The following is a 141,755-nucleotide window of genomic DNA, read 5'->3' as shown; positions in this document are numbered from 1 at the left end:
ACTAATGTAGCTCACCACAAAAACCTCCTTGGCCTTTACATCACAGAGCCGTATGGGCGAACATACGACTCCGTAGAATGGCAGCCAGGGCCCATCGGCCATGAGATCGTGGCTGTCACTCTCCTCGAGCAAGTCCCTCTTGCCCTGAGAGAGCTTTTCGAACAATGGTATACCCAGCATTGATCAGGAACTGGATAGGCTGCCTTTTTAACCCTTTGGGGAGGATGTAGCTTGTAGATTAGGGCTAGTCCAAAGCCTGAGGCTCTTATTGGTTCTGTACCACCCTTACCTTGGGAGGCAAGATCCTTAGGGTTGAACACTCCTGAATCTGCTGGAGCAGTTTTTTTAGGTTTCATTTGAGTCAGAAAGAGTTGCGTAAAGCGACTCGGCCCTGATGCTTCTAATTCGGGTTGCCAACTAAGTGTCAGCCTGGTCCTTTAGACTCAGTTTGGGAGATGACCTCAGAGAACAACACTCCTAGATTGTGACCTGTGGCACTGGATCAATCCGTAAAAGGGGCAGAAGACATGTTGGGCTGGCCGTTAAGAGGGCTTCTGACAATGCGCCGGCCAAAGTCTCTCTGGCTGATTCCCGAGTGCGCTCTTTACAACACAGCCTGGTGTGGCTTGATTCAGTTTGGAGCATGCCTCTATTTTCCTACTGTACTCTTGGTATTTGGGTTCCAGCTCCTCCTGAACCTTATAGTAGTTCCGGCAAACTACAGCCAGAGTCTCTTTCACTGATATTTTGGATGGTGTAGTAGGGCAGACTTCCTCATCTCAGTTCTCCATTATTTGTTGGACATTTCTGGGCTAGAGCTTTCCCTGGCAGGATGTCTCTGACTAGCGAGTCGAAGTGTTTTTTGCTGGGGTGAGATCGGTTCAGGGCCTTGTTGCAATTGGTAGTCAACACTGCTGTTGCGGCTCTTTGCCCTTCCCAGATTCTGAGGCTTTTTGCTGAGACAGTCCTTACAAATGTGCCCCTAGCTTTTACACCCCTAACATCGTAGGGGTTTCTCTTCAAAGGCCTCTTGAGACTGACCCTTTTTCTGCTGCAGCTGCTATGCAAGCAGTGCCAGCTGGCTGACAGTTTGGTTCTGTATCACTGTAACCCTTTCTTCTTGCACTTCCTCTATAGACATGATGCGCGCTGACTGGGAGCAAGCCTGCTTAACTTATAGGAACTTCGTCTTAGCTAGGACTGCATCGGTCAATGAGGGGAGGGGGTTGGCACTGCCAGCAGATGTCACTGTAGTCCCAAATGATTCACATTACTGCAGAACAGCTCCTAGGCCATGTCTGCCTTATAGGGTGCCAGTAGTCTCCAAAAAGCACTCGGACTAGACGCTCCATCTTGCAAGCATGCCCTTGGAGAGTATTGGCTGTGGCTTTCTTTAGAGTGTTCAGTTCACACCGAGCCTGCCTAGAAGAGAGGCTGCACCGAGCCCACTGTGCTTTAAAGATGGCTTCGACTAAGTCGTCGTGCTCATAGTTCTCTGCCTCCCTTTGCTGAGCGTCTTGAAGGTGGAGTAAACGTGCGCCTTCAGTTCATTCATTTGCCTCTGCCACCCTTTGAAACCGGCTGATCGAGTAATCGACATCTCCTCAAATCAGAGTAAAAAGGTGAATTAAATTTGTGACCTGGGGTTTAGGGTACCAACATCATTTTCTCAAGTACCTCAGCAAAACGGTACCTCTACCCATGCTCCGCTCGCATTTGATGCTCATCTTAATGCCAACCCTTCCGAGAGCACCTCGCAGATCTGTGAAGGTGAGCTGCCCTCAGACAGCTTCGTCTCTCTGTAATTAAGAGATGGTCTTACCTTCGAGCATTCTTTTTTTCAGTATGCTCCCCTTACCATCACTAGTATAGCTTCGGCTTGAACATCCCAAGATCCGTCGCTTCTTTTGGAGTCATGATTCGCGATTTTACTGCTGCCACCAGTGTAAAGGATACTGTCGGTCCCTTTTACTGCTCCATGAGAATCAAAACCACCAGGTGCAAAGCAATAATACTTACATGTACATACAATTCAAAAATCTATATGAATACATGTAATTCATTGCGTGCACATTCAACAGAACAACATGCAAGAGACTGCCAGTGATCTCTGATCTCTCTTTGTTCTGGCCTTTTTGTATATCATTGTGTCTTTTCCTGGCTCTTGCTGGCCAACCACGTCCTCATCGACAACCATGTCACCTGCCAAGCTGGGGCTTGGCCCTGTTGTGTTGTCGACTCTAGGGTCAGTGATCTTTTGCTACATGAGAAAGGGTGTAACTTTTATTTGCTATTTTAACCTTTTGTCATTAATATTGTTGTTTAGAATTTTGTTAGTCATGTATTTTGTTTGTTGGACTTGTAGAATAAAGAAGTAACTTTTAATGGTAAATAACAGCATTGCTTACAATATCTTAACACCTTCAGTAGTAGCTGAACCAATAATCAAGTTAGTTCACCCATGCTAATCAAAAATTTACAACTAAACATAGTCAAAATAGTATTAGATGGCAAAGCAAATTCAACACTGATGTATGTGTGTGGATTCAGATTAGTCATGTATAGCATGAGTTATCCATATTTCAAACATAAACATTTCTGGTGGAGATGCTGGCTTACTACTTTTTTTTTTACATATAACAACACAATTCACCCAAATGCACACATACATAAGTGTTGAGTTTGCATTGTCATCTTATTCTATTTTGACTGCTATTTTTGTACTTTCGCTTTGCTTGTGTGAACTACATGTAGTTTGATTGTTATTGTTCAGGTTCTAGTGAAAGTGTCAAGCTATTGCTAACACCATACAATACTGATATACTGAAATTTACCAGTAAAAGAAGCTTCTTTATTCTATAAGCCCAACTACTAAAATACACACTTAGTTAAATTCTAAAACAATAATGTTAATGACAAAATATCAAAATAGCCAATGAATGTTACACTCTAACTAAAATAGTTGTCCATGTTCTTCTGCTCGGTTTTGTATGAAGAAGAGTCTCGAGAGGCTCAGTAGTTGTGATGGTGAAAGAGAAAAGGCTCAGAATTTGACAGAAGAAGAGGCTCCACAGATGGAAAGAGAAGAGATCTTCACTAGGCAGAAAGAAAAAAGAAGCTGAGTCCTTTGAGCTGTTCTTTTGTATAAAACTCTGCTTTGGCCTGTGAAAAGGTGTTTAGGCGCTTGAGTTCTGTTTTTTTTGTTGCAGAAGGTTAGTATTTCAGGGGACTTGTCTTAAGTACGTCATAGAAGTAAGTACTGATTGGAAATGATCACTCACTTATTTTGGTTGTGTTTGGTAGAGGTCTAATTTGTTTTTGTGGTTTTCTGGCAGGCCTATTGACATCCCTTTCCTCGTGGATTACCTCCACTGGAGGTTTCTAATGTATGAAGATGGGTATATGATGACTGTTTTTTATGATGTTCCTCTGATGTACCTGGTATTTTTGTTAGTTGCAATATTGTGTGTCTTCCCGATGCTATCTGTTTTTGCTGATACCTCCATACAAAAACCGTTTCCATAAATGCTTAAAAACTCTGTGGTTGATTCGCCAAAAGTTGCCCGCTCATAGCCAAATCGAATTTGAAGACAACTAGTAGCCACAAAAAAGACACCGCGCTGTGTAAGTCATTATGCGGTGTTTGGTATATTGTTTCTCCTTACGAAATAGTAGCATAAAGCGATGAGCCAAAAAAGTTAACCTATATCTTGTTAAAACTTTGATTTTACATGTTAGGGAGAGGACTTCTTTGAAACCCACTGAATATTTAGATAGAGATTGTGAAATACGGTTAGGGAAATTTGTGCAGAACACTTGCCTCATACCACCGATTAGCACAACTACAAACCACAATCTACATACTGCAGCAATATTTCAGGCAAAATGAAGATATTTCGTTACACATGTAGATTATAATAAATACAGGCCCTATCAACTTGGCGCTACTATTAGCGAGTAATCACTGCCGTAAGCTTGTAATCTAAAGCTGCAATCAGACTAAGCTCTGTGATGAACTATTCAGCATGACTAAATGATCATAAATATTCTCTCCTTACAAAACCATACATTAAGGTTTATAGTTCATCTGATATGTACAGTATGCGGCATGCAACAAGCGAGATGAAACGGGGTGATGGAATGGATGCGAGTGACCCGGTGAGATAAGGTTGAGGGTCGGATAAAAGGCTTGTGGACTGTAAGACAAGGTTGGCGTGATACCAGCTGCATGTACAGAACTTTACTGACTACATGTATATGTATTATGGAAATAAGTAAAATTTTTCATCAAATAAATATCGATATAAGTGCAACTGTTTGAGTATTCTTCAAAATCTTATGCAGAGACAAAACAAAATATTTTTAAACTCTTAAACAAAAATAGTGATCACAGTCGATAAAAATATCACAGAAATATAATATGATTGTTATTATGATATGAATATTGATTGTTGCTGAATTGGATATCCTGTTTACGGTATTGTAAAATTAATAACAGCCAGTTAATAACCACAGACGTAAACAGTAAGGCCTTTGCATCATAGATCACATCAGATGAAGTAGACGATAGAAGGTGCTATACAGCCCCATTCATTATGGATGTATGACCAGTAGTGCAAGAAGATCTACAAAACATGATCAACTCATTTGATCCGTAGATATGTAACAATAACAGATCTGAATGAGTCTTATATCCTAGAATAGATAATTTACAGAAGGTAATACTGTATTCGCTTAACAGCTTCATCTGATAAGATGGCAAACAAATATTTCAAATGACGACATCAAAAACGTTTTGCAGTCAGAATGCTGATGAGTTTTTGCAAAGATTATTTTAATGAACCATTAGACATCTAGTAAAAGACAATTCATGACAATTCAAGTTTAGTAAGTGTGATAAACTCACAAATACAGAAATAAAATCAGAAAATTCTTGTACATGAATGAGCATTTTTAATGAAACAATTACACTTGAGAACTTTTTTAATTTCCTCCAACCTCCAAGACAGATTTATCAACTTGCAAATTTAATCATGATATCCTGTAGGTAGCAACCATTATTACGCACATATCACTACTCAGCAAATGCATGCATTCTTCTGATGTTAATATGGAAGTCTTAAAATTTGGCATGAAAATATACATATCAAAACATCAGCAATGGCAGCTGTACCAAGAGCGTGTTAAGCCATTCGCAATATACTATTGATGGTTTTTTTAATTTTTAATCTAAGTAAATTCATACTCATGAATATTTACAAAAATTACATATATATCTTTTAAGTTTTTTTGACCAATTCAAATATTTAAAGATGTGATATCATCAAATTCCAATGAATTTTATGAGAAAGTATAGATATTTGTCAGACATTTAAGCTTTCGCTTGTTGTAGAAGGTGACTTGACCGCTAAGATGTTTCGATACTAAAATCAACGAAATCTGAGTACAGTTGAAACGCTCAGGAGAAAAAGAGTAATGTCTTGCTTTCAAGTTTTTCGTCTAATTCAAGTATTTAAATATCCAATCCAATTTTATCAGAAGGTATAAATATTTCTGCATGATTTGTGATTTCGTTTGTTGTTTTAAGCAATCTAACTGCCAGGATGTTTCAAGATTAAAATCGAGAAAACTTGATTATAGTCAAAACTCTCACAAGAAAAATACATGCCAGGGCTTTTCCATAATGTCATCGATAGTCACGTGGCTGCCTCTCCCTCTCGCTATTGACATCCGCTATCCTGTTCAAGTTGTCGTGTTACGTGTCTCTAGTGACATATATCATATATTTGCTCGTGATTGATGGAATCAAACTTCAAATATAGCCTAGATACACTGCTATATATGTCTCAAATGATTTTAAAAACAGGTTGGTAATGATGTGTACACATATGATTACCCGATGCTGATGAGAGCATATATATGTATCTATCACTTATAAAGAGAAAGCTATCACTTGTAAAGAGAAAGCTTTCACTTGGAAAGAGAAAGCTATCACTTGTAAAGAGAAAGCTATCACTTGTAATGAGAAAACTATCACTTGTAAAGAGAATGCTATCACTTGTAAAGAGAAAGCTTTCACTTTGAAAGAGAAAGCGATCACTTGTAAAGAGAAAGCTATCACTTGTAAAGAGAAAGCTATCACTTGGAAAGAAAAAGCTTTCACTTGTAAAGAGAAAGCTTTCACTTGTAAAGAGAAAGCTTTCACTTGTAAAGAGAAAGCTATCACTTGTAAAGAGAAAGCTATACTTGTAAAGAGAAAACTATCACTTATAAAGAGAAAGTGCGACTATTGACATTATATTTGGGCGCATATTTTTCTCCTGAGCATTTCAGCTGCTCAGATTTTGTTGATTTTAATCTCGAAACATCTTGGCAGTCAAGTCACCTTCTACAACAAGCAAAAATTTAAATGATTGACAAATATCTATACTTTCTCATAAAATACAATCTACTTTCTCATAAAATACTACAAATCTATAAAGCACATCAATTACATCAGTACCTGCATCATATATTTCAGTACTTCAGAGTCTTGGCTTCCAAATGAGCCTGTATATTCAATACACAAAGAGTAATAGAACTATGAAAAACAGGGTGTCAAAAAGTATGTCCTGCAATAAAAAAAACACTTGGTTGTGGTTCCCACAATGTGATGTCACAATTATCATTTAGCCTTAAGTGATCGACACCATTCGCTGCCATTGAGGCTGTGCTTTCCTGCGACAGTCGGTGCTCCTAAACCCAGAGAGCGCTAATAATAAACTAGGATGAGCATTGTGATGATATAATTTGCGAGCCTATACCATTGAACTTCTCTGCGGTAGAGCTTTGGGGAAATCCTATAAAAACCAACCAATGTCTGTCTCACCATGTAAAACAAGGGCTCATTTGAAAGCCGAGATATTGAAAAACCTGAATAAGCTGAAACAGTACTGATATGATTGATGTGCTTTAATACAAGAGATGATGAATACATCAACATACGCAGAAGACATGTGGCAAATGTGAGTTTACGAGTAGAACAGGCGTCAGAGTGTAAACTATCATTAAAGCTTGTCATCCCTGCTGTAATTGCCTTAGTAGATTCGGTAGTTGTAGACGTGATGCTGGGTGTTGAACTGGAGCTTTCCGGGTTGCGGCTAGTTGTTGACGCCGACGTACTGCTGCTTGTAGTAACTGGGGAGTTGACGGTAGCTGCACGAGACGTTACACTAGGAGTGCTAGTAATAGGTGGAGTTGTTGAATCTTCTGGAGGCGTTACTACAGAGGATGGAAGCTTCACCCAATAAGTACTAGTGGTTTGCACAAATGTGGCGCTACAACAAAAAAATGGTAATAAGAGTGGCAGGTTGTTTCCAGGGTCGTGAAGGAAAGTTTTACTAACAATTGTTGAGTCATTTTTCACTTAATGTACAATATGTTCTTTGATTGTACATTGGCTGGATGAAATCTTTGGTCATCTAATTACACTGCATTAAATAGTGGAGTGGGAAGTAATTAAACATGGAAGTTTTAAAGCCAAACATTAAGACATATTTCCTAGAAATAATTTCATGTTTGGAAAATAATTGCATGACTGTCAGTTCTGCAGAGTTTCAGTAAATATACAACTTGACAAAATTTAGCTAATAAACAATTTTAGTATAATAAAGACAATTTTAAATAAGTTTTGGGTGTTCTAGCAAACCATGAAATAACGCCTTTTCAATAGTATGTTCTATCGATAACTGCACAATAATAACATTTTGGCACAAAACATTATAGAAAAATTTGTGAGATCTTTCTTTGTATCTCACAAATAAGTCTTTTTGTAAAATGATATTTTGATATACCTCGCAAGCCTGATGAGTTTTACTGTAATTCGCTGAACGTCTATTCAGTGTTTGATAAGGAAACATTTAAATGTAAGATATTTGCCACTCTGCTGCGTGGCAATGTAATAAAAAAGTCAAATATCAAAAGGCAATTGTTTTAAATTGTCTTACATGTACATTCAAGTATTAACATACAGAGTTAAACTCTTCTAAGATATGTCTCTTACGCCGAAATTGTAGTAGGTTGAAAAAATATTCCCTTAAAGCTTACAACATATTTAGTTTATTTTACTCCCAACCAAACAATGTAAAACTAAATACTTCAGGCATTTATATGTAGCATTAAAACAAAGGTATTATATAACAATAAAGGCATTACATAACAAAAAATATTATATAAGTAACATATGTTACTTTTCCTTGACATAAAGTATTTGGAAATACAGGAGATAAAGTGCATATGTACACACGTACGTATGTGGGTATGTACGTATGCAGTACGTATGTAGTAGTACATATGATAGTACACATAGTATATACGTACTATGTGGGTATGTACATACATACTATGTGGGTATGTACATATGTACTATGTGAGTATGTACATATGTGGGTATGTACATATGTGGGTATGTACATATGTACTATGTGGGTGTGTACATATGCACTATGTGGGTATGTACATATGTACTATGTGGGTATGTACATATGTACTATGTAGGTATATACATACGTACTATGTGAGTATGTACATATGTACTATTTGGGTGTGTACATATGCACTATGTGGGTATATATGTGTACATATGCACTATGTGGGTATGTACATATGTACTATGAGGGTATGTACATATGTACTATGTGGGTATGTACATATGTGGGTATGTACATATGTACTATGTGGGTATGTACATATGTACTATGTGGGTATGTACATATGTACTATGTGGGTATGTACATAGGTACTATGTGGGTATGTACATAGAGTTGGCAATAGAGATATGGAGCTCGTCTAAGTGAGGAACTAACATAGCGTACTTATATATTTTGGTTTCTAACATTTCGTATTTTCACCTTTAGTTCCCACATTCAGTCTTTCTATCTCCACTTATTTCAATGTACAATTTTCAGCACCATTTACTTTCTTCAAAACTGCTTCATAAATTTTGGTAAAATTTTGACCCGAAGTTGCGTATTCACATTTCCTTTTAATTTTAAGAAAGGTTTTGCCTTCTTCCTGTTTCCTAGCACTTCTACCACTCGCACTAGTCTTAGAATCTTATTTGTGATTTTCAAACTGAAAAAGAAGACATGAATAACTGTTTAATACTGTTTCAACACCGTGAAAATCAAGCTTCAAAGAACAAGCGTGTAAAGAATAATTGCGTACACACATATTCATTTACAAAACTGTAATGCTTCAAAAGACTTTCTACATCACATGTTGAAAATTAATTCAGGTAGAAAATCAAATATCTGCTCACAATATACATTATGAACTGAAACATTTGCATTTAGAGCTGAAGGTAAGTAGAGGTTTGACTGTACTCAGTTCAGTCTGGAGCCATAAAAAAGGCTTTCATATGACATTCTGTAACGAAAATGTAAAAAAAGCACAAGAACTTAGTGTTTCGCTGTTTAAATACTTGACATACACTGCTTAGAAAACACTTGAACTCTAAGAAACACAAGCATTTGTTTGATTCTTCTGAAAATAGCTAATATATATTACAGAAGAACCTTTGCTTCTTGTCGCAAGTATTTTAATATTTTAGGGCGCCTCAAAAAGTCTATTGTTCAAATGTACATACATGTAGTTACCTATATAGGGTGCAATTACTGTCTTTTTCTCTGTCATCTATATCGTCTGTCATTTTTGATGCACAAGTGTAAAGGAATTTGCCGGCCTTCACTTAGGCACGATTAATAATGTTGCATAAAGAAGAAAGAATAAATATGTGGTTTCCGTTCGTTTCATTTATGAAAGAAAAGCCATTAGTCAAGGAGCTTACGACTATTGCTCGGCTTTCCCACCGAGCGCGCTCCCTTTATATACATTCACGTTACACGTTCTAAATAATGGAACCGAGTAAGAAAAGCCGTACAACAATAAATATAAATAGAGTCGCTAACTCGTTGGCATGGCTATAGTACATTACAACAGCGGCACAACATAATGAAGACCAAAAATAATAGCGATATTTGTTATACTATTATACTATATTATATATATTATCGTAGCAAAACAGACTTAATTTAGCAATTACTTGCTAATTATTTCACATTCACATGTAAACCCTTTTATAGTTGTTTTATTTTTTAATTTATTTGACCAGCACGAAACGTTTTTCCCATGGTATGAAGTTTGAAAGTGACAGTTGTTTGACAAAGTTTGAAAAACTTTACAGTTGTTTTTATTTTTCTCTTAATTTATTTAAACTGCACAAAACACTTTTCTCATGATATGAAGTTTGAAAGTTAGAATGGTAACTGTTGCTGTATGTTGAATAAAGTTGCTATATATTATATATAATATATATTATACAATATATATTAATAATATTATATGTATTATGCTATTATAAAATATATAGTAGTATTATACCGAACAAGTTATTAACGATAATTATAACAAAAAAGAGCACAAGATGCACACAACATGCAAGATATATACATAGAGAAATATTTACAAGAATGGCCCTGCGCCCCCCATGCAAGGAAATATGACCATATATATACTGCATACTGCGACTGCAGAAGGAAACCGGAGTCATGTGACTTACTAGAATATTATATTAACAGGAGGTGTGTTTGGAGCCATCCATGGAAACTCTATGTAATCTTTAACAGGAAAACTGCCACTGAAGTCGTTTGTGTGAGTAGATCCCTGAAAATAAGATAAGTGAGAATCATATGCAAGGATTCTTTCAGTTTTGGTTTTTTGCATTGATTACTTACAGCTGTTTAATAGCTTGTCAAGCGAGTTGTCATTGGCTAATCTGGAAATTAGTAATAACATTGAGCAAATCAACTTCAACAAATCAACTGAAAAAGTGTTTTTTTTCAAAGAACAACGAAAGTGCGATTGACCAGGACATATAATTTGCAAACAAGATCTCATATGAAGAGTACAGTTATTATGTGCACACATTGAAAAGTAAAATAATATTCCGATGACAAGTGTTGCCTTATTATATACCATAAAACTTCTATTTGAACAGCAAGGCACCGTATTTTTAAACCCTTCCCTATAGCGGTGTTTTATTAGAGGTGACGTTCGAATAGAAGGTGAACCGGTATTTTTTGATTAGCTCATCAGAATTTAAAAAAAAATAATTTCAACTTTTTATGGGCTGAGTAATGCTAATTTCCCCTATATTTTGTGCTCTCCTTCTTGCGAAGAGACATTAATGCCATTGGCCTCAGCATTTCTAAAAACCACTTTTTATATCAGATGGAGTTAAACAAGGAACTACTTTCAGTAAAAAAATCATTAGCCGGATACAGTTAAAAATTATTTCAATGGTGTCGCTTTTAAAATTTTAAAGAAAAAATTGTAAAGCTTTGGAGTTAAAGAACAGATTTCAATACGCCATAACAATGACTGCTATTAAGTCGTAATGTGTTCTTGAAGACTATTCTCATCATTCATCAAAGCGTTTTAAAGTCTTCAAGTAAGGTTGTAAACCACATTATGGACGAATCTAAAGACAATGAATTGGATTTAGACCTTAATGACTTCGAATCAGAGTGTAGTTTTGATGAGTGTGATGATCGATCTTCTCATGTACACCATCACTAAAACCATGGCAACCACTACAGCAACATTAAAAGAATTAATTGTTATTGATGTAACTGAGTCATTATTAGTACTACTTTGTGGAGACTTTTCTACTGATCACTTTCTATTATTATTTCATAAAGATTAAAGAATGTCAAAGTGGCAGTTAAACAGAGGTGGGGTCAATTAAAGAGTGGGACTGTATTTTACAATCTTTCTCCTACAGTGGCGCTCTATTAGAGGTGGCGTTTAAATGAAGGTTCTACGGTAACTAACGCTATTAATAATAAAAAAGGCTGGCACTTCAGGAAAATTCTGCATGAATCGAGTCTATCAATGATTTCTCTGATGAATAAATGATTTTGTTATATAAAATTATTTGACGACAAGTGATTTTAATTGTAAAATCTTGCTCTCGAAACAAGATAAAAGTGCGGTATGTATTTTGCTATGACTGACTCACAAGAAACTTAAATGTAGAGCTACTTGAAAATGCAAAAGGCAGTATATATTCACTATATATACAGTGGTCCATGTACACTATACTATATATATACAGTGGTCCATGTACAGTATACAATATATATACAGTGGTCCATGTACCGTATACTATATATATACAGTGGTCCATGTACAGTATACAATATATATACAGTGGTCCATGTACAGTATACTATATATATATATATATATATATACAGGGGTCCATGTACAGTGTACAATATACAGTATATACAGTGGTCCATGTACAGTATACTATATATATACAGTGGTCCCTGTACAGTATACTATATATATACAGTGGTCCATGTACAGTATACTATATCTATACAGCATACAGTGGTCCATGTACAGTATGCTATATCTTTACAGCATACAGTGGTTCATGTACAGTATACTATATCTATACAGCATACAGTGGTCCATGTACAGTATACTATATCTATACAGCATACAGTGGCCCATGTACAGTATGCTATATCTATACAGCATACAGTGGTCCATGTACAGTATACTATATCTATACAGCATACAGCGGTCCATGTACAGTATACTATATCTATACAGCATACAGTGGCCCATGTACAGTATGCTATATCTATACAGCATACAGTGGTCCATGTACAGTATACTATATATATACAGTATAAAGTGGCCCATGTACAGTATGCTATATCTATACAGCATACAGTGGTCCATGTACAGTATACTATATATATACAGTATAAAGTGGCCCATGTACAGTATGCTATATCTATACAGCATACAGTGGTCTATGTACAGTATGCTATATCTATACAGCATACAGTGGTCCATGTACAGTATACTATATCTATACAGCATACAGTGGTCCATGTACAGTATACTATATCTATACAGCATACAGTGGTCCATGTACAGTATACTATATCTATACAGCATACAGTGGTCCATGTACAGTATGCTATATCTATACAGCATACAGTGGCCCATGTACAGTATACTATATCTATACAGCATACAGTGGTCCATGTACAGTATACTATATCTATACAGCATACAGTGGTCCATGTACAGTATGCTATATCTATACAGCATACAGTGGCCCATGTACAGTATACTATATCTATACAGCATACAGTGGTCCATGTACAGTATACTATATCTATACAGCATACAGTGGCCCATGTACAGTATACTATATCTATACAGCATACAGTGGTCCATGTACAGTATACTATATCTATACAGCATACAGTGGTCCATGTACAGTATACTATATCTATACAGCATACAGTGGTCCATGTACAGTATACTATATCTATACAGCATACAGTGGTCCATGTACAGTATACTATATCTATACAGCATACAGTGGTCCATGTACAGTATACTATATCTATACAGCATACAGTGGTCCATGTACAGTATACTATATCTATACAGCATACAGTGGTCCATGTACAGTATACTATATCTATACAGCATACAGTGGTCCATGTACAGTATACTATTCAGATAATTAAAGAATAATTAATTGATAATAAAAGTCTTGATCTAGTTTAGGACTCGACTAGCACAATTTTCCAGACTGATCACGTAGAATATCAGCTGGAAACGAATAGTGCCAGGTCAGAAACCAATTAAAAGATAAAAGAATTTAGATGGAAAGAGTTTGAAGTACGAAGATGTTTAAGCCATGCTTAGGCTGATGTTACTAATTTATACATGTACTACTGAACTCCCGGCCTTGCCTGGATAATAAAAGTCTGTGCACATAAAATTTATTTTATTCAACATATAGCCACAGTTACTATTCTAACTTTCAAACTTCATATCATGAGAGAAGTGTTTTGTACAGTTTAAATAAATCAAGAGAACAAATAAAAACAACTGTAAAAGTTTTCAAAGTTTGTTAAACAACTGTAACTTTCAAACTTCACATCATGGGAAAAACGTTTCGTGCTGGTCAAATAAATTTTAAAAAATAAAACAACTATAAAAGGGTTTACATGTAAATGTGAAATAATTAGCAAGTAATCGCTAAATTAAGTCTGTTTTGCTATGATTACAATAAAAGATGATTCAGTAATGATACAAGTAATACGAACTGAGAAAACAAAATAAAAATCCTGAATATGTTGAATTAATAATAACAAGTATATAGAAGTGTGTGTGTATAAAAAAGGTTACTGTTCCAGCAGAAGCTAGCTATCCATCAAAACTTTGAATACGATGATACTGGTACCTCTTGATACTGGTACAAATGTAAAAATGAAATATCGTACTGTCATTGTCTGACCAAACGGAGAGAGAATATAGAGGCTATTCCTACTCGAGATAATACAATTGTCCGCGTGAAAAGAATTGGCCTTGACCGCGATTTAGCCATTGAACCTTACGAAAACCTGGAAATAGAAGTTCACAAAAACACGAAAAAGCATGGCATTTCATAGAGCTAAGAGTTCATAGAGTTTCAATTAATACGTCATTTTCGGTGTGAAAACGGAAAATGGTGTATACGCTATGTAGTAAGAGAGATGAATCGTAAAAGCTTTCATAATCTCATGGTTAGAGAGTTGGATCACAAACCTGCGGTCGCCATCTTTGTGAGTTGAAGTCCCGCAGAACGCGCAATTTTAATTCCAACATTCTAATAGCTATAGCTGGACATACCGAAAGACAGAGAGGCGACAAATTTTGAGAAATCTATATACCTACATTGTGTTGGTAATATCACTGCATAGACTGAGAGTTCACAAAATTTTTCAAAGCATTTTGCCAATGTCAGGATTGGCTGCTATGGTAAGTATTGACATCGCCTTTTGCGTAGGGTGAGCCAGCGTTAAATCAGTAATGGTGAGATGTGTGAAATAAACAAGGGCGCTATGTGGATATAATAACGTTACAATGTTAATTTACAAAAGTGTACTTAATAAGTGTCAGAAGGTTATGGACAAATTAAATCCTATTTTTCTGTTCAAATACATTATTAACAAATTGATGATTCACTAACCCGATTGGATGAAAAAAAGTTCGTTCTAAAGATGATTCAATATCCATTTAGCAGACTGCTGGAAGGTTTATGCATTTCTAGGAACTTTTTAAATCAGCAGGTTTGCTGAAGTTCTTTTTTGTAAAATGATGTATGGTGTATAGAAGCGATAACAGCTTTAATAATAGGTACTTACCCCTGTACACTTATCTTGATTTAAGTTGTTACCATCGGCATTTTGGGCTACTCCAAAGGTGCCAACAGGGGATGCGATGTCGTCATTTTCTGGCAAAGCCATGACCAAAAATCCCTTGAATGAAGCCCCTCTCAAGGTTACTAAACATGATAGAATTATTCAGAAAGAAGTTCATCATAATGGATGGTCATTCTGATGTTAGTTGATTACTTAACACTTGTTTGCATAGAAAAGAAAATACCAGCACCACCTAATCAAAAACATTTTCAAATAAATATGGATACATTAAAGTGAGGGTGTAAAAGATGGCACTTACAAGCATGCAATACACCTATTTAGTTTATTATAAGAAAACAACTAGCAAATGAAATGCATCTCAAAAATATATGGAAAACAAATGTGTTTTTTGTGTGTAGGAAATGCTCCATCCTACCGCTGCTACCGAATAATCGTCAACATTCATTCCAATGGATTTGATCAAGGAAATTGGATTCGAGCAAAAGCATTGCGCAGAAACCCAGTACCATCACTATAATCGGCAAACTGCAAAAGCATGTAACTCAAAATGTATGAATGCTCATGATGTTACGAGTACAAGACATTCAAATTATACAAGTTTATTGCTTAGTAGAAACTAAGCGTTCGAAGCACTTGTTAACAACTAACAAAAAGCAAGATTGCAAGACACTGAAACAACGTGAGAATGTTTTTGTTCAAGTTTTTTTCACTGCTGGGTGTACGCAAAATAAATTCGATTGCTTGTTATGACTAAGGCCAGGTTCTCATATGACATTCTGCAAAACCATTTTTTATACTGCACTCTTAGAATTGTAGTTGTCTAGAAGTCAGTGAAGTTAACAATTTTCTCTTTTCAATTGCTCACCGCTCCAGTTGCTATTGTATGATTAATAATAATAATCAGATTGGAATTGCCAAGTTCAACTCAAATCATGTGTGTAATCTTGAGTGGCATTTTACAGTGGAGGTGAGGATAAAGATTATTATGCATACATCATAGTGAGTATGTAATTTCATGACCATCGCAGAAAAGTGAAATTATTTTAACTAGACGCATGATTACGTGCACTCTGTTTGCACACATTTTCATAAAGTTGGTTTTTTTATGCTGCCTCATATAATAGCTTATAAAATTCAGTTGGCAGCACATTTTACTGTAGCACCGAACTTGCTGACCTTGTGATAGAATATTTACTTCTGCTAACCTGAAAATAACTGAACCAATGTAGGCTTTCAGAAAAACCTGGATATAGAATATCAACACCAATATTACAACAGTGTGATACCGTTGCCACCAGAACAACTTTGAAATGGTTACAGGTGAACGTCTACCTGCTCTACTGTTTTTGAAATGGTTACAGGTGAACGTCTACCTGCTCTACTGTTTTTGAAATGGTTACAGGTGAACGTCTACCTGCTCTACTGTTTTTGAAATGGTTACAGGTGAACGTCTACCTGCTCTACTGTTTTTGAAATGGTTACAGGTGAACGTCTACCTGCTCTACTAACTGTTTTTAATATCTCAGCTATAGCTTTCAAACCATAAACCATGATTACAAAGCCAGGACCAAATTTATATTACACAGTGCCATAAACCACAACAAACTCAACAGTAAACTACAAAATTTATTTAATAACCTTTGCACTGTTTAAGAACTCTTCCTCTGCAAACTTTTAAGACAAGGTTTAAACTACACCTACTATCCTTTGACTAATAATAGCATTCACCATATAACCTTACCTATTTTAACCTTTCTGTATTATATTTTTGTTTTCATAACTAGAAATCTGTTGTAATAGATATGCATAGCTGGTTTCACAGAGTTTGTACTTGGTGTTGTTTGTACTTTGTTTAAACAATACTCAGATTCCAGGGGGTTCACTCTCTTCCCTTCATCCCCACGGGCTAGTTTGAGATGTTATAAAATGCACCCTTCCCACTGACTTACACATAATTAAAAAACTACCCCTTATTACTTCCTCACCACAGACTAATTGTCCCTTTTTTGCTCATAAATACCCCTTTCAACTGTGTGGAAATGGGTATTCATATGAATACCCATTTCCACACAGTAGAAAGAGGCATTCATATGAATACCCATTTCCACACAGTAGAAAGAGGTATTCATATGAATACCCTTTTCCACACAGTAGAAAGAGGTATTCATATGAATACCCATTTCCACACAGTGAAAAGAGGTATTCATATGAATACCCATTTCCACTGTGTAGAAAGGAGTATTTATGAGTATTTATGGGGGTATTTATGGGGGTTTATATCATTGATTCAATTAAGAGCATTCACATTTTTTCTGAGAACTAAACTTCGTTAGTTGCCTTTTTGCTCTTTCTGTTGGCCGAATTCTTAGACTTTTGTACAAAAACTTTGTACTTTATGTATAAAAAAACCACCATTATTCCACTGGATTTCACCCTAAATACTGCCAGTTGAGATCTGCAGGCTAATTACGACGATAGCAGAACAGTGAGTCTAGTATACTTGTTGTATGGAGATACTGCAAAAACAAGATACCAACAGGGAATGTAGCCAGACCACAGGATAAGCATACAATACATACAAGCAGCAAAACGCCCAAAGACATTAAAAGATTCAATAATTAGAAAATGTCAAAAGCATATTGGAAACTTCAAATTTGGAAGAAATCAATCATAGAAATTGCCTCAACACCAGATGGAGAATATGCCAAAGGGAAGTCGAAGCAATTATACCTACCAACCATCATCATCAAAAAGCCACCAGAGAAACATTAGCAATGAGTCAAATGAGTCACATATAGATCTGCCACTCCTGTCAAACATGACCTAGACACCAGGAGTAAGTCACGAGCTCCACCCTACATGTCAACATCACATGCACCAGCTGAAGACTTACGCAAACAAGATATCTTCACACGCCTGACAGAAAGCATTGAACCTTGACACTCAGCTTACACCCACAGGCTAACCATCCCACATGCCAGACATCTATAAAAGAGAACAGCTCCAATGACTCAATATCTCTATCCCCATCTCTATCTCCGGCTCTAGCTTGAGCTCTGGCTCTCTATCTCTCTCTCTCTCTTCCCGAGGGCCTCCTTGGACGCTTTCCCATCTACCTGCTGAGGAGCCTCTCTCTCTTCTCTACCAATGGAGCCTCCTTCTCCTCCACCAGCTGAGCCTCCTCTACGCCACTATCTCAACTGCCGACACTCTCTACCTATGGCCTCTCACGACTCTGGTTTGACTGTCGAAACTAACAGCTGTACAGGACTGATTAACAAGCATAGACGACCGTTTGAGTAAGGATGTAACTTTGATTAGCTATTCTAATTGTTTTGTCATTAAATATTATTGTTTTAGAATTTATTGGTAATAGTTTGGCTTATAGAATAAAGAAGTAACTTTTACTGTTAAATATCCGTATTGCTTACAATAGCTTAACACCTTCACTTGTACCTGAACCAGTAATAATTAAACAAGTTCCCACAAGCTAAGCAAAAGTGCACAAACTAAACATAGTCAAAATAGAATAATATGACAAGCAAATTCAACACTGATGTTGTGTGTGAATTCAGATTAGTTATGCATAACATAATTTCTTCACAACTACACGTAACATACTTACCCATAATGGAGCTACCAGCTCGATATACGGTGGAATTAAGTTCTATCGTATAAAGCGAACTACCAGTTTGCGGTGAAGTCCCATAATGGTTTGGCCGAAGCGACGAGCTTTCGCAAGCAGTTGATCCAGCGCCACTAGAATAGCCACTGCTGGTATGTAAAAAAATAATTAGACTTAAAATTGAAGATAGAATTTGCTGCATACTGGTAACTTGGTGTGATTAGTTTTCAAATATTACGAGCTCGTTTATCATATACTCGTCTACAAGTGGCGTTAATAACTTGAATAATGAAAAGGGACGCACTGAAAGAACTGCAATCGTATTTGACAAAAATGTCTCCTATATATACCGGAAGTTTAGGCAGTTGCTGAGCACTGGTTCGTTAAAGATTTATTGCTAACTGGGCGGTTGGGCAACAGACGCTGAAGCGACACTTTCGGCGTGAAAAGCGACAATTTCAGACAACAGGACCACACGGCAAATAAAACTGCGACAATTCCAGGCTAGACGGCGCCAAGTTGGATTGATGTGAAGTAGTAAGAAGAGCTATACTACTGTATTTTGTCGCATGTATAGTTCATGTAAATTTTTGAAGCTGGCTTTGAGTGTATCACTGTTTCATTGTTGAGGTTTTTTCAAATGAAATGAACAGTGGTACAAACTTTTAAAGATGTGCCCTGGTCAGGCAAAAAATGGACTATTACCTCCACCCTGGATTGGCTATCAGTGAAATCAGCTACATAGTCATGAACGGGTGCTTGAGGTTTGGGTATGCGGTGACTAGGGCCGCGGACACAGACCAATAAGAAGGACCTGAAATCTCATCAAAGACCCGAATACTCAACATAGTAGTAATATATATAGATACTCAAACCGAACAATTTCATTATATAGCTTTAGTGCAACAATATATTCATTTTTATTAGCATATTATCTGACAATCACTTAGCGCATTTTTATCAAATGCCACATAGAGTAATACATTACAGTACAAATACTCATATATATTATAATATTATATAACAGTTTCTTTTTATCTTGCCTGCAAATAGAGGCGTTGTTGTTTTCTTAATTCTATATATAAAATAAAGATTTCTCTCTCTTTTAAACGTCAGTAGCGGCTGTTTTGGTAGCTTACCTGTGCTATGTTGGTTTTATAGGTACGTACGTGTACATGAATTACAAATACGTTGTTGTATGGAAATACTTCAAAAACAAGATACCAGCAGGGAATGTAACCAGACCACAGGATAAACGTATAATAACTACAAGCAGCAAGACGCCTAAGGGACATCAAAAGATTCTCTAATTTTAAATGTCAGAATTAGAAGACATCAATCTTGGAAACTGCTGCGTCAACACCACGTCAACACTGCCAAAAGAATTTGGAATGTAATTACATCTACCAACCATGACCAAGCACAACCAAAAATAACTGAACAGAGACAGCGCTAATCAGATGACGCGCTCAGAGACAGTGTTCCCTCCAGTAGACTTACTCTTACAACACAAAGATATAATACGAACATTACACGTACCCGTCCTCAGGCTATCCTGAATGCCTATAAAAGCTAACCATTTTAGTAGCTCATCCTCTTTTGACAGTGACACTTGTAGACGTACAAGCCGAGCTTAAGAGCAGATACAGCTAGCTGTTGGCGTAAGAGATTATTTTACTTAGCTTTTACTACTTGTTATCTATCTTATATTCTAGAATTTTGCTACTTGTGTATTAGGCTTTGGTTCATAAGAATAAAAGATATTTTGATTGCTATATCAAACATCTGAGATTTAGCATATTTGAGGCTTGCACAAAGATCTGGGTGAAGTTCCATACTCATACTCTTAGCAACCATTGAATAAACAATTAGTCTTGCCTAGCCTAATTAACCACAACAAGCATAGTTTAGATTGAAGTAGAACTAGTGGTTATTAATCATTGATGTTAGTGTGGTATTCAAGTAAGGCAAATTACCTAAATAACCATATAACAACGTAAAAAAAATCACGGGCAACTTTTACGAACTTAATGTTCTACATTTCGGTTGTGCAAAAACATTGTATCATATCCATGGTGATGAACATAATGTAAAACAAAACTCTCAAAAGTTTACTGTTAAAGAAAACTTTTAAGAATGGGGTGGAGACAACTCCTATTTCTAACTTATCTACGCTGAACTGAAAGCTACCGACGACGCAGTGTAGAAAGCTTTCAGGAGTGGAGACAACTCTTACTTCTAACGTATCTGCGCTGAAACAAACGCTGCCGAAGATGCAGCCTGCTGAACTCAACAGGAAGAAGCTGAAACCAACTAACTTGTTATCTAATTATTGGTTGTGATATTCTCTGAGCTTGCTGACAAGTCTTCTAATAACTGTCAGAAATAGTATCATATGTTGTAGTCTTGTCCGAGCTTGCTGTTAGTCTTTTAATTACAGGTGTCCTTTAGCAGGATATTGCCGAGGCCGGGCCGTAGTCCACACACACAAAAAACAAAGGTCCACGTAGTTATGAGCAAAAACTAAAGTATCCACATAAATATCTCACCAATCCGATGAGCAGCACACATAAAAACTAAACCAATCGACAGAGCCACCCATCATGTCAAAATATTCCAAGTTTTAAGTCATGTCTTGCACAACTCACCTTATGGTTTCACAAAACCTGTCCCAAAGTCTGTCCGTCTGTCAGAGACTGTCCGACTGCTGTTTTAGAAATGGTCACCGCTAGCCTAACCTAACGTCCTGATTCAACATCTCCCTAACTATCGGGGCATTGCTAAAAGAGGGAATCAAAAAGTTTGGGAGCACTCAGCAATGCCCCTGTAATAAAAAAAGTGGATGATAAGTACGACACTGAGTTTCCGCCATTGTCGACGCAGAACAAAACCATTAAAACGGAAATGGTGGCCCTGAGAAGGGCCGAGGTGGTTGGTGGGACTACTGGCACTCAGAAATCAATTTTGATTGGTGAGTCCAGTAGCCCGAGAGGGTCACTATCGTTCCTGATGGAGTCTACCAATGGGCGAACGATCTTGGACTCCGCTTCATGCCGTGGAGTAGGGCAAGCATCATGGCTGGCCTCCAGTACGGCCGTCGGTCCTGCCGTGGCCTTGTGTAGCGTTGCCCTCGATGATGGTGTTGGCGACGGGGTGAACACGCCCTCGGTCTCTGGGGTTCAGTCTGGGAAGACTGTGTTCTTTGGTGCTCAGCAGAGATGTGCGCATGCAGGGGAGGCTGAGTGGTGAACACCTCATCACAGGAGAAGCAGCGGTGTCTGTGTACATGAGCATGCCTCTGTAGGTCACGCTCCTTGTTGCAAGAAAAGTCGCAAAAAGTACACGAGTGCTTCATGCTTGTAAAAGCGAATGAACTCTGAATCAGTGTGTACCCGTATTTATAGACAGTCAGCATGCGTAAGAGAGTTGATGACATCTTTTCTAAGCCTATAATCCGGCAGCTTCAAATTGCTGACTCAATGGATCTATATTACGTTCGTCGCAACTCAGACAAATTTGAATAGTCATTTATAAGGCGCACGCTTAACACTTGTCCAATGTAGTGTATATGTATGGGTTATACGAGCAATTTTTTGATATTAAGCATTTATTACCATATTGTTCTAAGATTTGTATGTTACTATACAAACACTAAAAATTATTAATACTCGTATTGCGTAATCAGTTAGTGACAAATGTTATCATTTTTGTATTCGAAATATGGTATTGTGGAATTGGTTGACCTAATTACTGTGCAGCCAATCAATTGTAGATTTTTCCCTGGGATTGCTATATAACCTGTCAGTTTTATAATTGCTGGTGTGTTACTGCTTGGTACTGAGAGATATAACACCAATAAAGATACTGCGTTCTTTACAATAAGCTCTGCTTGATTTTCAGAAGCAAATAGGGTATAAAATTCTTTCCACCATTTCTGACTTTAGCATTGTGGTATTAGCCATCGTATCATAGCTGCTTTCACTATAAGTGCTATTGACCGAACATCAAGAATTATTGCGCTTGGCTTGCTAAGGTGTAATAGTTGAGAAAAGACACCATCGAGTCTGCTTATCAGCTCACTCTTGAGTCTGTTTATCGGCTCACCCAAGAGTCTGTTTATCGGCTCACTATCGAGTCTGTTTATCGGCCCACCATCGAGTCTGTTTATCGGCTCACCATCGAGTCTGTTTATCGGCTCACTCCCGAGTCTGTTTATTGGCTCACTTCCAAGTCTGTTTATCGGCTCACCCACGAGTTTGTTATTCGGCTCACCCACGAGTCTGTTTATCGGCTCACCATCGAATCTGTTTATCGGCTCACCATCGAGTCTGTTTATCGGCTCACCCCCGAGTCTGTTTATCAGCTCATCGAGTTTGTGTGAACTCGCTCTTGAGTTGGGAGTTGTCTATCCTTGTTGAGCAGAATTTACTTCACTGGTGGCAGCAGTGGGATATTCTGGTCCAAAATCAGAACGATTATGAAGGATAACACACCTGTAGCACCATATGCGGCAAACTTAAATGATGCAGAGGCTGGGATGGCTGCTCAGGAAGATGTGGCCATGCGACGCCCAGCCATGCGCCCTCAAACTGATGACATGAGGCATATGATGAATGAAGTCAGAGGCATGACTGAATTAGTGCGTACCAGGCACGCACCTGCAATTGCTCCACTTGTTTTTGATGGCTCTACCATTGTGGAAGATTTTCTGGAGCTATTTGAGAACATAGCTATACATAGTGGCTGGTCTGTTGGGGAAATGGCTATCCGTCTCCGACTGTCAGTAATGGGCTCAACCGGTATAAATTTACATGGTAGCAACTACCTAGAGTTGAGGGACAAACTAGTGGCCAACCACTCTATTAGCATGGAAAACGCAATGGCTGTGCTTAAAACGCTGCGGCTGAGGCCGGGGGATAATGTATTCTCTTTCTCAGACAAAGTTTGTAAAATCGTAAGTAAGGCATTCCCTGAAATAGAACGTGAGTTGGTGGACCGACATGCCATGAGGAAGTTAATTGCTATGCTACCTCCAAGCTCTCAAGCAGCTTGGCTGTTTAAAGCACAACCACCTCATAGTTTGGAAGAGGCTGTCTGTAGGATTCATGAAGCTAATCCAAGCGTTGAGCAAAAGATGAATCAACTGGATGCGACTGAGTCATCGTCAAACCTTTCTGACAAAATGATGGCCATGATGCAGGGCACACAGGCCAGCATACAAACTCTAGTGCAGCAACTTGCAGAGGGACAGAAGCAAATTGCTGAAGGGCAAAAGCAGATACTGGAAATGTTGGTACAACAAAGGCAGTGACAAGGGCCCACTAATAACCGTTCAGAGCCTGATAAAAGGAAGTGCTACACTTGTCTGAAGATTGGTCATATTGCTCGGAATTGTCCTACTAAAGGCTTCAACGGAGGGAAACTCCAAGGTCCAGGGGTCATAGGCCCAGGGCCCTCTGGACAGATACCTTTAAACCTGGGCAAATGCCAATTACATGGAGGCCATATGACAACTGCTTATTATGTGCCTGTCACTATAGATCAGGGAAAGAACGTTATGCTGTTGGACAGCGGGTGCACCCAGTCCGCCTTTCCACTTAAAGAGTTCCAGAAACTTTCGGCTCAGAGCTGCACCAAACTCCAGCCAGTACTCGGGCAAGGTATTTTGGCAGATGGTACCGAGATTCCACTGCAGGGCTTGAGCTATATACAGTTTCAGTTGGGAACTCAGAAGATAAGTCACCAGTTTGTCATAGCGGATATCGACAATGCTATTCTGCTTGGATTGGACTTTTTCGAGAACCATCAGTGCCTTTTAGATTTTCAAAATGCTCAGTTGAAGGTCAGAGATTCAGCGGTCAGGTGCTGTGACAGCCAGGGAAACCTATTGAAAGTGAATGTTCAGGTCTGCCAGGACACAGTGTTGCCTCCCCACACAGAGAAGTTTAGCATGGCACGGCTTAGCACTAAGTGGGTTCAAGGGACTGCTTGCATTAAATCAGCCGATAGGGTGCCAGGGGTGCTTGTCACCACCACTGTTCAAGATCCTGATGAGCAACAAGTTCACCTGAGACTCATGAACTACACAGATCGGGAAATACGAATTCCAGCAGGGAAAATAGTGGCTACGTGTATGGCTGCTAATCTAACTACACCGGCCCCTACGGAATCAGCTAGCCGTGGCCAGCTGCCTGAACACCTCACGATGCTAGTAGAAGAGAGCTGTCAAGGGTTTAGCCCCGAGGAGAAGCAGAAAGTTCAGGCGCTGATAACAGAGCATCAGAGTGCGTTCAGTAGCTCCCAATATGACTTAGGCAAGACTAATGTGATTAAACATGGTATTCCGTTAGTGCCAGGAGCAAAACTCTTAAAACAGCGACCTTATCGACATGGGACGGCTCAGGAAGCCGAGATAGAAAAGCAAGTCAAGGAATTGCAAGGGCAGGGTCTGATCCAGGAAGGACATGGTGCCTGGAGCTCCCCAGCGGTGTTAGTGCAAAAAAAGGACGGTAGCTGGCGATTTTGCGTTGACTACCGTAAGCTTAATGAGGTCACTCACAAGGATGCCTACCCGCTACCCCGAATAGATGACACCCTTGATGCTTTGGGGGGCAGCCGTCTTTTTAGCACCCTGGACCTCACTAGCGGCTACTGGCAAGTCGAAATGGAAGATGATGCATAGGAAAAGGCTGCCTTCGCCACACGATCAGGATTATGGGAGTGGCAAGTCCTCCCGTTTGGTTTGACCTCAGCTCCGTCTACCTTTGAAAGACTGATGGAGACTGTGTTAAGAGGATTGCATTGGAAGACACTAATAATCTACCTTGATGACATTATAGTGTTCTCCAAGGATTTAGATAGATATTTGGAGCGTCTAAAAGAGGTGTTTGTAAGGCTACAAGAAGCTGGGCTGAACCGAAAGCCAGCAAAGTGCAGATGTTTGCTGATAGAGTCCACTACCTAGGGCATGTAGTAAGTGCTAGCGGGGTGGAGACTGAAGAGAGCAAGGTTACTGCCGTAAAGGAATGGCCAGTACTTCGTCACAAAAAGGATGTGAGGGCCTTTTCCAGCACTTGTGGATACTATCGGAGGTTTATCCACAATTACTCTGACATCAGTCGACCATTGAGCCAGCTCAGTTCGAAGCATGCAAGGTTTGAATGGACAGAGAAATGTAAGCTGGCGTTCCAAGAACTTAAGGAGAGACTCACCTCCGCACCCATCCTTGCCTACCCGAGCCATTCACTGCCATTCTCTTGGACACAGATGCCAGTGGGGTTGGCACCGGAGCAGTACTGTCGCAAATCCAGGATGGCCACGAGCGAGTCATTGCCTACTTTTCTAAAATGTATACTAAAGAGCAAAGGAACTACCGTGTCACTCGTCAGGAGCTTCTGGCCATCATTAACACTGTGAAGCATTTCCGTCCTCTTTTGTTTGGAAGGGAATTCACCATTCTTACCGACCATGCCTCACTGCCCTGGCTTCTCCGTATGCTCAATCCTGCAGGTCAGTTAGCACGGTGGCTGGAGATATTGACGGAGTATAGCTTCCAACTGCTGCACCGCAAAGGTTTGAAACACTGCAATGCCGATGGACTCAGCCAGCAGGTCTGCCGTGATTGCCAGCAGTGCCAAAGAATGTTCCCTGATCAGAAACCGATGATGCAACAACTACAGGTTGACAGCCAACCTTTGGATTGTTCCACAGCTGCGTGTGCTACTCAGGGGAAGATTGATGTTGTTGATATTGCTCAGGCGCAAAAGATAGATGAGCAAATCAAAGAGGTTTATCAGGCTGTGAGGGAACAGGCTACCATTTTTGGTAGAGAGCTTGATTGGCATGCACAAAAGCTGCTCAGACTTTGGGAGCATTTGAGGTTAACTGAAGAGGGTGTGCTACAGGTAAATCTGCCTCAGAGGAGCTCGCGGACGTGGAGGACAGTCTGCCCTATGAGCATGAGGGCTGAAGTTATACAGGCCACTCATGCAGAAGCTCATCTAGGTTTCAACAAAACATTGGTGGTAGTGCGTCAAAGATGGTATTGGCCAGGCATGACAAGTCAAGTGAGGCAGTGGATCCAAGCCTGCCTACCATGTCAGAAGTCTAAGCCTGCCTCTCATAAGAGCCACAATACCAGGAACAAACTCTGGGCAGGAAGACCCTGGCAGATTATTGCTGTAGACCTGTGTGGTCCACTACCGGAGACTACACGAGGGAATACAGAAATTTTGGTGCTGGCTGATCACTTTACGAGATGGTATGATGCCATCCCACTTGCCGATGGACAGGCCAGCACAGTGGCTTGTGTGTTGGATGAGCGGATCTTTAGCTATTTTGGCATACCAGAAATCATCCACACTGACCAGGGGTCACAATTTCAATCGGAGTTACTTGCTGAATGTTGTAAGCTGTGGAATTGTGACAAGACATAGTTCGCTCCATACCACCCTCAAGGAAAATCTGTGGTCGAGAGGTTGAACCGAACAATGGGAAACTCTCTGAGAGCTATGCTCGCTGAATCAGAACACTTGGAATGGGATCAACTGGTTCCCCAGATTATGCGTGCAGTGCGTGCCACTCCCCATTCGAGTACTGGTGAGACTCCAAACTACCTCATGCTTGGTAGAGAGACACGCCTGCCCCATGATCTACTCCTCAACTATCCGACTGGTGTAGACTGCTCTGAAAATGAGTACACAGTTCGTCTGCAGAATGATCTACAGACAGTGCATGAGAGACTACGACAGCAACAATTCCGTGCCCCTAGAACTGATGACAGTGAGGAAGAGTCTAAGTTTGTGGTTGGCGATAAAGTCTGACTCAAGTCACACTTTAAAGGAAAGGGTCGAGGAGCTAAGTTACAGCCTAAATATGTCGGGCCATATTCCATAACTAAGGTACTCCCATTCCAGACCTACCAGATGGAGCGAAGAGGCAAACTGACAGTTCAGCACGAGGGCAGGATTAAGCTTTATCGAGGAGACTTGAATGAGCCAGTGTCTGGATCAGTGCAAGACAACCAGGATCCTCTCCCAGAGGAGAATAACCTTCCAGTAACGGTAGAAGAGAGGGCAACTTTGGCCGCACGTCGTTCTGGCCAGAATGTCAAACAGCCTGCACATCTCTCTGATTATTGGCTAAATAGGATGAAGCGTGTTTCGCCACCAGATAGACCAATTCTGGGACAGAATTCTGTCTTAGGAGGGGACAGTGTAATAAAAAAAGTGGATGATAAGTACGACACTGAGTTTCCGCCATTCTCGACGCAGAACAAAACCCTTAAAATGGAAATGGTGGCCCTGAGAAGGGCCGAGGTGGTTGGTGGGACTACTGGCACTCAGAAATGGATTTTGACTGGTGAGTCCAGTAGCCCGAGAGGGTCACTATCGTCCCCGATGGAGTCTACCAATGGGCGAACGATCTTGGACTCCACTTCATGCCGTGGAGTAGGGCAAGCATCATGGGCTGGCCTCCAGTACGGCCGTCGGTCCTGATGTGGCCTTGTGTAGCGTTGCCCTCGGTGGTGGTGTTGGCGACGGGGTGAACACGCCCTCGGTCTCTGGGGTTCAGTCTGGGTAGACTGTGTTCTCCGGTGCTCAGCAGAGACGTGCGCATGCAGGAGTGGCTGAGTGGTGAACACCTCATCACAGGAGGAGCAACGGTGTCTTTGTACACGAGTGTGCCTCTGTAGGTCACGCTCCTTGTTGCAAGAAAAATCGCAAAAAGTACACGAGTGTTTCATGCTTGTAAAAGCGAATGAACTCTGAATCAGTGTGTACCCGTATTTATAGACAGTATGCGTAAGAGAGTTGATGACGTCTTTTTTAAGCCTATAATCCGGCAGCTTCAAATTGCTTACTCAATGGATCTATATTACGTTCGTCGCAATTCAGACAAATTTGAATAGTCATTTATAAGGCGCACGCTTAACACTTGTCCAATGTAGTGTATATGTATGGGTTATACGAGCAATTTTTTTATGTTAACCATTTATTACCATATTGTTCTAAGATTTGTATGTTACTATACAAACACTAAAAATTATTAATACTCGTATTGCGTAATCAGTTAGTGACAAATATTATCGTTTTTGTATTCGAAATATGTTATTATGGAATTGGTTGACCTAATTACTGTGCAGCCAATCAATTGTAGATTTTTCCCTGGGATTGCTATATAACCTGTCAGTTTTATCATTGCTGGTGTGTTACTGCTTGGTACTGATAGATATAACACCAATAAAGATGCTGCATTCTTTACAATAAGCTCTGCTTGATTTTCAGAAGCAAATAGGGCATAAAATTCTTGTCACTATTTCTGACTTTAGCATTGTGATATTAGCCAGCGTATCATAGCTGCATTTACTATAAGTGCTATTGACCGAACATCAAGAATTATTGCGCTTGGCTTGCTAAGGTGTAATAGTTGAGAAAAGACACTATCGAGTCTGCTTATCAGCTCGCTCTTGAGTCTGTTTATCGGCTCACCCACGAGTCTGTTTATCGGCTCACTATCGAGTCTGTTTATCGGCTCACCATCGAGTCTGTTTATCGGCTCACTCCCGAGTCTGTTTATCGGCTTGCCCACGAGTCTGTTATTCGGCTCACCATCGAGTCTGTTTATCGGCTCACCATCGAGTCTGTTTATCGGCTCACCCACGAGTCTGTTTATCGGCTCACTCCCGAGTCTGTTTATCGGCTCACCCACGAGTCTGTTTATCGGCTCACCATCGAGTCTGTTTATCGGCTCACCCACGAGTCTGTTTATCGGCTCGCCCCCGAGTCTGTTTATCAGCTTGCCCACGAGTCTGTTCATCAACTCATCGAGTTTGCGTGAACTCGCTCTTGAGTTGGGAGTTGTCTATCCTTGTCGAGCAGAATTTACATCACTCGATAGTTACTGAGATGTTGAATTAGGACGTTATGTTAGGCTAGTGGTGACCATTTCTAAAACAGCAATCGGACAGTCTCAAATTAATAGGGACTCTGAGACAAGTTTTGTGAAACCATAAGGTGAGTTGTGCAAGACATGATTTGAAACCTGAAATATTTTGACATGGTGGATGGCTCTGTCGATTGGTTTAGTTTTTGTGTGTGCTGCTCATCGGATTGGTGAGATATTTGGGTGGATACTTTAGTTTTTGCTCATAACTACTGGACCTTTGTTGTTTTTTGTGTGTGTAGACTCCGGCCTGGCCTCGGCTTCGGCAATGTCTTGCTAAAGGACGCCTGTGCTTTTAATAACGATATTGATCCAACAAATAAAGATTTTGTTACAGTAATTATATTATATTTCTTTTAAGAGTAAAACACCAGCTGACTGTTTCAAACCAAAATCTAATAGTCCTCCTTATTAGTGGAGCGGCTTGACATTACGTTCTTGTTCAAAATCGCCAATCACATCGATTGATGTGTAAACTAGTATTGAAGGAAAACTAGTCATTGCAGTCCAATAATCTTATGAAATTCTACATATACTATGTAAACAATAACACTCTTTGCAAACAGTAGGACACATCTTAATAACGAAAAAGACTAAATATACAATGTTATCACGAGAAAAAGTAACAACAAAAACGGAAAAATATTACTTAAATGACTTTAACAACTAGTGCTTGGTTGGAGCAGATAGAATATTTTGAAAAACAATTATGAACATAAATAAATCTTTTGAACATGTGAACAGTAAAAATGAAATTTGTTTAATATTTATTGCGTAAAATTTTTATACTAATGACGTCTATCGTGTATAGTTAATGACGTCTATCGTCTTCTCTTTAGTCTATTTTAAATAAGGGCTTATGGAGTTGCTCTCTCACGGCTCTTTGTAAGATCATTGCCCATTTTATAATTTGCCCGCTAAAATAGTTAGCGATTATTTTAGGTTTTCTACACTGTAAATGAATTTGGTAATTAGACAGGGATGCTGATGCTATATCATCTCTACATTTGTGTCTGCACTGATTTGAGATAAGGTAGCTGCTGCTCCTTATGTTTCAAGTCAGGCCTGCCAACCCAAGAGTTGGGCAATGCTTGAGATTTGGTTTTGAAGCAATTGATGTATTAATGATAGTATATATAAAATTGTGGAAATTGGAGCAAAAATCTCACGTATTTCTCACTCATTTTCATTTTTTGTATGGTGTGATTGCGTGAGTCTCACGCCCAATGTGTGAGAGTTAGCAGGCCTGTTTCAAGTTGTAGGTTTTGGCTGACTTTTTAAGACTTGAGTAGGTCAGCTTTCAACTCTGTTTCAAAACAGCAGGTAGCAAAGTTTATTTTGGTGGCTATCAGAGCATTCACTGTTTCAGAACATACGTCAGCCCTAGCCTCGGTATGTATTTTTTAAGCATGGAAAAAATGCACTCTGTTGCTGCATTACTGTGAGGTATGCAGAGGATGGCCCTCATTAAAGTCGTCAGTAAGGAGTAACGCTCTAATGCCATAGCATCCCAAAACTTTGCTGGTGTTGATTGCGATGCTGGAATATCATCTAGCTGCAGGTTGAACCATTCCTTGTGAATACGGTCTGGATCAGTGGGCTGCGTAAATATGCCAAGTTCTTTTGCTAGCCATCTGATGTCATCGGGCTTGAAGGACATCTTCTGGTTAACATCACTAGCTGGAACCATCTTTAGGACTTTTCTGGCCAGAGAAAATAACTCCAGCATTTTAGATATGGCAGCCGTTTGGATATTTCTGACTGAGCTGAAAGTAAACAGTAAAATATACAGCAATCAGTTATTTAGTCAGTCAATTTGGCTGTGAAAAGTATGGCAAGATGTTTCTTTATTTGTACTTTTAGTTTTGAGACTTGTAGCTGGCAAATAAGAACAGCAAAATGAGAAAACAAATTTTGGAGCACCAGACCAAGTGACTGCCAATAAGCCATACTTCACATATTGTTTAACTTACTAACCTGAAAAATTGTTGGATGTGGACTTGGCTAGCCTCATCATCCAAAGCTACTAGCTGGGTCCGACACTCTGTGCCAACAAATAGTTCCAAGTCAAAAAGCTGTTTCTGCGGGTCTGTATATGAAACCTCTGTAACGGCAGCGTTTTTTTTTATCTCAGGAACACTGATGAAAGAACTCATGCATTGTTTGACTAGCCCCTCCATAGAAGAATAAAGATTCACAATTAGTAAATCTTCACCTTGTAACCAATTATTGTCATGCAATTTAACTATTGCAACACAACATTTTTGCCTAAATAGTTGACACAGCGAAGTATTCTTGTTTACGAGACAGAATGAGATGTGTGTAGCACACTCACAAAAAGAATAACGTTTTTCTGTAATTGTTTTATTGAAAGTTTAAAGTGTTGATTAGTATTATAAGTTTAGATTCATTTACTGTAGCAAAAAAGAGGTTAACGTTAAGATGAAATGGTTCATATCAGGGACAAATGGCCTTCTCTGCAATAAAATCCCTACCCTGTGCTGAAAGTTGCCAGTTACAACGCATTTAGGTACTGCAATAATACAACAAAACATTTTACCTGAAATGTGTTGATGAAGTGCAGCCATGGAAGCAGCAGAGGGTCAATAAGTTGACTGTAAATATTGTGAACTTTAGAGCGAGATCTATCAATTTCACAGTAAGCTCCGCACTATGACCTTAGAGCACAGTACTGCTTCAACACACGCTTGACACATCTTCGCGAACTCAACCATCGTGTGAGACAATGTTTCAACAGGCGTTGCTGCTCCACTCCAACAAATTCTTGAGACTCGCGCAACTTTTTTATGCGTTCAGTGCTGCAATTAGAGGTTAAATCAGTAGTCTAAATAAACTTACGTAGACATTTCTAGGCATAGACATCAACAGACAGTAACTTAATTTAGCATAAATGCACGGTCTATTTTACAACATTTTAAATAAAGCTATATCAGTTTGAGCCAAATCTGTCAGTAAGTTCATTAAATGCAACATAGCTCGGTGTGCATACCTGCTTTTAAAATGAGATACCATATCACATATCAGCTCATTGACGTTGAACAAAGGTCTGTTTAGAGATTTTCCAACTGCCAAATTAGCCATGTTGCAGATACACCTTACATCCACCATCTGAGGGTTCACAGCTCGCATCTTAGTAATCACCCCATTGCGATGCTCTTTCATGACAGAACAGTTGTCACTGTTAAAGGCTATCACCTTTTCCCATGATATCTCTAGATCGCTAAAATTAAAAGACACATGCATAAATGACTTGTTATGTGTCGCCATCAACATCAACTATAACCTGATCACCACTTTACAGTTAGCTATGCCTCAAGTACCATCTCAGATAAACAGTGAGTTACTTTCCAGAGTCTTAATTGTTGGTTGATTACATAAAAGAGGCAATCTTAAAGTGCAAATTAATGAGCTCTAGGATCTAAGCAGAAACAGAACATGAATGATAAAATTGCTCTGCTCCACAGAATGTTAGAATTGCTTTTGGTCCACAGAAAGTGTTAAAGGCCACTCAGCAGCTGCAGCACCTACCTCTGGTACCTGTTATTCCTAGAAGAATAATAACGCCAAATTTAAAGAACTAGAGTCACGAAACAAAAATCTACTCAGCAAAAATACTTTGCCTAAAACTCACCAAAGATTTTTGTCCAGAGTAGAGAACAAATCGCCTGCTGTGGACAGATTACATACTGGCATGCCAATAAATTTGGTTACAACTTAACCATCTTTCAACACTCGTGCAAGTATGGCAAGCTGTTTATCTACATGGCGATCCGTTGTCTTATCTATCATGAGGCCGAAATAGGCCGATTGGCAGATTTCTGCAGCTTGTGCTGTGCAGTATGGTCCATAACCCTCTGGATCGATAGAGCATGGAAATGCAAGTTGTAGTTGTGCCAATGTATTAAACAGACCAATTACACAAAACACATGCATAAAAATAGAGCTAAACAAAATCTTATGAATAATGTAAATTCAATATAAAGTCTTGATAGCTGTCTCACCAAAGATGCTTGTAGCTGTAGCAAAAAATGCTAACCAACCAACCTCTTATCATAGCCATCGTCTTGGTTCACATGCATCCATATTTTTGGAAATCTCACTGTCAGGAAATATTTCGGGGACAAGCTTAATGAAGTAATCACCAGCAGAAAATGACAAATTGTGCTTGGCCATGAATAGCGTAAAAAGAGATTCTGCTTTTGTTACCTGAAATAGACATGGTCAGTGTTGGATTAACAAAATTTTAACATTTTTCTGATCTAATACATGCATAATGCGAAAGTATATCACTTTCTATCTTTTGTATTTTAAAATATACATACTAGTCTAGGATCAGCAAATATAATGCTACATTTTAGGAGGCTTAAAGCTGGAAAAGAATATAGGCCAGCGCTGCATTACCTTGCATTCATTACTAATTTGTTTTGTTGTCCTGTTAGCTTACTCTCAAGATTTACCTGATCTATTTCCTCATTCCCTATTTAGAAAAATTCTGGTAGTTTGTTGGTCTTCTTGAGAGCTTCCTCGTGCTTGCTGTGCTTGACAGATTTTATGTGTCTTAAGACATCATTCCGTCCGCCATACTCAGTGCTAAAATTAGCTTTGCACCAGGTGCAATGACAGGACGATACATCCCAACTAGCCTTAGTGCTTGATGCAATGATCGGCCATTCTTTGATCTATTAGGTTTAAATTGTGATGCGTACTTGACTTCTTTGGACATGACTGAATCGTAGATCGTATCTCGTGATTTGAAAACAAGACAATGTCAAGGCCATAGGAAACACCCATCCAAAGGGCTATACATATAAATCTTTGCTTGGACCTAGGTGGCATGTAAGCCTACGAAAAAAAAATGTCCTGAAATGTTCGAGTGCCTAGTTCAAAGGCCATAAAATTACCGAACATTAATTCTATGCACGAAGCCATAAGAAAGTGTCTTTGGCAATACAGCGAGTCTTTCGTTATTATTAGATTACGTGCATCGCGTTAATGCTATGGCAGCTGATAATTAAATGGCTCGGTATTTTATCCTAGAGCACAAAACATAAATCCGGGAGTTTATCGGGAGATTTTATTTTTTCGGGAGGGTAATCTCAATTCAGGGAGGGTCTCGCAAAATCTGGGAGTGTTGACAGCTCTGAACTGGGGTCACCGAAGGTACTTCAGTAGATTCAGTTGGTGGTGGATTAGCGCGTTCGAAGCTGTCTTTTTCCACTTTTGGTGGTGTTGGCCTTTTTGAGACCATCGTGCCAGGACCGTGTATCTGGGTAGGAAACAGAATTTTCTCAAGTCTACTCTGTTGCGGCGAAAGAGAGATCCTTTCTCAGGCTGCACTACGTAAGACCTTTCGTCTAACCGCTGGGTGACCTGAGCACGGGTCCGCCCTCTTTAATCGAGAGCAGCTGGTTTCTGTACTATGATATCTCCATTTTCCAAAGGATCCAGATCTTGGGCATGGCTATCAAACTGAACTTGTCTTTGAGCAAGCATGGATCGAGTTTGCTTGGTGTCATTCATGTTAGGTTGTAACAATGAAGCAGTTGCAAGAAGGGTCGTCCTGCATCGGCGGCCAAACATTCGATGCGCTGGGCTTTCATCAAACCCCACCTGTAGCGTGTTGCGATAGGCTAGGAGTGCCAAGAATGCATCAACACCATCCTCATTTGCCTTTGTAATGAGCATATTTGCTATCTTCACGGCGGACTCAGCTTTGCCATTACCTTGAGGATGATGAGTACTGGATGTTTGATGACGAATGTTGTATTTCTTGGTAAATTTTTCAAAGATTTCAGATGTGAATTGAGGACCATTGTTGGAGACCAGCGTATCTGTCAGACCGTGTCGTGCCATGAGCTTTAGCTTTTTCACAGTGGTTTGTGCATCTTTGGACTCAATCCAATCTATCTCAATAAAATTGCTAAAATGGTCTACAGCAACTATGTATTCTGTTTCATTACATGTGAACAGGTCTGTCGATGCGATTAACCATGGTTGGTCTGCTAATTCGGTCTTCATCATCATTGCTGCTTGGTGCTATGCCTTTGGCAGATACATGTATCACAACTGGCTATGAAATCCTCAATTTCTGAAGACATTCCCCGCCAGTAAAGGCTTTCTCATGCACGTCTCAAAGTTGCTTTTATGCTTTGGTGTGATGAGTGAAGTTCTTGCTTCAGCTCGGCTCTGAGGGAGTTTGGGACAATCTCTCTCTCTCACCTTTGTATACCAGCCCGTCGTGAACTGCCATCTCATTTCGCATGAGATGATATGGCCTGGCTAATATACGTATTCACCTTTTCTTCTGGCCATCCGCGCATGATTTCTTTAACAGCCTGAAGTGTTTGGCATTTTGCTTATTGTTTGTTCAATTTCTCTCTCCAGAAACCCGCTATCGTGTCTGTCAGGGCAGCCACAGATTCTGTCATGCAGTTGATTGGCTTTTTCGGAAGCGCATCGTTGGTGGAGTCATTGGTTTTACCATGTCTACTCAGCATGTCGGCGATGTGCTGTCGTGAGCTGGGAAGATAGGTAACTGTGATGTGATATTGCTGCAGACGCATCTGTAGATTTTGCAATCGTTTAATAATATTCCTCAAGGATTTGAGAATTATTCTGTCCAATGGCTTATGGTCAGAGAGGACTGTGGTATGCCTACCATATGGGTATTGGTGGTATCTTTCCATCGCCCATGCCACGGCGAGTAGCTCTTTTTCGATAACTGCATACTTTGTCTCAGCATCTTTGAGCGATCTGCTGCTAAATTCTAACGGCTGGTCATTCTGGAGTAGGGCTACTCCAATGCTTTTATCACTGGCATCGCAGTGGACAGTCAATATCTTTGTTGGGTCGTAATATTGCAGCATTACTGGCTCGCCGTTATTAGTGCTTTTGCAAATGCTTTGGTTTGGGCATCAGTCCAGTTCCAGGTTTCTCCTTTGGTTGATTCTCGGAGGCATATGGCTATTGAGGCAAGGTTTTAGAGGAACCTGGATAACTAGTGCACAAATCCGAGAAAGCTTTTCAAATTTTTATTGGATCCGGCAGGAGGCCTTGATCTGTCACTATGTGGCCTAGAAATTTGACAGATTTTTTTGCAGTTGTATTTTGTCCGGGCTTAGCTTGATGTTTAACTCCTCAGATTGTTTCAGTAATGCTCTCATTTTCAAGTTATGGCTTGTCATAGCATCAACATCAGTGAGGCCGCAGCCTATCACCACAATGTCGACTGCAACAAATACTACACCTTCAATGTCATGAAGCATGTGGTGCAGTTGCTTTTTAAAGATTTTGGAGGAAACTTTCAGTCCAAAAAGCATCCTCAGCCAGGGGTACCAACCAAACGGAGTATTCATGCACGTGAGTGCGGCCGATTCATCATCAAGTTTTATATGCCAATATCCAGATTTCAAGTCTACGATTGAAAATAACCAAGCATGTTTGAACCTGGGTAAAACATCATCCAACATTGGTATGAGGTAAGATTCTCTTTGCAGCGCTTTGTTCATCCGGTGCGGGTCAATGCAGATTCGTAACGTGCCATTGGCTTTCTTAGCCACTACCATATTGCTTTCCCATGGTGTTGGAGTGTCCACTGGCACAGTTATTCCTTTTTGTACCATTTTCTCCAACTCAGTCTTCAGTTTCAGAATGAATAGGATGTGGTACCCTACAAACTGGTGATGCGTGCGGTTTTGTGTTTGGGGATATTTGCATGTTCTGTATCCTAGGGAGTTCCCCGAGTTCACCGTCAATTACGCTGAGAAACTCTTTATTTTTATTGAGAGCACCATCTGAGGCTACTGTATTGGCGTTCTCTTGATTGCTAGTGATCATGCCCATGCACGTTCGCAGGCCAAGTATTGGTGTCCTGTTCTCAAATACTACGTGAAACCGCCCTTGTAGTTCTTGTTGTTAGTAGGATTTTGTACCATCACTTTAGCTGTGCCCATGGAGGTCTGAGAGTCATTCGTCCATGACGCCAGAACTGTCCCATCCTGTACTATTGGGGTACCTTGTGATAGCATGTCATGCCTTAAAATGTTTACAGTCAAGCCATTGTCCACTTGAAACTTGATTTCCAAAGCAGATTTCACCACTACTAAGCGAGTCATAATTTTCTTAGCACTTGTTGAAGATGTTATCTGGTCAATTGATTTGTGGTCACTGTCGCCAGCAGTTATAACATGAGTAGAAGCCTGCCGCTTTTCAGCTTTTTTTTTATACATACTGCTTCGAATTGATTCAAAGCCTTGCAGTAGCTCCAGGTCTTCCCAAAGGCTTTGCAAGCTTCCTTTTTATGAGGTAGGATCCTACCACAATATTTGCAGTCTGACGACTTGGGGTTGTCATGCTTTCTTTCCGAGGTTCGTCGCGAACCTCTGTTTGATACTACATGTACGCTTACAGCTTCATCTGTTTGTATTTTCCTCAATGTAGTCGTTGCCCAGCGTAAAGTAGTAAAGTACATAATGATATGAAATAGTGATTGTTTAGAATTCATAGTTGGTTTGTCAGCAATGTGATGTAGCAGCATGTCGCAGTGTGGTAGTTACCCTACTCATAAGCTTATGCCTCATATTTATCTGGCTGTTGCCTGAGCCGAACACTCATCTTAGGGGTTGCCGTCATAGCTGATCTGACACTAACTCAGCGCCTCTCTGCATTTACAGTGGAGTCACTAACAGATTACTGCTGACCTGTGCTAACCATAATCTCCCTCTATCTCCCCCTAACTATTAGCAGGAAATACAGCTATTAGCTTTAATTAGCTTCGATTAGCTCTGACTAATGTGCTCTCCTGGCTATTATCTTTCACCATAATACGATTTTCACCACACATTGCTGGCAGATATTTTACCTTGGGATTGTTATCGTGGTTCATCTTCGTTCTCTCTTTTTAAAGCTCATTCTTAGCTTTAAACGTTTCATGATCTGGTAACTTTGGCGTTAGGCTATCAGGATGTACTGCCACAGTTGTCTTCAGCATCTGTCCCATAGGCAGTTCAGCGGGAGAGTATACTCCTAGCTGTGGTGATGCCCTGTAGGCAAGGAGAGCTATATATAGATATTTCTCCTTGCTGAGCAAAGTTTTTACTTTTGTAACCACTCTCTCAGCTGCACCATTGCCTTAAAGATGTAGTTGCGTCAAAATTTAAGTTGATCTTAAAAGAAAGCATTTTTTTTTCTCTATCAGTTGATATGTTGTTTGTTGTGTTACGCGATCGCATTGCCAAGATATTTGAAGATTAAAACCGAAAAAATCTGATCACCGTAAAAACGCTCAGGCCACAAAAACGTGCCCAGCCTCGCCAAAAATGATGTCACGCGTTTGGCAACCTCTCTCTATCTCTCGTATTCACATCGGCTATTTGCGATAAAAGTCTAGTCTTACGCGGCTCTATTGGCATATATCTTATTTTGTATTTGCTCGTGTTGGCTAGAATAAAATTTTAAATCCTGCTACAGATGCATTATTATGAATGTTTAAAAGGCCTCAAATATCGAAAATTGAAAGTTTGTTCTACTCACTTTCTCCAAATGTTGTGTAAACATTTGGGTACCGACTACCAATTCTACCGGTCTACGGTAATTCTGTCTAGTCACTTTATGTAGAACGCGGTCTTTGTATCAGCACAGTTCTGCAGCTACCCATATAAACGATATACAGCCTCCCATAAGCCCCGCCCACATTATGTCGCCTATTACCTATTGCCTACGTACTAGTTTCTTACTAGTTTCTTACTACTAGCAAGCCACCTCTTTGAAAAGAATATAGACAGGGATAGAGTTTTAAGGATGAGAAGTCTGCTGCAAACTGGATTTGAACTCACATTCTCCAGTTCTGCGGACACCCATATACCATATCCGATTCACTACAATATTCTGCAAATCATGTTTTGCATTATCTTCAACAATATTATTTTATTATATAATTTTTACAAGCAAAAATATTTTCATCTCGGCATAAAGCTTTTATTAAAAATATTCATCAAGTCGTGGCCACTCACATAGTATTAGCTGATACAATAAGACAAATTCATCTACTGCAACAAACTCAAACAAAACATCATCCAGCACGCATTCAAGTCTTGCTTTCTCCTTTATAGCAGTTTCCACACTGACAAAGCTTCTTCGGCTGGTGGGACGACATAAACATTCTGTAATCAGTAAAACAAGTAAATGTAAACAAAGTAGATGCAATAAATATGTCATTCATAGATATGTCATTCTAAAGCGTATCTATTGACAGCTTCCAAATTGGGAGTTAAATAGATTGCGAGTGTAATTTTAAAAACGAATAAACATTTAATAAAGGCACAAGTACGCCAAGCCAACGATTCGAAGCTTTGGTTCTGGAAATTAAAGATTTGCAATGATCAATCGATTTTACCCACTTCCTACGTGTGAAAATAATTTGTAATCATGACTCTAATTTACCAAAGAAAATTCGAAAAAAATATTATAGCTAGGTAAAACGGCAGATAAGCTATGAAACGATGATTGGAGATAGCAAAGAATTATCATTTTATTAATTAGTATATGTATTTATGACTATAAAAAATATTGCATTTACTAAAGTATAGAAGACTCTAAGTTAATTTACCTCCATTCTGTCTTCTTCTGCAGCAAAACGCTGCTGACGCCTGTCAGCTTTGGCCATAGGCTGTCTACTCTAATCTTTTACTAAACGTTGCTCAGATAACTCTGAGTAGCGGTCGCTCGAACTTGAAGCCATTTTAAAACTATGTATAACTTAGTAATTGTTGAAACGCGTTGAATCAGTAACGATGAGCATGAATTCTCTAGCGATGAGAATCTTCGAGATCACAGACAACGCGTTTTACGAGTGATAACATTTATTACGGTCTATATAAAAATTTCGCGATCGTGATTGGCTAACGAAGCGACCTCATATTTATCGCTCGTGGTTTCGTTTCAGAAAACAAACTAGTGACGTCACGAAATTGGCACCCGCTGGAACGTGAGCTTTTTAAAAGAGGGCCTCATTCAAACGCATATATCTCTGGACAGGGTTGGTCTACAAAGACAAAAATGGCATCAAATTGTAGCTGATGTTTTAGCCTTTTATGGGTCCTAATTTCATTTTTGACGCAACTACATCTTTAAGCATATCTTGGGCTACTTGGGACATGAGTGAATTCATATGCTTTTGAAAATTTCTGAAAGTCCTCAGATGATTACTGTGGTCCATTGTCAGATGCCAAGCAATCTGGAATACCATGCCTGGAAAATATACTTTTATGCGGTATATAACATTGTTTGATGTAGTATCTCTACCTAGCAAAGCTATCTCGGGGTATCTTGAATAACAATCTGTCACTATCAGGTAGTTGTTTCTCTCTAGCTGAAACAGGTCAGTGCTTAACATTTGCCAAGGGTGATCAGGTGTAGCAGAAGGTCTTAAGCGTTCATATGTGATATTATATTTGATTCTCTCTTACACACTGCACTATTAGCCATTTGTACCTCTATTGCCTTTGCCATAGACGGCCACCACAAACGGTTTCTACCCCTTACTTGGCGTTTAGTAATACCTAAATGTCCCTTGTGTATATCCTCAAGAACCTGACTCCTCTGAGATAAGGAAACCACCAATCTCATGCCCAGCATCAGCAGTCCCTTGCTCATAGCCAGTAATCCTCTCCTTTCAAAGTATGGCCCCAGGATTGTGCTGTGGATGAAAGGTGAACTGGCAACCCTGTTCAACATTGTGAATAACCTGTTTCAAGGTTTAGGCTTTCCTTTGTACCACTTTGAATTTTTCCAATCTGTCGCAGCTTCCATTCATATGCACACTATCCTGTATATAGCTCTCAATCACTTTTACTCATATTATATCACTCTGCTCTGGTTCCCTTGTGTTAAATCATGATAATGCATCTGCTGTCTTGTCAGTTCCACTCACATATTTGATGTCATGGTAAAATCTATGTAGTCGCAATTTAAAGCCTTGAATTTTGGAAAGCAGCTTATCTAAAAACTGATTACCAAACAAAAGGATGAGGGCTTTGTGATGTGTTTCAATCATCACATCCTTCATTCCTAAAATATACTGAGAAAATTTCCTTATTTTCCAGCACACTCCCAGTGCTTCATTTTCAGTAGCTGCATGACGTTGCTCAGTTTCACTAAGGGATCTACTAGTAGCCGCCACTAGCTTGCGGGTGCTGTCACCTTGAACTTGACTCAGAGTAGCTCCTAGTCCTTGATTGCTGGCAGCTGTGGTCACAAATGTGGACTTCTCCGTACTGTAGGGAGCAAGGATGCTTGGTTTACTAAACAGCTCTTTGACTTTTTGAAACGCACTCTCCTGCGCATGGCCTCAGTGCCATTCAATACCTGTCTTCAGCACAGCCCTCAAAGGGGCACTATTCTCAGCCAGCTTCTCTGAGAAGCGTGCATATTGGTTTGCAAGACCAAGGAAACTTACAACTCACAGAAGTGGGAAAGCTTATACCCTTCGTGGAAATGATATACCCAAGAAACTCCACACATTTTGACTTGTTCAGTGTCATACCGGCTGACTCGATTTCAGTCAAGACCAGCTCTAAACTTTTGTCATTTTTCTCTTGCGTTTCTCCAAATACGCACACATTGTCCATAAAAACCATCACTCCTACAATCCCGTTCAATATTCTATTCATTTCTGCTGAAAATATCTCCAGGGTGTTACAAAGGCCTTGGGGAAGCCTTTCATACATGTATCTCTCCTTATGAGTAAAAAAGTAGTCAACATTTTTTACTCTTGACTGAGTAGTATCTGAAAAAATCCACTGTTAGCATCAATTTTTGGAAACTTTACACCATTTCCCAGACTAGCAAGACTGCTCTCTACTGTGGCCATTGGATGACGTTCTTTCATCACAGACTTGTTGAGTTGGGTGATGTCTGTACAAATTCTAACATTGTCTTGGCCATTTTTGGTACAATGGCCATTGGCTTTTCTGCTCAGCAATGATGTCTTTTGATTCTCAACTACATATATATCTCCTTTTGTGGCAAATTTACCAGCTTGGATGCGGCATCTTATAACCCGTAAGCAATTTAATTGTGTTTTACCTGCACCGTATAATCTTTTAGTTAAAGGCTCCAATCTCCCTTTGAAGTGATTTGGTCCACAAACGCTTAGTGCAGCTTCAGGGTTCAATTTAAAGCTGGCTGTTTGCCCCTTCAAGCTTGTAATATTTACTTTCGAACTCGAGCATATGCGATGGCTTGCTCCATTCATCCAGACAAAGTGTGGGACATCTAACAACCTACAACAGCAACCTGCACGTACAAAAAGAAAGCTTGACATCGAAGAAGAATCTAACACAACAACTACTAAGGACAATCATACCGACCTTCTAATAGAAACACCTTTTTGTTCTACCTCCACATCCACCGAGGACGCCATAAGTATGTAAAAAGTATGAATGTGGGAACAGTTTTTTATTATTGTGAAAATATTGAAAAAACTATTTTTGTGTATGGCAGAATGATTGGGCTTTTTATCTGGCATAGTTATCTGTTTTAGAAGCGACAGTTTCCGGCATTGAGGCCAGTGCATCGATCTCTCTGACGAAGTTTTGGGAACTTAAAACGCTAAGGTAAATTTACGCCATGCCATAGTAGAATGTTTAGGTTTTTCCATTATCGATTTGGTTGCACGTCAGAATTTTGCTTTGAGAAATAGTCAGAAATTATTTCTTATTTGCTATTTTTAGAATGATACTGATGCCCTACTAACCAAAGAGCTGATATCAGCGATCCTGAGTCTAGAGCAGGATGATGATGATGAGTGTGGCAATGTCAGTTTGTTAAAGTCGACGTTCAAGAAAGCGAACAAACTCTTAGTTGAAAACCAGCTGAGGTTTCTGCAAGATATGCTGACAAGATATACTGAATTACTTGGACAGCAGAATATACTACCACCGCAGACATATTACACCTACCAGCATCTTCTGACACCATCCAACCCACACACACCACTCTCATTGTCATTACCTCCCCCCAAAACTCTCCTTATCATCATAGCTAAATATATAGCTAATATACATAATATATCTTACATTTTATATTATTATCTTATCATATTGTTACATGTATATTATTTTATAAACTGTATACGATAATTAAATTTAACATGTTTTGCGCATCAAAACCACAATTTCTTTATAAGCATAATTATTTATTAACTCGATTAACTGAGCCAAGGTCTGTTATTAAAGATTGCAAGGGTTATGCAAAAAATGTTTTTGTAATTTAAACTATGGTTTATTAGAGAATTAATTGATTCAGCAAAGAAGCATGCAAAAAATTATCGGTCATGATATATTATGAATGGCAATTAGAAATATTGTGTGAATCATAATTGTACAGGTATGGAAAAACTTGAAGAATGCAAGTGAGTTATGTGATCATGAGACAAATGACATGCTGTTGTTACTATTCGCGGTGTGCATCTACCTGGCCGCAACTGGCTGCGCGAGTTGCCTGCCAGCCTACAGAACCCTCTGAACTATTTATGTATCGACCCAAGTTTTCTCTTTGCTCTTTAGCATCATAGCTGTAATTGCATGTGGCTATGTGTGGAGGCGCATGGAGAGCTGGTTGGGCGTTGTCTTGAACCAGTGACCGCCAATCTCGGACGCATTCCATCATTGTTGAATGATTCCACAAAACCTGATGGAACATATTTTGTGTTCTCAGTTGAGAGTAGGTAATTATGCAAGCAGGTCGTAGCTTTTATTATTAACTCCACTAAGGTTAAGTCAGCCTTGATAGGGTGATGAAATATCCTCCATCTTGCGGATAAAATGCCGAAGGTGTTTTCAATTGTGCGGCAAGACCGAAATAGACGATAGTTAATTACCTGCTGCTCAGTTGTCAGGCTGTGACTACTATAGGGTTTCATGAGCCAGGTTTTTAAGGCAAATATTTTGTCACCCAGTATATAATACGAAGTGTCCACCCCACCAACATGTGCCGTCTCTGGCAGAGGAAGTCTGTTATTCTCCTACATGCCAGAAAGCTCACTCTGGGTGAAAATACTAGCATCATTGTCTTTGCCATAATGTCCTATGTCAACATATATAAACTTGTATTGTGCATCGCACATGGCCAGTAGTATATGGTACTGTGAAGGTTTTTGTAATTATAATACATGGAACTTCCAAACCTGGGACAGTGGGACACTCCAATCTCACATGCTTCCCTGTAACAAAATACAATGAAGGTTATGCAAGTTTGTGCTTTAATTCATGACAACATTGGCCTACTCTTAGTGCAGCCTAGACTCGATCCTATGGTTGCCGTTGAGTGCAAAGAGACCACCGCCTGAAGAAGTTGTCTGTTTGTAGACATAGTTTCTCAAAGCAGGAGTTTGAGTGTTGATAACATGTGCACTGTACAGCAAATCCCGAGTGAGCAGAACCATACAATACTCTCTGCTACAATGAGTGGTAAAAATATAGCATAAAGACAAAAATGAAAATGTTAAAAATCACTTTTAAAAAATTTGATTGTATAACATTTTTACCCTACAAATAGAGTGAAACTTGGATAACTCAAACTTCACGGGACTTGGCGAAAGTGTTCGAGTTATCAAAGCGTTCAAGTTATCAGAACACTGTCACAAGTGCATGTATTTATCAGTAAATACATGTACATAAACAAACTATATATAAATCAAAAGCATAGAGTGCTTGTTGCAAGTTAAAGGGCCTTGCATGTAAAGTTTTAAAAAAATTTATCAAAAAGTATACATAGATATTTTTCTATCACTTGAGATTTGTTTGTTGTTTTAAGCGATGTGACTGCCAGGACGTTCTCAGGGTAAAATTGGCAAAACTTGATCGCGGTTAAAAAGATCAGAATAAAGACATCTTTTTCTCCCGCATGTTTTAATCAAGATCAATTTTGCCGATTTTACTTGAAGTTTATCCGAAGGTTACCTCACTTTTCCTTGCTTTCGAAGGGCCATCGCAAAGCGGATGTTTGATAAAATTTGATTTTTTGCAAACCTATAGAAAAGTCATTAATGAAAATATTTTGCCGATGGTAATAATAACGACACCTAAGAACTACTAAAAATTGATGTTTATCTCTATGGCTTGGAATAAAGTGCTATTCTAAAGAGATAACCTGAGTTTATGATTACGATTCTATGTACCACTCGGGTGATTACAACCATCTCAGTAGCCGTTGGGCAAAAAACTGTTCGATTTAAGGATGCTAAGTTTGAGTTATATAAAGCAATTTATCATTGCGTGGGAACGGACCAAACAAATCCGTTCGAGTTAACCATGTGTTCGAGCTATTCGAAGGCGAGTTATCCGAGTTTGACTGTACCAGAATGGATAGTAACAAGGCTTGTTTGTTTATTCTGCTATTGCTGTAAATCAGGACTTTAAAAAGCTATTTGAGAAGAACTTATGTTTACTGTTTAGGGCGCCAGTCACATGAGGACCGTTTCATGTTTCTTCATATTCGCTAGCAATCTGATTCCACCCCTGCAGACAGGAAGGAAACTTTTAAGTCGCTTTAAGTTTATTCCATATGGACTCGCATGTGTCTCTGATGATCTTGGAGACAGCAGAGCGGCCCAGCTGAGAGTTGAAGGACTGTCTGTGCTGTGATCGACAGTAGCCAGGTAACACAGTGTTTCACCAGAGGTTTCTCCTCAGCAGAAACACCTTTTCGGAACTTACAGTACTTCGGTTGAATATCTTTTCTCATTAAAGTGAGCAGATGATCGAACCATTCAGGTGACATGCGAGTGTATGTACATGTACAACAACGAGAACATGTATTTTTGGTTACTCTGATTTCAAGCGAGTAACCAGCAATACATGTATTTACATAGCAAGTATTCTTTACATAGCAAGTATGAAAAGAAACTTTTAAGCTTGCATGGTACAACGGATCAAATCTGTCGTGTAATTGGGTGTGATCATGAAACTCCGATTACTGGCTCATATCACTAGTGGGCTGAAAGTTAGATCTCACAAACGTAACGATAATGGGTGGTGGCAGTTTTTGTCGTAAAGAGTTTGATGATAAATCACGCCTGAATTGTTTTGCTTGATTTATTGCTATACTCTACTCGTTGAACTAGCAGGAATCAGACACACTGCGAGAATTTTTTTATACTGATTCGTTTTGTTTATGATAATATTATTGTTATGTATATTTACTCTCCAAAAAACATTTCACGGTCTTCATTGCGTGATGTATGATAGATTGTGTGAAACTGTCCTTCTTGATCCCTTTTCTTCCAGGCTGGACGCACCCACCATCTTCTTTTATTCCTCCTTCAGGTGTAAAGCTCTGCTGCTTGCTGCTGTTGTCTAAGTCGGTTTCTTTGTCTGAGCAATGCTAGGACAAGTACTTTTCTTAGTTCAAATTTTTTATCCATCTTCAACAAAAGCGATCACTCGATGCGCGTGGTACTAGCTTCTGCTACTAAACTGAAACGCGAAAGTTTACGTTCGTCTCAATGGTCTGTTATTAATTAGGCCACGCCCATCGCTGACGCTTTGGTGACTGCATTATATACGAGAACGTAATGTCGACAACTGTTCCCTGATAAAAACCCAGATGGGTTTATGCTAGTGTGAACATTGTCATCATCGACAATCACCGAAGTATTGTGGCATCAACGTCGCGATAATGTGAACCAGCGTCTAGTTTCCTATTGTTCTTACTGTGGGGTGAAAGTCACATTTTTTAACATGACTGCCATTTCCTGCACTCGAATCGCCTTGACAACGTTCTCTAAAGTGAGCTTCTCATCTGGCTCTGTCATTAGCTTATCACGAAGCTTCGCATCATTCACTCCAAAAAGTAGCTTATCTTTGATGAGCAAATCCTTTTGCGTTTCAAACAGACACCCTTCAGCTAGCTTCTTCAGCCTCATAAGATATACACCACATGACTCACCTGACTGAGTGCAGCCGTGGAATTAAAATCTACTGACTATAGTTCCAGACCTTGGATTACAATAATCTTGAAATTTCTTTAACACATATTTTACCTTCTTTCCCTATCTCGTGAATCAGACTATTTTCATCAAGGTCAGTTGTTAATTCCAGCTGTGAATATACCCTCTCTTTGCAGCTTCACCTCCCACGTGTCTGAACAAGGCAAGCTTTCTTTTTTCCCCAGCCTTGATTGTTGCCACCAAATCTATGGTCAGCAAATAATCTTTAAATGATCTGGACTATCTTCTGCACTCTTCAGAGAGATCATCAGCACTCAGCTCTAAGCCGTGTGGAAGCAAAACACCTTGCATGACACCCAGAAACAAGTTCGGACCTCTGCCACCATGTTGTATTACACAGATGGAGAGGATGGCTCAGATTACTACGAGAGCTATATAAGATTGTTTTTCAAAACATAATTTTTGTAATCAACCGAAAGCGCGTGTTAATCCTGAGACATGAATATAATGTGATCGTTATTGCAAGAGTTGTCTCCTCTTAATGAAAACACAATCATAAGAGGATAGCTCTTATTTGTACCAATGTTACTACAACAAAAAGACTATACCCAGTGTCACAGAAAGCTTATAGAGAAACGACCTATTAAAAATGATAGAGATCAACTTGTTCTGATGCCATATTACTCCTAAAGCCACTTGATAGATTTAATCAGATTATCCTTGTTACTAGAGGTAAAGATGCCCCGATTCTAATTTCACCAGCCGATTCAGATACCGATTTGATATACCGATTCTTATTGAAAAATAATCCGATTCAGATACTGATTCAGATCTTTTGTGTTGCATAGATAATTGTTAATTTTATTTTGCAAATATAAATATAATGCAAAGAAAATATAAATATTAATGTATTTATTTGTTTGTATTTATGGAAAAAAGATATACATGTATATATATTCACATACTGCCGTACCGTGCATCTAGTAACAAAACAGTCCGTGTTTCTTGAAATTTGTTATTAATAATGGCAATTACTGTTAGTGGAACATCTTTCTCTGTGATAATGAAATCTCTCTTCTACTGCTGAACAAACTGCTGCGCCTGTACAAGTTTAGAGCAAATAAATGTTTCTTTTAATTACCATTAGTGATTCAATTCTCTCAGTGAGACATCTTTATCTTTTATCACTATCGATGTAGCCAGTCGTACTGAAGAAGGACTCACTTGCCACAGATGATGGAGGACAGGCTAAATACCGATAAGCCACGGAGGTTATTTTATGCGATACAAACGATACATCATATTGTCAAAATCAAGGAAGAGATAGATACTGTAACTTTATGCATCGACTGCTCAAATTACTTTCGTAATGCTAGTAAATAGAAACATTACACCGCATTCTTGTTTCTCATCATTGTTCTCTTGTTCATGATTGGCTGCAATAAATCATAAAAGATTCCTCAGCTGTGTGGATGTTTATTAGGTTATAGGCATGAAATAGATTGTGTGACAGGCCCAGAATTCATTAGGTAAAAGTAAGGAACTTGCAGCTGATGATTTTTATTAGTTTAGCAGGCTAAAATACGATTTCTGCTAAACAGTTAATCTGTAAAAAGTATCTGAAGTTTCTGATTTTTTAAGAAAAGATCCGTCGATACCAACTCAGATACTTAACACCCATATCGGTACCGATACCCTCCGATATTAAAATCGGGGCAGCTCTACTTGTTACAGATACCGATGGCATACACAACATGTAGTGGGAGACAAGGCGGCGCAATCGGCACCTCAAAGATCTTGTGTGATAAATACTCAGCAGCTGAAGGTTAACGCTGAAATTTCTACATCGTAGACTATATTCTTCATTTTAACATGCACTTTCAATCTTTTATATACTCTTATAAATATTTTAACATAGTAGGCCCTATATAATTTTCATAAAAGAATGAAAGAGGGTAGGCCTATATAGACAAGGCTTGAACTTTAATGACTGCTTTATTAAACCGGTGTAGAGAATTTTCTGCCATTATTTTTGTGTATGACTGGAAGTGCATGTGCATTCCAGTACCTGCGTATGACTGTGTATACTTTACCGCTTTAATATAAATTATCTTGGCATGTAAGTTTTGGAATCATTAGATTGTAATATTCAATTGCCAAGTTATAACCGGTTAACTAATATAGAAACTGATTTATTCATTCTAGATAGGATAGAGAAGTTCCATTGCTAAACAGTGTATCTACAATCTACATTATATTAATCAGAATCATGCTATTCTGAAAAAAAAAACAAAAAGTTAATGGTGCAAACTATTGATATTTTTGAAAGTTTTATATGATAAGGATCAGGTTCACACATTTGTTTAAATGTACCAACAAGCGAAAGATGTTACACATTTATTAAAATAAATAGAACAAATATTGTATGTACTTATTTTCATACCATAATTAGCAAAAGAGTATATGTTAGTTGAGTAGATATTCACTAATGAGGGTTCAAATATACTATAGCAGAGCCAGCGATAGTATAATTCATCAATCAGGGTAGGTTAGTGAGTCAAGAATGCACTTCAAGGTGGTTAAAAAGTTGGTACTTCTATGTAGTCATATACATGTATTAGAGTGGAAGGAATTCCAGGCTCTTGCTATCTGATAAGCGACCTGTCAATCTTCACAAGTAGTCGAAGAAGGAAGTGAAAAAGAATGTAGTGATCGTCTAATTGCGCAAGCTGGCGCGAATGTGTAGATTTAACAAACTGGCCAGATTTCAAATTATGGAAAAACATGCAAATCCAAATAGTTGGGCGGCTATTGATACATTAATCTCAGCAGCTTCTGAAAAATAACCATCTCATTTAGGTGAATATTTGGTACAAGTTTTAATACAAAACAAAATTCTACTGTAGATAAAAAAGTAATTTGACCAGATTAATGTGGATGTCAGCAAATAAGTAGATGCCAAAAAATGAGACCTATGTTCCAAATAAATCTGCTCTCAGATTAACTATGTGGACTGAGGGGATTCACCTCACTGCCTTGAGGTACACAACACAACCTGAGGAGGTTATTACTTTTGAGTACTTATGTGGGCATACGCTTCATTGATTTTTAACTGAAGTATTGATGATGTTTAGTATTAATAGCAATACTTCAGTTAAATGATATACTTAAGTTAAATACCTTCATTAAAGCATTAACTGCAGTAGCATTTATGCACACATACTATCAATAGCAATAAAACAACTTTGAAAACATTTTATTACATATCTAATTAAAAACCAGGCAAAAGGTTGGGTTACATCAAGCATCACACCTAGTTTATACACGTTTTAACAGATATGTAAAGACTTATTAGTCCGAAATTGTCACTTTTCTGTTCGCTGTGTTGCCCATTAGTCTAAAGTTATCGCCTTTTGAACCAAAAGTATTGCCTAACCGTCTGTCGCCTAACCATCCATATACCGATTTATTTGAACAACCTGTGAGCAAACAACTCCTCGTAAATTCAAGGGGTGGACCCAGGTGATTTTGTTCTTTGTGCGCGTCAGCAAAACAAAAAAGATGTTGCTATGCAGCACCAAGTTGCTACAATGGCACACCAACCTCCCATATGCCATCAACCTTCACCACCATGGCGATCCATGCCCTCGACAGAATTCTGTCACCAATCTCATGGTTGTCTCTGATGCTGACCTGTAACCTAACCAAATAAGCAGCTTCGCTGCTATACACACAGAATTCCTGTCAGCAAAGGCATGACAACTCAGTAGTTCAGGTAACTTGCTCTCCTCACTGACACTTCTAACGCTTAGCGCAGGTTCACCCATTTATATAGCGAGACCTGTTAGATAGTCCTTAGGCTTTACTGCGAACAGCCAGCTTTTCAAAGGCCCTGACTTTACACGGAAGCCATTCCCTGCATTACCGGCTAATCGCTGGAAAGTCTTGGATATCCACATAACATTCCACAGTGTGATGTAATGGGCTGGCTAATAGCGCTATTTTTTGAACATCTGCATAACGCTGTATATTTACACGCATAACTCTCCCTGGGTGCAAAACTTTAGTGATATAAAACAATTTATAGTTATTAATGAGCTTTTTACGCTAGTTTAATTGTGCTCACATAAAATATTGAAAAACTTAGAAACTTATTCTTAGAGCTGCTACCTGCTATTTTGATACGAAATAATAAAAAGGGATCTGCGTATGCAAGAATGAACTTTTAATAATAATAAACTAAATAAATGTAAAATTTGAAACATCTCAACAACACACTGAGCAAATGTATTACCTATTACATGCATAAAAAATATCATAACTCTGATTCTCCCACAACATGCCTACAAAAAATTGTTGATCAAGTCATATGGCAAATTGAACCACCAAATAAATATTTCCCATTTCCACAGAGTAAAAAAAGGTTGAAAAGACAACTCTACTATAGAAACAAGCAAAACCTGAGAAAAAATTAATGTGAAGGAATGTAGATTTATATAAAAGCGGAACAACACTTTTATAAATATCAGTTTGAAATTTAAGAAATTTAAAAACTAACACCACTGAACCATAACAGGAATAATGAAATAGTGGAAGAAAAAAAAATGTTTGCAAATGAAAAGCTGCATTATCGTGGCTGCAGCTCGAGGCATTAGGACTGTAAATGGGGGCACTCAAACGGAAGAGAGGTACACACTCAGACTAGAGGTGCGTACTCAGACTAAAGGTGCGTTTGCTGTGCGGCTGAGCTCAGTGATTTTTGTTTTTTCAAAATCTGAGTTGTCCGTTCTCTTAACTTTTCAGCATTCTCTTCATCTTCATCCTCTTGGAGCTGCTGTTTGGCGAACTGGAGGAATACCTAAACAACAGAAAGCTAATGCATTTGACGGATAAAGAAGGGTCTAAAAATATTAAGTGTTTACATCAAGAAAGATAACATGGCACATTGAAATGCACTATTGATCAGTACCAGTAGTACGGGCACTAGCTTCAAGTCATCATTCCAGACATGATTTCCACCGAAAGTGTCAAGGAAATGCTTATAAAATATTTTTAAGAAAAGTCTATAACTACTAAGACTTCAATAATGATAGACAAGTTTAAATCAGCGAGTTATACTTTAAAAAAAAGTAAAGGAGAGAATTGTTGAGGTAGAGTAGAAATGCAACATGGTAATTATTTTCATATTAAAATAGAATCAATTGACAAACATGTATTAAATTGACATAGTGTATAAAAAGATTGACCTGCTCCAGGGTTGACTGAGAGAAACTGTATTCCTCTATCTTCAAACTTTCTTTATCTGAAAAATGAGGAAATGAAGATGAATTTTGATTCTTCCCATAATGCATAGTGTTGCTATGACGCAACTTGCATTACAAAAGAAAATAACTAGACTTGCCTGGATAAGTAAACAGAAAAGTAAAGTATGTACAGTATATACAGTAGTAGGCAAAATTGAAGTTGTGCAATGTGTCACTGGGCTGAGTTGATATTCTAAGCCTAGTTCACTTTGCACGACATTTGAACACAGCGCTGATAGAAAACTGACAGGACCTTAATGTGAACCTTGGCTTGGTAGATATTTGCCTGTCATACAATGCAAACAGGCATGTTTCACTTGGTCAAACCTTCCGGCCTCGCCTGACCAATGTGAACTGTGGTGACACCTCCGTTTGTGAGGTCGCAATATACTTGCTAATTTAAGACAAATTTCAAATGCTAGAAAATATAGTTACAAACAATGCATTTTTATAAATTAAATATTTTGTGTACTTCGTTGTCTAGTGAAAATTATTTGATTATGAAAAGTTTAAAAGGCAGAGAAAGTATGATCAATGACACTCTACATTTGACCTACATTACCCACTCTACATTACATACACCTCCGTTTGTATCATGATTTCACAACGATGTACACAATATTGATAAGTGAGACTGAACACCATTGATTACTTGTTCTTACTACAATGCAGTTATCTTGGTCAATTTAAAATTAGCTTGAGTAGCAGAGTTGATAGAAGTTTGTTTCTAGTCATTGTACATATTTAAAAATGTCTTGGCCGATCAAAAATGTCTTTCAATTATTGTAATTTCAGATTTTATACCCGTCATCGATGACAAAAATTTTGATTATTTGCTTAATTTGAACAGAAGCAGGTTAAACATTAGCAGTGTAGAATACACCTTAGAATACAAGCCTGACAATTGCCAAACAATGACAGAATGAAGGTATTCGAAGGATCACTGCAGGATTTTGCTTACTCTCTTCAATAGGGCCAAAAACTTGGCCAGGAGAGGAGACAACTTTTGCCGGCATAGCATACTGAATCCTATCAGCAAATTCTTCTATCACGACAGACTCGTGAAACGTCTGTTCTACAAATGCTTTAAGTCGATCCATGTCACCTTGAGAGTCAGCAGAGTCTTGCAACTTAACCTCAAGGTGATATCCGTCCCCAAACTTATCCTTGAGATGCTGAGCTGACCCGAGGCATCTAAAAAGGAAACAATGCAGTAGGAGTGCCGAGTTACAACTATGCAAATGAGATTAGGCAGTAGTTGACTAAGCATAAATTGTTGAGCAAGCATTAAGTTTTAAAAACAAGGAATACGTAGGGTGACCCGATTTAAATAATTCCAAGATGACAAAAAAGAGCAAATAAATAAGAAAAGTGAAGGTGGCACAACAGATAAGAATGATGAAACAGAAATGTGTGAGAAAAGGGCTCCAACAAAATGCAAAAGTTAGCAATATGTTAAGAAAAGGTGCAGTTGAAAGTAAAATGTGACATTAAAGAGGTGATAGAACAAAGATACAAGGTGGTAGAAGTGAAAGTATGAGAAACACAGAAGGAAGCAGACAGCCAATAGAAGTAGAGGTGATAAAAGGAGAGGCATAATTGATAGATAAGAGAGCATGGCTGATGAAAGTGAACGTACAGATAAGGGAAAAGTGTAAGAAGGATAGAAGGAAGGGGCACAGGTAATAAAGAAGAAGGTTTGGTTGATAAAAGAAAAAGTGCCTGTGGATACATAAAAACCTTTGAATAATCAAAACAAAGGTACAAGTGATAATAGTGGTCAAAAAAGATCCTTGACAGAACAAACATGAATGATACACAGCGGATTAAAGGTGATACACAGAATATTACAGGTGATACACAGAAGGTTGCAGGTGATACACAGAAGGTTGCAGGTGATACACAGAAGGTTGCAGGTGATACACAGAAGGTTACAGATGATACACAAAAGGTTACAGGTGATACACAGAAGGTTACAGGTGATACACAGAAGGTTGCAGGTGATACACAGAAGGTTGCAGGTGATACACAGAAGGTTGCAGGTGATACACAGAAAGTTGCAGGTGATACACAGAAGGTTACAGATGATACACAAAAGGTTACAGGTGATATACAGAATGTTGCAGGCAATCCACAGAAGGTTGCAAGTGATACACAGAAGGTTGCAGGTGATACACAGAAGGTTACAGATGATACACAAAAGGTTACAGGTGATATACAGAATGTTGCAGGCAATCCACAGAAGGTTGCAAGTGATACACAGAAGGTTACAGGTGATACACAGAAGTTTAGAGGTGATAAAAGAAAAGCAAGCTGATGAGCAAACTCACTCCAAGGCACCATTGACCATGATTCCGATTCTTGTGCAAAGAGCATCTGCTTCCTCCATGTAGTGAGTCGTGAGAATAGCAGACCTGCTATGTCCATTGAAAGAAGACCTGATCGTATCCCAGAGAAACCTTTTAGATGATGGATCCAGACCGGTGGACGGTTCGTCAAGCAGAACTAGTCTTGGCCAACCCAATAGCGCAAGGGCAAAGCTAACCTGCACAAAACAAACCTAGCAAAGTAGACCCCCACTTGCAACTGTTCTGCAACTCGTGTACATTGAAGCGCAGATGTTACAAGCTGCACATGTATGTATCATATAATCACCTTGTGAGGTATTACAAGTTAAACATATATGTATCATATACTCACATTATGAGGCATTGCGAGTTGCCCATATACGTGTCATATACTCACATTGTGAAGTATTACGAGTTGAACATATATGTATCATATACTCACATTGTGAGGTGTTACAGTTGCACATATATGATATATCATATACTCACATTGTGAGGTATTACAAGTTGCACATATATGTATCATATACTTACATTATGAGGTGTTATGAGTTGCACATAAACTTATATGAATCATATTCTCACATTACGTAATTTTGAAAATGTAAGCAATGAAAATGATGCATCTGAACAAATCAAGTAAAACTAATGGGTTGCCTGTAGTATATGCTCGGTCCCAATAATGCCACCAAATAATTTTGCATTCCCTCACCTTTCTCTGAGTTCCACCTGATAAGTTTTTAGTAAACTTATCTCTGTGCTCCTCTATCTTCAACATCTTTATGTAACTGCAGAATAAGGTTTGTGTCGAGGTAATGTATGAATAGACGGGAGGCTAAGATTGCGAGCTATACAAAATGAAAGCCATGCCGATTTTATGGTTAACTCTATCAAATACCTATGGAATATGGATACTCACTAGTTAGCGGCTGCCTTAGCCTGGCTTTCACTAAGACCTGATGAAATGCCTATAAATATCATCAACTCATTCGGTGTGACATCTGGCCAGAGAGCATCAAACTGCGGGCAGTAGCCGATGATTTCAAACGCTTCGGAGAGGGCTGAGTGGACCTCAATGTTATCAACCATCACCTGAGTAAAACAAAAGCTGAAATGAGCATTAGACAGACAACTCTCAACTCATCCCTCATGTCATTATATCTGTGCAAAATTTTAATCAACACATCGTTAACTGCTTGTGACAACCGCAGCAATAAAAGAAGCACACACTGGCGACACATTACAAGCACTTGTAACAGAACGATGAATCCTTCCTATGAGATATGACGATGCCAACCTGTCCTGCTGTGGGGGCATGCTCAGCTATGATCATGTTGAGTACAGTGGTTTTTCCTGCACCATTCGGGCCAAGCAATCCAAAAACTTCCCCTTCCTCCACATGGAACGTCATGTTTCTCACAGCCACCTTGTCACTCTTTTGCTTGCCTCGAACAAACTCCTTGCGTAGTCTACTGGCCTTCATAACGACATCCTGCAGTAGGATATGAAATACAGTAGACTTGTTTTATAGCATCAACAGAGGTGAAATTTCATGCTGATTGATTTGGTCTCAAAGCCTTTTTAATAGGCCTTTTGGTTCAAAATGTATGACAGCCTATATGCGCCATTGTTGAATATTCAGTTTTACCGAATATATAATTGTCCCAGAAAAAAAATTAATTGAGTAGCCAAAGTTAAGAAATGTGCTAGTCAATTGGCACGCACAATTCCTTGAATAATAAATTACAAAAATTCATTAACTGCTCGACAAACACATTTTTGGTAAGTTTAGGATTGTTGAACAGCAAACACAAATCACAAGAAACTGTACTTAATGATCACAAAGCAAGAAATTACGAATTGTCTTCTCTTTCTTTTTAAACATCCAGAAAGGAGGAGACAAGTCATGTTGTATTTTACAGCTGCCTATCAAGCATTACTAATACTTTTCTAAAGAAATATTTTAATAATAATTTTGTTTGATTCATCTACGAGCAAAAAAAAAGAAACCCTGTTGACATGAAAAACAATTCAACATAAAACCCCTTTTATATCCGCCAGCCTTGTTGCAAATACGACTAGGCTCACCTGTGACGTATCCTGCCAGATTTGATGCACCTTTTCCCGCTCAACTGCAACATCATTATCCTCTTCAGAAATCACATCAACATTATGTGCCATCGGATTGTAGCGACTGAGATTGTTTGCAAAGCATTTAAACACATCCGATATTTGCCCTTCAGTCACTTTAATCTCCCCGATTCTCAGAAATACGAAAAGCAGAAAAATCCAGATGAGACCCTGAAATGCATGGCGATGATTATACGGCCTTACAGGTCAACTATATGAAGTTTAGTCACTGAGGATAGCATTCACTACCAAACTAGAGCAGTCTATATTCAGAAGGTTGATCACAAGGCAGAACCAGATTAGTATTGGACTATTAGATTACCAAATTATAAAACATTTTTGTTCAACTAACTCAATAGTTCCTGATTTCTATCTTCTCACTTGTCTTTTACTGGAAATGCCAACATACTTATCGTACTTTTCTTGTAACAGAAAACATCATTTTGTTGATTGATTACTAACTGCTAATACTTATAAAAATTATACATACACTCCAGAAGATACCACTTTACATGTATACTTACACCTATAAAAGCAGAGAGTATTCTATTCTTAGGCTCTATGTAGGCTATAATTATACATACACTCCAGAAGATGCCACTTTACATGTATACTTACACCTATAAGAGCAGAGAGTATTATACATACACTCCAGAAGATACCACTTTACATGTATACTTACACCTATAAGCGCAGAAAGTATTCTATTCTTAGGCTCTATATAGGCTAAAATTATACATACACTCCAGAAGATGCCACTTTACATGTATACTTACACCTATAAGAGCAGAGAGTATTATACATACACTCCAGAAGATGCCACTTTACATGTATACTTACACCTATAAGAGCAGAGAGTATTATACATACACTCCAGAAAATGCCACTTTACATGTATACTTACACCTATAAGAGCAGAGAGTGTTATACATACACTCCAGAAGATGCCACTTTACATGTATACTTACACCTATAAGAGCAGAGAGTGTTATACATACACCCCAGAAGATGCCACTTTACATGTATACTTACACCTATAAGAGCAGAGAGTGTTATACATACACTCCAGAAGATGCCACTTTACATGTATACTTACACCTTTAAGAGCAGAGAGTATTATACATACACTCCAGAAGATACCACTTTACATGTATACTTACACCTATAAGAGCAGAGAGTATTCCATTCTTAGGCTCTATATAGGCTATAGATGGCACCGTAGCACTTAGGTCATTGACCTCTAATAGGTATGATCTGCAAACAGAAGTGAGCAGACAGTTCTTACAATATAAAAAAGCTGACCTTTCTGCAATTTTAGCTAGTTGGTTTTGCACTACATTTTAATGAGTCCATAAATTCATCTAGAGACAAATGGCTTTTGTTTCTTAAAACCAAAATATTTCACTCTCTAAAGATATGTACTACTCATTCTGACTATCAATCTGTTGACCATTTTTCCTTTTTAAAAACTTGAGATCCACAAATGATATTAACTTACCGGTGGGTTTCTAGGAACATGAGCAGTCCTCCTGGGAAGGAGTAGTAGGGTATGATGATGCAAAACACATGATGAAGCAGTTTGGCTATCTGCACTGTTGAAGGGATGTTGATGAGAATGGTGACTGGGGTGAAGAAGAGCAGCGTCAACTACAACCATCATTATTTACTTACACCTCAGAAGGTAAGCTTGCTGTACAATAGCATGAAGTATGTCTTAGATTTGCCCACCACCCTTAAGATTGTTCAGTAAACACCGAATGACAATCACTGGCAGGTGCTACGCCACATGACACTTCTCTGAGCGTCAGTCAAACTGATTCGTTATATCATTATAAACTATTATATGTAGTTTACTAAAAAGATGGCTTTTTAAGTACTTGCAGCAAACATTAGATTGCCATGCCAGGACATTTATTTGGCTTACGTGGGTGTCAGTCCACATAAATTTTTCTAATATGGCCATAACAAGGAGAGTGAAAATATTTAGAAAGTCCACTTCTTTCAATGAGCACCATCAGTAAACTAAATTCAATTAAATTCAATACTGTTACTATTCAGCATCGCACCACCAAGTCATCAGTAATACAGCTTCTGTAAAAGTGAGCGTCACTACTACAATAATCAATTGTCACTATCAAATGAATTATACAAGATTCTGCTGCAGATATCTGTCTACCCAATGACCAGCCTCTCTAGATGTAGGAATATGTAACATGTCTTGGACATAGACACTTGCATTAAACACTGCTAATAATCCAGTTTACACCCATATGTCTAGGACATAGACACTTGCATTAAACACTGCTAATAATCCAGTTTACACCCATATGTCTAGGACATAGACACTTGCATTAAACACTGCTAATAATCCAGTTTACACCCATATGTCTATGACATAGACACTTGCACTACTAGTAAAGCCTGGCAAGACATCCTGCAATAATAAAAAAAGCCCAATGAGGGGCTCATCCTATTAGCAACTTAAAATGGCTACAAATGAGTGTTTATTTGATCTAGACAAATATGTTTATCTCTACACTGGTGCATTTGTTAAGTAGGCAATATAAAAAAAATATTTATTTGTTGTGAAACCGCTGTAATGTATTTTTTCATGCTTATACCTTAACCCATTGCATACCACGAGCTGAGTGATCCGGCTTGGCACACCGAATGTGTAGAGCCAAAAGCCATGTGACAGGGCTTTGGTAGGTGTCATTTTATACAAAACTCTTCAAGTAGTGAGTAGTTAAATGACTAGCCTATCATGTCTGCAATTAAATGAATAGAACAAAATCAACTGCCTGCGTTGAGCCAATAGAAAACATTCTTACATTCCAGCTTGAACTTAATTTCGCTTTGCAAAAAGTTTATATTTTTTATTGCAGTTTCTTCTTCGCAATGACCTACCCGGCTTCACAAATTGTAGATCAATAGACTTCTGATGATTATCAATGGGTATTAGTACTAAGGACAGTGATTATTTTTAACAATAATAATAATGGTGTAAGCTATGGTAATGGTGATAATTTGTTTAACTAGGAAAATGCTCAAACTGTTACTTATGGTAGTAGGGAAGGGGCAGTAAAGGTGTCCGAGCTGGCGAACTCGTTCTGCAACACATTTGCAGCCTTGTTTTAATACTCCGCCTTATGTCAAATTTTATGCTGATTAATTTGGTATCAAAATATTTTTCATACGCTCTGTTGTTCAAACGTTATGACAATTTATATGCACCATTGTGAAATATTACTAACAAATATTTAATTATGTCCCAGTAAAAAACAGTAATTGGCTAGCAAAAGTGAGGCAATAAAAAATAAACTTTGAGAGCTACTACAGAGTTTAGCCACACCTACAGAGTTAAGACACACCTACAGAGTTAAGACACGCGTACAGTAGAGGTGGAACGAGACACGAGACATCTCGAGTATCGACCTGTCTCGTCTCGGTCTCGTCTCAACCTAACTACTGCTAAACTCGAGACAGGAAATGGAGCTAAAGCGATTGCGCACGGCTGTTAAAACATGGCTTTCGCGGTAACAACGACTCCATATATTGTAATGGATTGCGGGCAACTGCCTTTAAACTTATACCAGGTCCGTTACTACCTGTTGTTATCGATTATGTTGGCCGCCGAGTCTAATCATGTAGTCCGGACAACGGCCCTGTTAATATATTGTAGTCCAGTTCTGTGTCCTTAAAGCAGATACCAGGTCGTATCCAATTACCCTCCGGATAACCGATTTAATAAATAAGACTGTTGCGGGTAAAATATCTGTATTTTATCGTATCGTGTCCAAACACCATTTACCCTTCATAAAATTCAGGCCTCTTTTGTATACTACCAATTGCGGGTAAAACCTGCCCGTACACGGAGAAACGAACTAAAGGCCGTGTCGACCATAGTCCGTGTTCGGGTAACAATGACATCGTTAGTTCAATACAAGAATATATACAGTAATTCATATAATTTCATGAGTACAATTTAAATATAATTCGCATACTGCAGTTAATACACAAACAAAACTTAAAACAAATATACATGTACAAAGCAATATGTTTATAATAATTAGTATCAATCATGCTTGAAATTCTTAGAAATATATAACTTCGCTATTTTAGAGCTGTTTGTGTCACTTTTGTTTACAAAAAATACATGCATATCGCAATTGAAATGTTGTATTTAATTCGTTTACACCAGGTGAAAATTCAACTTAAAAAGAGGTTTATCAATTTTACATATTAAGTACGCTAGTCCTTGTGTAGTGAAATCATCACCAAATGCACATTATTTTACTGTCTTGTGTCTCGAGTCTTGAAATTTTACAAGACAGTGTCTCGTCTCGAACTTAAAAAACCTGTCTCATTCCACCTCTAACGTACAGGACTAAGCCACACATACAGAGCTAATACAAGGCTATGAGTAAAGGACTACTAACCCAGATGTTAATGTTGGAGACATTGCCAGCGGTCTGTGGTTTATCAAAAACATAACTCCAGCAGAACGATAGGAGTATGATGACTATGAGCTGAATGAGAATATGCAGAATAAGGAGGATGGCGGCTAACGGTGCTTGAAAGCCTGGTACCTGTAATCCGTAAATATTACACATGCAACTGCTGTCAACTTTATGCCATGCTCAAGTATTTTAGTCTCAAACCAAATGATTAACAAAATAAGACTATCTCAAGTGGCACATGTCACCATAGCATGCCATTTATCTCAGGTGGCACATGTCACCATAGCATGCCATCTATCTCAGGTGGCACATGTCACCATAGCATGCCATCTATCTCAGGTGGCATATGTCACCATAGCATACCATCTATCTCAGGTGGCATATGACACCATAGCATGCCATCTATCTCAGGTGGCATATGACACCATAGCATGCCATCTATCTCAGGTGGCACATGTCACCATAGCATGCCATCTATCTCAGGTGGCACATGTCACCATAGCATGCCATCTATCTCAGGTGGCATATGACACCATAGCACGCCATCTATCTCAGGTGGCATATGACACCATAGCATGCCATCTATCTCAGGTGGCACATGTCACCATAGCATACCATCTATCTCAGGTGGCATATGTCACCATAGCATGCCATCTATCTCAGGTGGCATATGACACCATAGCATGCCATCTATCTCAGGTGCCATCTATCTCAATTTCTTTTTCAACCTAATTCGGTAGGAAAGCCCAAACGATGTTGTTTAGATGTGGATTTTTGTTAGCAGGTGAAGAGAAATTATCTGACCACTGACCTTCTGTTTGAAGCGATCGTAACTCCAATTTCGCTACTGGTTTTAAAGGGAAAATATTACTGTTTTACACATGAAAATTGCTGAACTGAGAAAAATTAGTCATCGTGTTATTATCACGATGAAATTATCACGTAAAAGTTATTCTCTGGTAAGTGATGGGCAATTACTGAGCAGGGCGGTTATAATTTATATCACCCAGGTTTACCAGGAAATGAATCACAATGTTAGGCTACTCTTGATGCAGAGTTACTTAGTGCTGTACCTGAAAGGCTATTATGACTATCGCAGCAATAAGAAGGGGCGGGCCGAGCAAAATGAGGTACAAGATTGCATAGGTTCCAAAGTAAGTGTTGACAGTCACGCCTGCAGTTCTGAGCAACGGCTTCAACTTTTTTTCTCTTTCCTAAAAAATAACCATAAGTCGTTGTGGCACATAACAAATTTGTGTACCAATATATATATACACACTGACACTCACATTGACTGTGTATACGGGAAACAAGGTAACACAACCCACCCCGATTATGTACACGGTATACAAGGTAACACAACCCACCCCGATTATGTATACGGTACACAAGGTAACACAACCCACCCCGATTATGTATATGGTATACAAGGTAAAACAACTCACACTAATTATGCATATGGTATACAAGGTAAAACAACTCACATTGACTATGTATACGGTATACAAGATAAAACAACTCATCCCGACTATGTATATGGCATACAAGGTAAAACAACTCACCCCAACTATGTATACGGTATAGAAACTTGAGCCAACGTACACCGCAAATACAAATGACATGCCAGCAAAGGATCCGGTGTTGAAAGCATAGACAATACCTTCTGCAGATGGCCACTCAGAAAGAGTCGTGTTAATAGCCTGAAATACATACACGTGATAAAACTATGTAGCTCTACTCTCATTTACTTGCAATAAGTAGCTCTAGTACTTCACATTTCCTATTTCCATCGGAAAAGGAACTATAACACCCACTTACTGTATAATTAGAAGCAGCCATGCTGAGAAAAGAGCTGCCGAGAACGTTGAGTGCCAAGGGAAAAGATAGGAGGTACGAGTGGTTGTATCTGATGGTCACATTTGCATTAGCCTAAAATTTATTTCGAATAAGATAAGTTCAGTTAACACCTTCTAGGCCTAAAGGTCGTAAGGTCACAAGGTCGTACTATATTACACAAACCACTACTAATCAGCCGCATCTTTTTATAACTCTCATGTGAATGTTTCAGAAGAGAACAGGTGTACTTACAGTTGAGAAAGTGTTGATGTCATATCCAAAAGGAGCAACTGGAGGATAAGTCTTACTGTAATCACCATTGTAGTCAGAGAGAAAGTAGGGAGGTGAAACTGCTGTTCGTATAGGATCGAGAAGGCCATCTATGTTTGCTGCAAGAGTGAGAACAATGAAAACTCCTAATAAGCTCCATTGTAGAGTAACTATTTGTATTATAAGGCTTAAGATACTACATGTATTTGTTGTAGCTTTCTGAAACTTGGAGTTGTCTTAGCCTGCTCACAAAATTTTAGTTTGTTGCTGTGGAATATTTAATGACTTTCACTTTTAATGATTTTCATGATAATCAATGAAATCACTTTTGACAAGTATTTTGGGTAAAGAGAAATCAAACACTTTGACTGATCATTTATAGATTCATTGAAGCTTGAGACCGTTCAAGCATATCATCTAAAACCAGTACATTCAAATGTGGCATTAAAAAGGCCAGTGGCGCGACTAACTCAATATAATTCAACTAATTGTATTATATACCTCTATTATTATCTCCCTCTGATAGAGAAGATGAATATATAACCAAATGCACAACAGACAGACAGCTCTGCAAAACATTGGATAAACCAGTTGTTTGTAACTAACATATCAGCTTACTATAGACACTACTCATAGTTCTTTACTATCATCAATTACCCTACGCTGAGAGAGATGAGTACAGCTATGACAGGTAGACTCACCAATAGATATTTATGCAACCACAATAAATACTGCGTTTGCGTTCCGGAAGCGAATAAAATGCATAAAAAAATAACTTTTGAGAAATATAACTCTGTGAATAAAATTGTATTGTAGGGTATTTTACAGTAACTGTTATACAATTTCACACACCACTTGTTCATTCGAGAACTGTGGAAGCATATATGATACATGTACTACCCACACAGTTTCATCTACTGAGACATTAATTTATGGCCTCTGAAACAAGCCTTAGCAATCTGTAACACGGAGAAGTAGTCTGCGTATTTGTTTTGCACAGTATGTATATTATTATATTTTGATATCATTAGGCAAGCCTGAAAATTTACAAGAGCTATACCCAGCATGTTCATAGAGCAGCAGGTAAAATAGCCTTTACTCAACACGCATAACTTTCATATTTCATTAAAGAGCTGCTATTGTGACAAAAGACTCGTTTCGACGCAAGGTTCCCAACTTGAAAACCTAGAAATAGCTCGAAAGTCTGTGGCTTTCCTAATTGCAGTTGCTTTAGTTATTTAGTAAGCTGTATCCTGACATTAAATACACAAGATAGGCAACTTCTGTACCACTTAGGCTTTCACTTTGTTTACTGGCTTTCACTTTGTTTACTAGCTTTCATTTTGTTTACTGGCTTTCACTTTGTTTACTGGCTTTCACTTTGTTTACTAGCTTTCCCTTTGTTTACTAGCTTTCACTTTGTTTACTGGCTTTCACTTTGTTTACTAGCTTTCATTTTGTTTACTAGCTTTCACTTTGTTTACTGGCTTTCACTTTGTTTACTGGCTTTTACTTTGTTTACTGGCTTTTACTTTGTTCCCTAAAAATGCATTGAGGAGTGAATTCCCAATGAACTCTAGTCTTCTTATCATCAGCGCTCAATCTTTTAAGAACAGGTCAATCAGAGAGCTCCACCTGGCCCATCAGTAATATAGACATAAAAGCTTGGAAATATAACTAGATAGGAAATGCAAGCCTAGTTACATTGCATAGCTAAACAACCATCTAATAACTATACATTAGTAGGAAGTAGCATGAAACATGCTGAGGCACATACCGGATGACTTGTTACTATAAACCACATCACTGGCAGCAAACTTATCATCATAAGAGGATGTTGTTGAGTTGATGACATCTAATGTGACATTCTTTGGAGGAGATGCCTGTGAGATGCCATCCGTTGACACCTGTCAGCAAGTGAACGCTTGATACATGTTAGACGAACACATATAGTTAAACATGAAGAGAGTCAGTCTTGTTATCTAATAAGGGGAAAGTTTTTATAATTGGTTTGCCCATCATGACAGTGATGAAAAATAAAGAATAATTATAACTAAATTGTAGAACAGAGAAAACAATTTTTTAAGATAACCTGAAATAATCCAAAAGAAAAATTCATAGTTTCGTAGCAAATCTTACCTGTGAACTGTTAAAGGTAGCTCATTAGTCTTTCATACATAAAATAATCCATTCAGTAAATTCTTGATGGAGATTTTGTAAAGACATATTATGTATTTATATACATGTAAATATATATTATACACTCATAACCTCAATTTATCACAAGTAAAGACATCTTTGATTATCGACTTTGACTACTTTCACTATTATTTACTTTGTTAAACATACGTTAAGCATGAAGGTGACTTGACATCAATAATCTTTCATAGATTTTTCAAAAAGAAATCTAAAGTACGTAGAGAAGCAAAAGTAGTTGAGAGTTTCAGTTCATTAACATAGCTAGTCATGATAACCATTAACATAGCTAGTCATGATAACCATTAACATAGCTAGTCATGATAACCATTAACATAGCTAGTCATGATAACCATTAACATAGCTAGTCATGATAACCATTAACATAGCTGGTCATGATAACCATTAACATAGCTGGTCATGATAACCATTAACATAGGTAGTCATGATAACCATTAACATAGCTGGTCATGATAACCATTAACATAGCTAGTAATGATAACCATTAACATAGCTGGTCATGATAACCATTAACATAGCTAGTCATGATAACCATTAACATAGCTAGTCATGATAACCATTAACATAGCTGGTCATGATAACCATTAACATAGCTGATCATGATAACCATTAACATAGCTGGTCATGATAACCATTAACATAGCTAGTCATGATAACCATTAACATAGCTAGTCATGATAACCATTAACATAGCTGGTCATGATAACCATTAACATAGCTAGTAATGATAACCATTAACATAGCTGGTCATGATAACCATTAACATAGCTAGTCATGATAACCATTAACATAGCTAGTCATGATAACCATTAACATAGCTAGTCATGATAACCAATAACATAGCTAGTCATGATAACCATTAACATAACTAAACATGATAACCATTAACATAGCTAGTCATGATAACCATTAAAATAACTAGTCATGATAACCATAACCTAGAATAAAAATTAACCAATATTTTCGTACTACTCTTGGCTAAAATAATATACAGATAGTTCATTGAATGGACTAAGAAACGGCAGCGACGAACAGAGTACATTGCATTACAGTTGATAGGAATGCAACGCAGTGCAAACACACGAGCTTTAAAACAGGATTGATGGAACTACAAGTACCTGTACTACTTACCACTATTAAAACGACTCCAGCAGCGAGGGCGATCAGGTAGAGTATCAGAGAGACGATTAGAAAACCTTCCCTAGGGATCATCTTTAGCCGCAGCCTAACCATATGCCAGAGTCTCCGCCTGTTAGTAGCTACATTTGTTCTCTCCATATTTATGGGGTTATCTTCTTCTACAAGATAGGCATGTTCGGCCATATAGCAACCGCACAAGGTGTTCACCGCTAGTCAATAATGGCTTACACAGGAGGGCAGCTCAGCACGCACATAAACTCACGAACACTACAAACATACTCGCAGAGAAAAGACCAAATCTATAAGCTAACTATCATGAAGCCCTGCCATCATGATTGTAAAAACCAATTTTTACAGTAAGGGGTAGTAGGCGTACGGGTGGTTAGTACTTGTTTGTACAGTAAGGGGTAGTAGGCATACGAGTGGTTAGTACTTGTTTGTACAGTAAAGGTTAATAAGCATACGGGTGGTTAGCACTTGTTTGTACAGTAAGGGGTAGTAGGCAAACAGGTGGTTAGCACTTGAAGCTCTATTCTGTCCTCAGCAACCCCTAGAGCTCATCCAAAGGTCTACTTCTGTTAATAGAAATGGCAGCATTTAAAAACCACTGTACAAGCTAAGCAGTTGGATATCTGGAGTCAACACAGTTGATATCAAGTCATATCAACATACGATATCAGTATGTTGATATGACTTGACTAATAAAATAAAAAAGGGGCCCGTTTAAATCTCAATCAACCATTGACAAAAAATATTGATAGTTATCGAATGAGACATAAGGAGAAGAAGAGTGATTTACTGGCAGACCAGAAGGTAGCAGTCACGACTGATAGCAGCATGCACCGAGCAAGGGTAGAGAAGAAAACACGAATACATCTATGCATCGTCAGTAAAATAATGATGCTCTGATAAGTAACTTTTGAAAATTTGTAAAAAAATTTCTGTAATTTTTACCAAGTCACCTGCATCAAACGTTTTATAGAGAACCTCTGTAAACACGTCAATTGACACCTTAGCAGACTGGCAAACATACGTACCTAATCATAGTACTGTAATCATAGTACCGTAATCACATACGTAATCACATATGTAATCACATACATAATCACATTACTGTAATTATATACATAATTACAGTACCATAATCACATACGTAATCACATTACTGTAATCACATAGGTAATCACAGTACCATAATCACATACATAATCACAATACCGTAATCACATACGTAATCCCAGTACCGTAATCACATACATAATCACAGTATCGTAATCACATACATAATCACAGTACCGTAATCATGGATTCTAAATCATGGAAAAGCGACAAGAAAAAGAGAAAATTTGTGGATACAAACCAATAATACCACAGTTATTGTACAGTCATTAAATTGTGAAGTTATGTTTTGTTCTTTATGAAGGGCCAAAAGAGTAAGTTTGAATTATCTTGGAATAGATTAGGCTATTTACATGTATTTTAAGCTTCATATAGGTAAAATCCTTACAAAGTGAATAATCTCGGAATGGATTAATTACGTTGTAGAGGCATCTACTGTAGTCTTGGTTCTTTGGCATTTAACTGAATAAGTGTAAAAGAGTTTAAATGAAAATGTTAAAGGAAGTTGGTTAGAAATTGTCTTCTCTAGAAATGCCGTGTAATACTAACCACTGGCTTGGAAGCGCTCTACAATAAAAAATATAAAGAAATAATAAGTTAACGCAAGTGTACTTTCCCTCAACTTCTAAACACAAAACAGTATCAGAAGTGAACTACTCTCTAATCGCTAATGACAAGACTAGTTGAAGGGTGTCTGTAACGATAAAGAAGACACGCATATCGTCCTTGAAACAATATACAAGCAAAAATCAAGAAGGATATTCATTCAGTTGTAAACATTAGCAACTATTCACCTTCAACCTCAGGGTGTACGCTAGTAGCATTCTTTATTTGCCTTCCTTGAAGATTTTCTTTGTCCAGGCGCTCCTCTTCTTCTGCTTGCTCCCCTATTTAGAGGCAAACAAAAAAGCTACAGAAAGACATTGATATACAATATTCGGACTGCAACAATAAAACTATGGCATACACATATGGCATACTGAGCCTTGGCTCGTGTCTCAACTATCTCATCGATAACATGCATTAGTTTTGAAGGAGCCCATGCCTGCTTACACCTTCAGTAAAAAAGTAAAACATGTCTAGGAATACTTTAGAAGAGACTACTAACCTAGCTTCAAGAAGACCTCCTCCAGAGTGATCATAGCGATAGAGTAACTGGTGACAGACAACTCCTCTTTGTGTGACTCCAAAGCCATGAATAGATCTACGGCATGTACAGGAAGCAACAGGTAAGCACAATAAAAAAATACAGCTGCTGTATTCGCCACCTCCATACTGCCTAATCAATGGTTTGACATGGTAAGCTCACAAGAACTGTAAGAGATGATAGCCAAGAGAAGGATATTAGAGAAAAGGTAGGTAAACTCTTCCACCTGAAAATTTAGCAGATTGTTGTATTGGTAGATTATACGTAATCTCCTTCCCAAAGGTTCTTTTGTGTGTCGAATCTTCTATAACTTCGGCTATGAGTGATCCCAGAACCTCCTGTTTGCGTGCATCTTCAACTAGTAACCTGGATTAAGAATACACCAGAGTAGCTGAAGTAAAAGCATGCACAAAGGATGTTAGAGTGTAAAAGTGTAGAGTTGTTGGAGTAACCCTGCTAGCACCAAAATTTACTCAAGTAAAAAACTCAAGGAATTAGGACTACAGTTCTCTTTCTATGCATACATTTTTCATACGAAGACTCACCAGCTACAAACTATCTCCAAACCTAAGCCATCCTTAATTCATCTCAAGAATTGCAAGTTAATATCACAAGACACCAAACTCATCTCCATGTTACAAACTTAAAGGTTGACTTGCAACAAAATTCACATTACAGTTATTTGGTATCAAAAAGTTCACCATGTCTTACTCTGCTGTTATAGGTGCAAAATATGTGGAAATGTGATTACAAGCTCTTAAAAAGTCAAAAACGAACAGTTAATCGCAGCCATCACGAAAATGCCGTAGGTTGGATTTCCAAAACAGCTCAAATGTGACGTAGTTGAACACGATGTGCTTCTGTTTACACTTTCATGCAACCTCATTCGTCAAAATATTTTCACAAATATACTTTACGCAATCAATAAAACCATGTCTATTGCCCTTTCACGTCTATTTCATCATCATTGTAATGCTGTCACTTTGAGCACTGATATCTCAAAACCTAGCCTAAAAATTAGTTCAATTTTTTAACCTTAGCTCGAAGGGGTGCACATCATTCTCTGATAAACATGAGGAGCCTGTTGGTCACCTGTACTGGTCGAATAATGGTGCAGAAATTGTTGGCGCCATTTGGCAAAAAATATGGGTCACATGATCAGATTATAACTAGATGATTAGACCAAGCTGAAACAAAACTGTAAAGTAGCAAGCATCAATATTTAATAAGGGCTTTCCGGTAGAACCCGAAGTGTTTGTCATAAACTAGTGCTACGAGAAGTGTTAAATTGAGTCTTTTATTGGCCTTTCATTTTACCTGATAACATCACTTGTCAAAACAATAACCCCGTCGAGTTGAGTACGTCATCAAAATAAAGGGATTCCAACCTATGGTCATTTTTTTTAACTGTTCGTTTTTGAGCTTTTAATAGCTTGTAATCACATTTCCACATATTTTGCACCTAAAACACAGCAGAAGACATCGTGAACTTTTTGATACCAACTAATTGTTATGTAAATTTTGTTGCAAGTCAACCTTTAATGTTTTATTTGATACCAAAACTGTGTGTGTACCATGTGTTATAGAATTGCAATAACCTGGTTAATGGAATTATACATATTTTGTACTTAGAGTTGTCTACACATAATTGTTTGCAACATTGAGTAATGTTTATTGCCCTTCCTTCAAAGCCAGGCTTGCAAAATAAAGTTGGGTTATTAAATTGAAATCCAAAGGAAACTTTATCCAAAGAATCGCATTACACCAAGTACTACAAGTTAGACCTGTACTAATGCACATAATAACGATCAACATTAGTTGATAGTGACTTACGTTAGCTGGTACCCAACTCCAAATTTATTCTTCATATAAAGAGAAGAACCAGCACACTGGAGCCGGCCTTTAGAAATGACAGCTTTGCGATCTGAAATAAAACTTGAAAAGAGTAACATAATAAGACAAAAGGAATGTCTAACAATGAATCAAAAATTAATAAATAAGATCACGATATGAACGCTCAACTTTTCTGTATTAACATTTGTAATAGTAGTGGGAGTAGAACACTAGCTATAAACATTCAAATCTCTCAATGCTAGTTAAAATATCATCAAAAATCGATAACTTTTGCAAGATGGATTCATAACAATGTACACAGAAGGTTTTCCAATGCAGAGCTAACGGTGTCAGGTCTAAGAATGTAGTCCTAAAACATAACAGTTCAAAAGTCACAAACCTGCAAGAACATCAGCCTCATCCATAAAGTGGGTAGTCAGAAGAATAACTCGACCTTCTCGGCTATTCTTCAACAAGGACCAGAGGTGGCGCCGAGAGTATGGGTCCATTCCAGCAGTCGGTTCATCAAGAAAGAGAATCTGCAAGCAACCGTTAGCCAATCAGCAAGGCAGCGATTCTTCCGACAACCGGGACAAGAACATGATTGGCTGCTACGAGAAGAACAGTCGGATTAAAGCTACATCGAGGTGAAAGAGTACCTTTGGGTTTCCTATAAGTGCCATTCCTACATTCAGCTTTCGTTTCTGACCACCGCTGAGTTTCTCAGCCCTTGTATCTATTTGCTCCACAAGGTCGCAGTCAGCGACAGTTTTCCTGATCTATAAGGGTTTAGAAGTTTTCCATCACCAAACATGAGAAATCTACTGTCTGACAAGTGATTGCACATGAGAAATCTACTGTCTGACAAGTGATGGTATAGCAAACTTAAACTTCCAATCAAATGTTTTTTGAAATGCTATTCTCATTTCAGCAGATTCCTTATGTCTATCTTTGCCAAAAACATCAGATCTGCCAAAATAGTTGTTTATTATTTTAACAAGGCACTGAAACCCAATGACTAGTATAAGCATCTCACCAACAAATTTCGTGTCATGGGGCTCAATTAGTCATCACAAACAGTTAATAGTTAGAGCTGTTATCTCTCACTCATAGAGCTGTGTTATCTCACATTCATAGAACTGTTATCACCCCTGGCATAGCAAGCGTGTATCATGCGTATCTTTATCTATCACATTCACTCCCTTCTGTGCCGAATTTGACAGAGTTATCTTGTCTGTTTCACCCTCACATCCTTTTCTAGCCATAATATCCATATTTCAACAAAAAGGCAGCCTTGAAAAAGACCTCCATTACCTTGTCAGCCACCTCTTTTTCTGGCACCCCCTTCAAGTGAGCATACAACTCCAAGTGCTCTCTGACTGTCAGCCGCTCCACAATAACATCTTTTTGAGGACAAATTCCAATCATACCCCTAATGGCTTGTAGGTCTACCCCATTAGACACGTCCTGCGTGATGAAAATATGTTTGCAGTCATGGGTAACTAGACAGCAAGCATAATAATGGCATGACAATTATAGTGTGTAACAAATCAGGTATACAACCTGCTACCTCAATCGCTACTACAACTTGCTGAAGATAGCTGCATGTATTTATAGTAGCAATAAGTAGCTTAATTACATATTGTTACGTATTATAACAAACAAAGCACGTATTATAACAAACAAAGCACGTATTATAACAAACAAAGCACGTATTATAACAAACAAAGCACGTATTATAACAAACAAAGCACGTATTATAACAAACAAAGCACGTATTATAACAAACAAAGCACGTATTATAACAAACAAAGCACGTATTATAACAAACAAAGCACGTATTATAACAAACAAAGCACGCAGAGTAATATCATGATGCATGACCATTGCAGCAGACAGTAATTAACAATTCCTAACCATTCGGCTATGGGTAGGAACCTTAACTTTTTAGTAGGCTCTCCTCAGATTACACAAGCATTTCATAAAGGGAGGTTCCAATATACACTGCAAACACCGGTGGCAGGCTCATAGGTCCTGTCACTGGTGTTTGCGGCAGTAACTGGAAGCCTACGCGTTGAGTGCCCCCGGTAGCTGCCCCCGATGGTCAGGGCAAGAGTTCAGCGCTGTTCAACTTTTGCAAGAAGCCGTAAGTAAAACCTAAGAAAGGAACTTCCTAACAAACAAAAGTTCATGGAATCGTAATTCTGTGAATCACCCATCAGATACATTGACAAATTTGTCTGCTAGCAACCATCATTTGCCTAAATACATTCAGACAGTATCTTACACTAACAATTCATCACACAATCTATTGCCAAATTGTGTATTGTACAGACTCTATAAAAATTATGATACCCTTGTTCTTAGGAGTGAAATGACATTTCGTTTCATTTCCAACTGTACCAAATATATTTCAACAGAAAAGTAATCATATCAACACCAGATCACTGAATATCTCGTAGTTAGCTGTGAAGTAGTCACTAGACTACAGACTAGATACACAAAATATAAATATAAAATAATAAATATAAAATACAAAATATAATAACCTTGCTAATGAGTTTGTTTTAGGTCAAGTCACACTTACAGTGTCATGTACTTGGGCAATGCCTGTGGTCCTAGAGCAATGGCAATGACCTATTGAGGAGTCTCATCAAAAACAGGACTTGATAAAGAAAAGTCTAGTTTAGAAGGTACGCAGCAGACACACGAGTTAAAACACATTGACATTAGAGGAGGTTGGTACTAGCCAACAGTGGAGTAGCAGTGGTTCTACGGGTAAGGTGCAGCAGGAGAGAAGGGTGAATACAGCCTCTCTAATAAGATTTATCACATCACAGCTATTAAAGTTAATACATTTGCAGCAAGACATAACTGTAATAGAATAAACCAACTACCGTCATGCCCCAACATATGAGAAACTGGAGATACGAGCAGCATTTCGAGCATTGCTATACTTTGAGATACGAGACAAATTTGAGATATGAGCATAGGAGACCTTCTCGATGTGCCTGCTAGGTGACTGAGTATGCAAGAGTTGAGATATGAGCATAGGAGACCTTCTCGATGTGCCTGCTAGGTGGCTGAGTATGCAAGAGTTGAGATATGAGCATAGGAGACCTTCTCGATGTGCCTGCTAGGTGGCTGAGTATGCAAGAGTTGAGATATGAGCATAGGAGACTTCTCGATGTGCCTGCTAGGTGGCTGAGTATGCAAAAGGCAACTTTCGAGAACAGCATCCCTTGGTCTTTCTCGTCGAATCAGTTTGAAAATGTTTTAAAAAGGCCAACTAACAGTGATAGTAAAAGCGAGGCAAAAAGAGCCAAACCGGAAGATAGTCTTCACTATAATAAGAACCGTCCTTCCGGAGCCATGCTAAGAGCATTAGGAAAAAAGATTGCCTCCAACAGGAATCGAACCAGGGGCACCAGATTCAAAGGCACTACACACTACACCACTCAGTCAAGGGAAATTATCACATACTGATTACTCATGACGATCTCTCACAGGGCTAGCAAGCGTACTAGTGAAAAATAAAACTGAAGACAACAATAAAATTAAGATTAGCGTAAGTGATCAAGTTTTAGGGGATTTTCTGAAGATGGTAACGGATTAATTTGTATTTAATTATTTTATATAGGAAATACCGCTTTGAGATATGAAAAACTTGACATACAAGCTCAGCCCTGCAACGCATTAAGCTAACATGTCGAGGTATGACTGCATATACTGATATGTTTTAGGTAAAATCACACAGTAGAATTAAATAGTGCTGCCATTAAACACTTTATGATATGGTCGACTCAACTTGCACAGACCACAATAAAAAACTATTTTTTGAATAAAACTCATTCCTTATCACCGATTTATACATGGGAAGTAACTTGACTAAAAAATTATTGCAGAGTTCCATTTTTACTCTTCCATAAATCAAAAAGCATGATTGTAGCTAGCTGTGTTTGCAAAACTATCACTAACCACCGTTGAGGTGTCAATACTAACCTTCCATGTACAGTTGAAACAAAACCATATATGAACACTTAGGATAATCTTGCTATGGAACGCATACAGTGTGATAGGGTAATGAGCACAACAAGTGTAAAGGTTAAGGCCAAAAACCTTGGGTCCAAGGTCTAATGGCTAAAGCCCAAAAGCTCTTTGCCGTGTAAGAAACCTTACGATGGGAAGGATTGTTATTTAGCTTGTCTAAAAACAATGAATAGCAGTAGAAGTTGTTTCTCTCTCTTTTTAGAATAATAGAATGAATGTCCGTCTATTTGATTGTAGGTACCAACACATTGTTTTATATACTAAAAACTAACCACATTAAATTCATAATTGAAATATTTATTGTTATTTAATTTTGTTTTAAATAATAAATTTCAAAACTCACTATTGCGATGAGAGCATTTTAGGTTTTCAAACTAATTGTGGTAAAATAAAATGCAGGGAACACAGTTCATCTAGATATATAAATCGGATGTCGGCCTGTCCAGTTATAGTTATTAAAATCTTGGAATGAAAAGCTTACAGGGTGCAAGATTTAAACTCACAGATATTACGACCGCAAGTTTCAAAACCACGCCTTTAACCACTGAGCTATACAGTCCTACGTATTCTATCATTTTTATCATGTACCAAATATAGTATGCCCATGCATACAGTGCAAAAGTGCACACCAAATGTGCCCCTTGATTATTAACTGATATTACCTCTTGCATTAGTTATTTTTTGAAACGGTTTAAAAACTAACTTTTTGCTGCTATTACCTATTCTTTTATTTGTAATCTTTAAATGTGCCGTTTCAATTTCAAATGTGTTACACTTCTATTTCCGATTTTTCGTGAGGTTCGATTGCTCAATCGATAAAAGCTAATCCTTTTCACGCGGACAATTGTATTATCTCGAGTAGGAATAGCCTCTACATTCTCTCTCCATTCAGTCAGACAAAGTACATGACAAAGACAGTCCGATATCTCATTTTTTACATTTTCACCAATATCTAGAGGTACCAGTATCATCGTATTCAAGGTTTTGATGAATAGCTTCTGCTGGAACAGTAACCTTTTTTATATACACACTTCTATGAACGAACTGTAATTATTTACTCAACATATTCAGGATTTTTATTTTGTTTTCTCAGTTCATATTAATTGTATCATTACCAAATCATCTTTTATTGTAATCGTAGCAAAACAGACTTAATTTAGCTATTACTTGCTAACTGTTTCACATTTCCATTTAAACGCTTCTATCGCTGTTTTATTTTCTTTCTTAATTTATTTGACTTCCACAAAACCATTTTCTCATGATATGAAGTTTGAAAGTTACAGTTGTTTGACAACAAAGTTTGAAAACCTTTACAGTTGTTTAATTTTTTCTCTTAATATATGTAAACTGCACAAGACACTTTTCTCATGATTTGAAGTTTGAAAGTTGGAATGGTAACTGTTGTTAACATGTTAAATAAAAATAAAATTATGAAGTTTGGAAGTTGCTTGGAAATGTTAACTGTGGTTAACTGTTAAAAAAAAATTTCTGTACAAAGACTTTATTACCCGAGCATTCACCTAGTTTAAAGGTTGATTTGCAACAAAATTCACATTACAGTTATTTGGTATCAAAAGATTCATTATGTCTTACTCTGTTGTGTTGTAGGTGCCAAATATGTGGAAATGTGATTACAAGCTCTTAAAAGCTCAAAAACAAAAAGCCGCCGTAGATTGGAACCTCTTTATTTCTCTGATGTAGTCATTACAGTTCGGTTATTGTCTTGTCACATGATGTTCTCACGTGAATTAAAAGGCCAATAAAAAGCTCTATATGTAACTTATCGTAGCACTAGTTTATGACAAACACTTCGGGTTTTACCGAAGACCCCGTATCAAATATAGATGCTCACTACTTTACAGTTTTGTTTCGGCTTGATCTAATCCTCAAGTCGTAATCTGATCATGTGACCCAATACTTCGCAAATAATTTTTGCAGCACTTTTCGATTATCACAGGTGACCAAAAGGCTCGTCATGATTATCAGACAATGATATGTACTTCTTCGAGGTGCGATTAAAAATTTAAATGAATTTTTACGGTAAGTTATAAGATATTAGTACCAAAAGTGACAGCATTACAATGACGATAAAATAGACGCGTAAGAACAATAGACATGGTTTTATTGAATGTGTGAAGTATATTTGTGAAAATATTTCGACGAATGAGATTGCGTGAAAGTGTAAACAGAAACCATCCTGTACAACTACGTCCCATTTGAGCCGTTTTGGAAAGAGAATCCAAACTACGGCAATCTCGTGTGGCTGCGATTAACTGTTCGTTTTTTAGCTTTTAAGAGCTTGTAATCACATTCCCACATATTTTGCACCTACAACACAACAGAGTAAGACATGGTGAATCTTTTAATATCAAATAACTGTAATGAGAATTTTGTTGCAAGTCAACCTTTAAATTTATATTCTAAAGTTAAATTTTACCTTTACGAAAATATTTACATGGAAATTCAATTGCATGTCAGATAGTTGGCAAACTCTGCCACTTTGCATACGAGTAGATGCTTTCAAAAAGCATAAAATTCAAAAACCTGGCAACAAATATCTGCCTTAAAACCAATTTGTAATTTGTTCTTTTAATTTAGATAAGATATACTCACATAACCATACAAAGTAGCGCTGCCAGAAGTGACGGGCATGATTCCAGTCATCATATTGATCAGTGTTGTTTTACCTGCACCATTGTGCCCCAATAGAGCAGTTATCTGCCCTTCATATATATCCAGTGTTACACCTGACAACGGTAAATAATGATGATACAGCTGATATACAATGATAGCTGTCTGTACAGCAACATGGAAGTTGATCAGGGGTTATTTATGGATACACGTTCCAGTGTTCACACTGTCATACTGCTCATCAAGAATTTCTGATAAATGGTAAGAGCTCTGATGATCAAGGAGGAACATATGCTGAGTGCTTTAACTCATTCGCTACGAAAATAATTTGATTCCAAAATAATCAGCATAAAATTTAACATCAGCTGATGCCATAAAAAGGCTACAAATGTGTTGCAGAATGAGCTTAAACACTCGTTCGGCATTTTTCCTGCTACCATGAGCAGGTTTCGAATCAAAAAAGTTATCAATATTATCATAGCTTACAGCAGCATTATCAGGGCCTACAGCCAAAAGTAAAATAATCACTCTCAGCAGCTCAATAAATAATAATCAGAAGTACACTGATCTACTATTAGTGAAATCACCGTAACTGTGATGCGTCTGATACATCTGGTCATTGTGTAGAAAAAATTGCGCTACAAAAAAAAAAAATGAAGGAAAACTAAGCTGAGTGAGCGTTGTAAATGTATTTTCTATTAGCTAAATGCAAGCTGATGATTGATTCTTTTTAATGTCAAGGTCATAGGCTAATTAATCAACTACTCACTAATAAGAAACGATTTGCATGAACTCTACTAGAACCGCACCATACAGCTCAGGATTTATGCTAACGCTGTGCCGCATTACGGGGCTCACGGTGCTCAAAGAGAATTGAGAATGCTTGGTAGACGCTTTGTTGGTGGCACTAGCACAATAGCACATTGGACTGTCTGCTCACCTTGAACTGCTTGGACTCTCTCAGTGCCACTACATCCATTGGACTGTACAAACTCCTTCTTCATGTTAAACAACCTGCACAGTGAAAGCGCATAAATATTAGGCAAATACACAGGTGACAATGCAACACATTACTAGGTAGTCAAGCGTATTGAAAATCTTAATCTCATTGCGCAGTGCATAACACGATAGGTCGATAGTTACCGGACAGCCGCCTTCGAAGCCATAGACCGAGGAACTGGTTCAACATCTGCATCCTCGTCCAGTTCTACATTCAGCTCGTATGACCTAACTACTTCAGGGTCAACAGGCTCTGGCTTCCAGTACTTCCTGTCAAAGCAAAAGCAGAGGGGAAGCTTCCCTCCGAGAGAATCTACAAAAACGGATTCATTTTAAATGAAAATTTGAGCCAATTGAGCTGATAAGAGCCACCTTAATCTTGACAACACTTTGACAACTAATCGTGGCGCTTGATTTTTGAACAGAATTTTTAACATATATTCTAAAAGCAGAGCATAATGAGGCGACACGACTGATCCTTGAGGTCAGCATTGCTATATTATAAGCTATATTATAAGCATATTTATACTGGTTCATCTTCTTTTATTTTTGTTGATATTATAGTTTATTATAATTCAATTGCATTCGTGGAGCAAGAGATACAATTCACTATTAATCTATATAAACAAACAAATCCAACAAAGGTTAACAATTCTAATATAGAAAGTCTGTTCGTTTAACTTAATTCATGACTTCATTTATTGCTCAAAGCAACAATTCAAAGAGTAATTATTTAACGATTAAATAAATTAAATATATTTAATTAAGTTAAACATTATTATATTAGGCTTTGTATATACGTAACAATATTTAAATATAAGAAATGAATTGTTAAATAACACCTATTATGACATATCAACCATTCCAAGCAGTCATTGAGGCTTATTTCAGATGAATTCTAAAGTCATGGAAATAATGTACATATATTCATATATAAATAGTTTAAATAAAACAGTTTCATATATAAATAGTTTAAAGAATGGTTTGTATGTAGTTTGCAGCTACATCTGCCTGCAATTTACTACCATATATGGTTATACTGTCTATCCTCCAGCACAAGAGGAGTTTATGACTAACATGACTAAGCATTAGTAAGTACATGTATATTAGACTAGCACTCTGGTAGTCTAATATACCATGAGAGATAGTCAGGTATAATAATAGAGCACAGAGAATAAGTATGTGCACAATAATTCTACTCTTCTGGAAAACGAATAATTGGTGCAAACGTTGTGGGTTCAAATCATTTATGATGAAATCCTTTTCCCAACCTGTGGAAAACTGGCTTCAAACAGATAGACAGCAGGGTTGGAAAAAAACCACGAGTTTTATGAAAAAACCAGGTTTTTTGGTTTAAACCGGCTTTTATGGTTTATATAATTTTACCAAGGTTTTTGCAATTTCAAGTCTAATTAACATCACTTACCGTAGCTGCATGATTGAGTATTGAACCTACATATGTGGAATCATCTGTTAAAGATGGTACTGTGGGAGTTGTTATTAAAAAAATGAGAGAAAACATATGGAAATTTCAGAATGAACCTTTAATCAAACATGAATGAAGACATCCAGAGCAGAAATCTTATCACATAAAGTGACTACATTATGTATAAATAAGCTCTATGTATAAAACCTTTAATTCCAGTGAATAATTGTGTGGTAGTGAAGAGCAGAGCCTAATGGTCTACAATTGCTAAAATTGAAGCAAAAAATTTGTAAATCCAATAGGTAGTAGTAGATACAATATGTGACTGAATATGTACTTATGTATTGGTCATACGATAAATAAATACAAGTTTCCCAGCTTTCTCTGCCCCTAGTCTATTTCTGAGCCAAATGTTGAGAATATCCGCTCAATGCTAGCACTAAAGTTGATTTTTTGAAACAAAAGACTTGATAAACTGAATTCAAACAGTCCAACTACTTTGGCTTGTGCCCACTAAATGATATATTAGTTTGCAAACCTAATGCTTTTGCCAAAAAGGATTTTATTGTTTTAATTTCTAATTATAAGCAATCCTCTCTCACTGGCCAGAGTTGAGAAAGTATTCATTTATTATTTGAGACGATGATTTCACATGGTTTTCATATTTCATCAGTAAAGGGATCATCATATCACTTGATAAAACCAATTGAAAATGAAATTCACTAATTCATTGTTGTGTTAGGATTTCATGTAGTTGCAACTTGAGCTCTACCACCACCTTACTACTATATGCTAAATAAACTTCCACAGCTGATAATTACATAGAATCGCATTTCTACTAAACAGAAACCCCTAGGAGCTTAAAATATTATATTTTTTACAAAAAATAATGAAAAAACCGTGAAAACCAGTTTTTTCAGCCCTGATAGACAGACACGGCTTTTATAGTAAAGATTTCATGTACACAAAACCTGTTCAGCTCGTTTATATTACTTGGAAAATAGCTAGAACAACTTAACGGGCTGGAGAATTCTAGCACTTTCTTACGCATCATTGGCGTTGTTATTAGTTTAACGGAAGGATAAACTTTTATGTGACTGAAATCCAGTACATGTATAATATAGTCACGCAACAGTCAATATGATTGTACAAGTGAAGTATTTACTCAATTCCTTATCAGCTTAACGCAGTTCACATAGAGCCATTGATACTTGGTAGTAAATATACAGCATGAGTGAAAATATTACTAGTTATGCAAATTAATGGCGTTCAGAAGGCTAAATCAACACCGTATTAACTTACTACTTACTAATGGATGACATACAAACACTGATTACGTTTGACCTACTTGGAAGTATTCCCTCAAGCCACATGGCAAATGCGGCCAGCAGGAAGATGTCAACTATAAGGATAACGAGCATGACAACGAGAGACAGGTTACCAGCGGTGAAGGAGCCAGCGACAAGACCACCCTCATAGCGGTAGCTGAGCACAAACTGTAAACATAGGATAGGAAAGTGCTATCAGGATTGCGGAATAGACCGGGACAGGTTTACGGATGTTAGTGTGACAGGTGGCAGCCTCCAGATTATGGCCGATGGTAATTTCAGAAGAAGTCATATTAACACATATGTGTACCTCGGCTACAAAGCTTTACCCAGTTTGCATCAACAACTTCTGTTCCAGCAATAATATAGCAGCTAACTACAGCCCAAACACTCATTGTGGCTGTACTTTTAACAGAGCCATTCACCACATATCATTGAATTGTGTGATATATTATCTAAGCTGAACGCAAAACCTTCAAAAATAATACAAATAATCACAATTATACCTAAAGCTGTGAATAATTCCTTTTAAGCCAAAAGTAACTAGCAAAAGTAAATGTAATATCCAGGTTGGTTTCGCAGCAGACATTCTAGCATAACGCAGCTTATCAAGTTGATAGTCAAGATGCAAATAACTGTACACGTACCATTCTCTCAAGAATAGATGCAAAGCCAGCTGGCGGAATGAGGCAGATGATTCCTCCTATGACAAGCGGAGATTGGGGCTGCCACGGATCTGTAAGGTAGTCGGTCCAAATCATGTTAACGAGACCGATGGCGCCAAGAGCAACCGTTCCGAAGATGGTAACGAATATATATTCAGTCTTGGGTAGAACTGCACTCCAGCAGATTCCTATGAGGATGCTGTTCATGGCGTAGATGAGGAGAGCAAAGAAGAAGTAGACATATGCAAGGCTAGTGGAAAAGAAGTTAAAAAGTGCTAGAATGAGGACTCCGGCGCAACAGATGACGAAGGAGAGGGGTAAGTTGACAACACACCCAGCAGCCCTGCAACCAACAAATAGAAGCCAGGGCTATATTTAGTAGATAAAAAGTGAAGCAAAGGATTGATTGATAATATAACATTTACTTTTATATGTACATCATTGCATTATTTTACCTTAAATGAGTTTCTAGCCACACCATAAACTACTGTATAAATGTCCTTACCAACTAGTAGCTGGTAGGAAACAGACAGCAAGAATAAACCTTATATGGGTTTATCAAAATTGAGCCTAAAATGGATGATGGAAGATACTGCACTGCGTGTAAAATATACACACACATTAGCAGTAATTACCCTTGTCACTTGTCAAACACCGTCAGTTCGATATGAGCCAGTCTGAATCAATCTACATATCATCTACCTAGCATATACAATATAATACCATATCATACATACATTCTACCTAGCATATACAATATAATACCATATCATACATACATTCTACCTAGCATATACAATATAATACCATATCATACATACATTCTACCTAGCATATAAAATATAATACCATATCATACATACATTCTACCTAGCATATACAATATAATACCATATCATACTTACATTCTACCTAGCATATACAATATAATACCATATCATACATACATTCTACCTAGCATATACAATATAATACCATATCATACATACATTCTACCTAGCAGATACAATACCATACCTATCATACATGTATTCTACCTAGCATATACAATATCATACCAAATCGTACATATATTCTACCTAGCATATCCAATATCATACCATATCTTACATATATTCTACCTAGCATATACAATATCATACCAAATCATACATATATTCTACCTAGCATATACAATACTATACCAAATCATACATATATTCTACCTAGCATATACAATATCATACCATATCATACATATATTCTACCTACACAACGTAGAAAACTGGGGGAACAGATCAGCTAGACATCTAAGGTGATTAGAGTTGATGCCACAGACATGGGTAATCAGCTGAGTTCAGGTTAGTGTTATCATTCGATGTATAAGCAAGCTATTATACTATATTTATGGTTTTATGGGTTTACTATATCTATGGTGTTATCATTCGATGTCCAAGCTATCTCACTGATAACATGCAGTAGCTTTGAAAGAGCTTATGCCTGGTTATACCTTCAGTGGTCATCAAGCTTGAAAGATAAAATACTACTCTTAAATTCTATGGTCTGTGGAGCCAAAAGGTGTGCATATTGACATCATGCTGTAAAAAACTTGAGACGCACGCATTTTGAGAAACCAATGTTATAAAATGCCTGTGCAAATACGATTATTATAGTCACAAATAATGTAGGGCATAACACTTGTCATGTTTAAATAATGTGCACTGGCTAATCATTCCTTACATTGACCAATCATAGCTCACAATAACCAGTTAGCTTACATTGGCCAATACCAACTCACATTGACCAATCAAAGCTCACAATAACCAGTTAGCTTACATTGGCCAATACCAATTCACATTGACCAATCATAGCTCACAATAACCAGTTAGCTTACATTGGCCAATACCAACTCACATTGACCAATCATAGCTCACATTAACCAGTTAGCTTACATTGGCCAATACCAACTCACATTGACCAATCATAGCTCACAATAACCAGTTAGCTTACATTGGCCAATACCAACTCACATTGACCAATCATAGCTCACAATAACCAGTTAGCTTACATTGGCCAATACCAACTCACATTGACCAATCATAGCTCACATGGACCAATTACCCATGCCAATTCTTATTTATATGTTTCTAATGCATGATTCGCATCAGAAATGGTTATGCTATGTGTAGCTATGCTATGTGTAGCTATGCTATGTGTAGCTATGCTTTGTGTAGCTATGCTATGTGTAGCTATGCTATGTGTAGCTATGCTATGTGTAGCTATGCTATGTGTAGCTATGCTTTGTGTAGCTATGCATGCTATCTTACTACCAACACAGCTATTTAAATCCAACAGTGAAATTTAGCCTTTAGTTGCCTTTTAACTTTCTTATACATAAAATGTGTATAACAGACACATGTGCTTAGTAACACACATGCATTTTTCTGAAGCATAGTGACCAGATACCGCAATTACTAGCTGATCGAACAAATAAATTAACTGAAGTGATATACTTAATATGAAGATCTTGGTAATTGCAAACGATAAAATGAGCATTCTATAAAAGCACCAAAAATGATTTTGAGCTCTTTTCTTCACATATTTACGATAAATTGAAATGAAAGATAGTAAAGTTAACAGGAGATAGTTAGAATTACAATGCTTACCAATAAGCGCTGGGAGCCATTCCCATCATGGTCAGGTGGTCTCGGCGATTTTTTACTTTATCATCTACTGCGCTGTAGGTCAGGAACATACCGACAAATCCCATGGCATAGATCATGTAAAATGGCAGCATAAATCGAAGGGTTTGATTCAAGCGAACGGCATCCCGACGATACTCTGGCATCAGTTGACCTTGAAGCTGTGGTGAAATGGCGCTTGCATTCTTCAGCTGAACATGTAATTGAAGAACGTCATCACATATATGGAACCACTCCATAAAAAACTACGCAAAAATGACTTAAAATCCTTGCAATGAAAGGAGACAACGAACAGGCACATATATTCTCATGCTTTTGATGAAGATCTACTATGGAATAAAATTGATTATTTCGTCGCAATGCATTAGTTTTCAATCTGGACTAGAATAAGAGCAGTGCCCATCCAAAGCCATGCCAAAAGTGCTAGGAAAATAAAATTGCCTTACGCATGAACTCGGGTACTCCGATATACAGTCCAGCGCTCTAACCACTAGACCACTAAATTATACTACCTCATCTGTACTTAAATAAAAGGAAACAACTATCTGCATGCGTTTAGCCAATCAAATATAGGTTATCAACCCATTCTGAGTGTAGTTTCACTTTGCAAAATCTTTTACTTTTTATCACAACTTATTGTTAGCAATGACCAGTCGTGCTAGACGCATTACAGCTACAACTGTTTTAATAATTTTAGAACTGTTTTTTTGGTGATTGTTATTGAATAATAGTACTACTGAGAGTGCTTATTCACATTTTATCAGTGATAATAATGCCATAAACTGCAATATTATTGATAAATCACCTGATTAGGACATGCTCACAGTCTGTTCAAAAATGGCATGGCTAAAAAAGTGTTCGTTCTCATTCTGCAACGCATTAGTGGTATTTTTCATGACATCAGCTAATGTAAAATTTTGTGATGATTAACTTGGTATCAAAATCCTTTTTGTATAACGTTTGGTTCAAAAGTTACAATGAATTATGCATGCCCTTGTCCAATATTAGGCTTTATTAAATATGTAACTATGTCTCGGTAAAGAAATTAATTTGGTAGCAACAGAGTTAATTACGCACGTGCTAATTACTCATGACAATCTCTCACAGTGCGCAGGACTGTCAAGCGTATTAGTATGAACAATATTTTTTTAAAGCAAAAAAATAATACTTTACTAACATCTTTTCCTTATAGATGTTAAAAGAAATATTTTCATTAACTAAAATACAAATTAATAGAATAAATAAAGTGATCACAGTTTAATTATGCGAAAAAAAAACATAAATACTGTAAAACCTCTGATTGAACGCCATGGCACTCCATTTTTCAACCCTTCCTCTATAATAGTGGTGGTCAAATAGAGGTGGCGGTCAAATAGAAGTGGCGGTCAAATAGAGGTGGCGGTCAAACAGAGGTGGCGGTCAAATAGAGGTGGCGGTCAAATAGAGGTGGCGGTCAAATAGAGGTGGCGGTCAAATAGAGGTGGCGGTCAAATAGAGGTGGCGGTCAAATAGAGGTGGCGGTCAAATAGAGGTGGCGGTCAAAAAGAGGTGGCGGTCAAATAGAGGTGGCGGTCAAATAGAGGTAGCGTTCAAATAGAGGTTTTACAGCATATGAAAATTCTTACAATGAATCATACATAAAGCTTAAAAAAAAGACTTGCTGCACCAAAATAAAAAAATTAACAAGCTGCAGACTATCTTATAAAATCGTAAAATTTTAATCATGTAAAATTTGCTACTTTGTTATTCAACTCAGTCTTTAATGTTGCCAAATCTAATGGGCATTTGTCAATGAATTTTGTCAACACTCATCAAAGGAGTAGTAATAAATAAAAACAATCACCACATGATACCCAATTTTAAATAAGAGTTCCTATTAACAGACCATTCCAGAGCTAGCTAAGTATTGTTTCAACTTTACAGACATACCATCTGAATTCAACTTGTCAATTTAAATTCTAACCTTATTAACTCACCTTTACTATTTCATGGTCGACAGCGGCTTGAAGAGCAGCCATTCCTGAAGTTATATACTGTCTTGAAGGACAGATGTCGTCATAGGAGCAGTCAGCTACAGGAAGAAAATCGAAAGTGTTGCGATTTTATGTACAGTTTTCAAGGCGAAAGTGCACATTGAGACGATTAAATTACTCTGAAACTTCAGAATATTATTCAGCTAGCAAGATTTCTAATAGAGTTAAACTAATAGCAGTATAATTACAACATTAAAAGTAGAATCAGTCTACAGCCATTATATTCACAAGACTAGCAATAGAAGTACCCTGTCACCAGCATATTCACCAGACTAGCAATAGAAGTACCCTATCACCAGCATATTCACCAGACTAGCAATAAAAGTACCCTGTCACCAGCATATTCACAAGAATAGCAATAGAAGTACTTTATCACCTGCGTATTCACAAAACTGGCAATAAAAATAACCAAATTGAATGTGTACCTAACACTGACAAAAGAAGTAACCCGCTCTTATAGTGAAAGTGTTGAGACTTTTACCTCACCTACATCATAAGAGAAAAGGTCCAACCTCACAATATCCTTAGTAAGTCGAATTGTGTATGAGCTGTCCTGACCATCAAATATAAGACCAAACTTTGTATTTGAAATGTTGGAGAGATAGCTGTCTTTAGCAGCTTCAGCATCAGTAAACATGGTGTAAGTACAGTTGAGCTCTTTACACACTCCATCAGCTATCTGTTAAACAGTTCATAAAATATTTATAAGGCAGTGTAGCTCGGGCCAGAATTGTGAGAAGATAATATAATGAATACACTACAGTCGGTCAACATTATCTTTTCAGTGAGGATGTTGAAAAGACGATACTAATTATCAAAATGTTAGGTCTATAATAAGAACACTGAGTAAAAAATGCTGATGATGTAAGGGAGATAACCAATAAAAAAACATATTCTTCAATACGAATTAACAATGTTACTTGTGAAGTATTACATATTTGATGATAAATTGTGAGAGAATGCCTTCATTCCATTGCAGATTAACAAACAACCACACTTATGCCAAACGGGTTTAACACAAAATAAGCTACGTATTTTGTATTTCAAGTTTGACAAAATTTGAGAAAGCCTGATTGATCTGAATTGCTTTGTCACTTAATAAGCCAATGTCACCTGATAAGCTATCACAAGATAACCCGCTAAAAACAACCTGTTAATCGACAACCTGTCCCAAAGTCACCTGTGAAATATTCAAAAATAGATATAAAAATATGATGCAGTGAAAATATATTGATAATCATATTGATCTTTTAGCCAGTTCATCAAGCGCTATGGAGACTCTAACAATAACATCCCACATTCATCAGTAAACTGCTCTAACGATCATGAAAAAGGATGTAGAATAAGCCAAGGAGCAAATGACTCTGTGAGAACACTACTCCTGCTTAAAATACAGTTGTACATATCGTAAACTCTTTTACATAATCGATAGATTGACACTGTCCCATTTAAATCTTATTTAATACTACATATAGCAAGCAATACGTGTACTTCGTCAAATTTAATATACTGTCATATTTTTTGACGTATATATCTCTACTCTAGTCCCAGCGATTACTCCCATTCAAGGTAAGCAATATGCCTAAAACATACCTGCCGAGAATCCGATGTGTTGGGAGCCGCGAGTAACTCAATACTGCCATTCGTAGGTCTATCGATTGGGTCCGCATCCCATTCAATATTTGGAGACTTCTGTTTTGGAGATCCCAAATTGATCAATCCAAACATGACAAGAAATAGCACAGGTAGCAAAAACTCCTGCAAGTGTAAAACCGCTAACAATATGAAATTTTCTTCCTCAACATTCTAAAGGCCGGGATACACAATTATTTTGCAAAAAAATTCAAATTAACGTTGATAAGTCTACAATGGAAGAAAGAAAAATTGAAAAAACACTGGACTTGTAGGTTTCTGCAGTTTTAGAAAGCTTTTCATTTACCTACCCACACCACTCCGGAAATGTATCTCCTCTTAATTAAATAGTTTCGCTTGAGAAGCGCTTTGAACTGCACTTTCCACAGACCCATAACAGCTTTTCTAGAAAAGTAACAAAATACTCACTTTAGTTGTACTAAGGTGCTAATAATCTAAACATAACATCGTGATTTGGTTATAAAATTTGAAGTCTGTCAGAAAATGTCTTTTAACACTAGGCAAACATATAGTAATGTAGGAACTTCAATTGTGACTCGGCGAATCATTTTTTCTCATGAACTTGAGACGGCCAGTAAAAGAAATACTTAGTTATGACAAATAATGCTAGTGGTGTGAGGTGACTGAAATGGTTGTGGACGACATGCATTCAGATGCATTTCTCAGCCACTGTTGATTTGCCATTTCAAGTTGAAATGTACAATTGTCATTCTGTTAGATGCTAACTTCTAAAGATTGTGGTCACACTTCAGCTAAACATAAAATAGTAGTAGAAATAGTTTAGTTAATTTGCTATTTTGCATAATTCTTTCCAAATTCCAGTTGAAAGTAGCAAATCCAGCAGTGCCCAGAGTCTAGTGCAGAGCCTATCTGTAACTAGTCGTGTGAGTTAAAAACACTCAAAAAATAAATAAAATTATAGGATACTTTCACAACCCAGTGCTCGCGAAAGAATGGAAGATTCCGTGTATTCGCTTCTTTCATATCTCTGAGCAGCAACACTAGTTGCTAAAGCCCAAATGAATACGAGTTAAACATTGCCATAAGTAAATAATGTCATACAGCAAATAATAAATAAATACTAACTTTTAACCAATGATGATTTTCTTCATGATAAAAACATTCCAAGTTTAGCAAAGCAGATGCAGTTTTTTTTCGATATCAGGATCGCACAGACGAAAAGATGATTCAGAGTCACTGGAATTTTATGAAATAAATAAGGTTTTAGCGGACCCGTTGACGAGTTTTGAAGTGCACCGTAATTTCATCAATGAAGTGTTTTCGTCAAATTCGGCATTGGATCGGTAATACTAAGAGCTAACTCTCAAGCTAAATTTGTATCCGTACGTTATTTGGATATTTCTCAACATGGCAGCAATTTCGAATAATTTGCCCGCAGCGACATCATCAGGGGTAAAACTATTAATATTGAGATAAAATTAACAGCTTATTAATTTAGAATGAGTTTATATGTGATACTATTTAAATACAATGATTTGATATATTATTGCCCTTTGATTATAAAGAACAATAGGTGCAATTGTAGAAGCTGTTTATTGTCAGAGAACATCGACCCTTATCGAATCGTTAAAAAGGTATACAATATTTTCCAATCATGTTTTATCGGGTCGTATGTGTTGAAATTAGACTGTTTAAATTGTTTGTTGTAGGCAGTATTACGGACGTTGTGACATTTCATTACTTCGAACGTTCGACCGCTACTAGATTAGAAATTTTTCCACTAAGACTACATTTCCACACGACTCTAAAAAAGGAGTTGCGGTTTTTCAAAATCACTAAGCATTATATAGGCTAACTGGACATATTTCATTGTTAATGAGGTCATTCAGATGGGTATCACATGTCCTGTTTTAAATAAGGCAAAGTTCTTGCCAAAAATGACTGAAGAAAAGTATTTGCCCGAATAAGTAGCACGTAGGTGTTCTGCTTTTGATTAGTTTGGTGCAGTTTATCTTGATCATATTGAAAAGAAGGATTAGTGCTTTTTCGTTAGCATAAATCTTTTCTAAATTTAGAAAAAGTAGAAAAAAGTTTTGAGCCTGCCTACTCATTGTCGCTCATTTAATGAGTGAAAATCAATCTCTTTCTTAGTTCAGTAAAACTGATGATTCTTTTGATCTTGATCTTTAGTTTGATTTTGTTGGTAAGGATCAGACACCTGAGAAGTATATTCTAAGGTAGGTTTCATTATCTAGACTATTGTGCTATTTCATGTGTTGGTAGAGCTGCATACTTGACAACCCTGCGAAGTAAAGATAGTATTTTATTTGTCTTAGACATTTTTTTGGATGTGCTCATTTTATTTTAGGTTAGATTGTAATTTAACTCCCATGTAAGTAACTTTAGACAGATTTACCACAAAATGTGTATCCAGGGGATCTTTTATTTGTTTACCTACTTGAAGAAGAGCACATTTAGCAACGATAACATTCATTTACCACTTATTTGATTAATTTTCTAAAGATACTAGATCATTTATCAAAATATTGTCAGTTTTGTTGTATATACTTGGTTTGTCAGCAAATAAATGACAATGTGATTTAATCCGACTTATTAAATCATTTATACACATACAAAAAAGTAGTGGTTCAAAACTGACTTTTGTGGAATGGCTGATGCCACTAATTTAGTGGCAAACCTTATTGGGTCTTCTATCTCAACAAATTAATATCGACCCTTGAGAATATTTTCAATTCAAGATATTATTAAAACATTTAAGCCAATGGCTTAGTTTTAGAATAGGTTTGTAGTGGCTTACAAAATCAAAAGCTTTGAAAAAGTTTAAAATAATCATATCTATCGTATGCGCTTGGTCAAAAAGACAATAAATGTGACCTATATTGTGAACTAGCTGAGTCTCACACGATGTATGTGGGCGAAGGTCATGTTGACACTCTTAAAAGAAGTTGCAATGTTTCAAGGTGCTATGTAAATATGAAGCAATTATGTGTTCCATTAATTTACAAACAATACTTGTTAAAGAAATCGGTCTTTAGTCATCAACTAATTACTTTCTTTTGAATAAGTAAAACTGGAGGATGTGTATCAATAGACAATGAATAAGCAAATATATCCATCAAGGAATTTGATACCCTACATGATGAAAATATTTGATTGATTTAATAATTCGCGATTTCGTGAACAGATGATTCCGCGAATTATTAAATTTAGCGAATTATTAAATTTCGCGAATTATTAAATTTCGCGAATTATTAAATTTCGCGAATTATTAAATTTCGCGAATTATTAAATTTCGCGAATTATTAAATTTCGCGAATTATTAAATTTCGCGAATTATTACATTTCGTGAATTATTAAATTTCGCGAATTATTAAATTTCGCGAATGATTAGTTCTATTTTTAAACACAAGGGACAATAACTACTGCCTCAAATTAAAAACTAGTCGCTAGGTAGAAGTAGTAAACATAGCCGAGTTCCAAATTTTTTTTAAATCATCGCTGTGGCTTTGAGTTAACCCCATTGCCAATGCATCACACTTCTTTACAAAATTATTCAAGGTTGTCACAAGTTATTCGGAATTCGACATGGCATCATCATCGAAAAAAAATCTCCTGCATTTCTTTACGTTGAAAAACTCAACTTACCACAAGTTGTTGGTTCACCAAAGGCCTCCGAATCGATGAGCATTCATGAAAACCTCTAGATGAAGCCAAAAATCTATAGCTTAGCCAGAATTATGCTTAAGTTATGAATTAGTTCATGTATAAATATATTATAATTAATATAGTAGTTGTAGTATGTGTCAATCTGCGTCTGTTTCAGTGAGCTCAGTATTGGCCGCGTTAAGCTGGGTCATACTCATTTCTTTGTGTTGGCAAATGTTTTATTTATCATGATAAAAAAATCATGATTGACAAGAATAGACAAATTATTAATCTGGAATATACATGAGTGGAAACTTAATGAATTTATTAAGGCATGTCTATATTTGGTCACTGTTCAAAATAAGGGAGATCTGGTGGTATACTCAATCAAACAAGGTCCTTATCGATTTATCACTTTTTAAATCTTCATAGATGATTTAGAGGTTGGACGGTTTGGAATTTTATTTCTGTTGCCAAAATATGCTGCAATTATTTTCTCAATATTGCCTCCCGAGTCAAGTTTCAGTAAAGTATTATAGTCAAGTCTAATTATTGAGTAGTCATGATAGTAGGTCAACTGTGAGTTTTTCTCAATTATTAATCGGGAAACTGACTCTCGAAACTGAACTTGCTCACACTTTTTATCAAAAATATAAATAGTAACAAATAGGTAGTCATGCGGTGAGTTATGTATCAGAAAAAAATGACTAATCTGGTAACTCATCACTAAAAATTTAGTCTTTTAGCATTTGTGATTTTCATAATCAGGAAGTATAATTAATATTAACTAGACAACTGATTATAATGGACTGCATTTCTGCTAGTAGCACGATATACTGGTTGTAGATGTTCATGACCTGTAATAATTGACAATGCTCTCACCAAGGATAGTTATCAATGGGTAAAAAATCCCCTAATTCTCTTGAGTTCAGGCTTCTAAGCGTTAGTCAGTACTTTTCAATACCTTTTACTACTGCATGTAAATTGTTTACTTCTAAATGTGTTTGATAAAAAAATTCATAGTCTCATTAAATTCAGCAGAGCCTTGTCTAAAAATGCGAGCGTATTGACTTCAGATACAAACATTTTCGTGTTGCAAATATAGCACTGGTTGTTATGGACAGTTGAAAATCAGTATGCGTCTGCTAGTTACTAACACCTCTACCTATTTTATTCTTATTCACTGAACTATTGGTTAACCTAATGATGTAGGATATGTAATGTTTATTATCATGAACTAGCATTATCACACTCAGGTTACATAGTTCTTAAATCTAGTTTAACATCAGTACTATCATATTATTTTCAAAAGAGTAAGCTTTCATTTTTGACGTTTTTATTGCTTTGGCACCCGTATGTTTTTAAAAAATTTGAGAGAGTTTGGTCTTATTTTTATGCATAGCATCTTTCAATAAAACCCTACTTTGTAATAGTTAGAAGGTAACTGATTGAAAGAAGTTTTTCTTTTCATGTGATTATTAGCTTTGTTGAAATGTACAAAAAAATACGAACATTATTAATCATTTATAGTCAAACCTCGGCTTACCTTCACCTCTGAATATTTTTTAAAATAAATGATATAAAATATTACAATTTGAGTAGATCTTTGCATCAACATAAAAAGTAATTTCCAGCATGCATATAGATTAGCTTCTGGTATGACTATACAATGGATGAGGTCAAAGTTGTTTTCAAAATTTCCTTCTCTTCAAATTCCGATTTGCTGATGGTGTTTCATTTTTGCAGGGCTTTAGCATGGTGCCCCCGCCTGGAGTGGCCTCTCCGTTTGGGCCTCCAGCTCAAGGAGGAATTCCACCGCCAGCAGTACTTGGTATGGTCAACACCGGCTCCATGCTGGGAGCATCTTCTATGATTGGCACTCCCCCTGTGCTAGGAATGGCTGCATCTAATTCAAGTCTGGGTCGAGACACACCTCCTGCTATGTCAGCTAGCTTCGAAATGAGTAAGTTAGTTTTTGTGGCTTTCAAGGTTCAGCGGTTATATTTCTCTGTAAAAACTAGAAAAATTTGAATTTCGAGTTTAGTTACTTGAATATCAATTTTCGATAAAGTTTTACTGTCAGGGTGAAAGGGTTTTTTTGATGAAAAATGTTCCCTTTTCTTATAAGATTTCTGTGAAACCTATACTACGAAGGATGGCCAATTTGTGCTTGTTGAACATCAGGAAAGTCTTGTTTTCATGATAATGATGGACTTTTCATAACCTTATATGTTTTCATTGCATGCATTACTGGCCAGCTGTGAGTTTGAAAACTCATTCTGTTGGATGCAGTTTTTTCAGCTTTGCTTGGCATATTATGGTTGGTTGATGAGCTTACCGCTTTTATATTTGGATTCAACAGAATTTTGGCAAAACACTTTTGCTTCAGTCTTGAATAATTTTCAATTTTACTGCAAACATTGTCATAGTTTAAAATGTGGAAAAAGTTTGTGTGGGACTATATGTTGCATCTTTGTTGTTCCATCTTTAAAAGGTCGAGCCTGTATTTGCATTCGTTCCTCCTCTTTTAGGTGCCAACCAGGCTGATCAGACCGGGCCCGTGTTATCTGGACCAGGATCCACTGCCGAGAGGACGGTATTCAAGCTGTTTAAGCCCTCGAGCGCGCAGACTGACCAGATAAATCGGGCTAAGAAATACGCGATGGAGCAGAGTATAAAGACGGTGCTTGTCAAGCAAACCATTGCTCATCAGGCACAGCAGCAGCTCAACTTCCAGAGCAATGTGCAGAAACAGCAAGCACTCGCTCTCATGTGCAGGTATGGTTTAAGTTCTCGGTTTATGGAGCAGATATAAAGTAGGTATCCAGCAGTTGCTAGCGGTTGCAAAGCGAAGGAACTTTTAGAAACTAAGATTGACTAGGCAATATCAATACCAAAAGGTTGTTTTCGAAAAACAATGCTTAGGTCAAGTTTGAGAATCCTAAAAGTGAGCGCCATGTTTCACTAAAAGTAGACACAAATCTGTATTTGTTGCAAGTAAGCTACATTCGGTGGTTTCATTATTTGTTGCGTGGGTACCTGTTTAGGTCCCTTTAAAGAGCTAAGCGGTGTGACAACATCTACTTTAATTCAAAGCATGTTCACATCATTAGTATTCCCAATAATGGGTGCTTATTGAATGAAACATGGTATATTGGAGTTATCTGCTGTCAGACAATTGGCTTTTTCAAAGCAGGATAACTCCGATGTATAAAACTAAAGGAAATAGATACAATGTATTTTACCCTAATCCAAGAGCATTCTAAAGACTATGAAAATATTAGGGAATCAATGAGAGTAATTTATTCATTAGGCTACCTCCTAGATGGGATGAGATGAAAATCGCCAGCGAGTCCATATTTGTTTATTTTTTGTTCATAGCAGAAGATTTTTTAGATGGTAAGATTATTTCTATTTCGGTAACTTTATGACACCTACAGTGAAGGTGTTACCTAGAGCAACCAAAACTCTACAAATACTAGAGTTCCTGTTCAATATCTCATCTGCCTGAAGTGTTCTTTTAAATCAGATAGTAATAGAACAATAATTCTGTCATTATTTTTAGATTTTATGTGAGCTGTTGACAAGTTTTTAACACCACAAAGTATTCTCTAATGAGGCTAACACCATTCGTAAAAGAACTGGTTTTTTTCTTTCAACGTTCAGTTAGCATGAGTTAGCTGTTAACTTTCTTTTGCGTATTGAGCGTGCCATTTCTTTCAGCATCACATCTTTAGCTACTCACATGCAATGCAATCTGCGGATGAGTTATTTTTGTTGCTCAATGAAGTCACATTAAATGTTTTTGCGCTGTATTAAATAGACGATATGAAACCACGAAACACTGCATGTCCAGTCACATCTGCAGTTGTCTCGTACAAGAGATGGAGACTCGACATGGTATGTCACTGAGTGTAGATTTTATGAGTTTGAGTTGAAGGATTTTTCTTTTACCATCTAAATATACATGTACATACATTCTAAATATACATGTACATACATTCTAAATATACGTGTACATACATTCTAAATATACGTGTACATACATTCTAAATATACGTGTACATACATTCTAAATATACGTGTACATACATTCTAAATATACATGTACATACATTCTAAATATACATGCACATACATTCTAAATATACATGTACATACATTCTAAATATACATGTACATACATTCTAAATATACATGTACATACATTCTAAATATACATGTACATACATTCTAAATATACATGTACATACATTCTAAATATACATGTACATACATTCTAAATATACATGTACATACATTCTAAATATACATGTACATACATTCTGCAAGTATTCAAGCAACTCGGGACCTCCTCTGTTTGCTCTGGTTATTTCTTAAGTTTTTGTGATTACTGCATTTTTGTATAATGCAAAATAAAAGTCTATTAAAAAAAATTTCTCATAACCATTATTTTTGTAGTAATTATTCTTGCAACACGATGTAGCATGCATGAAGAACAGGCAAGGCGTGTTAATAACTGATTTGTTCTTGTACTCATTTGTTTAAATACAGGATATATGTGGGAAGCATCAATTTTGAAATCAAAGAGGATACTATCAAGCAGGCCTTTCAGCCATTTGGGCCAATCAAGAGTGTAAGCCTCTCATGGGACAGCGTGACCAACAAACACAAGGGCTTTGCCTTTGTTGAGTATGACATCCCCGAGGCTGCCTCGCTCGCTATGGAGCAGATGAATGGAGTGATGATAGGTGGGAGGAATATTAAGGTAGATTTTTATCTTCAAACATTTAGTCTCTATGATGATTTTGAACTGCGATTTAGTTTAGAATGTGTTTGCTTAGTTTTCTCCTAACTTTGGTGCTTGCTTGTTTTCTCAAATACTATTTATATTTCTCCTTTTTGTTTTTCTTTTCATTTATGGAATATCATTTCTGAACTCTTGTTCTCTGTTCTGCACTGTAGTCTTTCAAAGTTTTGTTGCTCATTCGCCAGTTTGTCTCTACAACGTCTCTTCGTTGTCTCTTGTACTTTTATTCCTCCAATGTCCTCTCTTGTTTTTTATTGCTTATTATTTTTATATGTGCCTGTAGAACTCAGATACTTGCATTATACTTCCATAAACTCTATTTAAAATTCATTTTAAAGCACATTTATGCTATGGAAATGCATTCATATCTTTGCTTGCGCAACTGATTGGTCATATGGGATTTCTTTCACCGAAGCAATTCATAGTGGAATAGTCAATGATAAAGAGTGAAGTTGTGGTCACATGATAACTGTATTAATGATTCCAAAGCGTGCATATCTCAGCCAAATCAACTAACATTTACAAGGAGTATCTACATGGGTCTTAATGGGTCTTAATCAAACTCAGAAATTTAATTTAGTTTCAGCTGTTTGTTCTGTTAAGGTCACATGACACCGTTTGTTACGCTAAGAGTAAATTTTTCAGTCAAATGAGTTCTGTTTAACCATCCCTTTACGCATAGTCCTATTCCTTTCCCTATAGATAACAAGCACCTGCTAGGACAAAGTGCTTATAACATATCGATAATTGTGGCATTGCTGATGTGTCATGTAATCTAGAGATTGTCTTGCGCAGGTTGGGAGGCCGACCAACATGCCTCAAGCTCAGCCTATCATTGAACAATTGAAAGAGGAGTCAAAGTCATACAATCGTATATATGTGGCTTCAATCCATCCGGATCTCGTAGTCAATGATGTCAAAAGGTATCAATAACGTCAAAAGGTTTGACGTGCATGGGCTAACCGTGTTTTCCATGCACATCTTTTTCACACGCCCTGCATGTGGGCTCCTTCTGCTTATAAGCTTGTGTGACTAGCGTGAGTTTTATTGAAGTGCAGTTATTCACTTCCCGTTAACTCATAGCCCAACAAAGCCATCAAACTGTAGTTCAGATTTCTTGTCTAGTATGTAGACCTATAAGATAAAGGCCATAAAGCGAAGCGATTTGCATCCAAAGTAGTGCTGCACGATAACTTTGCATGTACATTCGATTATTTGGTCTCAAAATATATCGAACACCGAAAAATATCGAACATGGGAGTTGTCTTCTTTCGATATATAGTGTTAGGCTTTAACATTAGAGTTGCCCCGATTTCAATATCGGAATCGGTATCGGTGCCGATATGGGTATTTAGTATCTGAATCGGTATCGGTCGATCTTTTCTTAAAAAATCGGACACTTCAGATACCTTTTACATATCAACTATTTAGCAGAAAACTGTATTTTAGCCTGCTACTTTAATAAAAAATCATCAGCTGCAAGTTCCTTGCTTTTATCTAATGATTTCCAAGCCTGACACACAATTTATTTCATGTCTATAGCCTAGTAAACATCTACAGTAATACTTCAACTTACGAGTGCTCCAACGTACGAGAAACTTAAGATACGAGCCAGCTTTCTAGCAAGTTTTAGCACTAACATACGAGCCATGTTTGAGATACGAGCACTTGAGTGAGTTGCCAAGTATGCCGGAGGTGTTTTATTAGAACAGCATCACTCTGTATTTTTCAACTGCTCAGGTTATACTGTTGTACCGTGTTTTTTTGTGCACGATTTTCTGTGCAGAATTATGTGAATTAAAAGTACTGTGCGTAGACCGAAAGTTTGCCAGTAAAATGAAAGATAATACAAAGAAAACGCAAATGATAACAGTCGATATTAAACGGAAAAGTATTGAAAAATATGCGAAATGTGTATGCGTGATTCAAATAGCTCGGCAATATGACAGAAATACATTCATAATTATCAAACAGAAGGATTATATTCAGGGCATTTAGTTCGCAAAAGGACTAGCCATAGTTTCTAAACGGTGCAGCGATCTTCACGACCGCTGATGGCATTGGACAAACAATTGGCCGGTGACAGCGTAACTGAAACGATGCAATGTGAAAAGGCCGGCGCTATCTATCCAAACTGTTTAATAGACATTCGGACAAGTTGGCTAGTGATCGTGTGTTAACCATTTGTGACGACACCTGTGTTCGTCCTAATCGCAACATGTTGCAAGGGCGACAAAGGCAAACGTCCTTAGATAGGTTTATCTTAAAACGGCCGGCTAGTCGTGAAAGCGAAAAAAAGGAAAGATTTCTCGCTAACCAGTGAGAAATTTCAAACTATGAACGCCGAAGAAATTTTAATTACGTTTAGTTGAAAATGAAAGTTTGCTTTTAGGTTTGCTTCTAAGTTTGTCTTTTAACACTTTGATAAAATCTAAATTTATCAAAGTCAACTGTTGTAACGAAGGATAACTTATATCTCCCTCCCTGGCAAATGCAAGTGTTAACTGCTATTGTATGTATTTAATTTTACATTTTAATTAATCACATTTCCTTGCATTATTTTTTATTTGTTGCTTTTTGAAAGCATGTAGTACGTAAGGACAATAGCCAACATGTTTTTTCTGTTACAACATCTTGTTTTGAGTGTTTTATTTGCCTTTTTTTAGAGTATGGAAACCAATCAATATATATTTAATTGTTCTATATATAAATTAATTGCACCAACATGCGAGTAAATTGACATACGAGCTCAGTCTCGGAACGCATTAAGCTCGTAAGTTGAAGTATGACTGTACACAGCTGCGCAATATTTTGGCTTTAGTCAGGACGTAATCACCAAGTGCGGTATTTCTCAATTACAGCGATATGGTTTGTTGCAGCCAATCACGAACAAAAGAACCATAACGAGCAACAAAAATGCGGTGTAATGTTTCTATTTACTAGCATTGCGAAAGTAATTTGAGCAGTTGATGCATAAAGTTATTTATCTCTCTCCCCCTCTTGATCCTGACGATATGATGTATCGTTTGTATCGCATAAAATAACCTCAGTGGCTTATCGGTGTTTAGCCTGCCCTCCATCATCTGTAGCGCGCGAGTCCTTCAGCTCGACTGGCTACATCGATAGTGATAGAAGATAAAGACATCTCACTGAGATAATTGAATCACTAACGGTAATTAAAAGACGCATTTATTTGCTTTAGACTTGTACAGGCACAGCAGTTCGTTCAGCAGTAAAATAGAGACTTCATTATCACAGAAAGCTGTACCACTAACAGTGATTACCATTAATAATAACATATTTCAAGAAACATGGATTGTTTTGTTATTAGATGCACGGTATGTCAGTATGTGAATATATATACATGTATATCTTTTTTCATAAATACAAACTAGTAAATACATTATTATTTATATTTTTTTGCATTATATTTATACTTGCATAATAAAATGAACAACTATCTATGCAACACAAAAGAATCTGAATCGGATTATTTTTCATTAAGAATCGGTATCTGAATCGGTATATCGAATCGGTATCTGAATCGGCTGGTGAAATTAGAATCGGGGCATCTCTATTTACCATGAACGATATGAGAGGGCATTAGTTAATATAGATTGAAAAACAGGAGTTGTCCCCTCGTTGCAATAACGAGAATAGACAACTCCATTTTTGCAAAATAAAATAAGCCGATATTTCGATAAAAGATCGGCTTCGATATTCATATCACTTGAAAACTGACCAAATATAAAATCATTCACTGAAATATATCATCATATTGAAACATATCGTGTTATTGTGCAGCACTAGTTCAAAGCAGTAGTGGTTTCAACTAGTCCAAAGCAGTAGTGGTTTCAACTAGTCCGAGTCTCAATTCACCATGAATAGAATTCATGAAAGATCATTGTTTTTTTTTTTACTCTTGAACGAAACCTGTCAGCCATTACGAACATAGAGTTGTCACGTCAGCCATTACGAACATAGAGTTGTCACGTCAGCCATTACGAACATAGAGTTGTCACGTCAGCCATCACGAACATAGAGTTGTCATGTCAGCCATTACGAACATAGAGTTGTCACGTCAGCACGTTGAGAATGTTGACAAGCAAACAATTTGATAGTCTGAAAATATTTATGTATCAGAAAGCCAGACATCTTGAGAGTTTTGCTAGTCATAGACTCAAGCATACTCCTCATTTTTTAATGTTAAAATGATTGGACACACTCTCACACAGTCTTCATCTAGGCAGGCTATCTTAATCTCGCTCTCATATTAGACCTGAGCTACAGAATGTTTGGCTTACAGTTTCATGTCCTCTTGAACATGTATGAACGGCAGTTGAAAAGTAAAAGTTGCTATTGCAATTTCATCATGTTCTTTTGCTTCTTGCATTAAGTTTAACGTTTTACTCATACAGAAAACTTAGCATGTAGTTCATGTACGCGTGTGAGTGTATGCGTGCATATGTACATGATACGCATACAGGTAGTTTTCAAATTACGTAAGATTGTTGGTTAATGTAGTGCAATGACTTTTTATTAAAAGTTTTGCCACACCCCGTCCCCTGCTCTATTGCAGTCAGCTGTTATCATCCTGATATCATTGTTTTATAAATGATTATACAATGGAACCTCTACTTATGAAAGACTCTGCATACAAAATTTTCAAGTTACAAAGCGTCTTTTTGTATAAATATTGCTTCAACTTACAAAATCTGTTTTCAGATACAAAATATCGAAGTGCCTTTCACATTTTGACTCGTTTGTTTGAAAAGCAACAGAAATAGAAAACTCAAAAAGAAAGAAAACTCAATTTTATTCTGTGTGCTCAATTTGAATTTATTGTATATGGTTTGAATTTAGTGTGTGTGATCATTTTCATATATTAAGTTTTTTCTCAACTGTCAACCGTTGTCTGTCTTCTCCTGTAGTATAGTATGGATTTATCATATTCGGAGTAGGATAACTGTAGTTGGTAGTAATTCCATTTCTGTGTTTTTGTATGATAATATACAGCTTTTCAATTTCTACTTATGAAAAAAGAAATATTTTTGCTTATGCTCTTAAAACATTTATTCTGTGCAAAACCAAGACAATAATACGACACCCACTTCCTCTGACTGCTGTCCTCCCACTCCGCCCTGTCTTTGGTTCGCCTCAAAGCCAATGGCAAAGGTATACGAACAAACCTTTCGTAGTTTTTATTTGTTATTTCTCCGTTCTTTTTTCTTTTCATGTGTACTTTTTCTATTTATTATGTAGTAATATAATTCTGACATGTATTTGTTAGATTTTAAGCATTACGTGTATTAATGATTTATACAAATATTATGTCTTATGCGGTGAAATGTGTTTCCATTTGCAATATTTTCAATATTTACAAAATGGCTCCCGGAACGATTTAAATTTTTAAGTAGGGGTTCCACTGTTTCACAACCGAAGCAGTATGCTTAAAAATAGTTGTATAAGATTTTGTGATTTTTGTGCCTGGTTTATTTTTCTAGTTTTTTATAATTCAAAAAATTAGCAATTCAGTTATCATGGGAAGAACTGATTTTGATAGTAAATATAACGTTTAGGATACCTCAATTTATAGCATTGAGAACCTGTTTGGGTAATTGTTTGCAGTGTATTTGAGGCTTTCGGGCCAATCAGATCATGTCAGCTGGTGCCAGAGCCAGCTCGCCCAGGTAGACACAAGGGTTATGGTTTTATTGAATATAACAATGCACAGAGCTCAGAGGATGCTGTCTCATCCATGAACTTGTTTGACCTTGGAGGGCAGTTCTTACGCGTAGGCAAGGTGAGTTTTCAGTACAGGCTTGCATCTGCACATATGTCATATGATGTAACATGACGTGTGATGTCATGTGTTATGTGATGTCATGTGTCAGGTGATGTCACTTGTCATATAATGTCATTATCTATGACCATTATGTCTCAGTTTCACCACATTACTTGGTACCTGTCATATGGGCTGGTAACTAATAGAGCGTTATGAGAGACAGTACATATTTACCTATTCACTCACACCTGTCAAACACAGATATTTGAGCAGGTGTTCTTTTAAAATTGCAAGTTGGGACAGTTTTTTATTTTTGTACATCGAGTGATGCTTTTAATAATTACTGCTTTAAAATTATTTGCGGTAAAATGTGAACATGAATATGTAAGTCGACCTGTTCATATGACTCCATTGTGATTTAACTACCTGCGTGTCATGTTTTGTGACTGTGTTTGGAGTTGTACAGTTATAGAGCAGAGATGTTTATAAGGCTTTAAAAATTTACTCGAATCAATTTTCATAAAAAAATCAACAATTACACTTTTAATCCTTTTAACATCATGTCGTGTAAGAATCTATTTAATTCACAATTCACTGCAAAACACCACAACTCAATTCTTTAGGTATTCGAACTTCAGTAAATCGGTTCAATTCCCCAAAATAAACAAAATCAATTCTCCATCAATTTTTACCTAAAATCACTAACTTAACTTAACACCAATCACTAACTTATCTACATAACAGTGTTAGCTCAGTCCCTTGACTGTTTGTATAGCAAATATCAACTCCTTCACTGTGGATTTAATCGCTTGCTCGGATGGAATTAAGTCATGCCGACAATTTTTTGCTGACATTCACTCGGTATTTTTATTGTAAAAGCTAGGGTTTCGGTCATAAAACTTTAATTTCAATTTTTTTCAGAATCAGCAAAAACTTCTGCACACGAATCAATGCATTAACGAACGAAACGAATGTTTAAGATTTTTTGTAGTAAAACAGGCTGAGTTTGCAGTTTGACCAAAACGTAGACACACATTCTCTGGTATAAAAATGTAGTAGCCAGAAACATCTTAGGTTCAGTAATGAAGGATTTCATTAGCAGAAGTACATTTAGGTCACTATTTAAAATTGTTCTTTTCATCCATCCTTAACCAGAAATAAAACAAAAATTGGAAATTGCGATTTTATAGTGATTTTTTGAGTAAAGGAAAAATTAAATGGCTCGTTTTTTGTTTGGCAAAATGGTACTATAAGCATTGGCAATAAATATAAGCATAACAATACATATGGGCATAAAAATAAATGTACCTTTTCTGGATGACTAGCGTGTAATAATATACCTAATAAAATTACTGTATCCCACAAACAATGGCATAAATAAGCTTATTGTCAGTGCGCAGGCATAACATAGAGCTATAATATATTGGCGCAAAGTATATATTATTGACCAATAAAATATACGCAGTGATATCGACGTCTTGTGAAAGCGTATGCGCCCGGCAACATTGGACTGTACTGACATCTTCGCTTCGACGCATATCAAATAACAGAATGGATTACGTAGGATATCACTGTTCGTGATAGATTTTCTGTCAACGCAGTAATAATCATGGAGGCAAGTAATAATAAAGGGAAGCATTGGTGTATTTTTACTCGAGTCATTTTGCTTATTGAAAATATAGAATTGAGTCAATTCATTTATGGGGACAGTGAAAAGTTAATTCAATACTTACTGGTAGGATGTGCTGAGTTAATTCGATTCTACTGTAAGTACAAAATACTAGAGAAATGATACAACTCATTTGTGTGATGAGCCTTAAACCATAACTGTCACGTACAACTCTTATAAGCTCAAAATAAAGATTGGTCCACTAACTTTCAGAGTAATGAAGGCTTTTTACAGCGTTTTAATATCGGTCTCCAAAACAACACGATCGGCACAACAAGCCCCGCCCATAAATACGTGACATAACCTAGCTTTTTAGGAGCGGAAGTTAAGTAGGGATGTTTAGACCGATTTAGAATAATAGAGATTGGTGTTTTAAAATCCATTAATATCTAAATTCAGCCTTCAAAATAATTTCAGTCTTTTCTGAAAGGTAGATAAGCTATTTAACATTGCATATTTTAAAAAACGCGATAACAACGCTAGCTGGTGATAAAACCACGCTTTTTGAGCTCATTTTTCTTGGCGTTCAGCCTATTTAAACATCATGTAACAAGCTATGAGCGATTTTAAATAGTTTATATGCCTTTCATAAAAAACTGAGACTATTTTACAGGCTGGATTTAGATAATAATGGGTTTTAAGACACCCATCTCTATTATTCTAAATCGGTCTAAACATCCCTACTTAACTTCCGCTCCTAAAAAGCTAGGTTATGTCACGTATTTATGGGGCGGGGCTTGTTGTGCCGATCGTGTTGTTTTGGAGACCGATATTGAAACACTTTAAAAAAGCCTTAATGACTTTGAAGGTTAGTGGACCAATCTTTATTTTGAGTACAAAATCGGAATCAGCGTGTGATTTACCTAGAAAATACGATAAAAGTTGTACGTGACAGTTATAGTTTAAGGCTTACCCGCGCAAGCATGGTAATTCGAGTGTCCATCTCTGCTATTTAAAGTTGTGTTCTATTTATATGACACAGTATGTATGACTGATGGCTTGTATTGCAGGCCATCACTCCACCAGACGTATTCATAGCGCCGTCAATGGCTACAGCCACTCCAGCCGTCACAGCTCTGCCGACTGCCTCTGCTATTGCTGCTGCCGCTGTCACTGCTAAATTAACAGCTCTCGAGGCTCAACAGCCGATAAATGAAAGAGAGCGAGTTCCACCCCCTGTGAATGTAGCCACACCTGAGGCCTTAGGGACCACTGCGCCGCAGCCGGGTCTCGCTACCACACTGGTGAGAAGTAGTGGCTATACATTGTATATCCACTTAGGTTATCAGATTGAATTATTGAGAGATCAGTTGGCCGAGCTATTGGTTAACATGGTTATGTTGCATATATTGTACTATCTTCTCTTCAGCTAGTTTATCACATTTAGGGTACTCAGTCTTCGTGGAATTTATTTGTTCTGATAGTAAATGTGGCGCAGATGGTGCGTCTAAACTTTCCTTATCGCTTCCATAGCAATATTAGTTTATGGTTTGGTCCTTTTTAGCCACCAGTGGGTGTGGCCACTCCGCAACTCTCAGCTGTGGCACCGCCAGTTGTACCTCCAGGCGGTTTAGCCACGCCTTCATTCGCCGCTGGCGTAAAGCCTCCGGAGCCAGGCTACTCAATGCCGACAGCAGTCTCTGCCACAATGACAACAGATGCACCCCCACCAACCAAGGAGGACAACACGATAGGTGCCCAAGAGAACATGAAAATCAGCGGGAGGGATGCGCGACACATGGTCATGCAGAAACTCATGAGGCAGACAGATGAAGTGAGTTCTTTAAAATGGATTTCCATTGACTGAAAAAATGACATTTCAATTGATTCCTAAAGCTCTTGTTGAACTATGATCATGGGGAAACAATCTATTAACCCTACATTATAGTTATGGGAAACGATCTGTTAACGCTGTTATGGTTATGCGGAAACAATATGTTAACGCTGTGTTATGGAAAAACAATCTGTTAGCGCCATGTATGGATCATATTGTATTACCATAGTGTATTAATAGATTTGTTGATTATTCCTAATGTAGCAGAATCATTGAAACTGTCCTTCAAAAAAAGTATTTACTTGTTTTGGAAGGGAAGTTTCAATTGTTCAGCTACCTCGAGTAAAATCAACAAATCTTTTGATTTGCTGATTTTCATTTGATTTGCTTGCGGCAACTCAGGGTCAGCGTTGAGGCTCTCAGTTTCTAATCATGTAATTTAAAAGTGGTCTGACTGATCAGTTTGCCAATTGTTTTTATATTACTATATACTGACATAGCTGGCTCAATGTTAGGTGAACTCCAATTACAATTTCTCTTCAATTCAGTGCAAGGTGTGCGTTTTGCGTAATATGGTTGGCCCGGAGGACATGGATGATGAGCTACAGACAGAGGTGGAGTCCGAGTGCTCCAGGTATGGCGATGTGGAAAGGGTGATCATTTATCAGGAGAAACAGGGTGAGGAGGAGGATGCAGAAGTCATAGTAAAAATCTTTGTAGAGTTCAACACTCAAGCAGGTGGGCTAATGTTTTAGTTTATTTCTATAGAATCTATAAAATTGTATTCAGCAGGTCTCATCTGCGAATATTCTTTACTCTGCCTTGCTGTTTCTGCGATGACATCTTCATACTGTATTGCGTTTATTCAGAAGTGGAGAAGGCTATTTCATCACTTAATGGGCGATATTTTGGAGGAAGGATAGTAAAGGCCGAAAAGTATAGTCAGGATCTTTATCAAGCAAAGGACCTCTCTCAATGATTCTCTTCTGTACAGCTTGTAATTATGACATTCATACTTTTTTACCCATGTATTCAATGCTTTACTAAATAATAAAGCCTCGGCTTTAATAATATATATACTGTATATATAATATAATATATATACATATACAGTATATATATTATAAACTGAGGTTCCATTGTAATTTTTACACCGTACGGTATATTATATATAAATACTGTATATATATAATATTATTATAATTAATATTATAATAATATTATATATACATAATATACAGTACAGCGTAAAAATTACAATGGAACCTCGGTACTATGGACCTTCTTCTTACTCGAACAATTCAGAGCTCAGCCAAGAAATTCAAGTATAAATGCATCTGAAATCAAACACATTTTTGGTACTCGAATTAAATGAGTCGAGCCAGAGCGCTCTGAAAGAGTCAAGCCGAACGTATTTCTCAGCCCTTTTCAACCATGTGTGCTAGTTTTGTGACAACTTAGTCGTTTCAGTTACTTTGGCGATTTCATCTATTCATCAAAAATACACTTTGGTTGCTGAGAATATTCTGAGAATAGTTGAAGGTATGATGAGTCTGCTATACCATTTAACCCTTTCAGGTCTGCCAGTCTTAATACAAGTCCTTAATACAGACTTAAGGACCTGAAAGGGTTAAGGTTTTCTTATTGAATTGTATTTGGTTAGAAAAAGTTGCAAAGATCATATTATAATCACAATAGAGATGCGTATGATACATAAGAAAAAAGTCAGTAAGGTCTTATTTCTTCACTATGTGTCCATCCTTTCATAGAAAAGCATATAAGGTGGCCTTGAATGCACATGCTCTGCTGTGACTTCCCTCACATCCAAGTCTGATGTATATAGCCACTTGCCCTTTTCCCTGCTCACATTACGGTAGGTCACAAAATGCCCCGATACCTCACTTCCCCTATGTTCTATGACAGACACAAGCGAGTACCATATTCTTCCATCGGATTTATTAAAAGATGTTGATCTTGCGCGTGAAGGCTTTGCAGCACCATTGCTATCGACAGGAGTAATATGAGGCTTTTTCAGCAGATCATCTGGATCCTTGCTATTACAACTCTTTATGGGACCATTCATCGAGATGTTAGTATCTGTAACACCGGCTGATGAACTTTGGTGGCTTTCTGAAATGTGACCATCTCTGCTAGAGAGTCTAGGTGGCTGCCTCAACAAGCTGTAATAGAATGTGAAAGTAAAGTATTTTGGTTCCCCAGTCGGCGATGAGCCAGTTAAGTATAATAATGCCAACATGCGCTCAGCTACCATTTAAAGCTATACATGCACTTCAACTGCAGTCTTAGACCCGCTATGGTGAGCAACTTTGCTAAGATAATGGGAATTAACCAAACAGAAATATGTAGCGTGAGCCAATATAATTATCTATTTATTTGTAAGTAGAGGTTTGACATGGCTGGATTTGATCATAGAAATTCTATCCATATATAAAAAAATGACAAATAGAAGAATATATTGAGAGCATACATTTTCTATTTCCATGTCCGCTTCCTACTTTATACAGTCAAACCTCCATGTACGAGGTTAATCTATTCGGATAGCTACTGCCTGCGTCAAAACAGTCTGAAGTGGGGAGTTTGCAAAAATATTTTCATACAAATACATTGTTTCGTTCAACTCATTCCATAAACCAAAAACAACGACGAATTCTTCAACTAAATAAAGCCAATGCATTATATGGAAATAAATAAAACAAATACATTTAAATTATTTTTAGTGCAAAATGTAAATTGAAGCAATAATCGGTAAAGAAAGATTTTTATGGTTGGTTAAATTACAGATCCGTGAATGGAAGTACAGGCTCAAGCATTTAGAGGTCCGGTTGTAGAGTGAGTGACGGAAAGAAGCAGTGTAATTTACCATTTAATTTCCATACAATATAGTTTAAATAAACATAATTTATATATTTAAAATTCTTTAGTATTTCCGTCGTAACTTTTATTAGGTCTTGTCTTATGCTCTCAAAACTGTAATGGCTCGAAAATTTTTGAATATTGTATGTTGAAAATTAGTGCGTTGAGACCAATCTTATGTCACATGACGAAAGTTTCGCATGTGGAGGTGAGTGCAAATCAATATTGGCCTCTACGATAAAACCACATATGATAGGCTAGAGCTGTCACTTCACACAGCTGAATATGGCCACAAGCATATTTTTTGGAAGAAAATAAGACAAGAGGTAAGGCTCAGATCCAACTTTAGTATATGGTTTGCGGAGAGATAAATCTTGTACACCTGAGAAACATGTATAGTGACCAAGAGACCTAAAGGGTGTAAAATATTCAGTTGTAAACGTTTTCACCTCACGAACCAGCCAACATGTCATATCATGCCTAATGTGAGTCATCAGTTTTTTGTAAAACTAATCTAATAGCCATGCGCCGTTATTTCTTCACGCAAGGTGTGATGTTTGGCTGATTTTCTTAAAATGTATAACCTAGACTGATGATCGAACACGTTCACATACAAAGTTTTTGACAGTCAATGCAAAATTAGAGCAAATCATTTTCCCGACACAGAAAGCAATGTGCAACATGTTATACCCAAAAGTCCTCCAAAACATAAGTTTTGTGAGTAGTGTTAAAATCAAAAAGCTAATAAAAATGTATAATAAATTGTAAAGATAATTAACAATGAAGTAACTAAATTAGTTGAAACTGTATCACATGTTACATTTATCACTCACTCTATCACTGATTCCATGCATTACTGAATCTACACTTTTGTCTGAGGTAAATTGACAATACAAGCTTTTAGCATTTTTATTTATTATTTTATGATTTTGTTGTTAGTTTTTACATAGTTATATATAATGTATTTTTTACACTATATGTGATTTTCTGAAGTATTTGTCATAGCTTGAATAGCTCTGGGTCAAATTAAACATAATAGAATTGTATAAGCATATTCGCTACGGCATACGGCGAGCTCAACATATGATGTAAATATTTAAATGAAATAACTTTGAAAATAAAGGTCTAACTGTATAGGGTTACACCAGTACAAAAAGACAGGCGTATCATGAAACCTCACATACCTTGATGTAATTTAAACGTATGACTTCAAACTGGGTGAGTCTTTGTCTCATGACAAGCGTTTCTCAAAGTAATTTGACGTACCTAAGCACAGCCTACAGCTATTCTAAATCAACAGTCCGGTCAGTGACAAAAATGGACAGAGTAGCTGCTTGCTTGTAATTGTATTGTTTTGCACATCGAGCGACGGCTACTAACCGGGCAGCTGATGAAGAGCTGATCGATTTATATAGCTGTGAATAGCAGGTCACATCCAAGAGTGAAGGAAACTTTATGTTGTCATGTCTCTTCATAGCCTCTTGATAACCGTACCAGCCCAATCTCTGAACGTGCAGGCACAAACACCTGGGCATCTGCAAGCATAGAACACAGGCTAACTTTTAAAATAACAGCAATTAAAATGAGAATTGAATTCGGCTTGTAGTTTTGGATGATGAGTCTTTAAAAGGAATCAATTAACTATCTCTTTGTCACTTTTGTAGACGGTATATCCCTATCAGTTCATAGTCACCGCTGTAGACGGTATATTCCTATAAGTTCATAGTCACTACTGTAGACAGTATATCCCTTTCAGTTCATAGTCACTACTGTAGACAGTACATCTTTATTAGTTCATAGTCACTACTGTAGACGGTATATCCCTATCAGTCCATAGTCACTGCTGTAGACGGTATATCCTTATAAGTTCATAGTTACTACAGTAGACAGTATATCCCTATCAGTTCATAGTCACTGCTGTAAACGGTATATCCCTATCAGTTCATAGTTACTACAATAGACAGTATATCCCAATCATTTCATAGTCACTACTGTAGACAGTATATCTCTATCAGTTCATAGTCACTGCTGTTGACAGTATATCTCTATCAGTTCATAGTCACTGCTGTAGACAGTATATCTGTATCAGTTCATAGTCACTACAGTAGACAGTATATCTCTATCAGTTCATAGTCACTGCTTTAGACAGTATAACAGTATACACATCATGAAATCTGGCATGATGTGACAAAAAACTTCCATTGAGTTTAAGCTGTGTGTTAGGGATATACCATATTGGTATACTTTGAGTGATCTATGCAAAATGTGATCGTTAGAATAGCTCACAACTTCCAACTTGTAAGATTGAGCCGGAATCTAAATTAAATTCAATTACCCTGCCTATACTTTGTTCCTTGATAAAATCACATCTCTCCAAGCAATTCTCACAGTCCACGGCTGAAACATTGTCTGATACAAAGTAGTACTTGAGCAAGTCATCCAGCTGGTATGGCGTCTGCAAAGAACAGAGCTAATGTGAATTTTTAAAGGGTCTCAACAACATCCTTCACTTATAGCTTTGTGTTTTGTTATAGATAGCATAAAACTAACCATATAAACAGTATTGTTGAGCAGAACATGAAAACTATTTTATCCAAGTTACGCGACTCTCAGCCAGTTGTGACACGACAAAGGTTACCAAACTAAGGCTTCAATTGATGTAATTCACATTTCATAGTAAAATTCCTATTGACTCTGCTTTGCTCCAGTTAGCCAGACCTTATGTTCTGTACAATTAATGCCAGTAAGTTAATATTTAATATCAGATTTATCATAATTTAATATCATCTAATATAATAAATATCAAAAATACAAAGTTTACTTACGTAGGTGGTGGCTGGTGGGAAATGAAGACTAAGGCTGGTGAATGCAGTATATTTAATAGAATTCTGCAAATACATGAAAATTCAAGTATGAATTTATGGAGTTGTCATTTCCTGAGCTGCTAGCTGATTTGCTTATCTGTTTAAAGAGAACAGGGTTTATATGTACCTATTGATAAAACTTCCCATGTTTTAAGAAAACTTCAGATTAAGTATGTTGAAAATTACTTCATATGCTGAAAGAAATACTTGCTTGAATTTGACATCGTGCAAAATCCATATGCAGAGGTGAGTGTAAATCGAGGTTTGACTGTATGTATAACCCGAGTTCAATAAATCAGTGAGCAAAGTGAGTGAAGAGATCATAATAAAGCTAAGCAACTACTGGTAACACACAACAGTTGAGACAAACCTTAAAAAGGCAGCGTTTACAGGTCATGCTACTAGCAACTAGGCCAAGCATCGGGGTCTTAACTGACGTGGGACCAGGTTGAGATATTCGATATTTGTGTATAACAGAGACTCTGTCGTCTTCTTCAGCCATCCAGTTTGACTTGAGCTCTACACCCTACAACCGACAGTTCAAACCATCAGCATTATCTTCCTGATGCAAACACAACAACTGGGATAAAAATTCGTACAGATCATCTAGAAGAACGTCAGACACACCATATTCCTAACAGACAGACATGTAACTCCAGACGTAGAGCTGGTTACTAAATGTCTAGATAAAATATCTTCTAAGCCAGAAGGTGTTTGTGTTTTCTTAAACCGACATGACAGAACGCGTCATATGTAGTGAAGTAGCGTCAGACAACTGAGAAGCTTCTCTCATTTTTCTCTCTAATAAAACCTTCATATAAAACAGAGCATCAAAACAAACACTGTCAAAAGGGTTTTAAAATTGCAGGAAGTTAACTATGGTGATTTTCTATACGCAAGCCAAGACTTGAACACTACGCCATGTCTCACCTCTAGAGCAGCAGGGTTACTCACACCTTTCCGTCCAAGGGATTCTGGGGTAGAGTGTAAGAGATTCATGATGGCTTGAAAAAGCTCATGAGCATCCTGCAACAGTACAATAAACATCCAGTCTGTCTATGCTATGCTACATTCCATAACCTAACAAAATGCGTCAACAAAGTACCAGATTCTTTTACACCATTACGAGAGGACCTTAAAAATGGTCCGGCAGACTACCATATGGTCTATGGAAATTTAATGTTCAATCTGATGCCTGCATACAACTTAACTATTGGTATCTTAACATCTTTGGTGCTAGCAACGAGCTAATATCTTGGTTATATAATTATGAATTATTACCAAAGTTACAGTAACACGAGTCATTCGTATCACTATCTGATCACCAGAGAAGGTTCAGACAGTTCAGCGCTTTGGAGGCCAGTTTTAGACTCACAGCAATAACAACCGTGTCACCATTTTGATCAGTACCCTGAAATATTTCAACACAAATACTATCCGTGAGGATAAGCAATCTACAGCTAGGACTTATTCTTTTCGGATGGTTCGTTAGTCTAAGTTCAGCCTAAAATTTTGAGCTCTTTCCAAAGAGAGGGCGCACGTAATCTACTGTAGTCAACACGCAATGCGCAAGTCATGTAAGTCATGCTCTCCTGTTTTGCGCACAACCAGGAGAGCGCAAAGCTTCCCACACACTTAATTTTATCAAGTGTGACACTAATCAAGAATCTAAGATCTAGAATTAACTGATAGTCTAAGTTCCATAAGCAGCACAAGCTGTATATCTCAATACTCCAACTAATATGGTGTAGGTCAGTCGTACTATAAACACTGCAATAAAAGTTTACCAATAATTCACATGTTTAACTATAGCCAATAGCGTATGAATGAGTCATGGTGTGGCTAGTAGCTAGTAACTAACATCTCATATGATGAGATAAACCAACAAAACTCTGTTGATAATGAAATAAGTTGTGGTTATACTACTCGGTATCTATATCCGCTTTTTATGCTATTTTTATCACACTTTGTCTTGCTTTTGCTAATTTTTACTTGGAAAACAGTATTACTGATTGGATTTTTAAGGCTAGTTGATAAAGATGTCTGTTGAATAGTGTTTGCAATAAATACAAATTGTACATGCAATGTTAAAAGGCTAATCCTTAAAAATTTACCAACCGAAATGGATGATAGTAAGTTGGCATGGCATAACTTTCAGTAAATAGGCCGGCAGTACGCAACAGTACATACCCTTGCTCTCAGCTATTTCATCATTTTAACATATATTTAAAATGCATCCATTTTACATTGTGTAACGCATAAGACAGAATTTTATTAGCAAATTTATTGCAGTATCTCCTATGTTGGCACAGCACCAGTTCATTGTCTCACTCCAAATTTACCACATAGGTATGGAAATTCTTTATTAAGTTAAATTAAAACAATCCATCGTTTTTTTTACGTCATCAAGTCGTTTGCACATGCGCTCATTCACGAAAAAGCCGCCATTTTTGTAGAAAACAATCGTTTTTCTTTGATTTATTAGTACTTTTAAGTGTTGTTTTGATAATATAATAAAAATTGCAAGCAAAAACATCGTTTTCAAATTATCATTGCAAAAGCTTCGTGTTTCCAACGATAAAATTGTCTATAAAGATGGCGGACAACGATAAAATGATGTCACGGAAAAACAAAGGATTGCTTACATATATTCTAATTTTTAGCAAGTGTTGTAATAATTAAATTAAAATATGAGGTTAGAAGGTTCACGAAGTTAGAGTATTGTAGTTTCACAATGTACACTGAGGCAGCTCATCCTCATTAAAATAGACAAAAGATGTAACTTTCCATTAACAGCAAATATTGCACAGTACAACTGTAAAATGTTAGTTAAAACTACAATATGCTAGCAACATTAGCTGAGTGATAACAACAGTACACTTTACAGATAACATCAATACACTCTCAAATATATGCATGTCCTCAGTAGTATAAGCATGACTAAAATACAGAAGAGCAAACAATACACTTGCTGGTACTACGGAAAGCAAGACCTGCCTGTTGTTCACTCTGTCCCACCACCCAGCCATGCTCCCTAATCTCATCGAGTAACCTCACTAATGTTTGAGTATCAGCAGTAGCGTCAGTGCCTCTGCTCCCTTTCAGGTCTACCAGAAATTAACCAAAGTATAAAATAGATGCCTCCCTAGCGAGTCACCTAGTTGTCAGTAGGACAGTGCTTTGTTAATTTTTTATATAGAACAGCTAGACAAGGTGAGTGTGATAGGTCAAATACATGATCACCAGATAAGATGGCGTATCCTTTAAAGCCTTTGTAAAAAGTAATGACAAGTGAACAAGACACTTCCAGAGCATTGGATTACCTATAGTTGATAAGCTTGTGTTTTCTATCAATAAAACAATATATATCGCTTCAAGTGGTAGAGTGACGTATTCTTACAGGTGACACTGGTTTTCACCAAGACAGTTTTGGCCAAAGCGATTTTGCCAAAATGATCAGGTACCTTGTTTCCACAAACATTAAATACAATAAATATTGCAATGCAATTTGATAATTGCAAAAAAGCATGATGACAGATGTAAACACAGACCTATCATTTAGTGTTGTAACAGACTCACAACAGCATAGTATGTCATAGCTGCTTGCTCAAGGTCGCTAACTAAGATCTCATAATCTCAAGCTCTATGAAGCACCTGTTCAATGCACCGAGGTCTAGTAATGATCAACTCACTATTTATTATACGATGCAGCAGATCACACAAGTTTTTATGACAATGTTTGCCATTAGCTGATGATTCTCGAGCCATCCAATCACAGAAGGACTGACAGGATACAAGAGCTTGCAGCACGGCATTGAAGAAACACGTCTGACCAAGATTCATGAGGCCAACAGCAGAAAAATTGGACTCTAAAATATAGCAAGTATGTAATACTTTACATGTAGAATTAGTATTTTGTTCATCATGGTAAGTGAATAGGTCATATCTAACCAATAAACAAAGTGAGACCAACCGGGGGATGTATTAATAGAAAAGCTAGGTATTAGATCTCCCCCAAATACAATGTAGAGTGCAACTCCAACCAGCGCACCAGCTCCAAATATGTACTCCATAGGAATCATCTGAAAGAGAACAGCCCGATGACAGCACGATATGTAGCCACAAGGCCAATACTAAGAAATCAGAATCAAAGTGAGTATGTACATGTATTACTTTGGGAACTATGGGAGTCAGTGGTGCATATATATATATGCTAAAAGTTAATTTTCAAATTCAGAAGCCATAGCGCATTTTTTATATATATATAAAAATTGCGCTATGGCTCCTGAATTTGAAAATTAACTTTTAGCATCAAATATGTAACCTACAAGAGTGGCTGTTCACAAATGTTTTTCTGTGTTGCATCACAAACCGTTAGACTACTGAGAATCTCACCAGGTCATATCAGTACATGTACTTTACCGAGTGTATTGTGAAGATGTATTTTGTTAGCAAAAAGCTGAATGCTACGAGCAGACAATTACAGGTACAACTTATTTCCATGCAGCATTATTGTCATAACTTTATTTTTCCTACATCAGTTGGCAGAGGCTACTACTCAAATCTTCTGAAACCTGCTCAAACAAATCTACTCAATGGTGTCAGTGTTACTTTCTATTAATGTGATTGCCGTGGAGAGGTCTCAGTGTTTTTTACAATATATTTCTTTCCATTCCTGTATCACGATTGATGAAAGGGAATGCACCGGATAGCTAAGACATGTGTCGGCTGTGAATATTACATGATCTCATAAAATAATGGAAAAACCTGTTTGCCCTTTTAGAGGTGGTGTTCAAAATTTAGAATGCGCACAACTTATGCCATGATCAGTGAGCAAAGAAAACAACAAATTGTTTCATGCGTGTGAGGCTGTTAGATAAAAGTATTAGCAAAAGCAGATAGCATAATGAAGAAACGCCTAAACAACGGAGACACAGTATTACAGTGAAAATGATACCTAATACATCAGAGGACCAGTAATAAATACAGTCAACAAATACTCATCTACAAGCAGCTTAGAAACCTCCTGTGGAAGTAGCTCATGAGGAAAAAGACATCAGCTGACATGCCAGAAAACCATTAAAAAATATCAGACATGTACCAGACACAATCAATCAAGACAATTGGAGTTAGTCATCATTTCCTATCATTATACTCTCATGACGTACTTAAGACAAGTTCACTCAATTGCTAACTCTCTGCAACATAAAAAGCCAAACCTGAGCTCCCAAACACTTTCTCACAGGCTAACAGAGACATCTATAAAAGATAACAGCTCCAACGACTCGGCCTCTATCTGCCAGTCGATTTATCTATCTTTTTCTCAAAGATCTGCTGAGACTCTCTCTGCCTGCCGAGACGCATTCCTCTGCTTTGGGAGCTTCCCTCCCTTTTCCCTCTGCCCCTGGAGCACAGGTGTCCTTTAGCGGAATATTGCCGAAGCCGAGCCATAGGCTACACACACACAAAAAAACAACAAAGGTCCACGTAGTTATGAGCAAAAACAAAAGTATCCGCCTAAATATCTCACCAATCCGATGAGCAGCACACACAAAAACTAAACCAATCGACAGAGCCACCCATCATTTCAAAATATTCCAAGTTTGAAGTCATGTCTTGCCCATTTTACCTTATGGTTTCTCAAAACTTGTCCCAAAGTCCCTATTAATTTGAAACTGTCCGATTTCTGTTTTAGAAATGGTCGCCGCTAGCCTAGCTTAACGTCCCAATTCAACATCTCAGTAACTACTGGGGCATTGCTGAGTGCTCCCGATCTTTTTGATTCCTTCTTTTGGCAATGCCCCGATAGTTAGTGAGATGTTGAATCAGGACGCTAGGTTAGGCTAGCGGCGACCATTTCTAAAACAGCAATCGAACAGTCTCAAATTAATAGGGACTTTGGGGCAAGTTTTGAGAAACCATAAGGTGAGTTGTGCAAGACATGACTTGAAACTTGGAATATTTTGACATGATGGGTGGCTCTGTCGATTGGTTTAATTTTTGTGTGTGCTGCTCATCGGATTGGTGAGATATTTGGGTGGATACTTTTGTTTTTGCTCATAACTACGTGGACCTTTGTTGTATTTTATGTGTGTAGACTACGACCTGGCCTCGGCAATATCTTGCTAAAAGACACCTGTGCCCTGGAGCCTCCCCCTCTCTTCCCTTTGCCTCTGGAGCCTCTATCTTTTCCCTACCTATAGCGCTTCCTTCTCCATCATCAGTTGATCCTCTTCTACTTTCCTATCTCAACTACCGAGCCTCTATATATAAGGACTGCCATGACTCTTGTTTGACTGTTGAAACTCGCAGCCGTATAGACCGAGCAAGCAAACCTGAATGACCGTTCGAGTAAGGGTGTAGCTTTTATTGGTCATTTTAACGTTTTGTCATTAATATTACTGTTTAAAATTTTGTTAGTTGTGTATTTTAATTGTTGGACTTTTGAAATAAAGTACCTTTTACTGGTAAATATCAGTAATGCTTACGATAGCTTAACGCTTTCACTTGTACTTGAACCAGTAATAATCAAATTAGTTCCCACACATACCTGCCAACTCTCACGCATTGGGCGTAAGACTCACGCAATTGCCCCATGCCTCACGCATCTCACGCCCCTGTCACGCAATTGCCCCTTTTACCCAAGCAGACCTGTTTTTTTGCCCTAATCTTCAAGTAGTAATAATATACTTACTACTAATAAACAACTATGTATAAACATATTTGTGGCATTCTCATCTATCAATAACCTCCACGACATGTAGTTTCCATATGAAGTTATATTATCTTTCGCTGTGGTGTTTTTATATGCTATGAAAAGTTACTCCACTTATCAAATTCTCACGTTTTCATTGCCCCCAAAATAGTCTCTCAATCCTTTCCCCACTCCAGGGTTGGCAGGTCTGTTACCACATGACAAAGCAAAAGTACACCAACTGAACATAGTCAAAATAGAATGAAATGACAAAGCAACTTTCAGACTGATGTTGTGTGTACATTCGGATTATTTATGCATAACTTAATTTCTCCATGTCCAGTTGTCCACCCATAACAAGGCTACATGAACCGACCATGCATAATGGGGATTCATAATATACACATACCTGCCAACTCTCACGCATTGGGCGTGAGACTCACGCAATCACCCCAAAGAAAAAATGAAAATGCGTGAGAAATGCGTGAGATTTGTGCCCCATTTTCCACAATTTTATATACTATCATTGATACGTCAATTGCCCCAAAACAAAATCTCACGCATTGCCCCACTCTTGGGTTGGCAGGTCTGAATATACAATCAATGGTATACGTTTGTGAAGCATTAATAGCTACTAGGCTCAAATTAGCATGACAGAGTGCAACAATCAGATGCTTAAAAATACCACACACAAGGACAAAAACAAAAAATACAACTAACTTCATCCCATAATCAACATTTTATTAACATGGTACTGTGATTATGAAAAACAACTATTAGATTTATATCGTAATAAAAAATATTCCTCCCTATTATTGTAACTAATCGTTGTGCACGAAACATTGTGACCTAAGTAATAAAACGCAACATGTAAAAACAATGATAGGAAAAACCTATGAGCAAACGATTTTGTAGCATAAGCATTTGTAGTAGTTCTTTCATCAACCTTGCGAAGGGTCAGATATAAAAAAGATAACGATTTGTGAGTTTCTAGCCGCAATTCCTAAATCGGTTGCGGAATGTACACAAAAATAAATTTTGGCGCCTACAATATAACTGAACGTTGACAAGGTCGTTTCTACGGAACTACAAAACTGCTAATGCTAGTTGTACCGCGTAGTTGTAGGAGGCTGTTGTTGTAAATGGTTTTTAGTATACTCTTGAATAGGGCTTGTACATTGATACTATTATTATTACAAACTATTACATATGTACTACATTGCAAAGCAGTTATTTTATATGACTACAGCAAGTTTTGGCTTGCCCATAAAACAGTTATACTTTTTCTTCTAATTACAATACAAATTAGAACCTGACTTTTCAGCAATTATTAGCCTAGCTACAAAACAGTTATATTTCTATTTAATACACGTTAGAACCTGACTTTTCAGCAATTATTAGCCTGGCTACAAAACAGTTATATTTCTATTAAATACATATTGGAACCTGACTTTTCAGCAAATATTAGCCTAGCTACAAAACAGTTATATTTCTATTAAATACATGTTAGAACCTGACTTTTCAGCAATTATTAGCCTAGCTACAAAACAGTTATATTTCTATTTAATACACGTTAGAACCTGACTTTTCAGCAAATATTAGCCCAGCTACAAAACAGTTATATTTCTATTAAATACATATTGGAACCTGACTTTTCAGCAAATATTAGCCCAGCTACAAAACAGTTATATTTCTATTAAATACATATTGGAACCTGACTTCTCAGCAAATATTAGCCTGGCTACAAAACAGTTATATTTCTTTTTAATACACGTTAGAACCTGACTTTTCAGCAAATATTAGCCCAGCTACAAAACAGTTATATTTCTATTAAATACATATTGGAACCTGACTTTTCAGCAAATATTAGCCCAGCTACAAAACAGTTATATTTCTATTAAATATATATTGGAACCTGACTTCTCAGCAAATATTAGCCTAGCTACAAAACAGTTATATTTTTATTAAATACATGTTAGAACCTGACTTTTCAGCAAATATTAGCCTAGCTACAAAACAGTTATATTTCTATTAAATACATGTTAAAACCTAACTTTTCAGCAAATATTAGCCTAGCTACAAAACAGTTATATTTCTATTTAATACACGTTAGAACCTGACTTTTCAGCAAATATTAGCCCAGCTACAAAACAGTTATATTTCTATTAAATACATATTGGAACCTGACTTCTCAGCAAATATTAGCCTAGCTACAAAACAGTTATATTTTTATTAAATACATGTTAGAACCTGACTTTTCAGCAAATATTAGCCTAGCTACAAAACAGTTATATTTTTATTAAATACATGTTAGAACCTGACTTTTCAGCAAATATTAGCCCAGCTACAAAACAGTTATATTTCTATTAAATACATATTGGAACCTGACTTCTCAGCAAATATTAGCCTAGCTACAAAACAGTTATATTTTTATTAAATACATGTTAGAACCTGACTTTTCAGCAAATATTAGCCTAGCTACAAAACAGTTATATTTTTATTAAATACATGTTAGAACCTGACTTTTCAGCAAATATTAGCCTAGCTACAAAACAGTTATATTTCTATTAAATACATGTTAAAACCTAACTTTTCAGCAAATATTAGCCCAGCTACAAAACAGTTATATTTCTATTAAATACATATTGGAACCTGACTTCTCAGCAAATATTAGCCTAGCTACAAAACAGTTATATTTTTATTAAATACATGTTAGAACCTGACTTTTCAGCAAATATTAGCCTAGCTACAAAACAGTTATATTTCTATTAAATACATGTTAAAACCTAACTTTTCAGCAAATATTAGCCTGGCTACAAAACAGTTATATTTCTATAAAATACATGTTAGAACCTGACTTTTCAGCAAATATTAGCCTAGCTACAAAACAGTTATATTTCTATTAAATACATGTTAAAACCTAACTTTTCAGCAATTATTAGCCTGGCTACAAAACAGTTATCTTATTTCAACTTCATGGACTTGAAGAGCAAGTATTAGACTGGCTACATAAAAGTTTTATGACATTATACAAACTAAAGCTTAGAGTTATGAGAAGGTATTATCATTGTATGTTGTATGTAAAAGTTATATACTATTTAGATTTACATAGCATTTCTCAACGAAATATAATATGTACCAAATAGAAAAACCATTGAAAAAGTTGAATACACCAAGTTGCAAAATTGTGTAAAGAAAAAGTATACACTGAGTACAGCTGAGTACACACTGCCTTGATGCATATTCCACTAATGCAAACAAACTGACTAGAAATACAGGATGGCTAAACTATATAAATGTATGCAACATAAAAGTTAATAAAACAGTAGTTACTACTGGATCAGGGCATCAAATAAAAGGTAATACACTATAATAGTCCAGTGTGAACAAACAATAAAATTTTGTTTTAAAACATATTGAAGATATGCCAGTTATCCACATACATGTGTACATTGGAAAGCATAACAGGAAAGCATATGTTTAGCTATGCGTAATGGATTTTTCCATACCATAATATGCTGGAGATGGCCTACTATTGTCATCTTTTGGAGTCAACTTCTTACACCATGACTCGTAAGCTTCTAGTACAGCTGGACTCAGTCTAATAAGTTGCCGACTAATGACCGGATAGTCAGAGCTACTCTCTTTAAGATAATATAAAATGGTCTCATTTACCATCTGAATACCATAATATGTTCCAGATATATGCTCCTGTCGACAATGTTCGTAATCTTCGGCTGGAACTACATTAAATACACCATAACTAGTATGGTGTGTTTTATAGCGCTTCAGGTACTTGATTTTATAATACATAAGCTGAGCATCTAGTGAGACAGCAGGAAATTCCACAGGGTTTTCTGTAAGCTCCTTGCCATTCCAGTTGGTAGCTTCATGATCTTCTGTTGTCGTGAAACACTTCACTGCTCCAACTCTGGTGGATTCTTCCTTGGCTATTACACAAATAAATAAATAGAAAACATTACAGACTACTCCACAAAGTTTTGATCTAGTTAACCCTTTGCTTCCAAAATCCATAAAAGCCCGGAATACGAGCATTGTCTCAGCGTACGGATCTCGAAATAATTCGGCCTTCGATAGACCTTTTTTAAAATATATTATTTATTAAAAAAACAGCATTAAAATGAGTAATTTGATCAATTTCCGTCGGCTTTGTAATACTGTTTTGAGGTTATAAATAATACCTAATACGCATGTGCAAGCAATACACTTTGCAAAGATGTGTTCTTTTATGGAAATCTATTCATCATGAACACACGCGGTTGTTCAAGCTCTGCTAAAAAAGTTTGTTTAGAGAAAGACATCGACTGGTTTGGAAATGAAGAAAAGGATACCAGGTTGGAATAATGTGGGGTAGACGATGAAAGTGAAAAATAAGATCAACAGGGTGAATTGGATTGCAAAAGTGAGAGTGAAACGGCCGGCGATGAAACCGGGAGTATTTACGGATTTCAAAGAGGAGCTGACTTAAAACAAAAAAATTACATTTTGCTGACAGCTTGGCAGGAGTAAGTTCGAATTTTTAAACAGGTAAGTATTTTTAATATTTAAAGCTTTTTATAACATCGGCCATTATAAATGTTATATTTAACGAAACGAATAAACATGGCCTCCAAAAACATTGCGATGCTTCGGAGCCTGTTGATGGTAAAGATATTTGGCGAGTTATTTATTTAGTTTTGCATATAAGTATTTTTAAAAAGCCTACTCTGTTGTCTTACTGGTCCACAATCCTTTATTATCTACGCTGATTTTTAATAAAATTAAAAATAGAAAGAAAAATAGAAGCAAGTTTACTTTCTACTGTGCATTTTGCTGACAATTTTGAACAGCCTGCTAGCAATAGATTTTTCAAGTTAGAAGATCTTTTTGCCATGATATGCGACCGGTTATATTCTGTTTCACTGCCTGGTAAATTCATATCTATAGATGAAAGCTTGCTGGCTTGGAAAGGATGACTTGGACAACCAGTTTCTTTGCAAACTCTTGCAAACATATGACACTGTGCAGATGCTTATCATAAACCATTTTCACAGAGTTATTGCTTCCAAAAATGTATTTGTTATCGATGTTTTATGATAGAAAGGTGGCAACATTGACACATCACAATGTTGATAGAAATATTCACAGACGAATAACTTTGCAGGGACGATCTACAGGGAATAAATGGCTGCCTGTTGAGAAATTTCTAAGCTTTCAAATGCATATTCATTTATAGCTCTATTCCAATTTGCATGTACGTTATAGCGAAGTTTAGGCGACATTGTCAGGCCTCCATTTTTCGCTGGTCTTTTGGGTCACGCACTGAGAATTTCGAGTGGTGCTCCCGCAATGCATCGGAGCTCATAACTCCACTTTCAATGCTCTTTGACGACCAATTTTTTTTGCAAATTGTTGAGAACCTATGAATCCGTGCATGTATTATTTATACAACATTGCCAATTACCTTTATCAATTAGGAAAATACAATTGAAAATGGTGTATAAAAAAAATTAATAGCTTCAACAAATTGAGACTTTTGCTGGAAAGCATTTGCAAGCTATCTGCATAGAAAAATATCAGCTTGTAGAGAAATTTCTCAGCTTTCCTATGCATATTAATTTATGTAACTATCAGAATAGTGATGTAAGTTACTGCAGTTTTTATGCAGTCATGCCGAAGGCTCAAATCGCCCTAGTAATTGCCTCCGTACGGTGGTATTTTCCCGGCCGTAAGCGCGCCGTAGCCAAAGGGTTAAGAACATGCATTAGATATATATAAAGCAGGTAATGTCCATAGATACCAACACTATACTATTTAAAGATATCAGAATAGTATTCTCATGCTCTAGATTGGTGAACACAGTAAAATAATTTTTATGTATTATTATGATACAAATATAAAACTTGTTAGCCTGAATGTGACTTACATCTTCAACCTACCTGCTTCAATAGAGAGCTTGATATCCGCCAATGCTCGACCATCTTCCTAACATAAATAAAGACAACTGGTTAAAAACGAAATTCAATGCAAAAATGTTAAAAAGTTGTTAGTTCAGGTTGAGAAAATTAAACCAAATAAGTGAGGAAGTATCTTAACATCTATTTACATACAAGATATACAGATGTGCTAAATCTGCTGGGAATAGTTATTGTTTCACATACCTTTATACTTGCCAATAATTCTTTACGGTATGTGGAAGGATTTAAAGACATATCACCATCTTTTCTATTTTCTAGCTCAAACGATTCAACATATCGTTGCGCATGCTGAAAATATTAATAACATTATAAAAATGGAGATTCTTAGAATTATTCTTTAGTAAGTTTACAACAACAAAAATGTGCCGAATATCTAGAAAGTTCAAGATTATTGCATAACCCCCTACAAGGAATCACACTAATTTTGGTGAAAAAAAATTGTGGTTAACAGTGAAAATTGACAGAATAGGACTAGGTTCCTTAGTAATAGTTAATGTGTAGATAAATAATCCAACCAGACGTTTCCTACTAATAATTGTTGAAGTCTTGAGACCTCTACGAATGAGAGTGTCACTCACCTTGATAACATACAGTCCACAGCTTCACCTTGGTAACATACAGTCCACAGCTTACACAATCTTTCTGTTGCATAGCCGTCACAGCATGTTGTCACTATCTGTCACAGCATAATCAGCAAACCTCTCATCAACAGAAACAAGCTTCCTGTAAATATTGTTGCTAACAGTGAGCTTTTGGATTAAACCATTTATGCTAGAATGCAAAGGCAATAACTGTTGCTTTTTGTAAGATTTACCGACAAACCTAGTGAAGAATTTCATGCTCACCTTTTTTCAATGGTCTGTTGTCCTTTGTAAGAAAGAGAGTCCATTGAATGAATTTTTCAAAGTTTCCTATCTACCAGCTGCAAACAGAGTACCGTATACAACTTGTATATAAAGCTATGCAAGCTAATGCAAGTTGCATGTTATAGATACACGCAGAGCAAGTATTTCCGTGTCTACAAAACAGTTACCTTATTCAAGTTACATGCTATATAAAAGATGTGCTGTTTTAAATTTTTAAAACAATTATAATAACTATGCACAGCCATGCAACACTAATTGTTCTCAAAATTAATATCTTGACATAGTCTTTTAGTATAAAAGTGCAGCATAAGAATACTAACCATTAGGGAGTAATGACTTCGCTCAGAATCATGTCTTGGTACTATAATAATGTCAGCAGGCTGGTCTAATGCGTTAGTGAGACTATCATGGATCAGTAGAGCATGAAACTGAAAATAAACATTTGATAAAGATAAAAAAGTTAACGAATAATACAATATGGCAAAATCTTTTCTGCTCCGTTAAGCGTTGCATAATAAGTTTATAAAATATATATTTTGTTGATGTAGCAAAAATTATGATAAAATTAATCCCATGATGAACTTTTACCGCTGATTAAATGAAATAGAGATACTTTGACAGCATCACGTCACATCAACTTTAGATCACAACCTCAGAAAGACATACCTTGATTGTTGATTTCGACTTGGAAATCGCCAGTTCTATGCCAACATCTACCACCTAAAATAATTAAAATAAAATCTAAAACTTGATCCAATATTTCGAAGGAAAATTACAATTAGAAATTTAACAGACTGCACTAGAAGACACTGTTGCCACACAAACTGTCATCAAGAACATAGTTGCTTATAAAACATCTGTCTAGGATCTATTTTTAGCAGCGTAACATTTTATTAAGAACAGTAAACCTTTTTGGTATTTTTTCAATGTATTATGTTTTTATCACTCTTTTATATGTATACCTTATATTTCTAGTATCTAGAATAAATCTAGACATTTCCAGCACCAGCAAAACACCAGTAACCATTCTTTAATGCCAGTAATCATTCTTAATTTACAAGAAGAAGAGTTTTGACTGCAAGCGTGCAGCACAATGCTGGCCCACGATGCCGCGCGCATTAAAAATGCAAAAAAGAAACAAATATTGCCCGCTAGAGCAGGACGTTTAACACTGATGTCAAAGGTTTCTTTTAAAAACTATACAAAACTATTTTCTTACGTCAATGGTACTACTGATTACATATAATCGCCAACACAGCTACACAGTTTTCAAACCGAGTTAGGAACTGCGGTCTAGAAACTCACAAATCGTTATCTTTTTTATATCTGACCCTTGCGAAGCGTGAGTTAGCCAAAGTCGCCGACAACGATTCACGCCTAAAGTTATAACAGTACTACATGTATTACTATCGAGAATCGGTTTTTTTTCTCGTTGCTCTTCAAATTGCTTCATGCCACATTTATTAACAAGACAATTTATGTATGATAAAAATGAACTAAATTGCTTTAACAAAAAATATATTATATGCAGTGAAATTTCAAACAAAATATTAAGCTGTTCTAACAAATTAGTTTCAAGTTTTAGGCGACTTGAGCAATAAGCAGTTTGGACAAGCGTAACCGATTGAAGCGTAGGCTTCGTGCAAAGATTCACGTCTTCACAACTGCGCAAAGCTACCTATTGGACTGGTAACGGAATCAGCTGTCCCATTTATTCGTTTTATAATGCACGGCCCTGATTAACAATTCAGACTTGTCTTCCCTATAAAAAGGGAAATCCAATTACGAAGTCACTTGTTCCTGGTGGCTGGAAACTTGTGGAATTAGTCTTTGAGTGTACAATTAATAATGAATAGTTATATACAAAATGGCTCTGCTTGGTTAAGTCAGAACAGCTACTATATGCAATAGAGCAATTATGATCAATGCAGCTTAGAGCACAATCATGTAGGTAATATTAATGTCTAGCAAATGTAAATTATCAATGACTTGTTGCACTTGTTTTCACCATCAAATAACTAAGTTCATTCAGTCTCCACAAAAGTAGAGTTGAGTATGCTTACTTTGATTCTAACCATCTATATCTTGCAAAAAAATTCAGATACCGTTTATTTTCCAATCAACCACCTTCCAATGTATAAAGCAATATCTGTGATAATGCCTATATAGTTTTGTTAATATTTTGACTTTTGTGATCATAATGCGTATTCAAAGCTAATGTTGAGATTGATAATTGTATTCTTGGTTAGCATCCACTAATTGTGTTTCAGGTTAGCAGTAGATTTTAGTCAAATAAGTGTAACTTAAATTTTTGTAAAGTTATGAGAAATATAGCTCGTTGTCTGACAAGCTAATCAGGTGGGTGCAATTATTTGCAAGATACAGCCCTTCTACTGTACATTATTTGCTCCAACACCCGCTATTATGATTTTCAATCAATACTCAATGAAATATACCTACATGTAGGATGCTGAGTCATTATTTTAATACAATGATATTTAATTTTCTGTCTTGACAATTAGAACTACTAATTTGAAGATCCATAGTGGTCAGTGTTTTTCTCAGTTTAAACCCAGTAAGCTTTGATTCCAGCAAGTCATTTCATTTTAATTACAAAAGTGTTCTTGTCAAGATAGGCATATGTAATTGCTGTCGATGTTGTTAACATCTAACAGATAAAACTATTTGTCATTTATCTTTTTTTCACTGCGTTGCAGGTGCAAAGTTTGAAGGACTGTGTACACATCCTGTTTATGATTAGATTCATAGAATAGCTTAAATCATTTCATAGGAGTGCATAACTTCATACTGTAAAAAAATTAGTTCTGATGCAAACAGCTGCAGAGCAATGGAGAACTGTGATCATGTATTAAAATAGCAATAATAAATAAAAATGTACGAATTGGAAACCATTAAAGAAATAACTCATAAGATGTAGATTGTACTATCTGATATAAACACACAAATGTAAAGAATGTATATGTAACAAGCGGTGTGATTGAGCAAATATTGAGATAGAATGATCCTCAAGTTGCTAAGGGACGTGTATGACTAGTTTCATCCCACTGAATCATAAAAGAGACAGAGAAAAAGAGGATGTTGGGTGTTCTGAATCGCGTCTGTCGTAAAACATAAGTGTGTGATCTGCTTATAAAAAAACTAACTATTCCATATTGCTGTGAAATGGCTAAATTGCTTCAGCTAACCTTCAAATGACCATTCTGCTGTGATTTACTGGCAAGTACAGAGCTCTTCACTTGACTTCCACCATTAATCTGTGGTTTATCAGATGAATGAAAAGCACCATTACATTTATGAGAGCCAAAGTACATTCTACTATACTTTTTGTATGCATAGCCTAAAATATAATAATAAAATATGATGCTAACGATAAAAATAGCGACAGCGCCAAACCGACCTAATATGTCATCATTGGGGTAAGACAAATAACCGATTAATGCATAGCCCCCTAACCCTAGCCTACATAGGCCAAAAACTGCTATGAACAAGAAATCAACAATTTCGCCTAGTAATGTCCTACTATAGCCTTCAGTCTTAAGAAACCACCGTAGCTGTAAGAGGGGGTTACTAATTTCTGTTAAGGCGATGACTCCGATAAGCTCAGTGCCCCACTTGCCGCCGAACACAGTGCAAACCATACCAAAGATGGAGAGACAATGGTGGAACAGCATGATAGGTGCTACAAAGCAATGATGGTACAGTTAACAACGGTGAACATAAAATGACGTCAAACCAATAAAGGATAAAATGTGTAAGAGCGTTTAACGAATCTTGTAGACCGACTCTAATATTTGTAACAGCAAGATAAGCTGTTGATGTGAGTAGTGAGTAAACAACAAAAAACTAGAGTCAACTAATATTTCTATATTCTGTTGCTTTTTGAAGATAATCATTGCAAAGAAACTTATAACAGGGTATTTTATAAGATGAATTGAATCGAGAAATAATTTTGACTTTTGAGTCTTTCAAGGAACAAATGAACACACACGCTCATAAACGCAAAAAATGAGAGCGAAATAATGGAATACAAATGCACTATTATAATTTAAAGTCGTTTTCTAAACAAACTAAAATGAGGGACAACTATAAAAGTTGTGTACCTACCTTCTGTCTGATGATAGAGGCACCATGTTATGTCAAACAGGAAATAGCCTAAGCAAATCTTTACAATGAATAACTGGGTGTTATTGTTAGGCAGTCCTGAATAAAAAAATAAAAAAACACATAAATAAAAAAGTGTTGATACAAAATCATACTTATGTACTATACTGTCTTCATTGTAAAAAGCAACAAGTTGTCTGGAAATGAATTATGAGGTAACCATTTCTACAGCCCTACTAGTTGTAACTCTACATTAAACAAATGCATTTACAAAACTATACACAAATCTAAATGTAAAAATCTGATTTGATAAAGTGAGCATCAGTAAGAAAAGGTTTGTATTATTAAAAAGGAAAAAAGTTCTATGAAATTGATAAATAACTTGATAAGTGGGAAATTCAAGAAAAACATGTGAATATGAAAGCACTAAAAACAGTAGAGGAAACCAAGAGATGTAACATCTGAAGGAATTGGGTAAAGTTGGCACACTGAGTGCAATCTTGTAGTAGTTTTTAAACAAAGAAATCAAACATAATTACTATATCAGCAAAGAGCCAAAAGCTAGCTTACCAAAGCTGTATGAGAATCACATGAAATAGTGCTCTTTACAATAGACAAAAGATAGTCAGTACTAAACAAAACTAAAATGGAGACAAAGTTGGCAGAGATAAAACAGCTTAACTCGCAACATACCTGGTTCGACACCATGCATGGACGGTCCTTCAACAAGTTGACTGTAACAACACAGCACTGTCGCTATAAGCCCATGGAGTAACGAAACAATCCGACAGCACCACTCCGGCCTTCTGTGGGTCAGCCATAGACGCAACAGTTTATATTGTCCTGACCAAAGTGTTACAGACACGAATACACTCAAGCTTTTGCTTGCGATTCCCTCATCACTTAGGCCTGGTCCAAATAACTGCATTGCATTTGATTTCCTGTGGTACAAACAGCATGAAATTACAAGATAGTTTAGTAGTTCACAAGTTGCCTGAGGCAGTAAAATATTGTCGAGAGGCTAGTGAACTGTAGTAGCCTAAAGCCACCTTGTATTCATAAAGGAAGTCGATCTCCGCTATGACCAATCTCTGCCAGTGTTGAATGAATTTTTCCTTGAAAGGGCAGATAAGTCACAATGTCGTGTACCAACAGTGCCATTATGTACATGTGTACATGTATATGTAGATGGCCTTGGCAAACTTAGATTCACTTCCACATAACAGCGAGAAACAACTTTGAACCAGCCGACTAAATTTTATGATAGCTGTCGTGAATGGAAGGGATAGAGAGGTGGTTGTTCTAGTCCTTGAGAACTTGTTTATGACGAACAAGTTTCCAATCAAATCTTAATTTTTTTATCAAAAGCATTGCGCACGAGGATGAGAATACACGTCTTTTCTGAACCATAACTTTCTGAACCTTTTCTGAACCATATTCATAACCATAATTTCTGAACTATAATATTTTCTAACCAGACTAAACTCACTCTAAATTTCAGTTCTTCAAAACACAAACTAATCAACAGGTTCAGCACTTAAGACAGCTGGGAAGCACTAGTATTCATCATGTCATACTGACCCAGTATGTCTTGTTGTTTTTGGGTCATACTGACCCAAAAACAACTAGACTAAAAAAATTTTCAGCTTATTAATACAGCAAATCCACTTAAGCAGATTTAAATTTTAAAGAAATAATTTCAAAAATATAACTTTAATTCTTAAAATTTTACAAGTTATGCAATGGTACATGAATTTTACAAAATGCAACAATGAACAACTATTCTATTTTCCATTTGAAGCAGAAACCAAATTTTGTTTTATCGTAGTTTGGTGTTTACACAATGATATAGACAGTGATAGAAATCAAACCTTTTACCACCAATTATAAACGTATCTAGAAAGAAGTGGAATATCTCCATTGTACAAATATACTTATTCATGAAGGATTAAAAAACTGAAAAAACTGCACATTTTTGTTAGCGTAATGCCTAAACAAGTTTCTCGAAATACAAAAATTAAAGCCAGTTATATATTATAGCAACATTCAGAGCATTAAACCAACAGAGTGACAGTTATTGTGGACACAAAGAGCACCTTTAGAAAAAAAATTTGTAAAATTGAATAGAGTTGTTGGCTGAGCAGCTGTGTTCAAATAAACATTAATTCTCAGCTGCCACAAAAAAAGCTCTACAAAAATATAGGATATATATATTGATGTAACTGTTAATACTCATGCACTTCATATTTGCTCATGACACTCAAGCAAACAAATGCTCACCAATTTAGTCTCATGAGTCTGGTTCGAGTACTTGATATTGTTATGATGGGATAAACCAGATATAACAATATTTGATAAAAAAGATGCTTAGTATCTTCTGGCATGTAAATTATTCAAGTCTATTGAGTCTATAGCGCAAAGAAAATGTTACCAAAGCACCAAAGTTACCAGTTATTAAATTGTTTTAAGGGTTGAATTTCACGATTTTGTTCATAAACTTTGTACCGGATTCTATCTAAAGGTCTTTACACTCAATCAGAATTTTACTCAAATTTATTAACTTCATTTAAACAGCTCAATACAAATGAATAACATATAAATTGTGTGAAGCTAACCTCCTTGAAACTCATTGTTTATGCGCTTCCATTTATTTGACTTTAATATTATTTTGCAAATTTGAGTATACATGACACAAATACACTTTAATTGAAATTGCACTAGGAAATTTCAAACAATGGCACATTAACCTTATAGATCATACATGTTACCCGTATTATGAGATTTTATAAACACATCTATGTAGATTTACAGATTCATTCTAAACTTAAATAACCAAGAATAGCATGCTCAGAACCAATGTTAAAATAGTATTAACCAATTATAAAAAATCAAACTTGTTTGGATAACTGATTTTTTAATAATACTGTAGTAATATTTAGCAATATAAGAATTTTTGTTTTATGTATCGGTACAAAATCGTAAACCGTGAAACTGAAGTGGCAATCAACAGTTAACGATTCGGCTGATTCGCTCAAAGCTTAATAACTCAACCGAACTTTTAAAAATAGCTACAAGCATTTTTTTGTTACATAATAAAATAAATGTAGAAACTAATAACTGCTAAAGTAAGCTAAATTTGTTACATAAAAGAGTTTCTTACACATTCACAGCACAACAAAATCACAAACATAATTGACAACATTAATAGTAAGCAGTACATCCTGTTGCCATTCACTTATAAACAAAAGAACTACAGCACTTTTAGCGGTGTCTAATTTAGTATGAGAGCAGTTTAGTAAATCTAGACAATATTTTTCCTTGACGCGAGTAATCGTTCTCGATAAGCAATGGAAGCTAAACACAAAATTCTAATTAAACAAACGAAAATTTAGTTGAAACAGTTATATTAATACATGCATATGTCAGATAAGAAACATTGTGTGACAAAACAATCAAAAGACCACATTACAAGCGTACCTTGTTGCCTAGTAGATGCGTTAAAGTTTCCAAAGACTCAATTTGTTTGTGAGGCGTCTCAAAGAAAAAAGCTCATGGTCTTGATATGAGTTCCGTCACGAAAGTATTTTGGTTCCAAGGTTATTAATTGTTTTTGACCTTCACATTTTAATTAGTATTCCGCAAAGTAATAGGGTAAGTGTTCTTTTCGCACAATAACTCTGTTTTTGTTCGAACGCGTTGGTCTATGTTGCCAAGTGAACGGAAGAAAGCGGAACACAGGTACATAATGTGCGAAGAAATTACAGGTTGCGTCAGCTATGGGCAAAGTCGTTCATAGAGCCAATTCTCCCTAAAGCGTTATTTTGCAGAGCTCGCATAAATTCGCTTATATACACACCTACTAGGCCAGAAGTGTCCAGCTTTTTTAGAGTGGGGCCATTATGTAAAGTCAAGCCTAGGCTGGGGGGCCACACATAGCTGCTATGTATATCACAAATAATTGAATTGTCATAATTTTATATATTGCAAAACATGATTCCATCCATCACGTGTAATTCTTATTCTCCACAGTCAATATATTTATTTTAATTACATGTAATTACAAAAAAAAACAAATACATCAATATATTGGCTTTAATTACATGTAGTTACAAAATCACAAATGCGCCAAAATATTGGTTTTAAATACATATACAAAAACGTACATGTAATTACAAGAAGCACCATATTAAATTTATGTGCGGTGTCCTTGTTGAAGAGATATTGCGGTGCAATGTTTTTACTAGTAATGGTACTGAGCATACTACTCTCAGTGAGCCACTTGGTACTGCTTCTCTTGTACAATCCTGTTTAGGTCAGGTTTAATGTCTGAAAATGAATTCCTGATCAGCTGAGCTAGATGCTCATGGGTTAGTCCGGCGCGTTATTTGCTTTTGGTATTCTTCATGCAACTGAAGAACTGCTCACATAAGTAGGTAGAGCCGAAGAGGCAAACCCGCTCGATGAGCATGTTTATGTAGAGCTGGATATGTGTCAGCTGGAAAGAAATCATGATAAAACTCTATGAGTTTATGGCTGAGATGTTGTTGTTTGAGGCGTTCGTTAGCCTGCAAGTCAATGAGCTCTATCTGTAACTCGGCTGCTACACTGCTATGGTTGACCGAAAATGGATCGCCAAATATCTTTATCTTATTTTCAGTTTCTGCAAACTGAAAAAAATATCTTGCAAATTTAGCTGATAGATCTGACACGATGTTGGCGTACTGCTCAGAGTTGAATTCAACGCATTGGCCATTCTGCTGATGCTCTGACAGAGCTTTGAAGTGAGCCTAATTCTCCTCTCGGAGTTGCTGCTTCCACAGTTCAAGCTTTGTCCTGAATGCAGTGATGTATCTACAGAGTTGAGATATGTCCTGTTTCTTTCCCTGTAGCTGAAGGTTCATCACTGACATATGCTCTGTGATATCAGCTAGAAATGTCAAATCAGTAATCCAGAATTGATCTTAGAACTCATAACACTCACTTTCCTTGTTTCTCAGAAATCAATCTCTGGTAGCAGACTGTAAAACCTGCGCAGTGTTTTAGCGCTGCTGAGCCACCTGACTTTACAATAATATGATACATCTTTGTATTCACATTCTATCTCCTAAAGCATAATTTTAAATTGTCGGTGGTTCAATGCTTGTGATCAAATAAAGTTAACAGTGGATACAACCAGACCCGTAACATGATTCATCCTCAGTGTTTGCGCTGCCAAGTTTTCTTGATGTGTGACACAATGATACACTACAAGAGGAACATCCCAGCAGTGAGAGCTGAACAAAATACCTATTAGTCCAAATAAGTGTTTTTCCCTGCCATTGCAGGTGCTCCATCAGTACAAATGCCAAACATCTTCTCCAGTGGTAGGCTGAACTCAGCAAGTTCTTTTAATAGACTCTCATAGACATAATTTTCAGTTGTTGGGTCATGAAGACTACTCATTGTTAGAAAATCCTTAGTAACTTTGAACTCATTATCAACGCTGTATCATAATTGCAAGCTAAGAAGTGTCAGACAGATCTGTGCTTTCATCTAATGCAATGTTGAAATAAACAAACTTCTTATTCTGGGCTTTCATTGTAGGCTCAATGTCTTCACTCAGATTTTCCACTCTTCTTGCAATGGTATTTCTTGACAGAGCAACACTTTCTAAATTGCTCTTTTTATCAGGGCAGAATTCATCCACAAACACTGCCAGTTCCTAAGAATAATAAAGCAAGATTAAAATAAATGCAATTGATAGTTACTAAAATACAATAACAATGACAATGGCTAACCACACAAACTTTTGTTGAAATTTTCATTTTAGCTTTAGGTATATCAGGCTATGCAAGAAGTTATAACTTGCCTTTGTCTTTTAAGGTCTACAACTCCATGCCTATAGTTGCTTTATGCAACTCTTATTGGACATAAATTTTAAAAAATACTTACCTCCTTAGCAAATTCTCCATGTTGAAATGGTAGTTGTCATGGACCAATTAGCTGAGCAATAGCAAGACTGCATTTTGTGGCTTTTTCACTAATCTCTGTATATCTCATAAAATGGTGCTGAACGTGATGCTGTTGCTGCAGATTGGATGATAGCGAGTCGAGTCGTATTTCTCTTGTCTGTCACAACCTGAGAATTGCTCATATGCACTATGACGAGGGTATGACGAGTTGTATAATGCCGCTTTATGTTGTACTTTTGAGCACAGCAATTACTCAATTGCATATGACGCAGATTGCTTGGCTCTCCCCGTGGTGTGGTATTTGATGAAGTATTGCAATTTCCAACTGCTATTAAATACTTTTCCCTTTCGGTCAACCTTCCTGCGTATGGTCATAATTGTAACTGAGCAATACATATTGAGCTAGCATCCAGCAAGCTGCAGAACATTCCCCAGCCCAGATTGGGATTCCCGTTTGAGATGTTTAACCAGATAATAGAAAAAAAGGCTGTAAAGGAATTTCCAAAAAGCAGATAGGTAATTCGAAGTTTTCAATAGTATTAGTTGGTGCATTTTTTATGCACACTACCCATAGCTGCGGTGTACGCAAACTACCTATAACTTGAGAACAAGGATAAACTGGTAAAAAATTTTTTAAATATGCTGGCCTTCGGGGACCACAAAAAACCAAGCCGAGGGCCGGGTTTGGACATGCCTGTACAAGGCGAATGCCCGGCATTGTACATGCAATAGAAAAATTACGTAATAAACTTGAGTAACATACCTGGAAAGCTAGATCTTCACTAATAAAACAAATACAAACATACAAATATAAAACATTACCTCATTTTAGGCCAGCTTAATAATTGTTGCGTAACGGTCAACAGTGCTGGTTATTAACTCCAAGCAAGCGCTTTTAAGCGTTAGTATTTTAACCAATGTAATGACTATTTGCCCACTGAAACTGGTGTATTCGGTGTAGTTTAATGGTTAAATTCGCCGCCTCCAGATCTGAAAGTCTTTGGATCAAATCCAGTGCTGCGTGATTTTTTATTGCTAGATTATAATAGCTATAGCTGAACACAGGGTTTAATAAAGAGACAAACACTGAGATTTATGTATATATATATATATATAGATGTACGTATATGTATTTCTTTGTGTAGGCAATGTACAGCCGCCCATGGGGGCAATGTACTGCCTCCATGGAGGCTGTACATTGCCCCCATGGGGCAATGTACATGTACATTACCCCCAATGTACAGCAGTGTACATGTAATGCAATTACATGTACATTGCAATGTACATGTTATGTACATTGCCCCATGTACAGCCCCCTTGGGGGCTGTATATCTTTGGTGTAAGCAATGTACATAAAGTGACACATGTACTGTAGATCCATGTAGATTCAACAATAGAAATAGGTACTCAGTTGATGCTACGTACTTATGTAGATCTAATTGATATCCAATGAAATTGACGTCGATCTAAAGTGTATTACAATGGGATCACAATATCACAAAAGATACATGATTACCATGTTCAACTCGACTGGCAATAAACACCTAACAAAACTGAGACTAGCAAGTCAACGATCAAATAAAAGAACAAAATCGCTAGATAATACTGGTTTCTGTAAAACAGGCATTCTTCCTTGCTAAAAATCTGAGTACGTCGATAACCAGCTAATACAGTGGTAATATGCTTTGCATTGGTTGCCATGAAACATGTCTCAACATTTCTTGCTACATTATCTAACTTTTGTTGCATCTATAAAAGGTTTTTGTCATCAATAATTCGATTTTTGTTGTTCGCATTGCTCTTATCTTATCAACAATATGCTATCAGTTGAACTTTCGAGTCAAAAGATGCCGAGTGCAGGGCACTACATTTTTTGGACTATGAACTCTCCAGCCACTGGTTAAAGTATCATAAGGCTAAACAGACAAGGGTACAAAGTTCTTATCAAGCTCGCCCTCTTTATCTTGCACTAGTCATCCTTCAAAATATGCATACGGTAGCTGAGGCATGCGTGCCTTGACAAATAGGCCACACCTTCAAAGAACTCGGCACCATTTTCATGAAAGCAATCCATGCAGTCATATTTATTGCGAATAGGCTCATGATGTCACAGCTGGCACGCGAGAACTGTAACTGTAAAGCTGTACTGTATAACAATTCTCATGATGAAAATTCATAGTTCTGCTGTTTTTTCTCTTCAGAATGATGCGTATCTCGACATGTTAGAAGGTAACAATAAACAAACAGAAACCAACAAACAGAACCTCTAGGATGGTAGATCCACCTCTAAAATGACTGCTAAAAATGAATAATGAAATCTTAATTCGTAAGATTTATGCCTTATGACGAGTTTTGTGAAAGGAGACAATTTAGTTGAAAGCTAGTTTAATTGCCAAAAATAGTTTTATTGTCTTGAAACATGTTACAAATATAATTTACAAATTAAAAAATTGTCATATTATATTTTGCATTTTTTAATTTGGATAAAAAGTTCAGTCTGCAGCATTTGGAGAGATTGACCAATCGGTACTCTGGATATGGTGAAATGATAAGCATTGCGCATTTCATCTCTACTGAGAAGGGAGCAACAACAGAAAAAGCCTGACATAGCAGGGACAATTTAGTCGTAGCTTGCTTTTTGGCAACACATGTGCAACTGTCCACATACATTGCCTTGATCACTGTCCCACCAGGTATTGCCAGGAAATTTGATAATTCTTGTCTTGTTTGTGAATAAAACTATCACCTATCAGAAAGATCTGTTTCCAACCTGCCTCGACCTAGTCTACTGACCCTTTTGCATCTCCTAGCACGAAACGTCTATATATTTTTACATTCCATGATTTTTTGGACTCTTGCTGGTACAGTAATATAATAAAGTAGTATAAATATACTCCAGTCAATAAAAAACAGATCTCATACCGTAACTAGTAAATATCTACCGAGTTATGATATCTATTCTGCGGTATATCTTGGCCCCAATGGTAATCCAAATACACCACAGAGAGCTACATATAACTTCATTACTACTTCACCTCGCTCCCTGGTATCCTTCAACATGAGATAAGACACTGATAATAGAAAGACAATCAGGTATTTTCATAGCCTGAGTCACAAATATTTTATGCATTAGAACTTAGGAGACGTATACCTTGTAGCCTCTCTGTACTCCAATGCAGCAATGTTAAACAGCATAATTTTAGCTAAAGCGATTAAGCTTACCATCTTTCAATACATTCTTTAGATGTTATCAGAAGTATTGTGAAAGATACCAAAAAGGTGCATGTGCAAAACAGTCACTCTTGAAGCTTCATTCATAATAGTCAGGTTTCTCCAAAACTATTACTCGTATATCAATAATGATTGATAAAATTTGCCCCATAATGTTAATGTATTATTGTAGAGCCAGCAGTGATCTTGTACAAGGTATAAAATGGGTATTATCCACACACCGTTATACACAATGTTGCAGTTTTCTACAAATCCTTGTTTAATGGTTCTAACTGCATGTTATACCCACTCCTCTTTTAAGCCCAACAAACAGAAAAGATTTTATCTTCTAATTATGTATAATGAACTATTGAGACTTAGTCAAGTATCTATAAGTATTATATATGATTGGGTAAACATTAAGCTATGTAAACAGATCTCTAGCCGTCCTTTTCTAACACATCGTTGACTTAATGATTTAATATAGATAATGCCAATATACGATGGCCCCTCTTTGTCTCTAGTCTGGATGAGCTGCTGATACACTCGTTGCTGTCCACTTGTACCCATGGACTTTTAGCTTCTGGTCAACAATCAGCTTTGCAGATTAGTATCCAATTTGCAAGAGAAGCATCTCAGTAACTGCCAAGGGAATCTGCTAGCTAGCCTTCTTACCAAGTCGTCTTTCAACCTATTTAAACTAATTGATTGACTTTGCTGAGCTTAATAAGCAGACAAAACACAAGTAATGCTTTATTTACGTCTATTTGGAAGTGGAGGAGCACCCTTTGATATTTGTTGCATTTTATGAGTACATATAGAAGACACGCTCATTAGAAAATTGCGTTTTTCATGTGAATATTTTTTACTGTCAATACAGTATTTACAACTTCATTTAATGTCAGGTAGTTGATCAATTTGTCTCAATAATAAGTTTTTAACAAACTCTCTACATAGGGGCAGTTACCATAAAGGTCTCTGCGCCATTTAATATGCTTTGGTCTGTTTCTGGAAAACTTTAAATGTCCATTGTCATACCAGACTACCTAACTGAGTGGGTTAGTTCTCCAGTCTACTCACTCTGGATTTGGTGCGTATAATGACATACAGTTAATGCTTTTTTCAGAGCTCGGTATGACTAATCTATTTCGGAAGTGAATTTCATAGAAAACAGCAAACTTATCTTTTACGGTCAATGCCTGGGACGACCCTAGATTTTCTTTGTTTATAGACAAGTTCACTCATAATAGTCATACTACAACATGTATGTACTGCAACAGCCAGTTCTGTTTCACCTAAAGCCTCTTAGATAGCCCGTGAGTATGCTAACATGCTTAGATGAAAGCACTTTAGGCACACCCGAATGTAACTTCTTTACCCTACTCTAGTTGAGCCACTGATAGCTTTTGAGGACTTCTGATAGCTTCTGCACAACTGTTGTCCAGCAAAGTGGTAAAGAAAGTTTTTGCATACGCGACCACTACTATTCAACTGTTACCTATTAATCTCAAACCATATCATTTGGTAATGTTCCTACTTCTAAGTTAAATCTGATTCAAGCTGAAAAGTCTTGTCTTTGTTTTAACAATTTCAAACACAAAATTGTTCACCGCTGACCAGCAGTATTAATGGTCTATCTACTAAACTATCAGTACTAGAACTGCACATGGCTACAAGGCAACCCTGTATTAACTGTAAAATGTTTCTAAAAAACCCCGATGCTTGCCTTGCGATGGGAGTTGAATGTTCAACACCCTCTTCTCATTCTGTTTATATTTGCATACTAGTACTTGTTTGATCTATCTCTTGCTCAGGAAAGTTTATCTGATTCACCATTAATCAACAATATTCGGTGTCAGAAATGTCACACTTTTTTTAGTCATGCTGCTCCCAAATTAGTGCTCAGCTCAGAATATTACTTACCTATTTAACACATAAATAGCTCTCTTTTAATAAGCATCTAAAGTGTGCTACACGTCTAATGAAAACAGTGTATTTTTAAACAGGTAAGTGATAGTAGAAGTTATAAGAATTGTTAATCATTTGACAGTTCATGAAGTCATGTCTGCTGATGATGATCATTTGGTGTTATTAACATTCATAGTCAAACTAATCCTGTAGAAACATATGTCAAGTGTTCCTAATTTCTAATGTAAGCATAAATAGCAACTCTGTGTGATATAACTACATCTAAAATTAAGGACAGACAACTCAAGGTTTTCATATCTGATATTAGTTTTGTGAAGACATTTCTCTATACCAAATAGTATTGCAGTTCGAAATGGGAATTACCAGTGACCCTAAAATCAACCTGATTGCTCATCTATACCTAATGGAGTACGCTTTACTCAACATTGCTAGAATATAACCTGCTGGCCATGCTAGGAGAACGGCTGAGGTATGTTGTTAAAGATAGGTAAATGTAGGTGTGGCCTTGCCAA

General features: G+C 37.0%; 6 protein-coding genes across 7 annotated transcripts; 1 reads left to right on the top strand and 5 right to left on the bottom strand.

Annotated features, from left to right (window-relative positions):
- Nucleotides 1-4,406: 4,406 nt before the first annotated feature.
- LOC137385479 (ferric-chelate reductase 1-like) lies at nt 4,407-19,011 on the bottom strand. The gene is made up of 5 exons (XM_068071947.1): nt 18,910-19,011; nt 15,267-15,406; nt 10,598-10,701; nt 6,985-7,316; nt 4,407-4,625 (listed from the first exon to the last, which is right to left on the bottom strand). The coding sequence occupies exons 1-5, from the start codon at nt 18,911-18,913 to the stop codon at nt 4,594-4,596; spliced, it is 612 nt and encodes a 203-aa protein (XP_067928048.1). The 5' UTR covers nt 18,914-19,011; the 3' UTR covers nt 4,407-4,593.
- A 33,020-nt stretch (nt 19,012-52,031) lies between these two features.
- LOC137398005 (cholesterol transporter ABCA5-like) lies at nt 52,032-89,468 on the bottom strand. Of its 2 annotated transcripts, XM_068084106.1 has the most exons (35): nt 89,381-89,468; nt 89,031-89,195; nt 87,924-88,116; nt 87,381-87,475; nt 85,369-85,595; nt 82,706-83,066; nt 82,079-82,226; nt 79,449-79,617; nt 79,246-79,319; nt 78,288-78,421; nt 72,939-73,091; nt 72,284-72,403; nt 72,025-72,163; nt 71,625-71,715; nt 70,018-70,157; nt 69,753-69,848; nt 69,439-69,531; nt 69,194-69,211; nt 67,517-67,683; nt 65,946-66,075; nt 64,151-64,287; nt 63,881-63,991; nt 63,625-63,762; nt 63,136-63,276; nt 62,042-62,191; nt 59,101-59,249; nt 58,763-58,856; nt 57,561-57,773; nt 56,770-56,964; nt 56,392-56,564; nt 56,185-56,260; nt 55,455-55,669; nt 54,086-54,318; nt 53,068-53,123; nt 52,032-52,679 (listed from the first exon to the last, which is right to left on the bottom strand). In XM_068084106.1, exons 1-35 carry the CDS (start codon nt 89,462-89,464, stop codon nt 52,542-52,544), a joined length of 5,016 nt encoding a protein of 1,671 aa, XP_067940207.1. In that variant the 5' UTR covers nt 89,465-89,468; the 3' UTR covers nt 52,032-52,541. The 2 variants fall into 2 exon arrangements, with proteins under 2 accessions (XP_067940207.1, XP_067940214.1); XM_068084113.1 differs by lacking the exon at nt 63,881-63,991.
- Nucleotides 89,469-90,455: 987 nt separating this feature from the next.
- On the top strand, nt 90,456-107,829 carry LOC137386022 (poly(U)-binding-splicing factor PUF60-like). Its single transcript, XM_068072673.1, has 10 exons — nt 90,456-90,503; nt 94,464-94,680; nt 95,249-95,495; nt 97,272-97,485; nt 98,323-98,450; nt 103,156-103,330; nt 105,992-106,225; nt 106,486-106,755; nt 107,304-107,493; nt 107,625-107,829. Exons 1-10 carry the CDS (start codon nt 90,459-90,461, stop codon nt 107,732-107,734), a joined length of 1,830 nt encoding a protein of 609 aa, XP_067928774.1. The 5' UTR covers nt 90,456-90,458; the 3' UTR covers nt 107,735-107,829.
- A 24-nt stretch (nt 107,830-107,853) lies between these two features.
- LOC137386021 (ubiquitin carboxyl-terminal hydrolase 30-like) lies at nt 107,854-116,587 on the bottom strand. Its single transcript, XM_068072672.1, has 9 exons — nt 116,467-116,587; nt 116,186-116,362; nt 115,491-115,600; nt 113,424-113,519; nt 112,864-113,019; nt 112,455-112,517; nt 111,965-112,084; nt 111,010-111,164; nt 107,854-108,935 (listed from the first exon to the last, which is right to left on the bottom strand). The coding sequence occupies exons 1-9, from the start codon at nt 116,573-116,575 to the stop codon at nt 108,503-108,505; spliced, it is 1,419 nt and encodes a 472-aa protein (XP_067928773.1). The 5' UTR covers nt 116,576-116,587; the 3' UTR covers nt 107,854-108,502.
- A 5,578-nt stretch (nt 116,588-122,165) lies between these two features.
- LOC137407690 (uncharacterized) lies at nt 122,166-127,048 on the bottom strand. Its single transcript, XM_068094089.1, has 8 exons — nt 126,994-127,048; nt 126,698-126,751; nt 126,352-126,459; nt 126,011-126,087; nt 125,744-125,888; nt 125,349-125,453; nt 125,127-125,172; nt 122,166-123,137 (listed from the first exon to the last, which is right to left on the bottom strand). The coding sequence occupies exons 6-8, from the start codon at nt 125,397-125,399 to the stop codon at nt 122,668-122,670; spliced, it is 567 nt and encodes a 188-aa protein (XP_067950190.1). The 5' UTR covers nt 125,400-125,453; nt 125,744-125,888; nt 126,011-126,087; nt 126,352-126,459; nt 126,698-126,751; nt 126,994-127,048; the 3' UTR covers nt 122,166-122,667.
- A 1,839-nt stretch (nt 127,049-128,887) lies between these two features.
- LOC137407079 (TLC domain-containing protein 5-like) lies at nt 128,888-133,663 on the bottom strand. The gene is made up of 4 exons (XM_068093686.1): nt 133,631-133,663; nt 130,847-131,094; nt 130,157-130,252; nt 128,888-129,731 (listed from the first exon to the last, which is right to left on the bottom strand). The coding sequence occupies exons 2-4, from the start codon at nt 131,079-131,081 to the stop codon at nt 129,229-129,231; spliced, it is 834 nt and encodes a 277-aa protein (XP_067949787.1). The 5' UTR covers nt 131,082-131,094; nt 133,631-133,663; the 3' UTR covers nt 128,888-129,228.
- Between the last annotated feature and the right edge of the window lie 8,092 nt (nt 133,664-141,755).

This window comes from Watersipora subatra, chromosome 1, assembly GCF_963576615.1.
Source record: "Watersipora subatra chromosome 1, tzWatSuba1.1, whole genome shotgun sequence".
NCBI classification, from domain to species: domain Eukaryota; kingdom Metazoa; phylum Bryozoa; class Gymnolaemata; order Cheilostomatida; family Watersiporidae; genus Watersipora; species Watersipora subatra.
This window is presented reverse-complemented; position numbering and strand designations above follow the sequence as displayed.

What these genes read in the sequence shown, in the direction of transcription:
- LOC137385479 (XM_068071947.1), bottom strand. An exon ending in CCTGTTAATATAATATTCTA is followed by an intron (nt 7,317 to 10,597) that starts GTAAGTCACATG and finishes TTTTTGTTGTAG; the next exon opens with CGCCACATTTGTGCAAACCA. An exon ending in ATTTGCCACATGTCTTCTGC is followed by an intron (nt 4,626 to 6,984) that starts GTATGTTGATGT and finishes CATGTTTTGTAG; the next exon opens with ATCTTCTTGCACTACTGGTC.
- LOC137398005 (XM_068084106.1), bottom strand. Translation starts at nt 89,464, where the DNA reads ATGGGTCTGTGGAAAGTGCAGTTCAAAGCGCTTCTCAAGCGAAACTAT. An exon ending in ATGCCCCCACAGCAGGACAG is followed by an intron (nt 56,565 to 56,769) that starts GTTGGCATCGTC and finishes TGTTTTACTCAG; the next exon opens with GTGATGGTTGATAACATTGA. An exon ending in GCTAAGGCAGCCGCTAACTA is followed by an intron (nt 56,261 to 56,391) that starts GTGAGTATCCAT and finishes CTTATTCTGCAG; the next exon opens with TTACATAAAGATGTTGAAGA.
- LOC137386022 (XM_068072673.1), top strand. Translation starts at nt 90,459, where the DNA reads ATGGCAGCAATTTCGAATAATTTGCCCGCAGCGACATCATCAGGG. An exon ending in TAGGTGGGAGGAATATTAAG is followed by an intron (nt 97,486 to 98,322) that starts GTAGATTTTTAT and finishes TGTCTTGCGCAG; the next exon opens with GTTGGGAGGCCGACCAACAT. An exon ending in TCATGAGGCAGACAGATGAA is followed by an intron (nt 106,756 to 107,303) that starts GTGAGTTCTTTA and finishes TCTTCAATTCAG; the next exon opens with TGCAAGGTGTGCGTTTTGCG.
- LOC137386021 (XM_068072672.1), bottom strand. Translation starts at nt 116,575, where the DNA reads ATGATTCCTATGGAGTACATATTTGGAGCTGGTGCGCTGGTTGGAGTT. An exon ending in GTAACCCTGCTGCTCTAGAG is followed by an intron (nt 113,020 to 113,423) that starts GTGAGACATGGC and finishes TGTCGGTTGTAG; the next exon opens with GGTGTAGAGCTCAAGTCAAA. An exon ending in GTAAACGCTGCCTTTTTAAG is followed by an intron (nt 112,518 to 112,863) that starts GTTTGTCTCAAC and finishes ATGTATTTGCAG; the next exon opens with AATTCTATTAAATATACTGC.
- LOC137407690 (XM_068094089.1), bottom strand. Translation starts at nt 125,399, where the DNA reads ATGTCTTTAAATCCTTCCACATACCGTAAAGAATTATTGGCAAGTATA. An exon ending in AATTATTGGCAAGTATAAAG is followed by an intron (nt 125,173 to 125,348) that starts GTATGTGAAACA and finishes TATTTATGTTAG; the next exon opens with GAAGATGGTCGAGCATTGGC. An exon ending in CAAGCTCTCTATTGAAGCAG is followed by an intron (nt 123,138 to 125,126) that starts GTAGGTTGAAGA and finishes TTTGTGTAATAG; the next exon opens with CCAAGGAAGAATCCACCAGA.
- LOC137407079 (XM_068093686.1), bottom strand. Translation starts at nt 131,081, where the DNA reads ATGCAGTTATTTGGACCAGGCCTAAGTGATGAGGGAATCGCAAGCAAA. An exon ending in CATGCATGGTGTCGAACCAG is followed by an intron (nt 130,253 to 130,846) that starts GTATGTTGCGAG and finishes TTTTTTATTCAG; the next exon opens with GACTGCCTAACAATAACACC. An exon ending in CCTCTATCATCAGACAGAAG is followed by an intron (nt 129,732 to 130,156) that starts GTAGGTACACAA and finishes ATTGCTTTGTAG; the next exon opens with CACCTATCATGCTGTTCCAC.